The sequence below is a fragment of the Leguminivora glycinivorella genome, chromosome 8 (assembly GCF_023078275.1).
Source record: "Leguminivora glycinivorella isolate SPB_JAAS2020 chromosome 8, LegGlyc_1.1, whole genome shotgun sequence".
In the NCBI taxonomy this organism is placed as follows: domain Eukaryota; kingdom Metazoa; phylum Arthropoda; class Insecta; order Lepidoptera; family Tortricidae; genus Leguminivora; species Leguminivora glycinivorella.
The window spans coordinates 15852736-15996914 of NC_062978.1; the positions used below are offsets into that span (position 1 = coordinate 15852736).

Below are 144179 nucleotides of genomic sequence, written 5' to 3' on the forward strand. Positions count from 1 at the left end.
GATATGATTGAGACAGATCCCTTTATTCGATGCGTCAACCAATTCCGTCAAGTATTATTTCACCAAGGTACACCAAACTCAAAGTCGAGAGTATTCAGTCGGAATTATAGGAGAAGCCCTATCTTTACTTTCGAAATCTTACTTATCGCTCCATCAGGACTGATTGTTTTAAACTTAGAGTTGTTTACGAATAGATAATTTTGCAGCGTCGCTTCCATTAAGATTTCTACTTAGCATTGCCAACAAATTAATTTAAGTTTTGACAGCTAATTTATTTATCACCGCCACTTCATTAGACTTATATTGACCGGGATATAGACCGTGATTACCTTTTTGATTTTTGTCGAGCTCCCGATATTTCGACGCAGTTGCATGCATCATGATCACGGAAAACTGACGAAGGCGGGTGGATGTTAAAGTTGCATAGACAGCGCGCGATCTACCCTCCTTCGCGCGCGTCGGCTGCGTTCACTTTCAGCGTTACCACTGGTCGCATTCACACTCGATGGTCTGTCCAAACACACTACACTCACAGTGTCACTACGTTTGTTCAATTCTGACTTCACCGGTTTTTTACACAAACAAATCACTGGATTCCATATATTAGATAGCTTGAAGCCATCCTCACGATTGAAATTTTTATATCCACCACCCGCCTTCGTCAGTTTTCCGTGATCATGATGCATGCAACTGCGTCGAAATATCGGGAGCTCGACAAAAATCAAAAAGGTAATCACGGTCTATATCCCGGTCAATATAAGTCTAATGAAAATAACCGTGAATCATTCAAAACTTTCACCGCCACTTCTTCATGCACTTTACTAATACGTATAAAGCAATACTACTACGTGTTACAATAGTATAACTGATTGTAACTCTAATATATAATAAAATCGATTAAAGTGCCTCTTCTATGTCACCTATTAAAACTCCGGCTTTAAATCCAGTCGAATGTGCTTTAAAGAACGAGAGTCGAACGATTATTATTTAGTTTATACATGGTTGCCATTGTTATTACTGTCGAATGTAACGTAAGCCGAAATCCGCCAAAGGGCATATTGATAAACGGGCTCTTAGCCGACACGACACGCATACAAATATATCGCTGGAATATTTCATGTTTAACGTCTGGAGGGGCCATCGATCTTTAAAAGCCCAACATGGGTTTCTTACTGATATGTTATTGCTGGCATCTCGCTCGCAACAACGTATATGTATATTACTGCGAGTCAATTGCAGCAAGAGAATATCAATCTGATTCCAATGTTCATAATGTTCTTTATTTTGTAAGTTGTCACGTCATTAGATACTACTAAAATTCACGGGTATTGTACCCAAATATTCCTTTTCCATCTCTTTGTGGTTCACTTGGTCTGCTTTCAATAGGCTACTGGACTCTTATCGAATTTGGCACAAGAAATGATTGATTTGACATTTGACATAAGAAACCAATTTTTATAGGTTTTGGGTATTATTTAAAAGTCTATGGTGGCTACGTATTTTCGATTAAAAATGTGTGTAATATTTATTTTAACTTTGGCCACCGAAAATGCTGTCAGACGTGTAGTGACGTCATAGAACTTATAACTTAAATGTCAGAAAATTTTGTGCTCAATTCGATTTACGTCATGCGCAGACAATCTATAGATTAACAGGGCTAATGATGTTTTTGCCTAATTAAGGTAAAGTAAACTTTATATTTTTTTTTGTGGTCTTCAAGTCGTAATAAAATAAGGTAGCATTTTTTTTCGGTTATTTGGACAGTAATAAATAATATAAAATAGAATTTAAAAAAAGGGTCAAATAGCCTATTCAATTCACTCTGAACTCGGCGGTGTGATCACTTGAAAATAATTTAAGTGTGTATTCGAATTTTTAAATGAGGAGATTGGATGTATGTCCTCTGACTTTTCAGTAACCCCTCCATTGCATTGGTTCGGTAAGGTACCTACGGTTAGGTCGGAGCGGAGTAGGTACGACATCGGCTACCAATCCAGATAAATTATTAATAAATATTTAAATAATCGATGGAATCAGGCGTTACTTTTCGGAAATCCATGTTAATCATAAACTAGAACGTTCCTTTGCTAATCCGCGAATTGATAATGTGCAAGTCAATCAGTGCTAACCTGGTGTACTTACTTGCGTATTTTTTACAAAAAGAGTCAAAGAGTCAGTTGCGGAACTTCGGACCGTCAACATCAGCTCCTGAGGATGCCTCGTAGAGAGGTGAAACACGTGTCGAGTTTTGTATTTTTGGTGCTGGGTTGTTGTATTCATTTGCGTATTTATTTTTATTTTTGCGGTGGGAGGGTGGGAAAATTATTTGCATGTAAAAAATACGCAAGTAAGTACATTTGATGATTGACTTGCAAGTTATCAATTCGCGGATTAGCAAAGGAACGTTCTAGTTTATGATTAAATATTTAAATGTGAATTGACCGCGAGAGCTGGTTGCAGTTGCGGCACCTGTCGTGATAAAACGTCAGTAAGTGTCCTTACTACCCGAACCTCAGAGGCGCAGGCCATTGATGCGGTAATCTTGAAAAATTGGATGAAAACAGCCTCAATGTACGAGTATCACTCGGGCGTTAAATTATAAAAGAATATTCGATTTTTAAAAGCTGTAAAATATTTTATGGCCACAAAGAATGGTACGATCCGATCCTCGGTGAAGAGTCTCGCCGAGTATGCGGAAGGGAAAAAATACTGTTGAAAATATTACCTAAAGCATAAAATTATCTTGTGCCTCAAAATTTCTTCTGAATGCCTTCTGGTATCAAGTTCGACTTTTGTACATGTTTTACTGTGCAACAAAGTTTAAATAAATAAATAAAATTTTAAGCTAATTACAGGCCCACATCATACTAACAGTATTTTATTGACTTCTGCGTAAGATTAAATTGTTAACACCTTAATGATAATGTTTCTGAACGTTAGCTTTAGCTAGCTTGGCTTGATCCGATAAGGATACCCTTTTGTGCCACACTTTTTTCGGGCTGTGTAAACAATAACTTTCCTTCAATCATTTTTAAACAAAAAAAGATAATTTACTAAACTATCGATTTGATATCAGGTGCATATCCGATTTTGATTTGACCTGAATAACTTCTTGGCGCCAACGAGGTTTAAACTTGTGAGGAACTAAAGTGCATAATAAATAATGGTACTGGCGTACAGAACCGAAGTTCGACAGCAGTAAAGTTGAGGTCAATTCGTGCCATCCTTTTCTAATGCACGATTCACTATATATCTCTTTCCCATATTTAGGGTTGTCAATAATCAAGTAATTATCTAATTTGCTCATGCAAAGGGACGTCAAGTTGACAAACCATAAGCACATCTCGGACACTGGCGATCAAATCTATGAAAGAGGCGTGGTCCTAGCACACATTCTAAGTAAGCTCGCGTAGGTGAACACGTACCATGATTGTATGAGTGAGATATGACAAGTCGACTGTTCGCGTTTTTAATAGGCGGTAACTGTGAGGTAACCGAGAGGGGGCACTTTCAGCGGGGGGCGGAAGTGGCCATACTGTACGATAGTACTCTTTATTATACTGTGCCATAAGAATTTCCAAGACAGTTTCCAAGTTTTTCAACCCACCAACCAACCACTAACTAAAGGTTACATCGTTCTTTATATCATATGCTTCGCGCAAGTTATCATTCTTGTCGCATATTCCCTAAACCCGTAGGGCCAAATCTGTCAGCCCGTGTTGTTGATAATACCGCGGGTACCCTTAACCCTCACCTGGTTGCGGAATGCAAATCGACCCCACGGGACCCTCGCTCTAACTGAATAGATAATAGGGGCTTTTGTTCTACTCTATTAAGGGTCGACTATTTGTGATTGGCAGGAGAGTCGTGAAGAATTTGATGACATCAAAATTATTGCTTTGAAGCTTGATAATATGCTTGATGTGCCATCTTTACTAATACATCTTTTGTTGACATGTAAACAGAAAAGAACGATAAATCAATGACCAAAACATGAATAAAACGGGGTAATTATTAGTACAGTTATTTGGCCTGTAAATTTTAGAACATGCGAACCAATCAGATGTTACACATTGAACACCATGTTTTACAGTCTTGTAACTTTCGTTTGCCATAACACACCGTTTTGCAATGTATATTTCTACTAGCTTTTGCCCGCGGTTTCGCTCGCGTTAAAAAGAGACAAAAAGTAGCCTATGTCACTCTCCATCCCTTCAACTATCTCCACTTAAAAAATCACGTCAATTCGTCGCTCCGTTTTGCCGTGAAAGACGGACAAACAAACAGACACACACACTTTCCCATTTATAATATTAGTATGGATTTACATTTGTATACGTATACAGAGTGGGGCCTGTAACAAAGGCGAAGAATTGAACTGTAGGTCCTTATACTGATCAACATTTGTTCAGTGACTTTTAAAAATTATGAAGTCTTTAAATTTTTAATTTTTCATACAAAATAAATATTAGCTTCAATGTACGCCATTATTAGATGATCAAACGAACTTACCTGAAGTGAAGTTCGATCTTAATTGTCATGTCTTCGCTGAAAGATTTATATTATTTAACGAAGGTAGTTGCCCTGCAACTTCACGACGTATTCGCACCTAGTTCATCGGTATCGTAGAAAGAGAGAAAAGATACCGCCTCCTCTTCTACGATGCCGGTCCCGGTAAGCCTCATTCTTTTCAGAGCCTACATATTTCAACATTGTAATCGCGGGGCTTAAATAGGGTGGGAGGGAACCTAAATCTTTCAGCGAAGACATGACAATTAAGATCGAACTTCACTTCAGGTAAGTTCGTTTGATCATCTAATTGTCATGTCTTCGCCTCAAGATTTATATTATTTAACGAAGGTAGATGTTCAGAGCTGAACAATGTTGAAATATAAATAAAAAAACCAATATTCAAATCAAGAATTGTATATTTGAGAAATCATAATATATCTACTGTAGAAACAGTAGCTAATATCTCATTATTTAGAAATTAATATTTAGAAAATATTTGATCAATCAAATAATGCTAAAGCAAAACAAGCACTAGAATTTGCAATAGGAAGTTTATTAAAAATCACAAAGACCAAAGATTGACGTCCCGCTGTCTTCCTAATGGTATCGACATTAACACCAGCTCTCTCGGTAGCTGAAGTAGATGCGTGCCTGGTGCACGTTGGTGTCGATACCACTAGCCGACAGCGTTTGCTTAATCCAGCGTGCTACAGTTTGAGAATGACTCCATGTGGGCCTTTGGTGTTAAAATCAATTTAGTATCTTTGTAAGTCTTTTAGTATATTAATTAGTCTTATTGAATACGTTAGCTTTAAATAAGTAAGTAGTCTATTATTTATTACCTTTTCTAGACATATACTTGGTCGTTGATTGAATAAAGGTAATTCTAATACAGATTGTTTTCTTATGACTAACATCTAACTAGGCCTAAGATCTCATTAGGGTAATAATAACTAAGGTGATTTAATACTTTAAAGGGATCCCAAGTACTTAAGCTCCCTTAAAACCCTTTTTAAGTGATCGTCTTGAGTCAAATTATTTTGATAAATAAGTGACAAAGCCGAAGGATGATTATTGAGAATACCATAAGAAGCTCCTTTCCCTAAACGCACTGTTAGAAAATCTAAAACGTTGTAATTTTTTATATCCAGTGCGTCAATGCCTTTTATAATACAATAATGCCACCAACGAAAGCCTAGAAGAATATTGCTAGTTAGTATTCTGAGATAAGGATGAAAGTATTTAACCTTTAACATTAATTCCGGTACCTGCAGCAGTCTTACATACGCTTCTCGATGTCTAGCGTCGGCGCGACGCTCGGCTAGAATCGTGTAGTGGGGATAACGCGCTGTGCGCGTGCGCGTCGGCGCCTGCGCCGAGGATCGGCGACGCGGCGGGGCCGGTTACCGGCGGCGCGCCGATGTCTGCGGGGGAGGGGGGGCTAGCGGACCACCGTTGCGGTTCAGCGGCGCTCTTGTATTGCGCTGAAAATAACGGGGCGGTGGGCCCCTCCAATTTAAAGTGGAAGTCGAAGGGGCCTGAATTAACTGGCCAGCTTTTTTAATTCCCGACGAGTTTTTGATAAATTCGCCGAGTTCATCGCCAAACAGATATGAATCTCGCTTGCGGTCCTTAATGGGGTCAATAAAACTTTTTTCCAGCATTGGAGTTATTAAAGACCGCCTGGTCTCAGTTTCAGAAAAGTGAGAATCTGCTACTAACTTCGACGCGTTACTAAGTAACTTGATTGCATCCTGTGTACCCAGAGATTTTTTTAACATACCCGTAGTGATTTTTCCGAGTATCGATAAAACACAGCCTAACTGGTTTTGTTTTTTAGATATCCGGGAATCTCTGTTCCTAGCATTTTCCAATAGAACTGCGGCTATTTCGGCGTTCAGAATAGGTGACTTAGTAAATGGGCAATTTACTGGTAGTAAATTATTTTTCAAAATTTCCTCCTTAATCTCTTTTTTGAGCCCATCTCTTAAAATAGGCGTCAATATTTTTGACAAATTGTCGTTAATTTCCTCGCCCCATTCCGTCGCCTCAGGAACAAAATCACCTAAGATTTGAAGTAGCTCCGGGTCAATTAGTTCGACTTCGAGCTGTTCTGGTGCAATGGCGGGCTCGGCGAATACGGCAGGCTCCGTCGCCGATGAGGGTCCTGGCGCTGGTTGCACCGGAAACGACGCAGACGAGGGTCCAGGTACTGGTTCCACCGGAAGCGACGCTGACGAGGGCCCAGGTACTTGTTCTGGCCCGGGAGGTTCCTCCGAGAACCCGGCTGATACACCCAATCGTTCGTCTAGCCCCTCGGTTTCCAGATTTTGTGGAGGTGGCGACGGTTCATCTTGAACAAAAACAAGGAAACAGGTTAAAACCCGTGTTTTATTTTTAAAATTTAACGGTTAACATCTCGTGTTAACTCTGCAAAATTGCTACTGGTTATTATCTCGTAATAATTCGGAGCTGTACTTTCCACTGCCTAACATCTCGTGTTAGATCGGGGAATATTAGGATCACTTATAAAAGTCACAATAAACTGCATCTACTCACCTCGTAAAATATCCTCATCACTTGAGTAAATAATTCGTGACGAATTCCGTCTTAATTTCGCTTCATATTTTCTAATCTTTTTCTTCCAACGTTCTTCATCCGATTTAATTTTTCTCTTAGGCATGCTTGCCCTTGGCAAATTCACGAAACGAAAATGAATTTATTTAATTAAAGTTAAGTTTAACCAGGTGCGTTCGCCGCGCGCGCACGGACAAGAATGAGGCTTACCGGGACCGGCATCGTAGAAGAGGAGGCGGTATCTTTTCTCTCTTTCTACGATACCGATGAACTAGGTGCGAATACGTCGTGAAGTTGCAGGGCAACTACCTTCGTTAAATAATATAAATCTTGAGGCGAAGACATGACAATTGTTGTCATTGACGTTGTCTGTCACACTTTAGACTTAACAGAATTCGCAATACATTACCTCTTAGAAAAAACTTTCAAGGGTGATAAAAATCAAAATACAAGTTATTTTTAAAAGTCGCCGAACAAATGTTGATCAGTATAAGGAGAATAGCCTTTGTTACAGGCCCCACTCTGTATATATGTTACATGTATACATATATAGAGGTAATAAATCATATTTGTGGATAATGGCGTCCTCGTTATTTTATTTTAAGTTAGAAGCGTTATTACATACTTATTATAGAAATCGAAGACAAAGATTTATTGATAATATTTATAAACCGTCAAAATCATTAGAAGAATCGCCTACAAGTTATCGATTACTGAATTAGTACAAAAACACAAAAGCAGCTCTAATCAATGAAGTTGAACAACCATTGCTTAACTATTCAACCAATTACGAACATGCCTTCTATCCAGCTGTGTATCGTTCGCCACAACTCTACGTCTGAGCACGACATTCTCCGAGCACTGTTCTTACCCAAAAACATTAACAACAAGGTAAGAAAAACAAAAGAAACGAGTCGTACTTGCGTAAATGCTTTGGCGAAATAAATTGGCCGCATAACGTTTGTCAACGTCCCACAATGCTTCCAACGACAAAAACATCGAGTTGTACATCTTCACCATTGACGTAGACGGTTTTAAGCAGGATTTAATTAACCTTTTATACCATCCTGTACACGCTCACGGAGCAATATCTTATACTGAAAGAGATAGATACACTCGATCTTCAATCAGAACTGTAGCACCGCTTTTTTTCTTCCACCGTAAGAAAATTACATGAATTTTAGTTTAGCGACTGGCTATCAGTCATAGGTACCTATATTGGATAATGGAAAAGTGGTGCCATTATGAAATCACATGCACGTCATCTAGGGGTGCTTCAATCTATAGTTTTTATTATACAAATATACACCTACCCTCTCTCACTTGATTTGTGTTGCAGCTAATAGACTGAGATAGCCCTAGCGGATTCGTTTTCCCCCTGCATGTCGAACGTCTGTTGTTTTTTCCACGAATGTCACAGGACGAGTAACTTAATGGAATTGGCTCGGACGTACGAAACAGATAAGATCTCGAGTCACATCAAATGATTAGCTTAATGACCGGACGTGGAGTAATGAATGGGGGATTTTGTCAAGCAAATATTTTGCTTAGAGTAGTTTGTTGTTAGGGGAGACTAAAATGGATTCGTTTATTTATGTAACTGCGTATGCCGAACTTCAAAGTAGTATTATTGGATTAGATTGGATATATTTATTTCCCAAAGGTAATAAACACACAAACAAAATATATGTCAATGTACAGTGAAACCTCTATGACTGGGACCCAAGGTGTGACTAATTGACCTACCTATATTAGTCAGATGAAACTAACTTTTCGACTTCGCACATTTACCTCTATTAGTGCGATAGAGAGTGTATTTTACCTCTTAGTAAGACTATATTTGAAAGATTACACTTGAAGCTTCTGTGATTGTTTTAAGTTGTGCCTGTGTTGTGTAACTTGTGTTCCAATGTCAGTAAAGAGTTTACATGTAAATAACTAACTCCACAATGGTGAAATGTTTTGACAATTCGAAAACAAAGCTACAATAGATGCTTGTCAAGCAACTTTCAAAATAGACATGATGTGACAATTCCTTTTTGAAAACAAGGAGTAAATTCAGAGCTCATTGTCAAAGCAATCCCATTAGGTACGTATAAGCTGCATTTGCTGTTTGATCCTTTAGAAGGGTTCAAAAAACCCGAGCTTCGGAGTCAGATAAAGCTGTAACGAAATTGGTTTTCTCTCCAAGCCTGACCTGCATATTAGAGGAGATAGTATCTGCAGCACAGCGTCACATAACTTAGACTGTATTGGGGTTGGAGCCGTCGACAATTTTCGCGTTGATACCCTTTTGGTTATAAAGGTAAGTCTTTTGTTCCGAATAATGATATTGGGTCTGTGTATGCTGTTTTGTATACTGTGAAAGGTCAGTTGAACCCTAAAATTGCGAGTGGTATGCGATTCCTATAGGTACCTAATTTAATTAGGTATTTATTCCAACTAGGAAACAAATCATATTATTTTATTGAATAATTTTTGATTTGTTCTTTTTTCAAGTAGTCACATACTATACTTAAAATTATAAATTGAAATCGGCTATCGGTTATGGTGGCTCGACCACCAGTGGACCTTGTCGTTTTTTCTTTCGTGTATGATATCTATTTCAATTTATAATTATTTATTGTTAGAATAATGGTGATACACGTGTATTTTAAATAATTTTGTGTATCACGAAACCTTTGTTATTAACATGATGTCACACACGGGTCGAACGCGATAAAATAACATTATTTTACCCTTTTTCCGACGTTTCGGCCAGATTGCACTGGCCGTGGTCACGGAAGACTCATGTCCCTGCACAATGTTAACGGAGATGTCCAACACCAAACTACCCGATATTCGCTTTTATAAATGTTCGGGTCGGGACAAATGTCGATGATTCTTTTCTATACCTTAGTTAATACTACAAGGTTAATACTACTATAATATACTAAAAGGTTTTTCCTATTATAAAGCTATTCAAATCCTTTATACCCTGACTTCAATGTGCCACGTTCCTATTCGAAAGTTTGGTTAAATAACAGCGTCTATTAATTATCAATACCTACCAGATGTATTGTGTTTGAAAAGCGGGGTGAAATTGATTTATCGCCGCTTTGAATACCACCTACCAACACGCCAATTCTAAACTAATATCATCATTACGACACTTAAAGGATATCATTCAAATGTCGTGCATTTCGCTCGCGTTTGCCCGTTACTGTGTTGGCGCGAGCGAGATACACGATAATGTAATTGGCATATTTTAGATATCGTTCTGATGTAAGTATACGTTTGAATAGGCCTACCACTCTCATTCGCGACAGGGTACTAAATTCTCACTTCGTTTGATTCAAAGGGCTTGTGATATACGTGTTACACGCGGAACCGTAGCTACGTAGCCTTAGTACCGGCGGTGCTAAGATCCCGTACTACACGGTCACGTCAAAGATACGTATCCGTTTCTGGATTCGGCTACGTTCCCGCGAATCTCGGCTTCGGCTCCGCTCCGCTCGGTTGTTGAAAGAGAGCTTGTAAGTGTCGAACGGACCCTTCGCATTATGTGTTTTACTCGTGGTCTTTGCATTGATTTGATTCCAGATGTTTTTTTAAGTAATTACATATTGGTATTATTCTGTTCTCTGATAACCAGACATTATGAGTTTGTACAAAAAAAACCAGAGGTGGTATTGGTGGGATTTTTGAATCTCACCGGTGCCTTGTTTTGTATGCAGCCGATGACTATTTAGTACGAAATAAGCCACCCGATGAGAATCAAAAATCGCACCTCAGGTAGGTACTAGGTACCTACTTGGGGATGTCGATGAATATGAAAGTCCATCCAAATAAATATATTAATATCTCTAATTAATATTTACTCCCTAGTAAGAAATGCTACAGGTAGACCAATGCAACAATTTAAAAGTATTTTAAGTGAAATAATAATATACACTGTTCATAAATATTATTACTGGCTGGACAACCGTCTTTCGTCGGTGAAAATACTAAGAAATAGTTGCACGTGCAGATAAAGATAACAAACAATAGTTTGCGGGCCATTGATAATAATTACCTTCAAGGCTTTGGGATTTACCTGTTATTAAGTACCATGTGTTCCTATTGTTTGTGAAGTTAAGTGAAAGCAAAAATAACAAACTATTTGACTACTTCGGATACTACCAACTATAAGACGCTGACTGTACATGTTAGATTATTTAAAAAAAAGTTGATTAATTATAGTCTGTGTCATGTGAATGAAAATTAGAATTTTACCTATTTTTTTATATGTTGATTATACGCGAATTCTTTTGATACACATCTTTTACAATTTGTACTGGTCTATTATTTTTGCCTCCAAAATAATATTTGCACGTAGAACCGATGGCCGTTGGGGCGGAAAGGTTCTCGAGTGGCGACCGCGTACCGGAAGGCGAAGCGTGGGTAGGCCCCCAACAAGGTGGACTGATGACCTGGTGAAGGTCGCAGGAGTCCGCTGGATGCGGGTGGCGCAGGACAGGTCATTGTGGCAATCTTTGGGGGAGGCCTATGTCCAGCAGTGGACGTCTTTCGGCTGATATGATGATGATGATGATGATAATATTTGCATCTTATTATTTTTGATCACTCTTAAAACTTTATTTAAAATGCAAAAATATGGAAACTGAAATTAAAAACTCGCCCCTTGCATTACATTCGGGGGTCTTAGTGACACGCATAAAATCTACACTTAACTAAACGTCACGGTCACGACTGGATCCGATCTACGTATAAATAAGATACGTATCTCCGTGTACACGTAGCTACGTATTGTAATGGTATTGGGGGACCTAAAATACCATGCTGAAGGCTTTAGAGAATTAAATAAATTAGATTGATTAAGGTGTAGATGAATCTATGGAGTCTGAGCTACTATATGGGGTAGTTGTAAGGAAAGGCACATGGCGATTTATAAAATTGAAATATATTATCGCAAATTTATTAAGGTATAGGGCGTTCCTATCAAAGAAATCTATAAGGCATTCGTTATATAAAATGAAATCAAAAATCTATGAATGCGAACTTGAATACACTACAGAAATACGTACTTGAGGAAAACAGTTTAGGCCTTTATCACTTGAAATATTTATATAAATTATAAGACAAAAGTGTATACAATACAAGTCAAGCCCATACCTTTGCGGGGACAATATATTAAATCAATGGCTCATGAAGTAAGGGAAAACCCGCTAAAACCCTTACTTCGCCTTATTAATGTAACGTCTACATACAATGTCTACATAACGTCTATAATTATGCTCTATTTAATACAACAATACAATAATTCATTAGGAATTGTAATAACAGAATTTCCAAGACAGTTTACTCTAAACACAGTTTGAGTTATAATAAATGCACATGTTGTTTAATCTGTAGGATATAACAATATAATATCGGTCGTCTCGTTTCAATCCTTTACGAAATGTATTTAGGTAAATTAGATATCTCAGGAACTCGAATCCTGGTTTCAACAAATATATATGGAATATATTTAACATAGTGGCGAGGCTCGAACTCGCACTAATATTCATCAATAAAATGTCATACAAGATATGTAACACAAAGCTGAAGAAACATTATACAGTTACTTTAAAATACTAATTAACCATTACGAGGTTATAGAATTTGTCCCAACAATAAATCCAGATTATAACGCAAGAATTGAACTTGCCTTGCACTTGAACAAAGATAATTAAAATATGTTGTGTTACTTAAAATACAACTTGAGACGCTGTTTTGATAAAAGAGGTACTTAGCTCGTTTATCGCCGGATCCGGAACCACTGGCTTTATCTATTTTCTACTATAAAGAAGTACTAAATTAATCTTTAACAATTATTACAATTATACATGATCAGGGAACAAATTGAAACAAAGCTGGAAAGACTTGGGTCTTTCTTGGAGTCTAAAATCAGAGTGTCCTCAACTCCCGGCCTTCATCCTAACTGGAGTCCCTGCAACCCCAACTTATTTCTAGTTACGCTAATATCAACTTTATTAACAATGATATAAGGATTTCGTCGCTACAATTATCCAATTGCGCCCACGCTTTCTCTATGGGATCTTATCCCTTCCAAGGCTCTGATTTGTGCGCTGTATCGCTCTCTCTTACTGCAGCGGTGCACGTTGTCTCGTTCGGCGTGGTCGGGTCTTCATAGGAACCCCCCGCTGTCACTTTTGCAACGAAGGGTACGGTCATGGTCAAATGCCTCGACACATGGGCTCCAGATGTCCTGGAAACAGTTTACCAAGGAGAGTAGACTTTGTATGGAATAATATACCATATTAGAGTATAATTACGTTATAGGTTTAGCGTACTGTGCATTGTGCGATAGCGGTTTTTCTGTTGTTCCAGTAAACTCATAAATAAATCTTATAATGGGTTTTGTTTTTAAAATTCTATAGAATATCTTTTAACTAAAATATTGGGTAATCCGAGAATCGGAAACTGCCTGCTTTCTATTTTTATTGTCGCCGGTTTTTGTTCGGCTAGCCATTTTAAATTTATTACTTATACCGATGGCAATTTTAATCAACTATTTATACCTAGCACGTATACACGTATGTGGAATACGGGTTGCCATCTCACACCCCTCTCTGGTTAGTCGAACAAAATTACCCCGTCTTCCACGTAACCTATATAACATGAATACGAGAACTTGGAAAAAATGTAAACTCCTTTTATTTATATCTTAATAATTATCGATGGAATCTGGCGTTACTTTGTGCACGTCCACGATGCTCAAATCTAGAAAACTACTTTATTAATCCGCGAAAAGGTAGCGCGCTTGTCAATCAATGCTATCCTGCTACTCATGTCTTTGTCCCAATGGTTACAAAACGGAAGGTAGCTTTAAACAAGTTAATTATGCTTCTTTCTTCTCTAACAAAACCACACTATGAGACTTGTAATGGGCAATAAACCAATAACAATAATATCTTAGCGCCGGCGCCTATACTTCTGAAGGAACTACCTGACGTTTGGGCACGGATAATAAAATAATAATGAATTTAATATTTTAAAATATAACAATTTTTATAGTATCTTATTGTTTGCACTTAGACCGTTACAATTACTGCCTCTAACGATTAACCATATGTCTCTTTGCACAAACGACATCCTATCTTAGAGCGTTATTTGGTAGTGCTAATGAAATTTAATTAATTTTGTATCTTGTATTTCAAGCTTTATGCGTTTTCATATAATTATCTATAGTTCACGTTAACCAAGTACACTACAGTTTGTGTTAACAAGATCTCTTGACTCATACATCACCATACTATTTTCGAAATTCACACATCGTCACCTTCCCAAGATACTAAGTTGCAATCACACATCTCCTTTCACAACCACGCATTACCCTGGCCAGGGATTTTCCACACAAAGTTCACACATAAGACCTCTAGTTTACTGATTACAATTTACAATCAACTTTCAATAATACTTGATAGCTTGTAGTAGATTATTACATATGTAAATAACACCTATGTTGTCGTCAAGAGATCTCGCATCTCAAATTACACTGATCAAAATAATTTTGTGTCATATAATTTATATTGTGGCATAATAAATGTCTATTTTCTATTTAGGGACATTTATTTAAATCATTAAATTTGTTGAGTATAGCTGTCATAAAATAAAACCCTTTGTCATCTCTATTCTTTAGGGTATTTAGATAGTATTATGATAGTGATGCCAGCTAAATGAAAATACACTTTAACTTTTGTTAATAAGTGATGCAATTGAACTTTTGTTATGAAATAATGATTTGAACAGACAATGGCCTGACCATACGTCGTGTAATGGTATTATGGCCCTATTTAGTAAAGTTTGGACAGACAAATACCTCAGCCACACACCTCAGAGTCACTTCCTCATGGACAGAGCCTGATCTACTATAAAACGCGTTCGTCTGAGACGAGAGAATTAATTCTCGGGTCACACTGCGTCCAGCGTGAGCGGAGGCGTAGAAACAGTCCTTCCTAAGCGTAAGTGAGATGTACTACTCAGGGCAGCCCTGAGGTGCCAAAGCTTCTAAAACTGATCCCGTCTGCTACCCACGTAGAGTCTGAGTTACTCGAAACGTGAGGCTACGTATCAAAGTATCGTAGGGGGGGTTAGCGAATGCGCAAGCGCATGGTAGGACATTCATTTGTAATGATTTGGTGTCAGATGTTAAACGGTATACCTTTGACACTACTTGTGAGTGATCACTGCGGCTAACCCCGGCGCCTCAGTTCAAGTGAAGTCAGGTTATTCTACGCAAGTCATATAACAGAGGTGTGACCTGGCAATCAATCTCGTCCCTAGGCCCTCGATTGCAGTATCTAGTTGACTCATGAGCCCCGTCACAAATGCCTTGACCGATAAAATTTCATAGATAGGCTTGATGAAAGAAATTAATAATATTAGAACTTGTGGTACATTTATTTAAAATGTTTTTATACCTGATTAAGTTTTGGGGTAATTGATTTCATACAATCTTTGATTATACACGTTAAACTTTCGTGAGACATATTCAAATAATTAATGAATCCACGGTTGTCATAAATTGCTATTAGTTTTCAATATTTAGGTGCATTCCAGGTTTGATTTTTCTCTGTGAATACTCCGAGTACCATTAACAAGATAGTATTATAATAAACATTGCATATAGCAATATTGTACATTTAATTCACACAAATTGTACACCTTTAATTTAAATATGAAGACCCAACATTTGTGTTATGTATCATTGAGACGTATAAACCAAACAAAAAAAATAAAGGAATTTAAACCATGCGGAACAGGTTGTGTGTTTATTTCTTTTCGCCTTTCCGAATGTTATAATTATAGAATCATTACAAACTACGACAGCAAAGAACTTTAATTTACATCGAGATTTATTTAGTAATAAAACAGCTTCTATCCCATATTTATGAATAGTAAGAGATGTCTATCTATAACTACTTTTATCAGTAAAACCTTTCGTGACAGAAACCATGGACCGACCAGGTAGCATCGATTCAGTCCCAAATTACCCAAACAACAACAAACCAAAAATAAATTGGATAAAATTAATCAGACATCGGTAAGTTAAGGTCAACCCAAAAGACGTTGTCGAGACCGTCCACAGTCGGCTATACAGCGGCGTCGTGTCTTGCCTCTAGACGCGTCAAAACTGCCACAATTCACACCAGTCTTTTCCTAGGATCGGTCTTAGTCGCCTATTAAAGCCAGGTATGTTAGGTATACTGAAACTATCCTGCAACAAAATACCTTTTGTCTGTCCAACCAATAACTGCAAGATTTATGTACTTTTTCTTTTCAAGTCTAATAATTGCAAATTCAAAATTTAAATGCAAAACATGGTATACCTTTTATTTTGTTTTTACAGTAACCATTGAAACCTGCACGATTAGTAATAATTGTCCTCATCATTATTAATACGCATTCTGCCTGAAATACAACACTTTAGACAAAATATTTATGTACTTATTTATTTTTGTTCCTAAAATGTGTTTTATAAGGTTTTACTCTTTTATTTCGAAACGAGTATTTATCGCATCTTTCATTTCAGGTCGAGAGGTACAACAACGTTATACTGAGTGCATAAATAGGTATAGGTATACAACTGAAACATCGCGTGTTTCTACACTTATTTATTCTAAATGTGTTATTTATTTATATGTATATTAAGAGAACCAAACTTTTAGGACTTTAATTATTAAATTGGTAATTCTTTCGTGATAACATAAACAATCGAAAATCGAGCTGCAACATTAACTTTCAAACCAGGTAATGTGGAACCAAGTAAACCGTCCGAACACTTGTTCTTTTTTTTTCTTGTTTTATCTATTGTGATAAACAATGCATGGTTATAACTAATAATATTCTACCTGCTTTTTAAAATGCTTCGTTCCATTAACTAGTATCGATAAATATCGGTAACTGACTGATTGAAACAATATCGTGTATCTCAAACAAAATCTTTACGACAAACATACATACTACATATTTTATATTTGAAATAACTTCATATCTATATCTCTACGCAAAATACATTCATACATAGTATATTTTACATTGTTGGAATAATTTATAGGTAAGCTGCAAATGAAATTATAATCCACCTCAATGTCATCAAATCTAGATTCGTAAACGGAAAATGTTTATATAGTACCTACTGCCATTTGATTGGTCATCATCTCTTAGTTTCTCCAAACTTTAATAAAAGCATTAACATTTGAACGTTACTATTTACGACATCTATATATGTAGGTACTAGAAATATACCTTGGTAATTACCTATGTATCATCACAAATCACCGATTTGACATTCTCTTTATTGTCACAAGCCTCCATAATATCATCAAATTTTCCTTTAACTGAACTACGAGTAGATAGGTCTATCTGCTAATGTAGCTTGTTCGAATTCACTAACTGCAAGCTATATTTATTATAATATTAATCGCCAATATTAAATCATAATCTGTATCACCAAGAGTGAAAATAATATACCACGCCAGTCTTGACAAAATTAGTATTATTTTATTATATGTATGTATGTACGGTCAATTTTTTTTTCCGACACGCTTTGTTATATAATAACCTGCTATATAATCTCGAACTGCCCAGGTAACACTATCCCGATTATTGACCGTCATTTACATTTTAGTTACAACTAAACATATTTCTAAAACTGATACTACAACACTGATTTTAAGTTACACAAATCGCGGGAACAATACGTTTATGTTACAACTGACTATTGCTATTTAAATATCAGCACAAAACACGCCATTGCACACAAAACACACGCAATAAAATTCAATAGAATAAAAGTAGGTACACTGTCTTGGAATTTCTGTTAATAGTTAAAACATTACAGCAAACTATATACACAAATATTGTTAAAACTGTAAATCATTATAGCACTTTATAGAGCAACCTAACACCCCTCTCAGACTCTTCATAGGTATGTATAAGTAATCGAAGTGATCGTCATATTAAGTTTATAAAATTTAAGGTTTCCTACGTTGTGTTTAATTTTTAAAAGTTAGAAGTTCTTTTTCTAGTTGTGTCTTTTTGTAAATGATTTTAGACACAAGCACTAGATCCTGCGTCACTAGCGCCACGTGTAATGGTATTGGGGGACCTAAAATACCATGCTGAAGGCTTTAGAGAATTAAATAAATTAGATTGATTAAGGTGTAGATGAATCTATGGAGTCTGAGCTACTATATGGGGTAGTTGTAAGGAAAGGCACATGGCGATTTATAAAATTGAAATATATTATCGCAAATTTATTAAGGTATAGGGCGTTCCTATCAAAGAAATCTATAAGGCATTCGTTATATAAAATGAAATCAAAAATCTATGAATGCGAACTTGAATACACTACAGAAATACGTACTTGAGGAAAACAGTTTAGGCCTTTATCACTTGAAATATTTATATAAATTATAAGACAAAAGTGTATACAATACAAGTCAAGCCCATACCTTTGCGGGGACAATATATTAAATCAATGGCTCATGAAGTAAGGGAAAACCCGCTAAAACCCTTACTTCGCCTTATTAATGTAACGTCTACATACAATGTCTACATAACGTCTATAATTATGCTCTATTTAATACAACAATACAATAATTCATTAGGAATTGTAATAACAGAATTTCCAAGACAGTTTACTCTAAACACAGTTTGAGTTATAATAAATGCACATGTTGTTTAATCTGTAGGATATAACAATATAATATCGGTCGTCTCGTTTCAATCCTTTACGAAATGTATTTAGGTAAATTAGATATCTCAGGAACTCGAATCCTGGTTTCAACAAATATATATGGAATATATTTAACATAGTGGCGAGGCTCGAACTCGCACTAATATTCATCAATAAAATGTCATACAAGATATGTAACACAAAGCTGAAGAAACATTATACAGTTACTTTAAAATACTAATTAACCATTACGAGGTTATAGAATTTGTCCCAACAATAAATCCAGATTATAACGCAAGAATTGAACTTGCCTTGCACTTGAACAAAGATAATTAAAATATGTTGTGTTACTTAAAATACAACTTGAGACGCTGTTTTGATAAAAGAGGTACTTAGCTCGTTTATCGCCGGATCCGGAACCACTGGCTTTATCTATTTTCTACTATAAAGAAGTACTAAATTAATCTTTAACAATTATTACAATTATACATGATCAGGGAACAAATTGAAACAAAGCTGGAAAGACTTGGGTCTTTCTTGGAGTCTAAAATCAGAGTGTCCTCAACTCCCGGCCTTCATCCTAACTGGAGTCCCTGCAACCCCAACTTATTTCTAGTTACGCTAATATCAACTTTATTAACAATGATATAAGGATTTCGTCGCTACAATTATCCAATTGCGCCCACGCTTTCTCTATGGGATCTTATCCCTTCCAAGGCTCTGATTTGTGCGCTGTATCGCTCTCTCTTACTGCAGCGGTGCACGTTGTCTCGTTCGGCGTGGTCGGGTCTTCATAGGAACCCCCCGCTGTCACTTTTGCAACGAAGGGTACGGTCATGGTCAAATGCCTCGACACATGGGCTCCAGATGTCCTGGAAACAGTTTACCAAGGAGAGTAGACTTTGTATGGAATAATATACCATATTAGAGTATAATTACGTTATAGGTTTAGCGTACTGTGCATTGTGCGATAGCGGTTTTTCTGTTGTTCCAGTAAACTCATAAATAAATCTTATAATGGGTTTTGTTTTTAAAATTCTATAGAATATCTTTTAACTAAAATATTGGGTAATCCGAGAATCGGAAACTGCCTGCTTTCTATTTTTATTGTCGCCGGTTTTTGTTCGGCTAGCCATTTTAAATTTATTACTTATACCGATGGCAATTTTAATCAACTATTTATACCTAGCACGTATACACGTATGTGGAATACGGGTTGCCATCTCAGTATCTTAATTACACGTAGCCGAATCACACGGAGCAAACGGAGCGGATCTCCGTTGCCGAGTAACACGGCAACGGAGATTCGGCTACGGGTACACGAAACACGGTCACGACCAGGAGCTCTAAATTTCAAACCGATGAATTTCACAAGAAATATTATATGTATTGTTGGCGACGGTCTTTATTCGTTTTTTATTTGAAATAACTTGTCTGTGAAAATGGCTATGTAAAAAATAGTTATAGTTACTGTAGTTAGCAAAAAATGGGTCATCATGTCAGTTTAAGACCTACACGTTAGAAAAAATACTATTTTACTACTACAAAGGGTGGGAAGATTGGAAAATATTAATATGTACTCGCTTATATAATTATGTACTCGCTTGGCACCATCGTTATAATTATACAGGTTGTCCGGTAGCAGATTTCTGTTTTCAAAGTCAATTGTAAAATTAAAAAAAAAAAAAACTTTGGTTTTAACATTTGGCGGGAATGCATTGCGGAATATTGCGGATTTTGTTTTCAACATGTCTCAGTGGTCAGAACACCACCGTTCTTATGCAATTGAAGCGTTTTTTTTAAAGTTAACGACTTGTTAGTTATTGCACGCCGACAATTTTGTTTACATTTCAATATTTGTCGTGTAAGTGTCGACGCCCATTTTCACGTGAGTGGTCATGTGAACAAGCAAAATTGAGCCCAGCGAACATCTAATAACAACCCACGATCTATAGATGATTTTAAAAAAACATCACTAATGAAATCAGCAACATTTCGCAGGATATGCTGCGGTGAGTGATACAAAACACGAGGCTCCGTTTCGAGGAGTGTGTACGTGTAGATGGACGATATTTAGACGATATTATTTTTAAATATCTATGTTTTCAGATATTAATAAAGTTTCTAGCTTAAGCCGTTATTTTTGATTTCAAGTTCAAAATAGAAATCTGCCACCGGACACCCTGTATAATGCATAGGTATAATTTAATTCCTATTGAACTTAGTAAGTAACACACAGAATGAACTTTCTGTATTTCGATTAAACGCTTATAATTTATTAAGTTGACCTTCAAAGTTATTGAAGTCTTAGAATGATTGTCAATATTTTAGCGAGGTGAACGTCCTGTTATTAGGAATATCATTGAAAGTTTAATTATCGGGAAAACTTAAAAACATGAATAAAGCTTTAATCGAGTATGATTTCATTTAAGGTCAACTCAGGTAAATGCGTTCCTCATTTAGACGGTATTAGAACTCGCACTGTGTAAATTGGTGTTTAGTGTAAATTGGTCTTTTGAATCATATAATCATCCAGATTTATGATGCAGATTTGGAGAGGAAAGCTCAGCGTCGGTGGAGCCTGAGTGGAGATTAATATATAACTGATTCAGTTTTTCCCGTTTTCAAAAAGATACTTAAAAATCCATTTATATAGGTAGGTATAAACAAGTTAAAGAAACATAAATCCTCATTTTATTCCCGAATCCCGGTAAGGGCATTTATTTGTGTGATGAGCACAGATATTTGTTCCTGAGTCATGGATGTTTTCTATGTATATAAGTATTTATATATTATATATATCGTTGTCTGAGTACCCACAACACAAGCCTTCTTGAGCTTACCGTGGGCCTCAGTCAATCTGTGTTAGAATGTCCTATAATATATATATATATTATTACTACTTACCTGGAGACAAAAACACAAACTACTCGTGCTTAGTCCCTATTGTGTCAAAACATTGTATTGCTGTCATTTTTCCAATAGATTTCTGCTAACAAGACAAATAAATACGGAACCGTACCGACCGACCGATCATATTTCGTTTCAAACCTTGCCGAAGAGACAATCCTTGGTGCCACGTAGCGATCGACTGAAAGGCAGTCTTACTTTGTCGTGCTACGAACAGATAGAACGGGAGAGATAGTACGAAACGTGTACGAAGCGTAAGCGATTGTAAAGTTGACTAGGTACTCTGTACAGATAAACAGGAAATTGTGCAAGAATCAAGCTTTACTTGTCCAGTATTTTACTTACTCGCCAATAATATTTTTCATGTTATTTGTTTTTGAGCTTGTTTGTCCAACCACCTATATAATTCTGCCTTTCTGCCACCTAATACCGTGCAGAACCTAAACCACTGTCCTAAACAGAATGAACTGGATGTTTCTTATTTTGGTTATTGTATCTAGAATGAGTACACCGTTTGCATATAATTATGTAGATTCGTTTTCAATTCGGACTATCAAAACACGTGAAAAATTAAAATCAAAATTAAAAATTCAGCGAACGACTAGTTTTTCCTATGAAATTATGTATACTGCTTTACTGCTTAATGCTCTTCAATAAAGGGCCTAGTGCCGAATATGCATTTTTTTGCCTCCCTGAATATAATTCTCTTTTTTTTTCATTTCTCCTGAAATCGTTCGTTTGGATTAAAGAAAATTTAAAGACTTCAGACTAATCCCTAAAATTCCTAAATTTATTTTTTGTAATTTTATAGTAGATATGTATTCTACTTCAAAGTTTAAAGCAATCTTATGTTGTCCGAAGCAATTTATCACACTATGACGAGAGACAATTATCTTAATTTTTGACATTTTGCTCATATCTATATAATTTTCATCCTTTCTATCCTTATAAAGTTACGTAAATATTCGCGACTATAAAGGTATTCGCCAGACGGACATATTATTTATCCCTATATAATATCACTATCCGATCGAGCAACGAAGCGACAGTAGTACAGATTTGCAATTGCTTTTGACATTTCAATTATGATATGTCTAGACGACTTATCGCGTTGGCTTCAGATATCTGAGCCAACTTTTGCGATAACGATGGGGTGAGTCGGGGATAAACTGACAAGTTTATTTTTAAAATTTTAGCGAGCGGTATTTGATAGAAATATTTATTTAATACCTAATTTTAACGTTGTCGGACTGATTGTGTTAGTTGTATAATGTTATCGTATATAAGCCTATATATAAACCTAACAAAGCATTTCGTAGTACAGTACACGCGTATGCTCGCATATGTATATAATTGCACTAGTGCGATAATTAGCACATTACGCAACTATTACGAAATTTTTAATAGCCAATAATGGACTGTACAGCGATATACGTTACATATATTATATGCTCCGTACTTTTGTGTTTTAATGTATCGCCACTCATTTCGAATTTCCTGTTTATTTTGTCGCACGTTTATCTTACTATTTACGAGTATACAATATGTCCATAGCCATAGCCCAATGGCAACTAGTTATAACACTTAATCCCCAAACTGCATTAGTGAACCCTTAAGCGCGGGTTCGACGGCGGCGACACGCGGCCTAAAAGCTTTTCTACCCACGTGTCTTAAGTTCGTTAAATAATGTGAAGCTTTTGTTTATGCATGAACTTGGAGCTTTTCACGCCAATCCACATTAGAAGTACTCAAAGTTGCGACGACAGATCCTCAATTAAGTATGCCGAGGTATTAAATTGTTGCTTAAGAGACACAAATTCAGTTCTTTTGTATAATTTCTACGTCGATAAACTCGTGTTGTATAATTCAAGATACTCAACTTATTAAGACTAAGACTAAGCATACAACTCAATAAGTAGCTGCAACCTAATATAGGCCCTCGATATATTATACAAAGGATGATGCCGGTATTTCCTCGATGTGGAACTGAATCGATATATTTCTTAGTTTTACACAAGTCCTGACTAATAAATAAGTATCTAATTTGATGCTGGCCGCATTTTTGTTAATGTCGCCGAGGTAGGTACTTTATTTATTATACATAACGTCCAGTTAACATAATATTTATTTGCGTTTAATGTCGGGCCTGAACCTTACCCATTCTGTTGTAGGGAAAACAATGTTATTTATTTTAGAGTTTCGTTTTAATCCATCCTTTTGTTTTGGCCTTGTCAAGGGACAGATTTGGGCAAATTAATTACTAAGCCGTCGAGAAAAGTTTTCTGTCGACGAAAATACACAGGGGTAGAGGAAAGCGGGGTAAAATGTGCTATCTACAGTTTGATGTCCAATAAAAACTCGTAAAATACTGTAGACGAGTAAACTTTGCTAAGATTGTTGTCTAGCATAAGAAATGACTTTGCAGAATCGCAGGCACGAGGATACTCCGATAATTTAAACATGCAAAAATCTGAAATAGTTTTATTTACATAGGTTGTAGGTTGTAGGTATCGATGTGCTAAATTATCCATGTAAATTTTTGGCCTCTGTTTTTGTTTTGTTCATACTTTTTCTTTTTTCTTGTTAAAATGAGAATTTGATCTTAAAAATGTTTACAAACAAATGTTTTGTTTGTTCTACAAACAAAAATAGCTTCAAAAGCGAGGGCACCTACGTTTGTAAGTTATGCCCTCAATGTCAACAACTGTCTATCCTTTGGAGCTTTGACAGTGGTACTTTACATTGAAACAGAGTACGTACCTCCTTGGTTGGGCTGCTCCAGATTCAAGCGGAATGGCTTACCGCCGTACTTACTACGTCTCGGTTGAGTTGACACCATTGCCATTGCTGATCATTAAAAAGTATACAAATGTAGGTATGTAAGTGCGTATAATTTATTTCAGCGACTGAATAAAGTATAGTCGGAGCCGGCAATGTATTTTTACATTTCGTTCGAGGCGATAAGAGTGAGCGATTTATAACTGTTGCTGATAAGAATCTACCGCACTCGGGGGACCAGGTTTGCCGTGAGGCAATCTGTAACGTGGTTTTAACAGCTTTACAAAAGCTTTAGTGTAAGTAGTTTGCTTTTCTGAAGTGTCAGTCTTATAAATTATAAAATCAATGTAAATTGGGTACGTACATATTGATTAAGGATGGCAGAAACCCTGAGTCGGTGGATAAGAGACACACACTGAATTGTAACTATTGTCCGACGTTGTGGAGATCCCTGGGGGAGGCCTATATCTATTGCAGTTGATGTGATGATTTATTTTATGTTTACGTCAACTTTCTACATTTTGAAACTTATTTTTTTATAGTTAACTACTTACTTAGGTATAAATTACAGATTCAAAATCATAAGGAAATGGATAAAACCGGCCAAGAGCGTGTCGGGCCACGCTCAGTGTAGGGTTCCGTAGTTTTCCATATTTTTCTCAAAAACTACTGAACCTATCAAGTTCAAAACAATTTTCCTAGAAAGTTTTTTTAAAGTTCTACTTTTGTGATTTTTTTCATATTTTTTAAACATATGGTTCAAAAGTTAGAGGGGGGGGGGGGCGCACTTTTTTTTCCTTTAAGAGCGATTATTTCCGAAAATATTAATATTACAAAAAACGATCTTAGTAAACCCTTATTTATTTTTAAATACCTATCCAACAATATATCACACGTTGGGGTTGGAATGAAAAAAATATCAGCCCCCACTTTACATGTAGAGGGGTACCCTAATAAAACATTTTTTTCCATTTTTTATTTTTGCACTTTGTTGGCGTGATTAATATACATATTGGTACCGTACCAAAATTCAGCTTTCTAGTGCTTACGGTTACTGAGATTATCCGCGGACGGACGGACGGACGGACGGACAGACAGACATGGCGAAACTATAAGGGTTCCTAGTTGACTACTGAACCCTAAAAAAGTGTATTTATTGGCTAACCGAGATATGTGTAGTTTGTGCCTGGCTAAAAATAATATATACTTGTCAGGTTTATAAAATATGTACCTCTAGTTACCAAATAATAATTTGAACGATTTAAGTTAATCCTCCAACCAAAACGGTTAGTACCACAGAACTAAATCAAGATAGAAGGAAAATGCTCGGCGATTAACAGCGAAACCGAGCGTGTAACGTTTTGTGTCGAGCCTATGACGTCACGAGTGTACTTTAGTGATGGGAACGTTGTCGCCGCGTAACCCATTCGATCGATTGTGGAGGTTGCTTGCGGGATGCCCGCCGAAGTTAAAAATATCGGATGTTCATCTTCGTTGTGAAATGAAGTACCTGTATTCGTGTGATGACAAACAATTCACTAGTAGGTATATAATTTGCCTAAGGCCAGGAACAAAGATTTTAGTAGGTAGCAGTGGCGGGGCGTGAAAATTTTCGTTGGTAAAGCCGGAGGGGTTTTTGGCATCTGTTTTGTATGGACTTCTACAGATACTAGAGAATTTTAGGGAACCCGTTGGGAATCGAGTTGTATCGACGCTCCGCCACTGGTAGGTAGGTATTAATACTAGTTAATATTTCGTAATATTTTTAAGAAAATCGACCATGTACTCACTTCATTATCCTCATGTTATTTGTTACAACTTTTAGTAATATATAAATATAATTAACCATTAACACATTTTTAGAGTTATTTTTATTCATAATAAATATAGAGCGTATTATGTTTGTATTTGTTTTTCTGCCGACCACAAATTCAACGTTAATACCGTAACTGTAACCTATTTTAAAGTTAAATTTACTTTTCACTCGTACTTTATATGTATAGTTTCATAACAATATAAAAACATAATTATAATTTCCACTGCTTCGCAAAATCGATTTAAATCGAATAAGGAAATCGCAGCATACATGACGATATATAGTTCCGTGGTGCACCACTATTCTTAAGTTCGACGTGAGTTCGACGGACAAAATAACAAATCTACCTTCACTTTGTCTCGACAGTTTGAATAGCCTATTTTTATATCGCTTGTTTTAAACGCACGCCAAGTCGGACTCGTCAAATTAAAGCCGCAATGGAAAACTAGTTTGACGGTCGTACGTCAGCTAATGTTTTGATGATAAAAATAGGAAAATCGTGTTTTTTATTTAATAAAAAATATTTTAGGACAAATGGTACTTACCGATGATAGGAAACACTTTGTTTAACACTCTTGCTTTTATTGGTGGTGTTTGAACAGTTAATTATCGAATACCGACCCATTTTGTATTTTTCACTGTATGTCACTCGCGGGCAGCGGTCGGGAGCAGACTGACTTGCGCGGCGAACAATGTTGCTCGCTATTTAACTTTTCCGCACGCGAAGTAGATACACTTTTTCCTTCTATCTTGATTTAGTTCTGTGGTTAGTACAGTAACTAGTAGTTTAAACAAAAGTAATAAAATATGACGGTAGATTGTCGGTTGTCAATGAAATCGATTTCATATTGCCGCTATCATGGAAATACCGCCTTATTGATATCCGATTTTGATTGAAAATGGGATATTATATCTCTATAGGATAATATTTCAAATGGTATCTCAATTATTTTGGCTTCCCGGAATGAGTCAAACAATTCAGGATATCCAGCACTTTGTCTCTGTCACGGCTATTTCAGTTTCGAATGTTTTAACGAAACACCTGGTTAATGCAAACGGGAAATTAAATATCTTTTGTTTAAATTAAGAAATTCAATCTAAACTCTGGCGCCACCGTCGCCAATACTTAAGTGAGACTTTGTGGCATCTGCGTAAAGAAAGTCAATTTGTTTTAATAGCAAAGGGGACGACCGTTACTCTATACAAACGTACGTCGGTCCTCTTTTTCCCTTCGGGTATTGGCATGGATTTTTTAATATTATAAATTTATGGATTATTGTAAAAAGTTGCCGTGAAAAACTTATTTACAGCTTTTCATTTTAATTTTGTTCTAATAAAGCTGTAAATAAGTTTAATATCAACAAATTATGACCCTAAATACATATGTATACAGAAAAAAGTTACCGGGGCATATTTTGTCCAGCGCATCGGCGTTACCATTCACTGCGGCAAAACCGCCAGTTTTCTGGTGCCAAACTTATAGGATTGACCTTATTTTTTATTTACAGGATTTTACGTTTTAGGTCGCATTTAAATAATACTGTAAATTTGTTGACTATACAGACGCAGGACATATCATTGTGGCAATCTTTGGGGGAGGCCTATGTCCAGCAGAGGACGTCTTTCGGCTGATATGATGATGATGTTGATACATATAACTTTTTACAAATCGCAACATAATAATTTTCAATTATATTCATATCCAAAGAGGAAAACGAGGACAACTTTTGTATGTAATGGCGATTTCAGTGGGTACTCAACTTCCGTCTTAAGTTGGAATCAAAAATTTACTACTGGTTTATGTCTTTTATGGATGCAACTTTGTCGGAAGAAAAAAGCTTCGCAGTTTTTTTGCCGATAAAAGCTACTATCGCTGTTTACGGCGGCAACTTGTAGTTAAAACTTTCTGCCCAGCGGCTTCTTTTTGCTCTGTATTGTATGATTTTTGCATCAGATTACGTTACATACTCGTACATACATAGTGGAAATATTCTTTCAGAAATACTACACGCAACCGCTGATGCATGCGTGGAATTGTTTTTAAATGTACCAAACCTAAATAAATGACAAAATATTATCAGTCAAGTTTTCCAGTCTTCGTTTGAAAACAACGTCATTGTAGACAGTATATCGCAGTAAAATTTTACTTATTGAGTAAGATGAGTTTCAGAATCATTGTTCGAATATGGCAGTACTAAACCATTAGCCGACAGGGCATTCGTTAACGTTCCATAGTGATACTCAACTGGCTCTGTCTCACCGATATGAAAGAGCGATAGATAACTACGATAGCTTGCGAAGTGTCCACGATTGTGCTCTTGGCTAGTGGGCCTGTAGTTCAACGTGGCTTAATAAGCTAGTTTCCTATAAGTACTTAAAATAAAATATTTTATGCAGTGCACGAAATAAAGCACCACATAATTAAAAAAAAAGATGGACAGTAGTTATGTTTAAACATAATTTCTATTTAATAAGTCAAAGAGAAAGATATAAAGTAAATTATTTTACCGTGACGTCACTCCTCAGTATTTGATAGTAATTCCATATTAGCAAATCGTTTTGACAGTTCTTAAAAATAAGCTGATTTGACTAGTAGGAAACTGGCCTATGGTAACATCTCTGCGATATTTTTTGTAGTATAACCGAGAGAAAATACTATATCTCACCATATTCCTACTTTCACACGCCTTCCAAAATAAACGAGCTAGACTAAAGCAATTTGCCCAAAATAAAAGAAAAATCTAGTATTGTGTTCAATTATTTGTTTGAACATTTGTAACACCAGTCACTCAACAAAAAGCGAGCTTGTTAACCGGAAACCCGCTCGATAGTTAAATTAACTATGGTGACGAATAAACTTCCTACAATGAAAATACAATTGGTTGCCTGTGACAACCATCTTTACGGATTCAATTAAAGTAAATGGATTTGCTGAAATCCGATTAAAGTTTGCAATCCGGATAGCGCGCGGTCGGGCCCAAATTTAAACTTAACTCATAAATCATTCGTTTTGTTCAATAGTATGGGATTAGTTAATAGGTCGTTTATGTGAACTTTGTCACTAACTTGCAGTTGCCATAATTTTCATTTTGAATATCTACAATTTGTTTTTACCTATTATGGATCAGGCAGGTCATAAAACTTAAAAACGTGGTGGAGGAAATTTGATACAGAAAGTGGAGATGGGCTGAGCACATTGTCAGGATGAACCATAGTCGCTGTGTGAGACAAACTTTGGTGTGGATGCACGCTAACACCGGTCGTGGCAAGCCGCCCCTTAGATGGAGAAATGACATCTGCCAACAAGCTAGCGAGAAATGGATGCAGATGGCGATGGACAGACAGGCGTGGAGGAATGGAGAGAAGGCCTATGGCCGAAGACGGGCGCTTTAAAGGCTGCTAGATAGATCTATAGGTTTAAGAAATTGAATATCGTCATGCATTCTCAAAACTATATTTAACTAGTTTTTCCCGCGGCTTCGCTCGCGTTAGAAAGAGACAAAAAGTAGCCTATGTCACTCTCTATCCCTTCAACTATCTCCACTTAAAAAATCACGTCATTTTGTCTCTCCGCTTTGCCGTGAAGGGCGGACAAACAAACAGACACACACACTTTCCAATTTATAATATTAGTATGGATTGGAAAACTTTCTAAACGATATTTATTTGGCGAGGTAGTTTTATGTATGTATGTATAAATCCTCATGTATGTAGAAGCTACCTCAGGCATTTAAAAATATTTATATTTATTTAACTACTATTTTTTTTATTTTAATTACTAAACTATACAAACTTAATTAAAACATACATGAATGGAGCAAAAAGCTAGGGAAGCTAGGCAAAAGACAACTCCAAATTATAACGGGGGTGTTCACAGGCCATTACGGGGTCAAAGGAATTTTGGCCAAGATGGGACACGCTGACAACACTGATTGTCGCACGTGTGGCGAAGAGGAAGAGACCGTCAGACACCTAATGTGTGAACGTCACGCCCTCGCCCGACAAAGTATGAAGAACTTTGGAGCAGGCTACCCGTACCAAATGACTTCAGAGAGCTACCCATGAGCCTCATCATCCGATACGTGGAGATGGTCGAGAAGCTCCTGAATAGCTGAAGGATCTTAGGATCTTAGGGGGTAATTGCACAAAAGATCCCGATGGGTCGAAGTGTATCCGAATTTTAATTTAAAATAATTGACCGGTAATATATTTACGATGGTCGAGGTATAACCATTTCCTTGGTCTAAGAAAGACGTGTTAAATTACATTTTTTTTTTATCCATTTCGTAATGACAGAAAACCGTCTACGAGACATTCATCACCAGATAACTTTAGTCTGCCATAAAATTTGTACGGCTGCGACCTTTTATTAGAATTTATTCCAATCGATTCTGTAACTGATGAACCCAAGACTCATCCTATCTCATTAAGGTTTATTGCTGTAATAAACTCCGTGAATAGTCATTTTCTTTTCCTCTTCAAACCGTGTAGAGTGTAGGCTTACTGAAGAAGACAGTCTAAGCTTTGCGACCTTTTCTAACATCAGATTCCTAATTTTACAATGTGTTTTGAATAGACGAAATTCAATTAATATACAACTTGTTTTTATTGATTTCCAATAAACTTAAGGCAAGGTTTTTAAGTCAGGTACAATTTTTCTGTAAGAAACTAATGTATCTTACTGTAATCGAGAATATCGAGTTATTAAAAAAAAAGTGTACTATATTTATTACTTCCCGAGTATTATTGAATCCCATGTTATTTATTTTAACATGTGCCGTCAGATACTTGATCATAACTTTCATGTTACACTTATCAATTTATTTATTAAATAATTATAAATACCTACATAAATATGTAGTATTCATTTTTTCAAATTTATTAAAAAGCGATATACCTACCAGGTGGTTCCTGATAAATTGATAATAAACCTAACGACGTAATTTATTACAAAATACATTTTATCCTACAAAAGACAGTTTTAATGCAAAAAGGGATTCTCTTCCACTCAACATTGAGTTTGTGAGCGGTGTTTCTATGAACAACTTGGTACATCCAACAGGAAAAATACAATACTTCACACAAATATAGTTAAGTACAGTTACTGTACTATACAAACTACGAGGTACGTTAGAAACACGCTTTCAAATACAATCATAAAATGCTTCGCAACTTTCCAGCATCTATTGAACAGAAAGGTCCAGAGCCATTACAAATAGGAGTTGTATTCGCAGTCATTTCATTAATGGATACAAATAACTTTCGATGTAACATTCATGACGCGCACATTTTTATAGTAACCTTTCAAGAAAATAACAGACGTTTGAAAACAAAGCGGCTTTCCTATTTTTCCTCCCCGATACAGTGAATGTATTTGGACCCACTGAATGGGGGGCGTAAAAAACCTTTCCAATCTCAGCCTTTAAAGAGAATGAGTAGAATAAACAATAGTACCTCAGAGGAGCCGAAACTTTTCTTATTATTTAAGTCCTAACATGTTTAATGCATGAGAGACGATTTATTCGCTGGAGTGAATAATGCGTAGTGCATTAACATACACAAGTTGGTGTGAATCAAAGATTTTTGTGGGTAGTATTTTGATTAGTAGTGATTTGATGAGTCAAACTACTTAGCTACTATAGCCAACGCCAAGCTATAGTTCTTATTAAAGATGTTTCGAGGGAGATGCACCTAATTAAATAACATAATATACCGAGGGTGTTAGCACCCTGGCGGATGCTGCATCTGCGTGATGGGACATCATGACACGGGCAAGGGCATCACTCGGTGTATCCCTTAAGATTTCATTAAAGTGTCAAAATGGCTTCGGCTCCGCGCACACCTTTTAATGGTGCGAATCACTATTGTATTGTGATGCGAAAGACACGACTTCTTTTTTTCTTAAACTGATTAACTGATAATTTAAAATATATTGTGATATGGGACTAAATCATGTTTAGTGTGAAATATTTTGCCTTGATGATGACGATTTATACGCGATGCTACAAAAAAGTACGGATTAGGCCCTGCACGTGTGTAAGTTTAATGTGTTCCCTCCTCTCTCGATCGATTAGAGTTGTATTACGGCCGTAGAAAGGTCGAGCAAAAAGCAATGTTTCTTTGTGCAGGCGCGATAAATTAGGCTCGTTATGGCTGTATAACAAAAGCACGGGTCGAGAAGTCGCCAACTAATAATATATCACGGGCAGTGCGCGATAAGAGTGCCTACCGCGATTTATGTTGCCGATTTACAACCGATATCGTACAAACAATTCCATTCAGTATATTGCCAAATAATGAGGGTTCACATAATGAATACATACAAGGTTTCTATCATCAAATAATAATAAAAAAAATATCTTACAAGAGGGCACTGCTATTATAAAACGTGACACCTACCCATTGTGATAACGTAAAATAGAATATATTATATATTCTATTTACCCCACTTATAATGTATTATTTATTCTCTTGTTTGCACGTATCACTTAACCCATCAACTGCCTTGTTCCAGATCTGTCCCAGACAATTTAAACTGTAATTAACAGATTGAAGGTTACAGGAAGGAACAGTAGCAAATTTTTCATTCGGCGTTCCAAGGGTTAATAATATCTAATATTTATGTTTCTTTTTTAAACTTTTACTATTTGTTATTTCTTGGTTTACTTTATTTAAACAAAAAAGTCACTCCCTCAGGCCTTGGCAGAATAACAGCATTGCAATTGCGTGCGTTTTGCAACAACAACCATTGCTGGACACACAAGCGTAATTTTCTGTTTGTGTGTATATAATTTTCTTAGGATGTTTTTGTGTATTTTTTTGTATTATCTCTTTCTTATTTTTTTGTATTTCACCATTTTGACCTGTGTATGTGAGCTGTACTGAATAAATGTATTTTTCTTTTGTTTCTTTCTTTGTATTCTTTAACTACTCGTACTAAAACTGATACCCGAGAAAATTATTCCAAAATTAATGCAACACCAAAAATGTGAAACCCGTAACGTTTCACCATGTTAACTTAGCATAGACAAAAGCAAATATGTACCTGTACACAACAAACCGATCGTGTGCATGTGAATATTTTGGGACGGCAGATAATTTTTTGGAATATTAAAATGAAATTGAAATCATTACCTGTCATTCGGGCGTTGATTTCGCACCTACAGACTTGTCCACTTAAGTGTCACTGCAAGTGGGTGAAAGAACGCAATTTAAAGAGTTTGTTTATGCAAAAAATTAAATGGGTAGGTTTAAAGTTACTGTAATTATGCTATTTTTTTCAAAGTTGCAAATTGATTGAAAAATCAAAACGAGGCTGTCTATCTTAACTAACCACTGCGAACTGTGAAGCATTCTAACTATTTATTATGCTTATTATTCATAATAATTCTTAATACCTTAAGAATGGAATGGAAAACTTTGTGATATCGATATGATTTTTATTGCAAATTGATTGGAAAATCCAAAGAGGCAAATCTATCGCAACTATCTATTATTTCCACTCACCACAAATCGTTTTATTATTATTAACTGACTATATTGACTATCTGCGAAAGGTACAATTTTATTATCCCCGCAATACAGTGTTTCACGCAAGTTGACCGATATCGTAGTTATAAAAGTTAACTACTTCATAAAGTTTATAACTTGCCATCAATAACTTAACGTGGTAGGATAAACGTTTTATAGTCATTTTATTGGTTATGTACACAGCTTGCTGTACAGCACTTACATGGTGTGATAGGTAATAAAGCGCCGGGTTTATGTTATTTAATATATTTTCACCATACCAACTGTTAAAGACCAATTTTGCTATTCGAAAACGGATAGCAAAATTGCATTTTATCCACAAGAGTGCAAAGTAATTTCATAAAAATTTTAACTTGATGTCTTAAGCTGGCTGGTAGAATTTACTTACAAATACCGATTTTCAATCATAAATATTGAATACATTAATGGAATTGATTCAATTTGATGTTTTACAGTTAGTATTTTGTTCGAGTTGAACTACACTTTTTGAACCACTCGCTACGCTCGCGCTTCAATATTGGAATCTTTAGCTTGCTCGGGTATCAATATTGGCACGTGCGCATAAACAACGACTTTACCCTCATGTAAAACAAATACCTAACTATTAGTTTAGTTTAGTTTCGAATTCTCGAATCTATAAAGTTTTATACTACGTCGTAGTTTCTACCTAATTTGTTCCTGTATCTGCATAAAGACTTGGTTATCAACTTATCAACCTATAACTTTACCTACCTATACTTATCAGAAAATTCTTATAATAAAATGTCAAAACAGGCCTCACGCCGTAGCCTCCGATGTGCTTATAAGATTATTTAGAGAATCATCAATCACACGGTTTCCTCATTTAACGCGGCTCAATACGCCATTTTTGCGGTGACGTGCACTATGCCTGATAATAGGTATTAGAGATGGGCCGAATACGGACTTTGCCGAATACGAATATTCGGCCGAACATTCAGAGTTAAAAACTTTTCAATGATTGGTAAGTAATAGGTACTAAGGCTCTTAATGTTCCTATAATTAAGTGCATAAGAAAAATTTGGTTTTGTATCTTAAGCTATGTTATTTTATTTTTAAAATTATTGTAGGTACTTATATTTTAACGCATTTTTAACTCCCTTTGGTGGTTTCTTAGAATGCTGAAATAGGATGTCATTATCCGATGAATTACGAATAAACTTACGCTATTTATTTACTTTGTTTATTCGGTAAATATTCGCAAATATAACCGAACTATTCGGGCGAATACGAACATTGAAAAACTTGCCGAATATGCCGAATACCGAATATTTACCGAATATTCGGCCCATCTCTAATAGGTATCATGTTTATTTCATGCTGGCATGTAATATTCTTTAGATTTAGTCATACCTACATAAACGCCTGTCTTCTCAAAAGGGATAGGCAGAGCACCTGGAACGGCTAACGTTTCATATCGAAGTAAAGGGTTCTGTAATTGAATCCTGATTTTGCTACCTACCGTGTGGCACGTACTCGTACTGTTTTTCAACTGATCTATAATAATATGGATATGACTATGATAGTATGATAGGATGTACTTGTGCAATTCCCGATAAGTAAGTTTGTACATTTGGATCACGTCTCCGATTTGGATAAAAATTGGTATGCTGATAGAGTCCATGATGCTGAGTAAGATCCACTAGGTTTGCCAAAATGTCCTAGGTTGATTGTATGAAACTTTCCTTGTTTGTTACCGAAAATGTATAGAAATCTGGTAACAAAAAAAGGAAGGTTTCATACAAACTACATAGGACATTTTGTGAAACCTAGTGGATCTTGTACAGCATCATGGACTCTATCAGCCTACCAATTTTCATCAAAATCGGAGACGTGATCCAATTTAATGACCAAACTTTTCGGGAATTGCTCACTTATGGTAATATTTTACACTGCAGCATAATGTTCTTGAAAAGAGAAGTGTCAATCTGATCCGTCATAAGTTATATCAGAGAAGTCACCTTTCAGAATACCGTTCACCTTTTAAATAACCATTAATCAGAAAATAAAAAAAGCGTTGGTTACCTACTAGGGCAGGTCGTAAACTACAACTTTTTCCGTTAATAAACACGTAATATTTTCTCAATCTCACACTATTCGCATAGTTGCCAAGCTACATCGTCCCCTGCCTGCTAAACGGCCACATCTCAAAAAAACATTTCTTTGTTTCTCAAAATATACTGCTTCAATCTATAAGTAGTGTTCAATCTAATGACATTTCATTAATATGGGGAATGTTTCTATAGGTAATATAATATGGGTCACATTTCCCTATATAATATGAGGACATAACTCACAAAATTCTCAAAAGTTTGTGCAATGCGGCCACAATAAAAAAAACATATAACAGGATATTTGGATTTGTGGCTGTATTGCAGAAAGAAGTTGATATTTTTTGTGAAAATGTGACTATATGGATCTTCCAAAAGGCTATAAAGATTTTTTTTTTATTTTGCAGAATTCAGGTCGTAACACTACTTACTACTACGACTATATACACCATGTTTTTTTTTCGTTAAATTCCACACGTTATTAAGTTCATTATCAGGAACCATCCTGTATATCACTTTTAGTTAAATTCGCAAAAAAAAGTTTTTCATCGTTTTCATACATAATAAACGAATTAATCAGTGTGAGAGACCATTAAGGATACCATTCAAGTTAGTGTCAAGTGATTGACGGCACATGTCAAAACAAATATCATTAGGGAGTGGTAAAGGCTGTCACACACGTGTTCAGTAATTTTTTTTTTAATAACTCGGTAACCGTAAGAGTTAAGACACTAGTTTTTAGAGAAATTAATTGTATTTGATCTAAAGAACCTTCCCTTAAAATTAACGAAATCCAATAAAAACAGGGTGTATTCTGTGGTCGTGGTGTGGTACTTGTACTGTTATATATTCTGTGGTTGTAATTTGAATGCGCTAAATGTAAGGTTCCGAATCTGCAAAACACTAAAAAATCAAAAATTTTGAGCTATGGCCTTTTAGCAGGCAGGAGACGAGTCATGCGCCTTGTGGATAAATCATGGAGTATCAGCAAATACCTTTTCCGCCTTAATCGTAAATCTTATATATGGATAACGCTGCTCTGTATTCCCTTTATTTCACTTTTTATGAGAAACTTTGTGGGATATAAGAAATGGTTTATTTATTCGCGTATTCATGGACTCCTGTTTCCATTGGAAGACTAGGCCTCTATATATTATATAGTGCGACGTTTTGAATACGGTACACATAATATATGACGACCGGTCTGGCTCAGTCGGTAGTGACCCTGCCTGCTAAGCCGCGGTCCTGGGTACGAATCCCGGTAAGCGCATTTATTTGTGTGATGAGCACAGATATTTGTTCCTGAGTCATGGATGTTTTCTATGTATATAAGTATGTATTTATCTATTTAAGTATGTAATTATGTATATCGTCGCTTAACACCCATAGTACAAGCTTTGCTTAGTTTGGGGATAAGTTGATCTGTGCAAGGTGTCCTCAATTTTTTTTTTTATATACATATATCCTGATTTACACTTATTTGACTAAAGACAAAAGCTTAAAGACAACGGAGTATTGAAATGTTTGATTAATTTTATGTCTAAGCAATTTAGAGCGCCTTTTATAAAGTTAGTTGATGAAAAAGTTGATGAAAGGTAGCAGATGGTGTGGATTTTTTACGCACTAGTACAAGAAGTGGTTCATTATATGCCAGGTCGAAACTCCGGAGGGTCATCTGTACTGAAAAACGTCGTACGATACACGTGCGAAAAGGAAATTCGTAACTCGCGTCGATTTAAAACACTCCCTTCGGTCGTGTTTTAATATATCGCCACTCGTTTCATACTTCCTTTTTTACGTACTTGTATCGTAATGTACTATTCTGTAATACAGCCACTAATCTAAATATCCTGTTATAATATTTTTTTATATGTTGTTGTTGTTGTTGTTGTAGTCCTAAGGCACCCCAGAGGTGCAAAGGGCCTTCACAAGCTCGCGCCACGCCTTTCTATCTTCAGCGACCCTCGTGGCCTCGCTCCAGCTCAGACCAGCCGCTCGTAGCTCATTTTCGACGGACCGCTTCCATGAGTGAACAGGGCGCCCGGGGCCACGGCTTGCATTCTGCGGTTTCCAGTCGAAAGCAATGCGGTTTATATGTATTGGGTTAAATTGTGGCGTAGACGAGAGGCTGGCAACCTGTCACTGCAATGTCACAATTTTCGTTTTCTTTCAACCCCTTTTTGCCAAGAGTGGCACTGAAACTTGAGTAATTCATGTGCTCTGCCTACCCCTTTATGGGATACAGGCGTGATTGTATGTGTTGTATGTGTATGTGTGTATTGCACAAACTTTTGAGATTTTTTTAGTTGTGTCCTCATAAATAATATATAGGAAAATGTGACCCATATTACAATGGTGGTCTTACAGAAACATTCCTCGGTCGTGTTTTAAATGTTTTAATATATCGCCACTCGTTTCGTACTTTTTTGCACTTGTATCTTAATGTGCTATTACAGTACATATAAATGACGCTTTAATACCGCACTAGTAATGTAATGTACTCAGTACGCGGTGTGGGTTTAAAACACTCCCTTCGGTCGTATTTGAATTTATCGCCACTCGTTTTAAATATTTCTTTTTTTCGCATTTAGAAGAATAAGAATAAGTAAGAATAGTTTATTATTAATAAGAAATTATTACAATTATATATTATTTGTCTTGTGGCCCCACACTAGGCTAAGCCTGTCACGCGGCAGCCAAAAGTAAATGAACATAAATTTTGATATTCTAGAAACATTTTAATTATGCGTTTACAATAAAATAGTTGTGTGTGTGTGTGTGTGTGTACATTTGGGAGCAATCAGGTGATGACTTTCAGCAGCATTTCAATTTGCCTATAGTTAAGATCTTTTAACCAGTTCTTAATTACATGTTTAGCTTCTAAAGGGGAATTTTTAGATATGTTACAGGCTTTAACTATGAGTTATAAATATTTGGATGCAGAAAGTTAGGGAAACGTCTAGCGAACACTGTTTTCGTGGTGGGAGTAGGAATTTTAAAGGTTCTATTACGGATTAAAGTGGTTTATTCTTCAGAATTTATAGTTTTCCGATGTGTGTGAATTGAAACGCGAAGTATCAGTAATTTTCTCACATTGAGGACGTCAGCATTCTTATAAAGGGTCACTGTTGGAAACCATCGGGGCTTTCCAAGCATGACTTTAAGCACAAACCTTTGGGCCCTTTCAAGGGGTAGTAGCGCAGAGCTAGAGGATCAGATTTGTATCGTAATTTAGCCTTAATTATGCATCTGGTCTCATGCAAACGCAACGTACCTCTATCTAGGATACGAATCAGTAATTGATTGCATTAAGCACTTAGTAATCGGATAACGAGCACTAACTTCATGAAAAAGCTGCAGAGATAAGTGACGCCCCCTGCTGGACGAAGGACTACAGGAGGTCTGTTATCTCTACTGCTAAATATAGGCAAAGACATATGTAACTCCGTATAGACAGATAAAGTCTAAGAAAAAAACGTACCTCAAAACCATACAGAAAAAGGTACGGTGACCTAGATGGAGATACACCTTTGGGGAATGCTCGGCTAGATGGCGCTAATATTAACACTTTCGAAACCGGGCTCTACGCGGCGCTACGACATTTTCGCTACGTACGGGGAAACCCATGTAATCGGCTACGCTTCTACGAGCGGTGTGCCCGACAGTCGGGTTCTTGGTAGCGAAAGTGTTAATATTTGACATTTTAACACATATCAAGCTAAGAAAATGGGCCAAATTGTCAAAACTGAGGTTCAAAAGTTTTAAGCTTGTGTCGAGAGATGGTAGTCTATGGCACTGTGATTATATATTTTACTTTGATAGTAACTCTCTATAATACTCAATCCTCTTTGATATAGGTATATGAATTAGACTAAAAATAAATTACTCTACCGTTACTTCAACTCACTAATATAGTATCCTGTATGTAAATAATAAGTTCAATGTTCAAAGTTACTAGTAGTAATTGAGGCTCTAGTGTAAAAGGGTACATTATTATTATTATATTATTTATCATATACGACTTATGCCGTTCTTCACCTGCGCTCCGCGAGACTTGTACCCTTTTTCACTAGAGCCACAGGTATAATTTTTATTAACCTTGAGTCAGCAAAACCGCTTAAGTACGAGTAACTTTAATGTCTACATGTACTTTTTAACCCCCGATGCAAAAACGACGGGGTGTTATAAGTTTGACGTGTCTGTCTGTTTGTCTGTCTGTTTGCCTGTCTGTTTGTCTGTCTGTCTGTGTGTGTGTCGTGTGTCTGTCTGTGGCAGCGTAGCTCCCGAACGGATGAACCGATTTGGATTTAGTTTTTTTTTATCTGAAAGCTGAGTTAGTCGAGAGTGTTCTTAGCCATGTTTCATGAAAATCGGTTTACTATGTCGCGGTCTATTTCAAAATTTTAATTTTGTGGTTAGGTTAGTTACGCTTTAGCTGCTATTACATTTACTCGGCTGAGGAGATAAATATAGCTTTTTTTATCAATGATTATCATCATCATTCCTGCGGGGCTATCATGCTTGCAATTTTATCACTTATCAACGTGGATAAGACATCTGTCACTCTGACAGTGACATACTTGCCAAGACGTGACGGATGCTTTATCCACGTAGATAACTGATAAAATTGCAAGCATCATAGGCCTGCTGAATGTCATGAATGTATGTAGTTAATAACTTAACCACAAAATTAAAATTTGAAAAACCCCTGACCGCGACATAGTAGACCGATTTTCATGAAACATGGCTAAGAACATTCCCGACTAACTCAGCTTGCAGACAAAAAAAGAACTAAATCAAAATCGGTTCATCCGTTCGGGAGCTACGATGCCACAGACAGACAGGCAGACACGTCAAACTTATAACACCCCGTCGTTTTTGCGTCGGGGGTTAAAAAGGTGGGTCATAGGTAGACATATACATTTCATTGTGTTGCTAAAAACGAACGTAATAAAACATTATAGAGCGCGTTGTGATGAATAGTCCTTTTCGTGCCGTGATTAAAGACCCCGAGTCATGTAAGCCGAAGCCGCACCTAGAACGCCCGCGCAAAATTAATAAGCAGAATTACTCTTCTTTACCGTCTCATAAATTACATTGATGGTGACTGGCAGCGTACCACCAGCCGTAAAGCCATGCCTTTATTAGAATCGTACAAGAGGTGTGAATTATGTGTAGTTACGGGATTTTATAGGTTTTAATAGGCGGAGGGAAAAAATTGTTTTCATATCACAGGAAAAGGGAACTTTTGTTGATTACGGTTCGTTACAACCAAATTTTAATGTTCTTAAATTGTACAAGGTGGACTGATGACCTGGTGAAGGTTGCAGGAGTCATTGGCGCAGGACAGGTCATTGTGGCAATCTTTGGGGTAGGCCTATGTCCAGCAGTGGACGTCTTTCGGCTGATATGATCGACTACTATTTGCACCTGACTGTAATTAAACATATTATCTATACGTATCATCATTCTCCTTGCGTTATCCCGGCATGTGCCACGGCTCATGGGAGCCTGGGGTTCGCTTTGACAACTAATCCCAAGATTTGGCGTAGGCACTAGTTTTACAAAAGCGACTGCCTTCTGACCTTCCAACCCGAAAGGTAACTAGACCTTATTGGAATTAGTTCGGTTTCGTCACGATGTTTTCCTTCACCGAAATGCGACTGGCAAATATCAAATGACATTTCGCACATAAGTTCCGAAAAACTCATTGGTGCGAGCCGGGGTTCGAACCCGCGACCTCCGGAACGAAAGTCGCACGCACTTACTGCTAGGCTACCAGCGCTTATATTATCTACGTATATGTATGTGTAAACATTGGCATTAGCAACTACGTTATTAATAACGTTGTTTTAATTAAAACCTATACAGCAATCTCTATAACGAGAAACATAATATAACCATTAAAACCCATAACCCAAATATATTAGTTATAAAGATCATCGAGATAACAATAATGTTTAGCGCCAAATATCACGGCAAACAAAACTAAATTATATTCCGTGAGTAACGCAATTAAGATAATAATTTCTTAATATTACGAGGGTAGTGGCACATGCCCGTTAAAACTGGCGCGCGACATCGTTTGCTAGGGATGGGGTAAACCCATTCTCTCACGATACTTTGCAGCTTGATAAGTTATTTAGTAGCAACTTTGCCCTTTTGCCCATCGCGTCGCGTAGAGTCATACCATACAGGTAAGTCTGAACATAACACATGTCCGTTAAAACTGCTGGACGACGTTGATTACTAGGGATGAGGTAAACCCATTTTCTCACGATACTTTGCAGCTTGATAAGTTATTTAGTAGCAACTTTGCCCTTTTGCCCATCGCGTCGCGTAGAGTCATACCATACAGGTAAGTCTGAACATAACACATGTCCGTTAAAACTGCTGGACGACGTTGATTGCTAGGGATGGGGTAAAACCATTCTCTCACGATACTTTGCAGCTTGATAAGTTATTTAGTAGCAACTTTGCCCTATTGCCCATCGCGTCGCGTAGAGTCATACCATACAGGTAAGTCTTAACACATGTCCGTTAAAACTGCTGGACGACGTTGATTGCTAGGGATGGGGTAAATCCATTCTCTCACGATACTTTGCAGCTTGATAAGTCATTTGTAGCAACTTTGCCCTTTTGCCCATCGCGTCGCGTAGTCATACCATACAGGTAAGTCTGAACAACACATGTCCGTTAAAACTGCTGGACGAAGTTGATTGCTAGGGATGGGGTAAAACCATTCTCTCGATACTATGTTGTTTAAATCATTTAGAACCGTTACAACTTTGCCCTTTAGCATGACTTTGCCCATCGTGTAGAGTCATACTACAGGTAGGTCAGGCAGGCAATTATGGTCGCGCGATAAGTGATAAAATATCAGGCCGTCCCTATCGCACTATTTGTAAGTGCGATAGGGACGGCCTGATATTTTATCGTCTATCGCACGACCATGCTTCCCGTGCTGAACATAACACATGTCCGTTAAAACTGGCGCGCGACATTTTTTAGGGATGGAACCCATTCACTCGATCCTCTGCTGTTCGCTAAATCATTTAAATAGAAATAGAAAACATTTATTCGTGACAATAGCTCGACTCAGCGTGGTCATGGCTAACACTGATCTTCCGTCGGGGCCATAGCGAGTGAAAACAGGGAAAATAGACACCCATTACAAAGATGAAATAGTATAAATAAAATGATGCAAAAAGTACACAATTTAGAATAAAAAAAATATATTGACAGATTTAGTTAAACTTTGCCCTTTTGCATGACTTTGCCATGCAAGAGGGCAAAGTTGCCATGCCTAGCCAAGTACCTATTTTGACCGCCCCGCTGATGCAAATGTTATTGTAAATGTCAAACTTCTATGAAATTATGAGGTTTACTTAACCTTCGCGCAGGCAAGGTTATCAAAGCCGTTGCCATATTTGATTAGTCTGACTGTAACATTTCACAATTTGTAGTGGTTTTTATTTAAATCTGTAATTATATTTGAGTGTTCTGTAAAATAAAGTTGTAAACTTTTACGGCGAGCGGCTTGTAAATAAACAAATATTTGTTTAGGATTTAAATGACATGACTGTGTTTTGTGTATAAATTATTTATATGTATTTACCGAGTAGCACACATGAACTAACATTGAATTCAAATAGATATTATAACCAAAAAAAAATTTGAGTTTATTATTTATAAATCATTGTCATTTTAAGTCATACTGCCTGCAAAACGTAGGTACTAAATATGTGGCAATTCTGTCGTATTTTGTATTTTTCCTAATTTCTGGCCTTACATTCAGTATTAAAATACAATATTCAACAGTAGATATTAAGATATACTAAGATACCTACTATAAATATTTGCTTAGTACTTATTCCAAGCGCTCATGGTAGCCTAGCGGTAAGTATGTGCGACTTTCGTTCCGGAGGTCGCGGGTTCAAACCCCGGCTCGCACCCATGAGTTTTTCGGAATTTATGTGCGAAATGTCATTTGATATTTGCCAGTCGCTTTTCGGTGAAGGAAACATCGTGAGGAAACCGGACTAATTCCAATAAGGTCTAGTTTACCCGTCGGGTTGGAAGGTCAGATGGCAGTCGCTTTCGTAAAAACTAGTGCCTACACCAAATCTTGGGATCAGTTGTCAAAGCGGACCCCAGGCTCCCATGAGCCGTGGCAAATGCCAGGATAAAGCAAGGAGGATGATGATGATTCAACAGTAGATATTTTGTTAACAACGACTAGGTAGCTGCATAAGTGCATGGAGAAATTATGAATGAATGAATTGATAAATTCGCCATGCACTTTTGCAGCTGATAGTACTTAATGGCTAGGATTTACTATAAATATTTTAGTATTCCCTTACACTAAAACTAAAATAGTCTCATCACTATTTCCACTAATTAGGTACTGTGCCAGCCTATTTTGACACTGAATTATGAAACCGCCCCATCGCGTGCCTCTCGTATCTAACTCGATCCGTGGTTAATCCATACTCGTAAACTTCCTAACTATTGTCTTTTATAACTTACAAGGGATCTTGCAAAATAGTCTTGTGTATACCATTTTTAACCGACTTCAAAAAAGGAGGAGGTTCTCAATTCGACTGAATGTTTTTTTTTTTTGTATGTATGTTACTCGATATCTCCGAGAATCGTGGACCGATTTTCAAAATTTTTTTTTTGATCGAACGGGTATAACCCCGAGATGGTCCCATTGGCACCAAGTCGGGGTCTGATGATGGGATCTTGGAGAAATCGAGGGAACTCTTCAAATGTTATAGGCACATGTAATGTTTTTAGTGTATTTTTCAAAGGTACACCAGTATTTACGCCTGATGATAAAAATTTTATGTGACTGAGCTGATGATGGAAGGTCAACTCCTCAATGGTTAGGAGTTAAAGGATAATTCTTTCACTACTGTACATATATTCGGACTGATACATATAATATCACTAGGAACCACTAAAAATCAACAAATAAATTAACTTTTTAACAAAAAATAAAACCGCCTTCAAAAAAAGCGTGTTACAAAACACGGAGAAACTAAAAAGCCAAAAATAATAAACCTTCGAATTCAGATTTCTTATCGGATTGCGTATGGTTGGGTGGGGCAAACAGGAAATAGCAAGGCGACGAACAGGTCTGGTACCGACTACAAAAATAATTGATTTGTTTATAATTTGGATGTTTAGATTATTGCAATCCGATAAGAAATCTGAATTCGAAGGTTTATTATTTGTGGCTTTTTAGTTTCTCCGTGTTTTGTAACACGCTTTTTTTGAAGGCGGTTTTATTTTATGTTAAAAAGTTAATTTATATTCTGAAGATTTCAATATACTATAATTTGACATGTAAATTGGCTTTATGAATAAATAAGTATGAAGTATGAAGCTGCGGGTTTTAGCGCATTCAGTTACATCTACACAATTAATCGAATAAAAATATTATTAAGTAATCCGGTATAAGAAATACATTAGAGATAAGAAGTAAATCATAGATAATAATTATTCGCACTGGTACTTTAGGTTGTTTGATTTTACACGAACTCGCAGTGCGTGAGTCCTTGCACTTGTCATGTTACTATGACGTATGCTATAGGATATTGTCACTTAAAGCCTGGGTTTTAGCCGAATGGCACCAACGCTCACGAAACGCTCACGAAACGAAACGCTCGTAGATATCTATCTCTATCGCTCTTGCGTGTTGGCGCGACAGAGCCAGACTACCTTTCGCGGCGTTTCGTTTTCGTTTCGCGTCGCAGAAAAGCTATTCGGCTACGGCACCGGCCCCTGTTTCAAAAAGGCTACAATTGTCAGTGACATATGTCGAGCGACAATTGTCGATGACAGGTGACAAATTACAATTTTATAAAATATTTTCTATAGAATTGCTTACAAACATGACAGGCATTTTGCTACAATTGTATGTATTACAATTATGTTGTGAAACAATAATTATTATTTCTAGGCGACATATTTGTAGAATTGTCGGTGAATCTCGACAGGAGGATTAAGATGTGTCGAATTGTGTGACAATTGTAGTAATTTGTGGTTGACATACGCGTTGTTCAAAATGGCTGCCATGCGAGTAGTATAGTGACACTATTAGTGATAGTGACAGTAATTCCTACCTACTTAGGTTTTCGTACTTAGTTAGGAGTTCCTGTTACTTCGCCGTCGATATAAGTTTCAATAATGCTACGTAAATATGAAATTAAATTTGTAGCAAACTACGGATATCTCAATTTATTTTTATCATTGTACCATCGGCAGCAATGTTAGTACCTTATTACAAGGGCATAAAGCCTACCGATGATTAGTTAAGAGTGTTGCTGTTAGTAAACGCTATTGGCCCCTTCGTAACATTATTAGTACTTAGGTATATTTTTGAGATTTCTCTGCGTTATATGTATTATTATACTAAATTGTGTTTTTAAACTTATGTATCATAAAAAATACTACTTACCTATGTACCTAAATAGCTATCATTAATATTATTTTGTACAAATACCCTCAAATTAATTTGAGCGTTTTTAAATGAACGAGTTATCTTCGTATTTAGGTACACCGAATTCCAAATTCAAATATTTTTAGTTTAGTTAAGCATTTTAACTATTAGTTTAGAATAGTTTTAATTTGTTTTACTTGTTATTTGTATATTTTTATTGTAGTAATGGTCAATGTTTTTACTTTTTCTTCTTTTATTCACGTTTATAAGAAATAAATTTTATATATCTTAATAATTAATAATTCAAACTTATTAAATACTTAGTATAGTGCCAAGTTAGGTATATGTCTTAGATATTTCTATTTCTTTGCCATACACCCGTTTCAATCAAACGCTGAGCTATTCCTTTATATTTAAGTATTAACATACTGCAATATTGTTTTTGAAACAAAATACTAACACATAACCAATGCCTATTTGATACACATAAATAATGTTACCGAAGAAAATTATATAATGGTGGGAGAGGATTTAGGTAATGAATAGTTTTAATAAGTTTTATCGAAGTTAACAAAGGCATTTATACATATAGTCAGCCAATAAACATAAAAATATCCATTAAATAAATTTACTTATTGCCATTTGAGTCAACTACTATTAAAAATTTGATACATTTATCCCTATGGTTAGTCGTGACAATTGTATTCTACAATTGTCGCACCTGTCAGCGTGGTGAAACCAATAATTCTACATATGTAATATTTTGTGACAATTGTCGCACCTGTCACCTATATGAAATTGGGGCCTGGCCAGAAGTATACAAGTATATGACTACGCGCCATGTAGAACATGTTCAATAGAACTATTTTATCATACAATACTGAACTGTCACCGCATACATCAAATAACAGCGCCCTTCTGGCAATAGTCATATATTTCTGTTCAGGCTTTACTTACTTGCCTGCGTGCGTAGCCGAATGGCATTTCTCCGACGCCAAACGAAAACGAAACGCCGCGCCAATTAGTCTGGCTCTGTCGCGCCAATACGCACGAGCGATAGAGATAGATATCTACTAGCGTTTCGTTTCGTGAGCGTTTCGTGAGTGTTTGTGCCATTCGGCTACGCACCGGCGCGATAACCCAAAAATTCGCAAGGTCTTGAGCGGTATCGCGCCAGCTTTCGACCGCCAGCAAGCACTGACGCCGAGCTCACAATATTCATAGCTCATAGGATATTGTTAGTGAAGCAAAAATAATTTAACCCAATTATTTTTGCTTTGCTTAATCAGAGCTAAATTATGAATACGTATTGAGAAAAATAATAAAAACATAGCGCATGTAATATGAGAATATAAACGGAGAAATATCTCTGATACAACTATTAATTGAAAATATTGCAATTAATAGTGAAGCGGCAGTAGTAGGTACCTTCATTCCAGTATCAGAAATTAATTGCTATGCCTCGGGACCGAAAGGCTAATTCGCATCTACAAAATCTATAATACGATTTCTAAAAGATATTATTGAAATATCGTGCGTTTCGCTCGTCCTTACACGTAGCTGTTTGACGCGAGGAGGACGCACGATGTCGGAATGAAGTCATTCAAATATCGTAGTAATGTCAGTGAATGTTTGAATTGGCCGGTGAGTCTGCGAGCTATTGAAGCCTTACGGGAGACGTCGTTTTCAATGAAAAATGTGCATAAATAGAAATGGAAACCCCTACTATGAGGCGGTTTATCAGTTTACGGAAGTAACAGTACGCATTATGCGTATATTTATTTTAAATAAGCCATGAAGACAACAATACGACAAAACACGACACACGACAGCGCTTTATTTGTTGGTTAGGTAATTTATGGTACCTATACCAAAAGAAAAACTGCATTTGAACTGCTTTTAACATTGTAATCTAATTTCACATCCTTTATAGGTATATTTAGTTTGTAATTACATTTTGCAATTAAGCTTATATTCGTCGGCCCCAAACTAGGCGCAGCCTGTATCTCGGGTTAAATGCGTATGTGTGTGCGTTTGTGTGTTCGTGTGTGTGTGCACATGCACGCGCCTGCGTTTAGTTATATTTTTGAGAGAACGAATTTGTTGTATTTATTAAATGGGAACCCTTTTTACGTCTGTTTTAAGGATGGCTTACACTGTGGCAGGCTAAAGGGGGTCAACGTCAATTTTCTATAGAAAAAGACAGGTCAGGGTACGTAGCCAAATGGCACAAACGCTCACGATACGCTCACGAAACGAAACGTTCTTAGATATCTATCTCTATCGCTCTTGCGTATTGGCGCGACAGAGCCCGACTACCTTTCGCGGCGTTTTGCGACTACGGCACCAGGTTATAGCCAGCCCATTTTCTTTTGAAATTGTAAGTTCCATACCATTCTAAATAGCGTGGCGCATTAGCGCGTAGTTTTAAAAACGTAGGAATTCGTAAAAAAATGTATTTATTAATTGTTGCAGGTTTTAATACATAGATGGAATGGAAGCATCGAATATCATGAACAACTGCCTCTATAATATCACGTCTGATCAGAGGCAGCAAGAAGTATAGGACTTGCACTGATAGGCTAGTTGAGAAACAAAATGACTGTACTGAAGGCATACCTACACATTCCAAATTATTTTAAATTTCAAATAAATACTAATATTAATCAGTCGTATGATATAGTGCTCTAATCTCTAGCCAAAGCGCACTAAATATTTATTAGTATGTTCTACACATCATACTAGCTAGATATAATTGCCTTTTCAATGCAGTTTTTAAACTATTTCAGTTTGTAGCGCGTGCATGTACGCGAGCTTAACAATGAAAAAGTTTTACTCCCATCCCATAGCTTGTTATTTTTCAACGGTGAAACGAGTGGTTTTATGTCGGTTGACGTATTTTTCTAAATAGTGAATTAATTAGACAAGGAATTAATTAATATGGGTAATTTTTTTCAAAGTTGTTCACCCCACTTTTTTGTTACATGGGTATTTTTTACGCTATTCATACTCGGAGTCGCGAGATCTTTCGATCCTGAAAGAAGAAAAAAAATGTCCCAAGATTTCCATACATTTTTCAAACCTTCCATTCCGTTACCGCCATATAAAATGTATGAAAAACCTTGGGACACTTTTTTTCTCCTATTAGGATTAAAATAGCTCGCGATTCTGAGTGGAAACCACATAAAAATTTCCAAATAAAAAAAAAGTGGGTAGACAACTTTGAAAAAAAAAAAGGCCCATATATTTAAAGCTAGAATTGAACCCGGGACCCATTTTGTGAAAAATAATCTAAGACGGTACAGTAAGCATAAGCAACCCTATTAACTGTCTTCTTTAAACATATACCTAAACTATAATATTCAGTATTTTTTTATATGCCTAGAACGCTTACTAGATAATAATTATTATCTAACTAGCTTTTGCCCGCGGCTTCGCTCGCGTTAGAAAGAGACAAAAAGTAGCCTATGTCACTCTCCATCCCTTCAATTATCTCCACTTAAAAATCACGACAATTCGTCGCTCCGTTTTGCCGTGAAAGACGGACAAACAAACAGTTATACACACTTTCCCATTTATAATATTTCTTTTCTTTTTTTATATATATATTAGTATGGATATGTCAAAGTCCTTAGAAAATATAATTTTTAAGAAAAAAAACCGCCGCTTTTGGGGTTCTGGTGAAAGGTATACTTGCGAATGTTGGATTACTTATGTAGAAATGTGTAGGTGAGTTTAAAAACTGCTTCTAATATAAATATTTGATTATTTGATCGAAACACAAATTTAATGAATATACGTATACCGTTAAGGTTTGAGGAGTTTCCTCAATTCCTCATGAATCCAATATCCGATTACATGTAACGCCGTATCTTGCGTGGGCCGTCGTGTCTCATACAATATCGATAAGGTTTGATTTCGTATGCGTCGCATCGCCGTCGCGCGACCATCGCTTGACCGTCGCCCACGCAAGCCACGGCGTAAGACATCGAGCTTGACAGAATTTGACTTGAATACTCAATATGTTAATTTAACAAAGAGAACAAATCTCCTAACAAATAAATGTCACTATTCTGAACTTAAATGCATGCTGTTATTATAAAAATATGAAAGTCACTATAAGTGTGCCGTTCAGTTTTGAGGAGTTCCGTTCTGATCATCATCAGAAGTTCCACTGCACCAAATGTCACTGTTCTGAAAGTAAACGCAAGCTATTTAAAAAATATTATATAGCTATTTAAAATATTTTTAAATATGTATGAGTCTCACGGGAGTTTTATATTTAAAAACCGCCTTCAAAAATAAGCGCGTTACAAAACACGGAGAAACTAAAAAGCAAAAAATAATAAACCTTTGAATTCAGATTTCTTATCGTATTGCAATAATCTAAACATCCAAATTATAAACAAATCAATTATTTTTGGAGTCGGTGCCAGCCTGCGTATGGTTGGGTGGGGCAAACAGGCAATAGCAAGGCGACGAACAGGTCTGGTACCGACTGCAAAAATAATTGATTTGTTTATAATTTGGATGTTTAGATTATTGCAATACGATAAGAAATCTGAATTCAAAGGTTTATTATTTTTTGCTTTTTAGTTTCTCCGTGTTTTGTAACGCGCTTATTTTTGAAGGCGGTTTTATTTTTTGTTATTGATAGGTAGCGTGATTAAGGATTTTTATTTTTACGTAACAACTTAGCGCCATCTATTTTTTTTATACCGCGTCGGTGGCAAACAGGTAGGTATACGGTTCGCCTGATGGAAAGCAGTCACCGTAACCTTTGGACGCCTGCAACTCAAGGGGTGTCACATGCGCGTTGCCGACCCATTGTACACTCCTTTTTTAAAGAACCCCATACTGTATATCGGAAATACCTCGGCAGGGAGCTCATTTCACAGCCGGAGCGTCCGCGGGAGGAAATCTAACAATATATTTACATAACAAAAAATAAAACCGCCTTCAAAAATAAGCGCGTTACAAAACACGGAGAAACTAAAAAGCAAAAAATAATAAACCTTTGAATTCAGATTTCTTATCGTATTGCAATAATCTAAACATCCAAATTATAAACAAATCAATTATTTTTGCAGTCGGTACCAGACCTGTTCGTCGCCTTGCTATTGCCTGTTTGCCCCACCCAACCATACGCAGGCTGGCACCGACTCCAAAAATAATTGATTTGTTTATAATTTGGATGTTTAGATTATTGCAATACGATAAGAAATCTGAATTCAAAGGTTTATTATTTTTTGCTTTTTAGTTTCTCCGTGTTTTGTAACGCGCTTATTTTTGAAGGCGGTTTTATTTTTTGTTAAAAAAGTTTATTTATTTGTTGATTTTTAGTGGTTCCTATTGATATTATATGTATCAGTCCGAATACATGTACACTAGTGAAAGAATTATCCTTTAACTCCTAACCATTGAGGAGTTGACCTTCCATCATCAGCTCAGCCACATAAAATTATTACGATCAGGCGTAAATACTGGTTTACCTTTGAAAAATACACTGAAAACATTACATGTGCCTATAACATTTGAAGAGTTCCCTCGATTTCTCCAGGATCCCATCATCAGACCCTGACTTGGTGCCAATGGGACCATCTCGGGGTTATACCCGTTCGATCAAAAAAAAAATTTTGAAAATCGGTCCACAATTCTCGGAGATATCGAGGAACATACATACAAAAAAATAATAAAAAAAAAAAAAAAAACATTCAGTCGAATTGAGAACCTCCTCCTTTTTTGAAGTCGGTTAAAAATTAAACGCAAGCTGTTTTTATAAAAATACCAAAGACATTATAAGCGTGCCATTCAGATTTGAATAGTTCCGTTCTGATCTTCATCAGCGGTTCCACTGCACCAAATGTCACTGTTCTGGACGTAAGTGCATGCTGTTCTTATAAAAATACCAAAGTCACTATAAGTGTGCCGTTCAGATTTGAGGAGTTCCGTTCTCACCATCATCAGCAGTTCTACTGAATCAGATCAGAGAATCAGAATCAGAAGTGGGTTCTGATAAAAATGGGACCAATCTGTACCTATGCATATACATTCGATCAAATTTTTTTTTTTCAAAATCGGTTCAGTAACGACGGAGATATCGTGGAACAAACATAAAAAAAATACAGACGAATTGAGAACCACCTTCCTTGAGATTCGGGTGCGGCGGTTAAAAAACAAATAACAATGCACGTATCGACTCGATCAGAAGATTGCTAATATGTACTTTTTTTAAGAATGAAAAGACATGGCAGTTTCACAACTCTGGCTTCCATTAAAATGAGAATCCTGTATCTAACTATAACTCCCAGTGTGCCCGTTTAACTCTATAAGCTCATGGGCGACCGCACAAAGAGCAGTGTAAAGAGGTGATCCCTGGTGTATTTAATTTTCGAGTTATTAAAGTTGTGAGTGCCCTAAAAATGGAAATGAAAAGTCGGCCGCTCCTCCACATAGCATGCGACGCGGGGAAGTTGACAAATGAGACTGGCTTTCACTGTATTTTACTTTTTTTAAAGCGAATTCTCTTTCATAATGAGGGCGCGTTGAATGCCTTATCTTCTACGATTCATATCCCGCGATAATGCGGCCTCACGCTATTTTTCACGAGACTGTTGAGTGTTGTTTTCAACGCTTTCCCCCTTTTTGGGATTTCTTTTTATACACGGAACTGTTAATAGTTTTTATGTTTTTTCGACCTGTCTTTTCGCAGCTTGGTGATACGTGATAGTTTAAGGCTTACCGGCCGAAATTACTTAGTCTTAATGTACTTGTGTAAATAAGAAGGGTAAGTACCTACCTCCGTATAAGAGTAATGAAAATGGTGTATTTTTTTCTTATAAATTAAATAATATTTTCATGGCTTATATTCTGTTTTTTATTCGCAAAAATGATATCCTAAATGTTTTAATTGCATTTTAATCTGATATCCTATGACTGTTTCTAGTAGGTACCTAAATTACTGTAGTACAAGCTTTTATTCTACTTGCCTTGTTAATTAAGCCCGATGCACGCGGTCCTAAGCCGGGCGCCGTGTATGTTAGTTTGGGTCAAAACGTAAGCTAAATTTGACCCTACGTTTACGATTGAGATGAAATTTTGCACACATATGTAAATCACGTGACAATGCAATATTATGGTATCGTGGAGCTGATCTGATGATGGAGCAGAAAGGTGGTTATAGGAACTCTGTTATGAAACGTTGTAACCCCATCGAGTTTTTAAAAACGTCTCGGAGAGCAGTAGATGATTGTTGAAAGATAGGTCCAGTCGGCGATAAAAGCTTGTGCCAAAAACGATTCTTTTGTAAGAAAAACTTATATTATTATTCTTTTCCTTTTCTTGTAGCACACCGCGTCGGTGTATTCCTTGTGCGGAGCAGTAACGACGCGTGAAGCGTGAAATACGCGAACATTTCGGTGCCCGGGAAATGGACTGCACCTGCCTCCTTAGGTTTTATGTGAAGTTTCCTCACCTTCGGAGCTGGGTAAGGGCCTCAATATTGGCGCCCTCACTTTGTGACCCCTCATAATACGAGTAATACTTCTTGAGAGGGTATTGAACGTGGGGCCTTCGTCACGCCGTCCGATTATTTTACGAGCTGGCTCGTTTAGTACCTACTTTTTTTTTGTGGGAGTTATTAGTTGTTGGTTCAAGTTTGTGTATTTGATCATTTTTGCATGCCAGTTTACGTTCCTATTCGCTTTTCATACACTTGTCAAGGTATCTACATAGGTATTTAAATGATCTCTGCGATAAGCTCGCTGAAAATGAATATGCTTCGAAAAAATATTAGATAGGTAACTTGACCGGTCTTAAAACAGAATTCTTGTTAAAAACTTAATAAAGTGAACGTTTATCAACTTTTTAATTCCGAGCAAAACATGTCAGTGAGAACGCTCAAGCCTTCCGGCGGTACACCCTCATTTTCCATATAAAAACTTCTCTTTAGCAAGGGCCGTCTGCTTACATCGGGGATAATAAGCAAAAAATCTTGTTTGTTTTGAGAACACAAATCTTGTCTAACCAAACCTAACACACAAAAACAGTGAAGTTACTTATTCCTGACGCGCGGCGATGTGTGTAGTAAACTGTTTTATTACCATTGCGTGCTTCGTGCGGTGTTTAACTGTGGTGTACTAAACAACTAGTAGCTGAGACGCAATGGTAAGAAAAATAAGCGCTTTTTGATAAGTTAACCTTTAGTTATGAGGTCTGGAAAGCAATTTCACGTACAAGCAACAAAAACACAACACTGATGTAAAGCCCAATACATTGCCTTATTTTTTACTTATTTTGCCTTTGGTGAATCTCAAACGCGAACAATATTTTTCTACGCGAACTAAAATGCATATTTGGCTCTTCCAATTGTTTCATAATTCATAGACAAGTTTGTAAAGTGTGTTCTTATTTACGAGTACTAAGATGTATTTTATGAGCCCTAGGCAAATTGAAAACACGGGACACTTATTTGTTTTTCTTATGAATTAAGAACTGTCTAATACTGTTCAAACAAACAAGATAGATGAATACGCAAAAAGAAACAAAAAAGCATTCCCAATTTCTTTACTAAACAGTGAAAAGTAGGTTAAGTATTTGTATGACTATCTTAGATGCATGGAATAAACTGATTATTTAAAATGTCTTCAGGTAGGCCTAATTAATTTGTCCCAATATGCATATGCATAGTGTGTTTTTAAGCAATTTTAAAATCATTTTCACACTTCAGTCAACAGAATGAAAAGGCTAAGGCTAATAACACTCGTTACGAAAACCTCACACGTATGTAACCGCGATAGGTTGTTTGTTTACGTCCGTGAAGGCATTTATTTTATCGAGTAAGAGCCATGATGAGCATCGATAAACATCGTAACTACACTGTAAACTTAGGCTAAATTCACATGAACACGTGGCGACGCGCGGGGGACGCGTAACGTTATCGCGCGTACCGCCGTCACAGTATAATAAAGAGTACTATCGTACAGTATGGCCACTCCCGCTCCCCGCTGAAAGAGCCGCCTACCCCCTCTCGGTTACCTCACAGTTACCGCCTGTCAAAACCGCGAACTGTCGACCTGTCATATCTCACTCATACAAGCATGGTACGCGTTCACCTACACGAGCTTAGAATGTGTGCTAGGAACGCGCCTCTTTCATATATTTGATCGCCAGTGTCCGAGGTGTGCCGCCGTACACCGCGCGACCACGCGTAAGATCTTGAACCACGCGTCAGCGTCAAACCGCTGTCATCTGTACAGATCAAAGATAATCGAATACATATGTAAAGAATTGTCAATGTAAAATGTAGTTGTTATGGACCAAGTGATTAATAAGGGCATTATGTATAATGCCCGGGCATTATGAGTAATGCCTAGCTGTTTTGGGCAGAGTGATAAATCGTTGTCTAGAGGCCTTTTTTTGTTACATTGCCCGGTCATTATGATACTGCTACGTAATCGTTGGGCAATTTGATAATATTTTAACAAGTTTGTCTGAACGCCATTTTTTATCACATTGCCCGGGCATTATGATACTGTTACGTGATTGTTGGGCAATTTGATAATAAGTTTAACAATTTTGCATAAACGCCATTTTTTAACACATTGCCCGGGCATTATGATACTGCTACGTGATTGTTGGGCAATTTGATAATAAGTTTAACAAGTTTGCATAAACACCATTTTTTATCACATTGCCCGGGCAATTTGATAATAAGTTTAATAAGTGTACTGGGTATTTGCTAACAAATAATGAAATGTAAATTGGACTTCTTGAATAAGAATACCTTTGTTGAGTAACCTTGAACTATTATGAAGGTCTTTCGATTTTTTTATACAAATTACCTATTTGCTTGACGCTCTCATCGTTGTAATTGAAGTAGACTAAATTTAAAGTACAAGACGGTCTTTCCGACACTGACCTTAATAAAAATCAATACTTACAAATTATTTTAAGAAATCGTTGATCAAATAGTGGTGAGTAAAACAATTGATTGAAAGATAATCATATTTAAATCAGTTTCACAAAACGTACTTGGCCCAACGACTGCATTCTCCCAGGGTGTGCTCTACCATATCGTCTGCCGCGCCACATTTGACGCTATCTTCCAAGGTATCTGTAGCAGGTAGGGCATAGCGAATGATATTCCGCTTTGTGTGGTAGGGCACAGCACAGCGGATATCGTCTCGCTCGAATCTAGAGCAGAGCCCAACTGGGGTAGTACCTCCGCCTTACAGAAGACCGCAGCCAAATAGCACTAGACCCTACTCATAGTGTTGTGTTCCTGTCGGTGAGTAAGGCTGCCAGAGCTCAACGAGGGTGCGGTGTGCTGATGACGGGAGGACTTACGGAACTAACTTGTTCCGTTTATTGTCCTTTGAGTCGTCGGCAACCCGAACCCTCCTTGGAACTTGTACACTCCTTTTTGCTGTGTACTTAACACAGCAAAAGGGAATGTACAAGTTTCTAATGGGGTGGCAACGCGCATGTGACACTGTTTGAGTTGCAGGCGTCCATAGGTTACGGTGACCGCTTTACATCAGGCGGGCCGTATACTTGTTTGCCACCGACGTAGTATAAAAAAAAAAAAAAAAAATCTCTCAAGACTCTGCGGCTGTAATAAGTCAGCACCTCTTTTTATGCTTCAAGAGTACCAGAACCCGACTAAGCCGACTGACCACCGTTTGCAAATGGTACTATTTTATAGCCCGGCCCCGCCTACCTCGGCAGTGTTTGTGGGGGCATGCAGAGCTAGTTCATCATATAAGTTTATTAACCATTGCTTTTTGACACCTAAAGTGTTATTTTATCCCTCTCCTAGCGAGAAAGGGACACTTGGTTGGCTGTGTCCTTTGTAGTTCGATATGAAACTGCATACAGTCTCTTGAACAGATCGGCACGAAAGTCTGCTGAAGCTGCGCCAATTCATCTATTAGCTTTGCTACACGTTTTATTATTACTCTGCCCAGCAGAGGACGGGCATTATGTATGATTCTCGGGCAAAATTCAGCTATTTGGTGCGTCTTTTGCATATCCCGGACCTTTGAGGGGCATGCGTGGGGCCGAAGCCAACAGCACAGAGGCCCTTTAAGACATTTTAATCAGATATGATCTGCGCACAATATATGAATATGATACAACCGGAGATAGTCCCCGCCAGGTGCAAAGACTGTTGCAGTGCAGCACAGCACTTTTGTGTTACGATGGGAGCTAAAGTCATGGGTTATTGTTTTGTAAGTTGGATGAACAGGAGGAGACTATAGGACAACCTGCCGTGACAATAAGTCTCACAATTGTACAAGACAATAATATGACTTGTGTGTTTTTGTGTAATAATATGAATGTATTATTAATGTATTATATTGATTGTATGTAAATAATATTGCTATACTTGTCAATAGTTGTCATGCTTTCTAAATTTATTTTTCTCACTGCACCCACATTTGCCAATTTCTGTTTGGCCCTATGGTTGACTGGTAGAGAATGCCTCAAGGCATTAAGTCCGCCATTTGTACTTTTTTTTCCAATTGTGCAATAAAGTTTAAATAAATAAATAAATAAATAAGACAGGCGGTGACTTGCCAACTCATTGAGTGAGCCCTGCAAAACGGTAGCACACACGGTGCGACAACAGAGCAACTCTTGAAGTGTGGCTGAAAGATTGTCAAGAGGTGAGACCGCGGTAGCCAGATTCCGGTGATCTGTTCAGCAGGCCGCCGGCGTTATGACACTTTCCCATTAGTATGGATAATATTAGTTCTCATACTGTGTAATTTTCTTTTCTCAAACATGCAATGAAATATTGTCTTTACGTTCCTTAAAATGGACTGGGAAGTATCGCTTTTTGGGCGCAACAACTCGAGAGGACTGTAAAGGGATTTCATATTATTTTTCAGGCCTAGGCCTGCAAAGTAACTTTTTTTTATAAAATATTGTCCTTTAGAGCATTTTTTTTTATTTCATTGTATGTTTGAGAAAAGCACTATACATGCCTCGGCGTGAAAACGGATTCCCGGCCTCGTATCCCTATCCGGCCTCGCTCGTACGCTCGCTCGGCCGTATATACCCACTTGGCCGGAAATCCTCATTTTCCCGGCCTCTGATGTAATGTACTATTGTGTAAATAAAAAAAATGTCTATTCTTGGGCATAATCCAGTTATTTGGTGTGTTATTATTACTTTGCCCAACAGAGTATAGGCACTATGTATAATTCCCGGGCAAAATTCAGCTACTCGGTATGTTATTATCACTTTGCCCAACAGAGGATGGGCATTATGTATAGTGCCCGGGCAAAATTCAGCTATTCGGTGTGGTATTATTACTTTGCCCAACGGAGGATGGGCATTATGTATAATACCCGGGCAAAATTCAGCTATTCGCTAGTCATTATCACTTTGCCCAACAGAGGGTGGGCATTACGTATAATGCCCGGGCAAAATTCAGCTATTCGATATGTTATTATCACTTTGCCCAACAGAGGATGGGCATTATATTATGTTTAATGCCCGGGCAAAATTCAGCTATTCGACATGTCATTATCACTTTGTCCAACAGAGGGTGGGCATTATGTATAATGCCCGGGCAAAATTCAGCTATTCGATATGTTATTATCACTTTGCCCAACAGAGGATGGGCATTATGTATAATGCCCGGGCAAAATTCAGCTATTCGATGTTATTATCACTTTGCCCAACAGAGGATGGGCATTATGTATAATGCCCGGGCAATTTAATTATTTGAATAGTTATTATCAAACTGCCCACTCACAATGGGCATTATTCATAATGCCCGAGCATTATGTATAGTGCCCGATTCATCACTTGGTCCATAACATAGTCACCGATCATAGACTGCTATCTCTTGACAGAGAATTGCAAGTTGTGATCTCAGTTTTGTTATTATAATTTGGTCAATACTCTTAACATCCACCACGTTGTAGGCTTCTTCGCCTTTAGCTAGCCTGTGGCCAAGAGTAAGCCCATTTATAAAAAAAAAACATAATTTATGTGTTAAAATTGTCAAATTAAATTAGCGCCGTCTAGCTGAGAATCAACCAAAAGTTAAGCGCCATCTAGACATCATACATTATTTATGGTTCTGAGGTATGTTATTTTCTTAGACTATCTATACGGAGTTATACATAACTATGTCTTTGGTTAAGATAGAAACACGCGACATCGCGCGTCGTCGCGCGTTCATCTAAACTCAGCCTTAAGCAGACAAACCGCAGGCAGTACATCATTAGCGCCATAATTGCTGCCACGTCCGACGGAAATACTTTCCTAAAATTCGGCAAAAGGGCCCCGTAAATTGTGATTATCTTTAAGTATAGCGTTCGTACCAACAGAGCCACTCGTACTATTTTATGAGAAAAGCCATCTGGGTCCTCGCTTGCTACAATAAATCCAACGCACATGTTATGTCTTTTTCATGGACACCTTAGCATAACGACATTTTATTCTGGAAATATATTTTTGCTAATACCCGGGTATTTTAATGGCTCACAAATGTTATTTGGTTACTTACTAAACACCGGTCTTTTACAACTGTCTCTTGACTACCCTTATATTTATCATTTCTTAATTTTGTATAAATAAATGGAGAAACTGTTTAAATGATGTCTATTTTTATTTCACAAATAAGCGAAATAGCAAATTGTCGTTTTGACTTGTAAAATACAGCAAAGTCACAATGTAATTATTTCTACTTAACTCGACACGAGTCTGGCCGGGCAGACGTGTCATACCCGCCCCATTTATTTTCTACGCCTTGTTTTTTAAACCTTCTGCTCTATTCGTGGTACCATTTGGAGCAAGTAGAACTGTAAACGGAAGGGAAAAGTGGTATTTTTGCAATGCTTTTTATGTCTGTAACTTTTGTAGACGCCTGTACGAAACTTTTACCTGTAACTAATTAAGGTATAGTAAGTGTTTATATTTATTCCGTCACACTTGCAGAGTAAGTGCGCAATTGAAATTTTAACGGGAGTAACCTTATAGGAAATAATAATTTTTATATTTTTAAATTATTTTTTAAAATACAAGTTTGATGAAAAACAGTGCGGAAGTAAGCCGTCACTATTTAACTAGACTCTTGCTTGCAATATTTAACTTACGCCTATCTTGCATAATGTAGGTAATATTATTAATAACTATATTTTCGTTTCCACACTTATTTTTTACTTTTTTATTCATAACAAAGATAGACAGAGACTATCAAACACCCATAACAAATCACCGCACAAAAAACACGTCACATATCACCCCGTATCAACCACTGGAGCATTATTCACACGTTTGCCAAATGTGTCTCCGTACGCCAAATACAAAAGGAATTACTTTTATTTTTCTTCACAAAACCACAGCATGTTGCCATATGATAAATCACTTTCGCACTACCGGGGTTGGGCAAAAACATTCGGTCTAGCTCACAGAGAAACGTTAATCCGGTTCGCTTTATTAAGGAAAAAACTTTTGAATCAAAACATTGTAAGACAATTTTTGTAAGTTTTGGCACGTATTGAAAACCTGATTCTTACAAATCTTGGTGTTAAAATGCTCATTTCACTCAGAATACGGGCAATTTTCTATTCCTTTTTGGTAAGGTTTCGCAGTATTTTCTTTTCAGGTAGGAATAGTAACTTTGTGGAAACTATAATTACCATACACGTTTTTGGGATATTCTCTTCCTATCAGGATTTAATTTGTCAGTGGTTCTAAGAGTAAGGTCTTTGAGTTTTATCAAAAAAATGTCAGTATGTATACAGAGTGGGGCCTGTAACTAACAAAGGCGAAGAATTGAACCCTAGGCTATTCTCCTTATACTGATCAACATTTGTTCGGCGCCTTTTAAAAATAACTTGTATTTTGATTTTTATCACCCTTGAAAGTTTTTTCTAAGAGGTAATGTATTGCGAATTCTGTTAAGTCCAAAGTGTGACAGACAACGTCAATGACAACAATAATGGCGTACATTGAAGCTAATATTTATTTTGTATGAAAAATTAAAAATTTAAAGACTTCATAATTTTTAAAAGTCACTGAACAAATGTTGATCAGTATAAGGAGAATAGCCTACAGTTCAATTCTTCGCCTTTGTTACAGGCCCCACTCTGTATATTTAAATTATAATTCAAAACGTTACACATTTTCGCAACATAATTTTAAACATGGTTTTAAATGTGGTTGCGGAGTATCATCACAATGTATTATTTAAAATCAGCCATTTATAAAGTAAATACTAACCATTTAATTAATTAGAAATCATATGCTATTCAAATAATGAAACAAGTCACTTAAAAAACACAATTTGTAGTGGATTAGGTACCGTTTGTTATTGTTAGCAATGTTCGCGTTACATAAATTCGGTAAACCGAGCTACCAATTTCAATTAACTACAGAACATAATAGACTGCGCAGTGTGCGTAGTTTCAAGTGTAAACTAGATAGTTGAGTTATTGTACCTATATTAAATGAAAATGGATGTACAGACTTATTATTATGAACCTTATTGACACTATAGGATTTAAAGCGTTTAAACTTTTACGAGACGCTTGATAACCTAACCTAACCACAAAATTAAAATTTTGAGAAAACCCCCGACCACGACATAGCAGACCGATTTTCATGAAACATAAGAACACTCCCGACAAACTCAGAAAAAAAAAAACGAAATCTAAATCGGTTCATCCGTTCGGGAGCTACGATGCCACAGAGACACACACACACACACACACACACACAGACAGACAGACAAACAGACATACGTCGTTTTTGCGTCGGGGGTTAAAAATATCTCTAACTTACTTTATATTCTCAAGCTACGGCCGGAGAAAATGGTCTAGCAATGCTGATTCATAACAGTGTTTTCATAGCAGCATTTTCTAACACATATGTACAAATCAGTCTTGAGAAATGGCTGTCGGACCTAACTAGCAAATATTCAGACCTTAAACGCCGATACTAACTACAGATTACCCCATAGTTCCATGATTCCATCCCTGATAAAATTTGGAACGTCTGGCAGCTCAGCAGGGCTAAGATGGACGGCTGTCTATCATTTGTCACCATGTATGTTACGTTCTAATAAGTATGGAAGTGCGAAAGTGATGCATGATATGACAAGTGACATTACCCGATCATGATACGGCCACTGGGCTCTTGGTCTAATAGTTAAGGGCACTTAAAACCACAAAATATAAATACATATAATAGTACAAGTACAGAAGGCTCACTCCTTTGATGTTCACAAAATGCCGCCAAACTAAATTATTGTCTACAGTAACAAACGGACCGCACGCAAGCAGCCGACATTGAATTTCACCACTGCATGAATGGGCCGCGGACTCGCGGCCGCTGACATGTACTTATATGTAGCGCGGCGATTAAATCGCGTAGTGAGCCGCCCCTCCTTAAAATAAGAAAAACAGTAAATAAAATAATAAAATAAATAAATATTATAGGACATTCACACACAGATTGACTGAGTCCCACGGTAAGCTCAAGAAGGCTTGTGTTGTGGGTACTCAGACAACGATATACATAATATACAAATACTTATATACATAGAAAACATTCACGACCCAGGAACAAATATCTGTGTTCATCACACAAATAAATGCCCTTACCGGGATTCGAACCCGGGACCGCGGCGTAGCAGGCAGGGTTACTACGCGCTCGGCCAGACCGGTCGTCACACAGTGAAATAATGATATAAATAGGCATCTAATACCGCTCCATCCACCATCGGTTATATATGTGCGTTATTAAAGGAGCCCATTTAACCAATCCCACGCCTAATGTCTCAATTAGAAAACAGATGCCGCACGAATTTATGACTTTTTATTTGGGGCCCGATACCCGGCCGTTTCGCATTCGCAAGTAATTTAGAACAAATTAAATCAGAGGCAATTTATTTGAAATGTAATATTTTGCATGATTTGGAATGAAAGTTAATTGGAAAATGGCCCATTTGCAATATTATATTCACGACTGCCTCTACGAAGATTGTCATTCTGCCTCTACGAACCATTATATGCTACATACAAGGTAATCCGATCCGAGGATAAGAAATCCGTTATTGGCTACGACGTAGACGTAGAGCTACGACAGTAGTAGCTTAGCTGAGCAGTGGACAAGTAGATTTTTATTTTTACATTTAATTTTTTGTACAATGATCTGTTAGTGACTTGGGTTCTAGCAGAATTATCAGTAGCTTTGCCCGAAAGAGTGGAGCATATTACCGAGCTAGGACCCTTTTGTTTTTGCTGCAAGGCACACAGCAAACCCACCCACATTTTAATGTATGCTATTGTTGTTTTTTCTGTAGTGTTCGTACTTATTATTGTTTATTTTTGTTTTAATTGTGTAATTTTGGTGTATATTACAATACACACCAAAATTACACAATTAAATGATTATCTTATCTTATCTTAGATTAATATATTATATACATTTTGTAGGTGCAAATTAGAGTTGTAAATTAAAAACACTTTTTTTTCTTAATTATGAAAAAAAAAACATGAAAAAAAATCTTTTTTCTAAATATATTTTTTCTTCAGATGAACAAATAATTCGACATAACGGTTTTTCGTGATTTGTAACGTTTCAATAACAATAACGTAGGTACATTTTAATCGATAAACATTCAGTAAGTATACAAACATTTATTGGGGAATCCCCGATGCGGCGTGGAGCGTAGAGTGGCGGTGTTGCCAGTAAATAGCGATAACTACCAACTACAGATTTCGTAAATGCTAGTTTTATACAGAGTGGGGCCTGTAACAAAAGCAAAAAATTAAACTGTAGGCTATTCTCCTTATACTGATCAACATTTGTTCAGCGACTTTTAAAAATAACTTGTGTTTTGATTTTTATCACCCTTGAAAGTTTTTTCTAAGAGGTAATGTATTGCGAATTCTGTTAAGTCTAAAGTGTGACAGACAACGTCAATGACAACAATAATGGCGTACATTGAAGCTAATATTTATTTTGTATGAGAAATTAAAAATTTAAAGACTTCATAATTTTTAAAAGTCACTGAACAAATGTTGGTCAGTTTAAGGAGTATAGCCTACAGTTTAATTTTTTGCTTTTGTTACAGGCCCCACCCTGTAGAACCAAAAATTAAAATTATTGTATTAAATTCATAGTTAACATAAAGTCTAAAAAACCGTATAAAAGTATTATCTGCTTTGCAAAATTTCAAATTTCGTAGGTACTTTAGAAAAAACACATATTCCAGAAAAAATACTGTTTTTTTTTACGGTTTTTTGAGCCAAAAAAAAGCAGTTTTTTTTTGCAATCCTAGTGCAAAACATGAATATGTTAGGTGCATGAACGAATAAAATACAGGCTTGTTCGATACGATCGCATATCAATAGGAAAATTTATAGGCTACGTTTACGGCCTAGCCACGACATTGGTCTAAGCGCGACAGCGGTGAGCGACAGCCATACGTGCGAATGAAAAGTCCTATCGCTGTGTCTCGCTCCAATATATGGCCGCCGCTCACCGCTGCCGCGCTTAGACCAATGTCGTGGCTGAGCCGTTAGGCTAGCTCAAATACACATACATTAAAGGTTTAATTAAATAAATATGACTTATACTCTTGCTTTTTAAATAATAATAGAATGTATTTTTTAAGTAACTACACTGTTAAAAATGACTGTAAACAATTTACAAGTATAATCACCACTTATCAAATACATTGGCGATCAAAATATTCCAAAACATTATGAGTCCTCTATATAGTGTGTGTTATGTGTCTGTAACGATCTAGCAAGAGTAAGCTCTACTAAGTATCTTGGAGTAATGCTAGATCAGAGACTTTCATGGCATCCACATATTGAATTTATAGCTGGTCGAATTCGAAAGTTGATCTGGATATTTAAAATTTTAAAACATGTGGCATCTAAAGCTTTACTTAAACAACTCTATTTAACACTAGCACAATCTGTTATGACTTATTGTATCCCGGTATGGGGCGGTGCAAATAAGACAAAATTTATTGACGCTGAAAGGAGTCAAAGATGCCTTCTTAAAGTCATACACTCAAAACCCTATAGATACCCTACTACTCAACTATATAAGGATTGTGAGGTACTTACGCTGAGGAAACTTTATGTCTTGTTGACTGTACTAAGGACACATAAAACAACCCAATTTAATCCTCTCACATTAACACGGAGGCGGACACCTAATGTAATTGCTAAGCCACCTACTAAATCGTTATATGCCAGAAAACAATTTACAAACCAATCTGTTCATCTATATAATAGCATAAATAAAATTATTTCTATATACCCTTTGCATTTATACAATTGTAAAAAAGTTATACTTGAATGGATAAAAAAATTGATTACGAGGAAACAGAAGCACTTCTACAAAAACAATAAATACAATTTAATTTAATTTAATTTGGTTAATATGTAGCAACCATACACACGCAAGACACGCATACACTCTTTCTCACTCACACACACACACACACACACACACACACACACACACACACACACACACACACACACACACACACACACATATATACAAACTAACCTAGGTTAAGTATAGTTTGTAATATTTTCAAATTCTGTAAGTAGATTTTCGGTTACTATGTAAGTAACTATGGTAGGAAGAGCGGGATCTCCTTCTACAAGTATAATTTTACTTACTTGGAGATTCCAACCATGTCTTGTATAACACGTTTATATTGTAACCAATAAATTTATTTTCATTTTCATTTTCATTTTCATTTTCATTTAAATAATAATATATGTAAAGGAAAATGTATGTAACGTTTGGACAACCAAACGTTACATTTTCCGTTACATATTACTCCGTTCCGTCGAGACATTTATTTGTGTGATGAGCACAGATATTGTTCCTGAGTCATGGAAGTATTTGTATATTACCTATATATATATCGTCGAGTACCGGCAACAAACCATCTTGAGCTTATCGTGGAATTCAGCCAATCTGTGTAAGAATGTCCTATAATATTTATTTATTATTTACTTACTACAAAGTAAGTAACCATTTACACTATTTTACTTTTTCGAGATATTAGTGTCGTATTAATTTCTCATGGTAGACGTTCTTTTGTTTTTCGAACTGTTCGATAAGTAGGTAATATATAAAAACACGGTTGCGCTTTTTGTATTAAAAATATGCACGGGACATTACTTTGATGGAGAACACGTGTATAATTCTTCTTTATATAATCAGACTTATAAGTACTTTCCTGTGTGTTGACGGGTTAAGAATTTCACCACCCCCTTTCTTCCCGTGGGTGTCGTAGAAGGCGACTATGGGATATGGGTTAAATTGTGGTGTAGGCGAGAGGCTGGCAACCTTTCACTGCAATGCCACAGTTTCGTTTTCTTTTAACCCCTTATTTGCCAAGAGTGGCCCTGAAGCTTTAGTGGTTTCATGTGCTCTGCCTACCCCTTTATGGGATACAGGCGTGATTGTATGTATGTATGTATAAGTACATTCATAAATCATTAAAATACTGCTTATTAGCAAACTAGCCGATTCGAGAATTATTCGCATTTATCAATTTTAGGACCTCAGTTGACGTTCTAACCCCGGGTGGCTATTACAAACGCCCACTGTAGTTAAAAGTTTCCATGGTAGTAATTTGTGAGCGCGATAATATCTGTGTACCTAGCCAACATCACAGCTTACACTTCGTAAGCGTTTCATAGTCTGAGCCTGGGCTCTCCTTATCGTTCTTCTGTAGTGGCGCGACAGAGACAGGCTGAGTTTTGATCACCACATAGCGTCAAAGATTGTCACTTCAGCTGGCCGGCTAGATATAAATTCAAAGGATAACAATAAGACCTTTTATTGCCCCGTTGTTTTCGCAAAAACGATTCCGCCGCCGATGTAGACTTTTTTACGAACATAAAAACGGGTAATGTCACGTGCTTTGATATACAGATCTTTACGTCCCAAGTTTATTGCCATTTTAAATTTATTTCCCGTTTATTGTTCAGCTTTATAATCTTTATATACTTAGTCTAACACAGAAATCAATAAAAACGTTTAGTTTTTGAATAAATGTTATGATTATTTATAGTTGAAGCATATTTGAAATGCATCATTCGTTTCACTACTTTAACTTTCTTCGTGTAATAATTTTATTTAAACACGAGAAATTAATTAACAAACTTTATTGTTTACGCAAACGTAATTTAACTTAGGTAGCTAAGCACCTAAGTAAATATACTAAATAGGTAACTATTTATCAAACTAGAAAACTAATTAAGACCAAGGCCCTTGAGATTTATTCCTAGATGCGTTTATGAAAATCTACGTCATATAAAAAAAAACTTTGAAAGATTAATTCAAATTGCTTTCAGCATAAATAATGAGTTTTTATAAAGTTTTTTTAGTTGCAGATTAATCGAGTTTTTGTTGCTTTAGAAATTAAATTATATTGTGGCATGGCCTAGTGCTATGTCCAATAGAATAGAATAGAATAGAATATAAATCATTTATTCGTGACAAGTGACAACAGAAATTATTTACACATAACACAAAAAGATCAGAGAAGAGTGGCGGAAAATTGTAAAACGTGTCCCTCAGGACACAGCATTATGACCACGACCACTCTGTCAAGAGTGATACGCAGAAGAAGAAGAAACTCGCACTGCTTTAATAATTATCTACATAATTGAAATACAAAATTATGCAACAAACATTTAAGTTTCCCTGTGATTTCCAAATACATATTGTCAATATCGAAAGTGAAAAATAAGGACAATGTAGGTATGAAAAGAACGGTTCCGGGGCGTTCGTCCTCTTTCCTAAGAGCGAATTGGTAACAGCAAAGTCTTCTTCACACGAAAGTCCTTTAAGGTCGACATAAATGGATTTATGAGGCGTGAACCCACAGCGTGACCGCCCGGCCCGTCCCTGCATAAGACATGAGCTGCCCTCACACTCGCACGTCCCTGAAATTAGGTCGAACTACAAATAAGTTGAATAATTCTCGATCCGTATGTGAAATGGGTGTCTAGCTGAAGTCACGAACGCGTACAGTTTGTAAAATTGGTCATAATATATATGTACCCTACGCAAAAATCGACCACTTAGTTTATACCTGGGTAATTACCGAAAAGTTTGTACATTTGGATCACGTCTCCCATTTTTGATAAAAATTGGTAGGCTGATAGAGTCCGTGGTGCCGAGCAAGATCCACTAGGTTTCCAAAATGTCCTATGTAGTTTGTATGAAACCTTCCTTTTTTGTTACCAGATTTCTATTCATTTTCGGTAACAAAAAAGGAAAGTTTCATACAATCAACCTAGGACATTTTGGGAAACCTAGTGGATCATGCCAATTTTTATCCAAATCGGAGACGTGATCCAAATGTATAAACTTATCGGGAATTGCTGACCTACTCATTTACCATGTGCATAATATAATAGGAGCAAACGACGTCATGCCGGCGTATTAATGCTTACAATTTTATCACTTATGTATGTGGATAAAGTATCCGTCACGCTTTGACAAGTATGTCAGTGTGAGAGTGACAGATGTCTTATCCACGTGGATAAGTGATAAAATTGGAAGCATAATACGCCGGCTGGTGGCCTAGAGGAGATGGTGGGACGAAGTGGACGCATTCTCACCAACTGGACCGTTGCCTAGTGCGGTACTTTATCGGCTCGTTAATAATAATAATATGATTCTGTATCGTTACTTCTCTTTGTCGTGCGTCGTATCGTCGTGGTTTAAAGGGCGGCAACAGATAAATCGGAGCGACCTAAATTCTCAAAAATATTCATATACGCACTTACTGCCTCGAAAATAAAGGCATGTTCAGATATTTCTGAGCGCTTTGGTCTCACCAATATATCTGATGGCGACTCTGATGGATGACTATCCACTTGAAGACCCCATACTCATATAAACAAACTAATACTCAGATACACTAATTCTAAGGACAGCTGCTTACGAATCAATTTACTGACACTTTTAGCACCCTCTAGGGGCAGATTGTAACACTGCTGGCATTGGGGCACGTTAACGATCAATTATGGGACCATCGAAAAGAAAAGAGGAAAATGGCTGTAAAATAAATAAGAAGACGAATCAAATAAGTAGCACTTTTGTACCCGGTGTAGGTCACGTGGTGTTTTTCTTTACCATTATTATTATAGACTTGTAATTATGTATCTTGGTTTGAACAAAATTGGTTTTGTCAAAGGCAAATGCGTCATTCGAATTTCAGTAATGTTACGATATAAGTATTTTTCTTAAATTTTAGATGTAAGTGGGCTGAATGGTAATTTTTTACCTGTTGGTTTAAGACGATACGATACAGGTCAATTCTCCATACAAACGCTCTCGACTATTTCCTCCCTGGTTTTTGAAGATAGAGCAATGATTTTTTCAACACAGATTATTATTATTTTTGTCTGTGTTGGACCGTTTTGATTTTTTTGCTATTATTATTTTAAAAGACACTAAAGCCAATCGAAAATTTCTAAAACCGGCCTTTTTCAATATGGCTCAAAAAAGGTGTGATACTCAAGATCGGTAACAATTAGCTAAAAAATCTAAACGGTCCGACACAGATTATTTCATTGTTATTCAGATTCTTAAATTTCGTTCCGTTTAAATAAGTTTTGAAGCAGGAAACAGTCGAGACCGGAACCTCGATTTTAAAGATTTTTTCGCAATATCTTTTAACTGAGTTGTTCTTAATGGACATTATTTTTTTCGATAAATCTAGTTAATAACACTAGTATATTTAACTGAAATTCCCAAATTGAAAGGGGGACTCCTTTCCATTTTAGCATTTTCGCTCCCGTAGCGTCTGAAATCTAAATAATATTATTTGAAATACAATCTTACAGAAATAAACGCCTTTCATTCGGTATATTGAAGCTTTCGTTTAAATAGGTATTTTTTTCGTAGCTAATCCACAAGTATCGCCAGGATTGGAACCGCAAAGACCGAGTTTTCCGTAAAGTTCAGAGTGGGACGGTATGATTCTTGTACTCGAAACCGCAAACTTTGTTATCCCTAATTCCAACGTTTGAGGTAAGGGCCCAGCCCAACACTTAACGTCACAAATCGAATCTTAAAAGGGATTACGAGTACCTATAACTAAAATTTGGGTTAAAGTGCTTGGAATTTCGTCTGTAGGTATATAATACTATTTATAGATGAAGCGAAGTGATTTTGACTTCCGGAAATTTAATATGTACCTACAGGTTTTAGATACTTGTTTTATTTTGTCTTATAATTATTGTACTTAAGAACTGAATATTATCCTCCTGCCTATTCGTTTTTCTATCTGTAAAAAATAATAATCTGGCTCTGGTGTTAATGATCCTTAAGTTTAGTATCCGGACACGTCACAATTTCCATTCGTGCCTAAGTAAATTATATCCGTGTGATCTGTATAAGAGCGCGGGAAATAATAAATTCGCTTACGTAGCGTTACGATCCTCGGATCATTGAATAAAGATGAGGGATCAAAGGAAATTACGTGTCCTCGATAAAATTTGTGCTGTGCAAAGAAATTCCACTTCTTAAAGACATGCTCGTTTGTATGCCTCATACCAGCATTTCAGCAGGCTCGGGCTTACATTAAGCGCATTAAACAGCAGCGGCTTACTTCCACAATATTATTAGCGACTCAAATCTACAAGCAGATTTTTTGAAGAAGCCTACTACAATCGAAATTGAAAAGGATTACGCAAATGGAAGATCTCGGTAGACAAGGACTCAGATTAACAAGTAACACCGCTCGATGCGAAGCCGCAGAAAATTCAAATGTATAAATTAACATATAAATCGAAAAGATTTACCCTAAACAAGATCAAAGGAATTTGTCCGAAGCTCGGGGAAGGCTGGATGCTGATGACTGTTTATGGCGGGGGTATCGAGAAGAATGCGCTATGGGCTCGCCGTACAGCCTCTGTTTACATTTTCTACGCTACTTGGTCGAAAAGTTCATCGCTTCATATTACGATACGTCGATCGGGGCGCTGAATGCGCCCGGAATATGACATGAGCGTCTTATGGCGTATATTTTACCCCTATTTGTATAATAAGAGTTACGTAAGGGAAATTCGACCAGTAATTTGATTCTATTGGAACTGTATTGGCTTTTGGAACCAAGCTTAAGAAAAGTTTCTTGTACTGAATATGAAATATTGTTTTCAGTAAAGCGAAACCATTTATAGGCAAAACCTAAACACAAGAACAATCAATGAGGATCCATTAAATTAACGAGATTCCACTTGGAGTTGGCTTTCCTTGGCCAAATGGTGGCCATAATAATAACGGTTAAGTATCATTGCTTTTGTAAGTACCGATAATACTAGTGAAAAAGATACCTGCTGTCCTAAATGGGGGTGGGGTAATTGGGTGTTTAGTTCGGTTTAGATATTAAAATGAAATCAGTTTTTTACGATCAAAAATGTCTGATTACGTTAGGCACTAAAAATGTTTTACAGTGTGTAAAGCTAAGTAATATGGGAAAATTTCTAAATGGTAGTGCATATAAGACATAAGAAATGTAATTAGACAACTTGTAATTAAAATTTAAATAAAAATTGTATCCATACAAAATAATCCAGCCCGTAATTAATAATGCAAACAGACTCGCGTTAAATGCTCGTTGGCAATTATTAACGTGACGTTGTAAATTGATGCTGGAAAAAAAACGAAAATATATGGGGTGAAAACATCTTACTTCTATTAATGAATACACGTATGAATTATATGTTTGGTTTATTTTATAAGGCCACTTTATAGGTAAAGGAAAACCGGAAACCCTGGAATCCATGCAGAGCTCTTAACCAATTGAGTTTTTTTTTTTTTTTTATGGGATAGGAGGCAAACGAGCAGACAGGTCGCCTGATGGTAAGCGATCACCGCCGCCCATGGACACCCGAAACACCAGAGGTGTTGGAGGTGCGTTGCCGGCCTTTAAGATGGGTGTACGCTCTTTTCTTGAAGATTAGATTAGAGTTAGAGAAAGGAATGGGAAAAATTGCGGGGGTCTGACGGAGCTTCCGTAGCAATATTGGTTTAGAGACCAGGCAGGCAATTATGGTCGCGCGATAAGTGATAAAATAGCAGGCCGTCCCTATCGCACTATTAGTAAGTGCGATAGGGACGGCCTGATATTTTATCATCTATCGCGCGACCATGCTTCCCGTGCAGGGTACGTAGAAGAATGGCACAAACGCTCACGAAACGAAACGCTCGTAGATACCTATCTTTATCGCTCTTGCATATTGGTATTCGGCTACGGCATCAGGGCACGTAGCCAAACGGAGGAGCGCTCACGATAATATCTTACCTAGTCGTAGCTAGCTTTCTCCATCGCTCTTCCGTATTGGCGCAACCACATCTCGGACACTGGCGATCAAATATATGAAAGAGGCGCGTTCCTAGCACACATTCTAAGCTCGTGTGGGTGAACGCGTGCCATGCTTGTATGAGTAACATATGACAGGTTGACTGTTCGTGTTTTTGACAGGCGGTAACTGTGAGGTAACCGAGAAAGGGTGGGCGGTGCTTTCAGCGGGGAGCGGAAGTGGCCATACTGTACGATAGTACTCTTTATTATACTGTGGCGCAACAGAGCTGGACTGCGTTTCGATCGGTATTTAGTGTCAACGATTGTCATTTGTCTACGCCGGCTGGACGGATTTTGGCTGGTCCCCGATGGAAGCATGTATTGTTTTATATTTTTCCCTTGAATGTACAAAATGAAGTATGAAACTCCTTAACAAGGATCAAGATGTTTGATAAGGCCATCTAGTTCGTGTATGTAGGGAATTCATTAGGGTAAATTTATAAATCACGCTATGCTTTACATAGCTGCATGCAATCTTTTGAGGTACTTAATTGAATTATTACAGTGCAACCAGCATTGTACAGTAACTATTTTAGTTACTACACTGACATTAATAAAAGTTTATTATTTTAATATTTTCTAAAGAAAAACAACATAACTGCAAGTTGTGGAATGAGCTACCTTCTGAGGTGTTTCCCTTGCGCTATGACATGGGGTTCTTCAAGAAGCAGGTATTTAGGGTTCTCAAAGGTCGGCAACGCATAAGTGGCTCCCCTGATGTTGCTTATGTCCATGGGCGGCGATGACTGCTTACCATCAGGCGGCTCGTTTGCTGCCTATTTCATAAAAAAAATAACTACATCATAATAAAATAAATAAGTGTATGTCATGTTTCGATACGTAACAAGTAAAACTTTAAAATGTTACTTACCTAAGCATAGTATAACTTTTTTCGAGGGCAGGAAACGCTCATGTAACGCCGAAATTGCAGGCGTCCACAAGTTACTGTGACTGTTCACTATTAGGCGGGCCGTGTGCTTGTTTACCATTGTCGCAATATAAAAACGACTTTTCCAATTATATATTATATATGTGTTTCAATATTAACGGAACCTCACAAATACCTGTATAACTGTAGGTGAATAAAAATATAACCTTAAACATTCTTGATAAGGCCAGACGAAGTTAAATAAATCCGATAAGGCTTTCTATAATTGGTAAAAATAAAACAAAGGCTTTTATCGACTAGCCTTTTCCCTTTTTCACTTTCCAGGTGGGACGCGAAGTTTCGGCATTTCTTTTGAATGGCGTAACGAGTCGGTTTTCGTTCGCTTAGTTTCTTTATTAACATAGACCTACAAAGGTTATGGACATCTAATTTTATTGTATGTAGTCACTTATAAATTGAAATAGATATCATACACGAAAGAAAAAACGGCAAGGCCCACTGGTGGCTCGGCCAATAGTGTGTGTGACTACTTGAAAAAAGAACAAATCAAAAAATATTCAACAAAATAATTTGATTTGTTCCCTAGTAATGTAGTCACTTTTCTAAGATAGGTGAGAGGAGTAAGTAAGCGTTTTTGTTTCTTAAATTTTTCGTACTGTATGTAGGGTTTTTCTAGGATATATTATTGTTTATATTTTTGTACTTTCTAATAGTTATTGATGATTTTGGGTAAGTAATTATGTATGCAGAAAAGAGTGACAGACATCCGCATGCCCCTGCCATGAGTGAAGGACGCGGGGTGAACTGAATATAGGGAGCGTGAGAGCCAAGGGACATGTGCCCATCATAATACGAAATAAAACATACCTACAATAAATAACGCTTTAACAACATTATTATTCAAATTACATGTTAACAAATGTTTTATGGCGCTGTAGGCACGACAATAAAAATTGTAAACGATTTTTTTTGTCCCTAACACAATCGTTACGAATATATGAATTTGTAGTTCAATATAAAAATAGGATAGGCACCTTAACAAACGGCATCACAAAAATATTTATTTTGATTTATTTGAACAGATATATGTAAAATCTGTGATGATTTCCACGTTTGTTTGAATGAATGAAGAGTTTGAATTTCATGTGTGATATTTGTGTTTTGTGTTTATCAGTAATCAGTGTAAATCCTCTTTAACATACACATATTTTTTCTCTAGTGGTGGACAGGATGACGCTATTTTGTTTAAAGCAATCAAAAGGGTCATGGGGTCCATGCCGCAGGCCGACCTATTGGAAGGGGTTTTCTCTCTATAACTGTGGTATTTTTGTAGGTATGTTTGTTATTTAGTTTTTATAGGTTTAATTTTAGTTTTCATGTTATTGTTTTAGTTCTTAGGTACTAGTTTATATGATTTTGTGTTAAATAAAATTAATTTGAATCAAAAGAAATGAAATATTGCTTATGGGCATGGTGAATTCCTGGGGGTCCAGCTGCACAACGTTCGTAAGAATTACCCACCATCAACATACACGTGACCCCTGGGTGGTGCTAAAAGTGTAACAATAACAACCTTGCAACCGTACTGTCTTCTGACCTCGCGATTGCAGGGGGTTCGCTTTCCTGTAACTGTAAATCAATCTCTATCTATATACTAAAGGGTGCAAGGAAAATTAGTTTTTGTTTGATGAAACGCCACTGTCATATCCGATCCAAATCGAATCAAGAGCAAAATTTTGACGCGTATTAAAATTTGAATCACGCTGTTCATATTTTAGATGTCGTTGGTCAACATTGTATTAGATGTTATCGCGTCTCTCCGACAAACGTATTGTGCACGCGACTGCCCTATACTTATACCGTCAGCCGCGATAAGCGATGGTAATTATAAACACTAATTCATGCAATCTCCTGGGCAAAGGGCGTGTAAACATTGAAAATAACCGACCTAGCAAAGGTGACAGTCATTTTCTCTGTGTTTTTTCTATAACTTTTCGTAGTACAATAGCAATAGTTGCGTGTTTTCCTGTGTAACCGGGGCGTTGACGATTAACACGTTAGCTACGCGACCCGAGTGGACTCTGGTATATCTTTAAACTACGCCCAAAAACCGCGCTCACTCATCTGTTATCTGTCCCAAAAATAAATATTTACTTACTTGGAAGATAGTCTTACTTGTTAAGAACGAAAAGTCGTAGTAAAAAATAAATAAATAAATATTGGGGACACCTTACACAGATCAACTTAGCCCCAAACTCAGCAAAGCTTGTACTATGGAAAAAATAAATAATGTTCTTCTTTTCTTCCATCCCTGTTCCCGTTTTTTTTTTTATATAGCCTATAATGTGTCCCACTGCTGGGCAAAGGCCTCCCCTGTTTTCCGCCACTCGTCACTGTTCCCGTTATTTGGGAAAAATAAATAATGTTAAAAAATATTTTTATACATTCTTGATAATATTATAGTTGAAAATAGTGTATTTTTTGTTTTCCGTTAAATTCGACACATCATTAGGTTCGTTATGGGGAACCTGCATCACTCTGTATATCACTTTTAGTTAAATTCGCAAAAAAAACATCGTTTTCATCCATAATAAATTAATTAATTAGTGTGAGACACCCTTAATAATAATATTCAAGTTAGTGTCAAGTGATTGACGGCACATGTCAATACAAATAACATTGGGAAGTGGTAAAGGCAGTCACACACGTGTTCAGTAATTATTTTTACTTTTTTAATAACTCGATAGCCGTAAGAGTTAAGACGCTAGTTTCTTAGAGAAATTAATTGTATTTGATCTAAAGAACCTTCCCGTAAAGTTAATGGAATTCAATAAAAACAGGCTGTATGTATAAAATATCAAGAGCATTAATATGTTTGAACAAAACTACACGTACGTAATTTCACCGAAATAAAATGATGCTTCGAAAGCCAATGTAAATGAACTACGAGAAAACTTCCACTTTGAAAACAACGAAATTGCTCATAGTCCATAAAATGAATAGGTAAAATAAAACTTGCCTGCAACACAATAAACTAACATTTTACTTTGATGGGCACCTTGCCGAGAAGCCAGGGCTTAGACTTTTAGGTATTTTTATTTTTTAGATAGGTTTAGTTTTAGTTTTCTAAGTCTAGTATAATTTTAACAGTATAATTTGTAGTATGTATTTCTTTCTAATAATAAAGAAAGTTCGGTTGTAACATTTTACTGCATGCAAGTTAACCAAAGCCGGTATTTAAATTTAACAGAAACAGAACAATAGAAATCTTTAATTGGCTGGAAAACAAACGGGACCGTTTATCATTAGTTTTGTTCGTGTTGCGCTGTCCCTGTCAGTTGTTCCGTTTTAGTGAACCTTAATTTAATTTGTTAAAAAAGTTCAGACTCTCTTAAATAAACTAGTGATCAGGATTTTGAAGTTAGCAATTAGGTGAGCTTTTTGCTGATTAAGACTAACACGATCTTCACTCATATGATAAAATTAATATTGGTTTAATCGCGTAGGTAAGTCTCCATATCCTAGAGCAATAGGCTACTAGACTGTTATCGAATTTGGCACACAAAATGATTGTTTCCTGTAGTATTTGACATAAACAACCATGATTTTGGGTATTAAAAGTGTATGGTGGCTACGTATTTTCGATTAAAAATGTGTGTAATATTTTTTTAACTTTGTAGTGACGTCATAGAACCCTAACTTAACTTAATGTAGAGTCATTGCACTGACATGATGAACTTTATGCCTCATAACTTACATAAATGTCAGAAAATTTTGAGTTCAATTCGATTTACGTCATGCACAGACAATCTATAGATTAACATGGCTAATGATGTTTTTGCCTAATTAAGTTAAAGTAAACTTTAATAAATATTTTTTTGTGGTTTTCAAGTCGTAATAAAATATGGTAGTGTTTTTTTTCGGTTAACTGGTCAGTAATAAATAATATAAAATAGACTTTAAAAAAGGGTCAAGTAGCCTATTGTGATACTAGCTTTGATCCTAAATTTTTCTTTTGTTGAACATTCTTTTACTATTCAATTTATTTACTAATTGAGAATATTACGAAGACAAAACTTGAATCAATCTTTTTATTGTGTTGTTTTATTACAACGTTCGAAATACCTTTCTTTTATATTGAAGGCAAACGGGTAGACAGATTGCCGGATGGTAAGCGACTACAGCCGTTCATGGTCACTTGCAAAACACCAGAGTATTTGGAAGTATGTTCCTGGCGTGGTTTAAGATTCTTTGCCCTTTTCTTGCTATGCTTGAGTATGTTTTTTTCTTTCATCAGTCGTGACTAATGTAACCTCCAAACTAGGGATGTACCGACTAGTGATTTGGCCGACTAGGCCGACTACCGACTAGTCGGCGTTTGGGTGGCCGATTAGTCGGCCGACTAGTCGGCTAGTCGGCCAGAACATAATTTTCGACTAAATTCACCAGAATTGTTGAATGACATTGTTGGTTCTTTCGCGTTTTCATTTTTTTTTCAGGTTCAAAGGTTTATGAGAATAATTATACACATTTTCCATTTTTTAGCTTAAAATAAATAGGTCTTGCCTATGAGACCCATAGTCTTAGGTACAGTACCCGTCGATAATGTGTGCACATCGGTTTTTCGTCTTCGTAGAGCGTTGTCTCTTTCTTATGTGACGTGTATCTTGCTGATTGTCTCTTGCCTCTTTCCAAAGACCGATGTGCATTCTTTATCGCTGTTCACTGTAGGAAATTTAGAATATGTACATAATACGACCATAAATCACCCCTTATTTTATTTTTGTTTACCTACTGTTTTCCTATCACTTATCAAGTGCCGACTAATCGGCCTTTTTTGCCGACTAGTCGCCGACTAATCGCCGACTACAAATATGGCCGAATAGTCGGCTTTCCCGACTAGTCGGCGACTAGTCGGTACATCCCTACTCCAAACCTTTATCCAATTCATGAAATACCGCAGGCGACAGGTTGTTCTTACACGGGCGAGGCAGGAAGTATCGCTTTTCTGTTAATGTGAATATCTAATTTATCAAATATCAGCGACAAAAACTTTGACGCTCAACACCAGATTTGCCCAACGTTTCAGCGCGTTTCACGAAACGCCCACGAATCGTGAGCGTTTGGGCATTCGGCTACGCACACTGACCCTAGAAAAATTCAATACATAACAATAACACCTAATTATTAAATAGGGATATATATCTTGTGCAACAAATATACCGAACAATAGTAAAACTGAGTTTTGAATGATTCACGGTTATTTTCATTAGACTTATATTGACCGGGATATAGACCGTGATTACCTTTTTGATTTTTGTCGAGCTCCCGATATTTCGACGCAGTTGCCATGCATCATGATCACGGAAAACTGACGAAGGCGGGTGGATGTTAAAGTTGCACAGACAGCGCGCGATCTACCCTCCTTCGCGCGCGTCGGCTGCGTTCACTTTCAGCGTTACCACTGGTCGCATTCACACTCGATGGTCTGTCCAAACACACTACACTCACAGTGTCACTACGTTTGTTCAATTCTGACTTCACCGGTTTTTTACACAAACAAATCACTGGATTCCATACATTAGATAGTTTGAAGCCATCCTCACGATTGAAATTTTTATATTTGTGAATCTCAATGGCTTCTCTTACCAATCTCGGTATGTAGTGGCGTTCCGTCGAAATTACCTTAGGACTATGCAACTCGATCCAATGATTTGCACCCGACTCAATGAGATGTTGAGCAATAGCAGACTTGCGAGTATCGTTCTTTTTGAAATTTCAATCGTGAGGATGGCTTCAAACTATCTTATGTATGGAATCCAGTGATTTGTTTGTGTAAAAAACCGGTGAAGTCAGAATTGAACAAACGTAGTGACACTGTGAGTGTATTGTGTTTGGACAGACCATCGAGTGTGAATGCGACCAGTGGTAACGCTGAAAGTGAACGCAGCCGACGCGCGCGAAGGAGGGTAGATCGCGCGCTGTCTATGCAACTTTAACATCCACCCGCCTTCGTCAGTTTTCCGTGATCATGATGCATGCAACTACGTCGAAATATCGGGACCTCGACAAAAATCAAAAAGGTAATCACGGTCTATATCCCGGTCAATATAAGTCTAATAGTAAAACTGTATCTTGAATCCTACCTATCATGTCATACTCCCAATGTACAAGTGGTGTAGGTATGTATAAAACACAGTCTGCACACATTTCTTTGAGATGGACTCGCTCGTAAACTTTTAATTAGGCTTTCGGTCCACTTTTATTGAACGCGATAACATTCCTTACACGCATGTCTACTCGTAGCCCTTTGATTTAGCAATTTATTTTAATGGTAGCTCAGTAGAAATTGATTTCGTACATTTTGTTTCTATCAGGAATGCTTGAAGAATTTTTATTTGTTTCGATGTATGTAGTTACTATTAAAAGGTGGAATAAGTCAATATTTTCAATTATTATACAGTACATACGTTTATCTACCTATGTACATTATTAAACATGTATGCATCTAGATTTATTTAATTTTTGTAAGTTTTTTTTTTTTATAATAGTATCGACTTGTGTCTAGTCATACGACTGATATAATAATGATTTTTGCCCAAGCTTTTGTCTCGCTGTGTTCTCTAATATAATAATATTTAATTTCCACACAATTTACAATGCCGTGACGTGGGCCGTCGACTTAGGTTAAAGGGAGAAGACCCGCGCTCCGAATCGTTTCTGGTGCAAAGGCTGGCCATAGCGATCCAACGGGGTAATGCCGCAAGCATTATGGGCACTTTTGCACCGGAGGCGGTGCGGAGCGGTATTGATTGCCTAATTACTGTTTGTAATTATTTTTAGTTAAGGCTTTTTTTTTGACATGGTTATCTTATTACCTAATTTAAATATATTTACAATTTATTGAAAATTGAAAATTTTAGAAATTTTGCCATCTACCGGTCTGACCTAGCATGCAATGACCCTGCCTTCTAAGGGTCCTGGGTTCCAATCCCGCAAAGGGCATTTATTTGTGTGACGAGCAACAAACAGATATTTGTTACTGTATATAAGCATTTGTATATTAAATATATCGTAGTCTGAGTATACAGCATATTAACACAAGCCTTCTTGAGATTACCGTAGGTCTCAGTACTCTCAGTCAATCTGTGTAAGAAAGTCCTATAATATTTATGTATTTAATTTTGATAATTCAAAACGTGTCACCAGGATTATCCTTAAGCGCTTATCGCGTGAAAACAAAGCGGCTGAGCAGTGCTCGTTTACTTAATAATGTGTCTCGACACGCAATCCTCAAGCCTCGGCCGTGAAGGTATGGAAGGTATCCATTTTAGAAACACGAATAGGTATGTAAGTATAGTTAACATTTACGTCTTAAAAATGTTTTTTTTTTTCAGTTATATGAGAAGTCATTAAAAATATGACAGTATCAAGTTAACAGTTAGGAATATTTGTGTAACAATAATAAATCTTTATCTTATACTTTTAAACGAGCAATTCTTGTATATTTATTTATTTCTTTATTTATTTATATATATATTTATTTACACTGACGATCTCGGAAACCGCTCTAACGATTTCGCAGAAACTTGTTATGTGGGGGTTTTTGGGGATGAAAAATCGGTCTAACTTATCTTTAGGTCCCGGAAAACGCGAATTTTCGAGTTTTCATGCGTTTTTCTTCGCGCGCCATCTCGTGTGCAGTAGTTGTACTGTTAAGACAGAATTCTTTCGGTCGATGTAAGTACTATTTATTGCAAACACTAGATGGCGACACAGGTCAAGGCTAAAACGAATAGAAAATACACTATTTGAGTTTTTGTGGCGAAATGCGCGCCATCTCGTGTGGAGTAGTTGTGTTGTTAAGGCTGAGAATTCTTTCGCTCGATGTAGGTACTATTAATTTTTGAACTAGATGGCGACACATGTCAAGGATACGAAACAGAACCGAGCGAAGCTCGGTTGCCCAGATATTAACCTTTAATAGTCGACCATACGAGTTACTATATCGTATACAGCGTCTATTTTTAACTGAAGTGATAAGTGATAATTTTTGTTAAAATATGTTCAAGTAAATAAAGGTTTTTACCATGTGTTTCTTCAAGTATTATTTTACTCTAAGAGAAACCGACTTACTGGTAACAGACAGTAGTGCTTGATAAGAGCAGTTTACTTTATAGAACGTACAGCCTATATTACTACTACGCAGAAGCAGAAGATATTCTCATATGGATTTATGCAAGCAATGTTATCGTGTATTTTTATACACTAAAAGTAATTTTTTTTTTCCTAGAAATACATAATGTGTGCAAAATTATGTAGTCCCAGACACGCCCTGCTATTGTGAGCCATTTTACGGTGATAATTATAATTATATATAGGCAAATTCGAGGCAGCAAACTGCTATTCAAAGAACTAACTTTAGTTTTAACTCGGTTACCTGCAGCGTGAGGTGCAAAAGCGAGGCGTTTGACCAAACTCTGCAGGCCGGATATGCCATTTTAGGTTCTTGATAACTTACTCTATATCGTCGTTTAGAAACGGTGTTCACGCTTTGATAAATTCAACTTCGTTTGATGTAGTTTACGATCACAGTAATATCGCTCGAACATATTCCGGCGGTTTACAGAAATTTCTAACCCCGATTCTCGCGAATTCATGTTACGGAACCAACGTCACAAAATTACACTTCGTACGTGTTTCGTAGCTAGCTCTCCCTGTCTCTCTTTGTTAGTGGTACGACAGAGCCACAACTCGTTTCGATCACCACATAGCGTCAACAATGGCACTTCGGCTAGGCCGGCCGGGGTGTTCTGGGTTTGAGTCGTTCTAATTTTAGAACAAAACGGGACTTAATCCGTAAACACTTACATTTATATTTGGCCCGACGTTTCGAACATCACATTATGTTCGTGGTCACGGGTAGACTGGCGAGGAATTGCATCAACATCTTCTAGCCGCGCGAGTTTCTCGAACAACCCGCACTTGTTCTTGATTATTCACTTTTGCGCTAGGGTTGTCACTTTGCCTACACACAACACTCACGACATCAGCCGGTGTGTCCCTCGGTGTTTTTTCACGCTTACATTTGCTAATCACTGGATTCCACGAAGAAGAAATTCCTTGTCCCTCATTTTGGTTGAAATTTCGATGCTTCCTAATTTCAATCGCTTCACGTACTTTTCTGCTGTAGAACAGACGTTCCGTTGATAGAATTTTGGGACTATGGAGCTCGATCCAGTGGTTTGGTCCCGACTGTAGCAGATGTTCAGCTACCGCAGACTGCGGGTAGTTCGAGAAACTCGCGCGGCTAGAAGATGTTGATGCAATTCCTCGCCAGTCTACCCGTGACCACGAACATAATGTGATGTTCGAAACGTCGGGCTAAATATAAATGTAAGTGTTTACGCGATTAAGTCCCGTTTTGTTCTAAAATTATGAGTGCAAATCGTGTTAGTCTAAATCAATATATTGAGTCGTTCTACTCAGAATCGACAGCACTCACCATCCCACCATAAATCTAAACCCACAAAATTCCCGGAATTTGTATAATCTTTTCATTTGTATTAACATGACGTACCCCAAACGACAATTCTTAACAAAAAAAATCCTTTTTTTGTTATCAGGATTGATTCTGACACAAAAACACCTAGATTTGTGAGAATCTGGAAACGATTCTTTTCAAACTTAGTGGGACTGTAAGTGTGTACAGTGCAGTAGTGTGTTTGGACTAACCAACCGGCGTAAATTGGTTACGTTGGAAACGAGCGAATGAGGGTAGGCCGCGTGTGTCTACACAACTTTGACATCTACCTGTGTCTTCAATTACCAAACCATGAAAAGTCGGGAGCTTGACAAAAAAAAGAAAAGCTTATCATGGTATTTTCCAGTGAATATATGTCTAATGAAACTAACCGTGAATCATTCAAACGATATCCGATTTAACAACTATCGATATTCGTTTCCACTTTAGCCATTGACTGGATTATATGTATCGCTCGTTTCGATTGAAAATGTTTTTGATTTGAATGGCCTAACTTATATTTCTACTACAGAAGCTTCAATGATTTCAGTGTAAAAAATTCAGGTATTGGAAATACATTTTCATTAGTTAGGTACTATGAAAACGATCTTGTGCATATGTCGCAGGGAAATGGCCAAAACAGAGATTTGATCAAATGTTTTTCAAATGTGTAAACCAGACAATTCAATAAAACAATCCGATGATTCTGCAGGGCGTTTATTCACGAACACTCCGATAATGCACAAGAATTTACATCAAAACGTAATGATCTCATTTACATGATGTGCACTTATTTCCGGTCTATCTCGTTCTACCTCACAACTGTCAGTCCGTTGGCGCCATCTTGCCCTCCCCACGAGTCACGAACCAAGATGGCGGAACCAGTCGGGAGCCAGCACGAGATGTCAAATCCTAACTTCCGTTACTTATTAATTTAGTATATTTTGATAAACCACAGACATTGTTTATCAAAATATACCGCAATTTAAATTACATATTTGGATCTTTAAATATGACTAAAATCTAAATAATAAATTATGAATGCTAACAGTCGGCCTTTCCTGACTTTTTTTATCGTCTCGATAAAATGCCAGTACTATGATTAATTGTTTACACTTACGCTTTAATACTATATTACAATCATTTGTTTTACTTATTTCTTGTTATAAGTATATAATATATGTATTTATTTTACAAGAAATATAAGATAAGTTGGCTCATGATACCTCATTTTCACACATAATAACTATATTTTAACTATGTTTATAATACTAGTAACATTATTAAACGATATTTGTGCAATCATTTTAACCAATGATTTACAAAATTCTTCTTACGAAACCATTACATTATAAAGATCCCTTTACGTCTCTAATACTGTCTCATGTTATCTAATCAGTCTAATCACAATCTGGAGCCCTCTTCATGTCTCCAACACTCATACAATTGACTTTCAGTGTGGAGCCCCTTCATGTCTCCAACACTGCCTATCAACATAACTCACAGCCTGGAGCCCCTTCATGTCTCCAACACTGCTTATTAACATCTAATCACAGCCTGGAGCCCCTTCATGTCTCCAACACTGCTTAATATCATCTACTCACAGCCTGGAGCCCCTTCATGTCTCCAACACTGCCTATTAATATCTAATTACAGCCTGGAGCCCCTTCATGTCTCCAACACTGCCTATAACTACTTACAGCCTGGAGCCCCTTCATGTCTCCAACACTGCCTCAATTAAACTTAATTTGATATTGGAGCACCTTTATGTCTCCGACATTTTATAGATCATTCATTTTACACAATATTTGATAAGGTATTTTAACATAATATTCTTGAATATAATCCATTGTAGCTCATCATAATCATATTCTTATTTATTCATAATATGATGCTTGTACATGAATTTACATCAGCTTTGATGCGAGAATATTTGCATTACTCCTACTTACTTGCCAATCAAAAGTTACGACTCATCACTTTCGCTACTAGAATCAGTGTCATTACTTCTATTAAATACCATCCACCGATGCATTTTATCAACGGAGAAAATTCCACTAAATGGTTTATTACCCTTTCGCGAAAGTGGAGTGTCTTCAACAACGTACCTATCATTATCAAGTACTTTAACAACACGATATGGTCCCCGGAGTTTAGGCACCAGCTTTCTACTTTGCCCACTCGACGGTATATCTCTTTCCAACCTTACTAAGTCCCCAACCTGAAAAGTGAGTAGTTTTCTGCGCTTATCAAAAGCGACTTTTTGTTTTTCTTGGTTTAACCGGATGTGTTCAGAAATGTCATTACGAATATCATCTACTGACTGATCCTCAACTACCGTACTCTTACTATCGTCAACCAGATCAACCAGAGCCTCAGTCTCGTCATTTTCAATGTGCGATTGTAAAACCGAGTCAGACATTCCAGTCAGCTTAAAACCAAAAAGTGCTTGTGAGGGTGTTTTTCCCGTGCCCTTGTTTAGAGTGTTGTTTAAGCCCCATTGGACTTCATCAACATATTCATCCCATGACGCTTCCGACTTGCCATGGGTAGCAGCAGTAAGAGAGGATAACACCGTTCGGTTATACCTCTCCACCTGCCCATTTGCACGTGGTGTTGCGGTTGCGTTGAGAATATGTTTCACCCCTCGAGAATGTAAATAGTTTCTAAAACTTTTAGCCGTAAACGAAGTTCCGCGATCCGATATCAGCCGTTTCGGTACGTCAAACGTGTGAAAATAGTGCTTAATAGCTCTAATCGAATGGACAGCTTTCGTGCTCTTCACTGGTATTAACATGATATATTTTGTGAACGCATCTATTATTAGGAGTAAATAAGCGTTTTTCTTTTTGCTGCGTACGAAAGGTCCCAAGTGGTCAATATGGATAGTATGAAATGGCCGGTCAACCTTTTCAATTGTATGTAATTCACCAGCCTTTTTTCCAGCTGGGACCTTTGCGTGCGCACACTCTAAGCACGAATCAACGTATTTTTTAATGAATCTTCTCATTTTAGCAAACCAATAATTGCTCTTGATTTTGTCGTACGTCTTGTCGAAACCGAAATGGCCAATATCGTCATGACTAGCCTTCAATACCTGCCATCTAACGCCTTTTGGTACAACCCAGCGATCCCCATCTTCAGTCTTCCTAAATAACAACCCCCTCTTAACCAAGTAATTATTTTTAATTTCTACAATATTATTGCTTTCTGGATCATTCAGTATGTTTACTATTCTCTGAAGTTCTGGGTCGCTGTTTTGTACCGTAGTTATCCAATTAGAACTGATACTTTGAATGTTTAAAATAGGGGTAGATTTTAGCTCTGGAGGGTTACGGCTTAACGCGTCGACGTGGGACATAGTTAGTCCGGGTTTATACACAATACTAAAATCATACTCTTGGAGTATGCTCCACCAACGCGCTACTCTCGGTAACATGTCTTTCTTATCAAAAGTGGCTCGAAGTGAGTTACAATCTGTGACGATGGTGAAGGAAATCCCTAACAAATACACGCGAAAACGCTGTACTGAGCATACCACGGCCAGTGTTTCTAAATCATAAGAAGTGAATTTAGCTTCTTCCGGCGAAGTTTGCCTACTAAAGTACGCGACTGCAGTGAATGGGGAGTTTTTATCTCGTCTTTGAAGAAGTATGCCCGCAATGCCATGTTTAGAGGCGTCTGTGTGAACCTGCGTTTCATATGTTGGATCATAAAACGACAATATTGGTCGTTTAACTAACTCATTTTTCAACGTGATAAATGCGTTTTCTTCAGCCTCTCCCCATAGCCAACGGGCATCTTTCTTCAACAATTGAGTTAAAGGTTTTGAAATTGATGAAAACCCTTTGACAAACCGGCGAAAGAAACTAGCCAGTCCTACGAATTGTCGTACTTTGTGCTGATCAGTTGGTCTAGGGAATTTTTCCACCGCCTCAATCTTACTCTCACCAGGCCGTATACCTTTCTCACTTATTTCGAACCCGAGATAATTGATCGACTGCATCAGAAAGTGACACTTTTTAAGATTCAATGTTAACCCTGAATTTCGAAACAGTTCTAATATCTCTCTCAATTTAGTAAGGCCTTCCTCAACAGTCTTCGCCGGAATATTCACATCATCCATGTATGCTAAAGCATCTTTGAATCTAGCATTACCTAAGATGTTATTAATTGCCCTTTGAAAAGTGGACGGTGCATTAACTAGCCCGAAGGGCATTCTTGTGAATTCATAATGCCCGTCTGGCGTTATGAAAGCAGTTAGATGTCTTGAAGATTCCGCCATGGGGATCTGATAATACCCTGATACTAAGTCCAAGGTTGTATAATATTTATGTCCAGAAAGATTATCTAGCTGATCATCTATCCTCGGAAGAGGATAATGTTCTTTGATTGTGCGTTTATTTAGAGTTCTGAAATCCACACAAAGGCGGTAATCGCCAGTTTTCTTTTTAACTAATAAAATCGGTGATGCGTATTCTGAAGAAGACTGCTGAACGATACCTGATTCTTCAAGTTCTTGAACTATACCTCTCACTACTTCTCGCTCTGAAAGTGGTAACCGATATGGTCTATATACCACAGGTGTAGGATCATTTAATTTAATATTCATTTCCGTATTGGTGACGCAGCCTAGTTCTTTAATTGAAAACGCGAAGCAATCTCTATATTCATTAAGCAGATTTACCAATTTAAGCCGATCATCTTTATTTATATTCTCATCTACATTTACCATCGTTTCATCAATCAAACAATCTCTGTCCTGTCTACTAGTATTACATTCGATTCTATTGACACTATATGTTTCCGTGGTTTTAGGAGCTTCCTTCAAAGGTATCGCACGGACTAGCAATACGTCTTTTTCTAAATTAAAACCCTCCGCGACTAAACCTTTGATTACGACCTGACCACAGCCATCTACCATTTTAATGACACTTTGTATACTCTCGTATTCTTTTCTTGGCTGTAAACACATACTTGGCTCGATAAACAAATCCCCACTATACACCGGTTTCGTAAACACTTCTACAATCGTGTAGCCCCTAACATTGACTGACTTATGAACATATAATGGCACGTTTTCTTTAATCTGTAATGTGTTGGTTGATATTTTAAGAGTCTTGCTAGTTTTATAAACAACGATGTGTTCCTGCTCGGTAAATGTCTGCCCTACTAACAAAGGTACTTTTAGGAGATGATCTGGAACAACCAGCGTTTCTAAACCCGCTTGAGCAGAGTCAATTTTCAAATTGATATCAAACTTTCCTATACAGTTAACTAGCCCATCGCCGAAACCTGTAAGCACTGGTAAATCTGTCAGAGTCCACTCATCTGTCAATTTACGAGCGTCTGATTCCCTCATTACAGTACATTCACTGCCAAAGTCTATGTAACAATCAAAATCCTTACCATTAACCAATGCGGGTTTGAAGTATTTGGTATCATTTCCCTGTTTAAGTGATATGCGCAAAACAGTCTTTTTCTCAGTGGTATCTTTTTTCACAGAACATTCACTGGCAATATGCCCGACTTTACTACATGAGTTGCATCTTTTGATTGGAAGTTTACATTTAAAATATGGGTGACCCTCTTCGCCACAATTGTAACATTTAGTATTGCTTTTAGATTCATTATTATTGGGCACAGATCTATTAAACCTAGGACGCCTATTGTCCGAAGTGCCGGCCTGGAAAGTTGCGTTAGTCTTTTCGTTGGGTTTCGTAATTTTCACATTTCGTAAGTATACTAATAATTTATCAGGCTCTGTGAATTGAGCAGCCTCAGCGCTTGTTCTTACAGACCTGTCCTCAATGCCAAATAACAGACAGTCTATTGCATTTTTACCCGATATATTGCATCGATTTAACAAAATCATTTTCCTATAATAGTATTCTTCTAGCGATTCACCAAATCGTGCTTTACAGGCCAACATTTCAGTCAATAGTCGCCCATAATTTTCATCACTGGGAAAAGCTGACTTCAGCTTCTCCTGCCACTCAGACCATGAAAACAGGAGACTCGGTAATCCTTGATACCATTGTTGCGCAAGACCAACTAATTTAGGTAAAGCGTAATGGATAGTTTGTCGTTCTGTCCAGCTATAAATTTGCGCACATTCATTAACTTTCAACAACCATGTACTAATAGTCTGCGTCCGTTTAGCAGGGTCATATTCAGGTATCACATTCATAGTCGGAAATCTTTCATTATTACCTCCTGCTTTCATAGTCTGAATGAGTTCTTTAAATTGTGTGGCGAAATCTGTCATTTCCTTATTACTAACAGATGAATTGGATGTTTCTGAAGAAATCGTATCAGCAACTGCCGGTGCCATCTGCTGGGGTGTTCTAGCTGGGGTGACAGATTTACGTTCACGTGATTGCAACCTATTGCGCTGGTGGCGACGATGTGAAGAACTGCGTGACCTTCGCCGATGAGACCTAGACCGCCTCACCTTCTTGCTCTTCCTATGTCGACTGCGGCTGCTGCGGTGCCCGGAGTGCCGACGTCTCTGGCGCTCTGGGCTACGGTTGTCATCAATGTCATCATCTTCATAGGACTCATCTCTTTTCCGCCTACGAGAGGGTCCTGGGCTCGTCTCTTTTCCACTTGCCATGATTGTAACTGCAAAATGTCACCAAAAGTGAATGTTCTTCAATTATACTTTAGATGCACATGATTGAAAGTTTACTGAGTGTTTAAGAACTTATAAATCGCTTGTAAACATCGAAATAATCACTTGCAATAAGGTGCCTCTATACTATAATAAACAATAGCAACTTTATGGTCTTATAATAAACGGTTAAGCATTTTCATAGTAACTGTCGAAATTACTGCTATGACAAAATATTACACGTTGTCAATAAGACAAGGTTTCAGATAGACTTGGAATTGAAATTGGTTAAAAATCGGGCGACACTTTATCTACCATTGTTTTTGTAATTTACAACACTGAAGGATAGCAACCTTCGATAGGTACAATCGTTGTAAACTGTTATGAATCCTTTCATACGTTAATGAAATTTAATTTGCATTCTATCGAGACATTTTCCTCATTTTGTTACGTAATTTAAATATTTTGTAAGTTCGCTATAACATAATTTAACACTTTCAAATAATTTTCAACAATGTGAAGTTATTTCTTTTTTAGCAGCTGTAAATTAATGTAAATATTTCATTTAAGTTTAAATACTTACTATAAATACTATATTTTATTGATTTTTGAAACTACTAAACATATTTAATTTCATAAGGCTTTGTAAACTTACTGTAAATAAACTGTGACCTACTGTTAATCTTTAAAAACTTATTATTAAAAAAAATGTAAAACTGCGTTCAATATATTTTATCCTTTCGGGCGAGCGACGTCTATAGAAATGTCGACACATAAGCGTTAACTACGCTTTAATTGACATACCACTTGAAAAGTTAACTATAATTTCAACTCTTATATAGACAATTTAAGTTCGTAATTTTTGTAGAAAACATTGTAAACATAAATATTTCAAACGTACTCACTGAGAATAACTAAATGTAATTACTAGACAAAAAAAAACTTAGTTAATTTTGTCAAAACTGTTTTCATAATGATCATGGAATAATAAGCAATTTCTATGGCTATCGCTTTAATCAATGTTATTAAAATATGGTAAGTGATCACTATTTTTACATACCTTCAAGGGCGTAAGTTTTTTTCACCAAGGTTTATACGATAACCTCGATTAATCCCACCGTCTGATTTGTAAACCAGACAATTCAATAAAACAATCCGATGATTCTGCAGGGCGTTTATTCACGAACACTCCGATAATGCACAAGAATTTACATCAAAACGTAATGATCTCATTTACATGATGTGCACTTATTTCCGGTCTATCTCGTTCTACCTCACAACTGTCAGTCCGTTGGCGCCATCTTGCCCTCCCCACGAGTCACGAACCAAGATGGCGGAACCAGTCGGGAGCCAGCACGAGATGTCAAATCCTAACTTCCGTTACTTATTAATTTAGTATATTTTGATAAACCACAGACATTGTTTATCAAAATATACCGCAATTTAAATTACATATTTGGATCTTTAAATATGACTAAAATCTAAATAATAAATTATGAATGCTAACAAATGTCTGTGATTTCATTAAACAGAGTAAGGGATTTAGTCAAATGACTGAAATTTTCTAGAGAAATGATAAAATGGATTCGCCATTTTGACATCCTGCGATTCCTGCGTGATTTGATCATATCCCTTAGTGATTTGATAAAATCTCTGTTTTGGCCATATCCCTGCGACACATATACTTACTGCTTTTAACCGATATATTTTTGGTAGAGAATATAACTATGTGCCTATCACTTCCCAGAATCGGTCAAAACATGAGCGCCGGTTAAAACGTGGTCAAAGCAAATAACATGCAATATGTACGCCATTGAATCCGATATTGCCACTGGCAACATAAATTGCTGTAAAAATAACAGAATATGAATTTTTGTGATTTTCATTTAGTTTCCTCCTTCAACGAACTCAAAAAAAAAATACAATCCATTGCCACTGGCAACATAAATTCATGTAAAAAATAACAAAAAAAAAGTAGGTCGTAAAAGAGCCGGATTATTCATGCGCTGGTTTAGCACAATCATGAAGGTCACACGCGTTGGGCTCCAGGGATCCTTTAGGAAGGCAAAAGATCGGCTTGAATGGAGAGCACTGCAACGTACAACGACTCATGGTGGTCACGACCCTCAGTCATGAGGTTTCGACGAAGAAGAAGAAAAAATAACAAAATATAAATGTTTGTGATTTTTATCTAGTATTCTCCTTAAACGAACTTAAAAAGAATACAGATTTTAACTAATATTTTTCAGATACCTAATTTCTTCTTAACATTAGCTAAATCTACTTGCAAGCAAAATATGTAAAGCAACATAAAATGATGTAAAAAAGAGACTATATCGCGACACACAGTAATAAAAGGAACTACGAAACTCCCCGACGTTTATAGACGCGATTGTGTATTTATGTTCTTTTAATGGTCCCGCACATTACCACCCGGCGACGTTGGGAAAGAAAACATGACAATTGGACTTATTTACTGGTTCAGGTTAGGTCGTTTTGCGAGAACTTTCTTGAATTATTAGGTGTGTTAATGAGGTAAGTTTAACATGAGTTACGTCGAGTTAGCGAGGATCCACTATACCCGGTAGGTACTTATTGAAAACAACCGTGACAATTATTTTTAGTCCGATACAGTTGAAAAATTTGCCCGTCGATTGTTATTATATTACCGAAGACTGATAATTTCTACGGCGCCTGATAAAAAGGCGAATTTGGTATTTTAATATAAACTTCAAAACACATCAAACAGTATTTTCCCCTCACTAGCTCGGAAACACGTGTTTTGTCCTTTAATACCAGCAGGTAAAAACGCATTTTATCCACTAGTGGGTAAAGTAATTTGACCTCGAATAAAGTCAAATTAACTGCTTCAAAATTGATAAAAATAGGTGAATCTAGTAATTAAGATGATTTAATTACCACTGTGGAACTACTGGAAGCAGTGATAAACGCACTTTTTGCGTTGTAGTTTCCTCGCTATAGTGAGGGGAAAAGTTTTGTGTTACACTCGGGTGCAAATGTATTTTACTTCTCGTGTGTTAAAAAACTCGCAAGTTCAGGATTCTATTCTCGAACCACTCGCTTCGCTCGTGGTTCAACCATAGAATCCTTCCACTTGCTCGTTTTTCCATTCCACACTCGGCGTTAAAATACAACTTTGCCCCCTTGTATAACAAATAACTATTAAAAAAATGCAATAAAAAATAAGTTTTTGTCATTTGTTTTCAAATACTGCGTTTAACGATATACCTAAATGTTTGGCAGTATATTTTTTATTATTTTTTGTTTTAATAACACAACCATAATTATTATATTAATGGAAATAGAACCCGAGGTATTTTGAACAAATACTTCATAACGAAAATATCTTCGATAGCAAAGTCGGGAGCGGAGAGATATAACTTTCTTCAACATGTTCATGAAAAATATGATGTAAACAGCTATTACTATTGGAATGAAACCTATTAAATCACCACGGGTCATTAGCCTATTCGGCGAAATAGTCTTGGACTCTATTGTGATGGTAATAACAACGCCATTAATCGCATTATGGCCAAGAAATATGGGAAATATGTAGCTTATTAATGGTTCCGTAGGTAATGCAGAATAAATTGCATATTATAGGTAGGTAGAAAACAGGCCAAGAAACTAGACAAGTTCATCTATTTGTATAGGAGCCGAGCGTGTCAGATTTTGTACTGAAGTTGTTACTTGCCTGTGATTTTAAGTACCGTAAACCGGGGTTACTTTGATTTGTGGGTCGACTTTGATAACAACTTCCTTCCGATACTAAAGTCCTCGTTTAACCGAATTGAAAAACGTCTAAGGAGTTCTTTTTTGTTTAATGTCGACTCTGATAGTTGCTCCACCACATACTGACCGGGTGCACATTTATACTTGTTATTTCACCAAGAAAAAAAATATTTATGGTAAGTACGCTTTTCTTCTTAATTTGATTGCGTGAAAAACTTTGACTGTAATTGTATCTTATAAATAGACGTGATTTTCACGGTGCCTCAAGTTAATCAGTGTTTATTCGTGAAGTTAAAAAAAACCTCAGTTCAACAACCGACACACGTGCACGCTATCGGGGAATCCATGGATTGGGGTGTCTTTGATAACTTCTACGTGGTTAGATTGATCGAATTATCAAAGGCATGGCAAACCAAAAAAAGGTTTAAGAGAGTAATAGGAGACATATAGGAGATAGATGAGACTGACATAATTGCATTTTTACCTCGACCAAAATCAATTAAGGCTGATGAAGATTTCGAAACCTTTGTTGAAGTTCATTTTGATGATATTTCATCGACATTTTAGAAATGTAGTTTGTTAGAGTTTATAATACCTTCCAAGGTTATGTTTTCGATTTTTAATGTTGTTCCTACCTAATTTATAGAATAGGTAGGTACCATAATTATAGGATAACACGCAAAGAAGTTACATTGCCTTTGTTATTTGTTATTTGATTTTTAGAAAAAGCTGATTATATTTGTGACCAAAATGTGTGTAAGCTATTGTAAAAGAAACCTAATCTTAATCTAATATTTAGGATATCTAAGAATCATTATATATTTTTTAATCGGACGTATCCAGTACATACAAAAGAAGCGACAATATTTTTGGTTCAGTACCTATTTTTTCTATAACATGTTGATTTATAAAAAGGCTGATTATGACATATCTGTTGTCAGATATCAGATATTAAAGATAATATATCTGTACCTATAAGTAATGTTTTTATGTTATTCCTGGCAAATAATATAATAAATGGCTCAAAATTTATAATTTGTATCATTTGGTATGTTATCAAAGTCACCCCATACACTTAAAATATGTATAACTCAAAAAGTACTTGACCGATTTTTATTTTTTAATTTTTTATTAGCTTTTTAGTGGGTTTACTTTAGATTCCCAGTAAAAAAGTAGGGGTTTCAAAGTAACCCCATTCTCAATATAACTTTGATCGCGTTATTTTTATTTTTTTTCGTAAAAACTGTAGGTCCTATTTTTTTTATATTTGGCAGGCTTATAGAAGAGAAAAATCCGATTATTATATTTTAATTTCATATTTTTAAGTATATTAGGGTCGTCAAAAAATAGTGTCAAAGTCTGAAATTGATCAAAGTAACCCCGGTTTACGGTATGTCTCAGGCCCTTGACTGTGATTTTAAGTAAGTATGTCTCAGGCCCTTGAGTGTTCATAATTTTTGTGTTGTTGCAATTAAATATCACGTAACAAGGCATTGTTAATGTTTTTGTTGACTTCAACGTACAAAAATTGACGCCCGAAAGCTGCAAGCTGTGATTAAAGACGGACAACTCAATGGATTTTACTGAGTTAATTTGACACGCTAAGTAGATACGTTTGCTTGATATATGGTATATATGACATCTGTGCAAGAAACGTTAGCAACGATTTTGATAGTCACAGCTGCAAGGTTTAAGTAAACGTCATAGTTTTATCGAAGTTTGACGTTTAAAATAACCTCTGCCGGCGTATTATTTATTTATTTGTTTATTTATTTATGCTTCTAATTTTATCACTTATCCACATGGATAAAGCATCCGTCACGCTTTGACAAGTATGTCAGTGTGAGAGTGACACATGTCTTATCCACGTGGATAAGTGATAAAATTGGAAGCATGATACGCCGGCAGCACTAGCAAGGCTGTCAAGATCTTATCGTCTTATATCTATAACTTATCTCAGACTCTGAAGAAGGTAAAACGGTCAATAGCCAGAGTCTATTTATTTTGCGAATACAATTCGCAATGTTTTAATTTTTAGTTAGTTTATTGTATGCGCAGGTTATGAGTTGTCGCCATAATATTGTGCCTTCATATTTTATGCAGGTAATAATAACATACATAGAGACATCGATATTAAATATTTATATGTTAGAGTTAATTATTAACCGAGCTAGTAAGAATATCTGTTTCGGCTATTATTTGTTTGATTTTTTACGTTGTTACTTACATATTTTTAGTGGAAATTGATACAAATGTAAGTTTCAATAGAGACTATGACTGTAATGGTATTAAAAAAAATTACATTGTGAGTTCGCAGTATTTTTATACGTTTTAAGCTTAGCCAGAACTAGATCAGACCACTTACCTAAAAAACTACGTTAAAATACAAGATATATATAATTTCGATTTTATAATTCACCCCAGCTATGTATGCATACTTTTTGAGTCTACTCGTCTCTCTAAGAAAAAAAAAAAACACAATTTTTTTATAGAATGGACCCTTAAAAAACGAGCTCAATGTGCGATTCTTAAACAAGAGTTCAATGTTGCTGGAGTAATGAATATTTACGATGCCCTTGGATCCCTTGGAGTTGCGCACCCTTATCATGACTTACGGCCGGCGATAAATAGGACATAAGTACGGGCAAAAGTAAAAAGGCAGTACTGTAATGGCTTTAATATCGTGTGTATACGTTGACATAGCTGAGTCGATACATAGGTTGGTACAGTCAGCATTAAAAAAAAATAAAAAAAAAATAAAATTAAAATTAAAATTATTTATTTGGTAGCAATACAATATTTACATAATTGGGCTAGTATCTCTTTTTAAGTATTTGAAATACTTGTATTAAGAGAATTACCGCTCTTCCACTCTGCCGTCCTAAGGTAAAAGGCAGCTATTCGACAAAAGCTAGTTTTGAGATAATCGCAAAAAACCTTCTTTTTTGAATTTCTACAAAACGGATTAACTTTTTTCATTATTTCTTTTTGTATATAGTAGGTATAAGTGTTTACTTATTTTAGACATTATTTGTGTGTTTGTACAGCGACTGGTTTTTTTTTAATTCGATAAAAGCCTTTTTGCATAGTATTAAGCTTCAAAAATGGTAGATATTACAAGTCAAAAAAGCGGTAAAACATGCTTTATACGGTGTTCTAATCTAGGATTTTCTCTTAAACTAGGCTATAATGCCGTATATAATCACATATTATCTTATTGCTTAGCAACAATGCCCATCTAGCACTCGAGATTCTAAGTTAAAGGCAGTATCGTAGTTATTCGGCCTTTTTAATTAGTATCCTAGTGAGTTTTCCAGATTTTCGACTGTACTGCTAGTCTAAAAGAACGCATACTATCAAAAAAATCGTATATACGGCTTTATAGATTAGTATATTTGGAAGAAATTGGAACAAAATGCAAATACGTCGTTTAAAAACGTATGTATTAAAGAAACAAGAAAACGCCATTCTGTCCCTATTTACTTAAAAAAAAACTAGATCTATCGATTCTTTTTGGATAGTGATAAATATAATATAATAAACTTTTACAGTACACAATAATACCTGCTCTTTTAAGTTAGTCAGTAAGTAGTCAATTATTAGTATCTAATCGTCATTTTTCCTCAAAGCCTAGATGATAAGAGTGCCGTCTGTATACTAAACATACGTGTACTAATTCGGAGTTTTGTGGAAACTTTCCTACGTTGCTAATGGAAACAAGTTAGTAAGTAATGATAAAAAAGGTCAATTTGTTATTTTGCTTTGAAAAAAAGGTCAATTTTTATATCATATGTCATATGTCAATCTATCGCGTCACTTCTGAGAATTGGAGGCAAAATAAATTATAATTATGTAATTTTAATGCCAAGATGAGAGGTAAAACAACAACGGGTTTTAATTGTGACCAATCTGTCTGCAAAGGATTTGGATGACTATGAAATTGGCCGCACAAGATGTGAGTTAGAAAGCAGTTTACACTACCTACTACCAAATGGTTTCGCATGAATTATACATACAGTTTAGAAGAATTTCATGGTCGCTCTAAAAAAACCCGGCTCTTTTCTATAAAAAAATTTAGAGAAAAAGATAATATAATTATTATGTGACGAACAGTTTGCAAACAAAAAACAATTTTACCAATTTCTAGTAGAGATTGTGCGAATATGTAGCAATAGTTCAGTAAGCGACCTACCACGTTGTATCTGTTCTGAATTATGTTTCTTTTTCTTCTGTAGTGTGCAATAAAGTATTTTATTATTATTATTATTATTAAGCTAAAGAGCGTCATTCACTGCGGCTGGTTATATACATGAAACAAATACATCCAAAACGCATCCAAACTCAGGAATCTCCCGTCAAAACTCGAGCTCGGAAGTTAAACGACCAAGAGGTACCTCATCCTCTGATAGGTTTCAAATACCTACGATAAAATGATTTTTTGCGAAAAATTTGGGCAAAAAGTGGTTTGGCAAGCAATTTGTCCATTCGTTTTTTGTTTAAGGAAACTTACATTCCTAGATTTACAAGAAGGAATGCCTTCATAAGCAGGTTCTGCTTAAGTATATGAAAGTACAGGGATCAAATATTCTTCTGGTACGATTAAGCTGCTTTTCACTACGCTCGCCAAGTACCGGTCTGGTATCAAAAGAATGATGTCGAGTTTGTTGCGAAAACATTAAATCCGTCGAACTACCCTGAAATGAATTAAGCTAAGAAACAGATAACATCGAGCAATTCAGAAATGACTGGATTAGTAACCATAAAAATCTTCAACAATGTTACAATACAAAAATTGCGATCCAAAAGTTTATAGTGAGTATCAAAATCAAAGTCAATCAAAATAATTAGTTATAAATTGAATTCGACTACAACAAAATAGTCATTTAATGGATTTTCTGGAAACAGTGGCAGATGACCCCGTAAGTTTATTATATAGGCCTAACTTTCACACACACTTTTTGATACTGGTTATCAAAAATATGGTTATTTTCATATTCAATTTCCTATTATATTCATATTAATATTCCATGTTTGTAAAATAAAACATAGTTGAAAATGTAGACTACTGCCAATACTTCTCCTTCTTATTCCTCATACCCTTATCTCATTTTATGTGGGGTAGGTAGAACAGGTCTTCCTCTTTCATTCTCCTCTTTCGTCATCTCAACACTCATATCTTTCTCTCTAATATCCTATTTCACATAATCCATTCATCGTTGTTTGGATTTACCCCTCCCTCTCTATATCAACATTCATCTCTAACGTTCTCATTGCAAATTATTTACTTGTTTTACTGTAAATTAAACCAAAAAGGATAACGTTAAATACTTAAACCGTGGAATATTAATATACCTCATATAGTGTTTGCGGCAAAAAAAACTACATACGAACAACTTTCCCACCGCAAACTACGCTAAAAAGACGTATTTGCTTTCAAGCAATAATATCTGAAAATCGAGTTAAATGTTTGTATCTCGAATAAAAATGACAATAGAAATGATGTAGGAAATGTAAACAATAGTTATTATTGTTAAAACGTATCAAAAATGCAATCATTCAGTATTTTTCCTAACTTCGTTTGGTTTCGATCCATATTTCGGGCGAAAAAAGCCAGCTGCGCTCTCGTACTGTCAGTCACAAGCTGCGCCGGTGCTCGCAGCTCGTCACTGATGGCTTTTCCATAGCATAAAGTATCTTTCGGCTGGCGGGTGGATTGACAAAGGTTGGAGCATATACTGTTTTATAGGCTAGTTTGCAGCACTTTCACCCATTTTAAAAGTTTTTTTACGTTTAATATGACACCCATACAAAATAAGAAGAACGTATAACACTTATTCGTTTTTATAGACTAATATTGTGTTGTAAAACAATCGAGCGATACTAGGCTTAAATGGCGTATTTGACATTTCTTACAGAAAAAATGTATATACGCTTTTTTAGACTAGTATCAGTTTAAAAAATTTATCAAAATCCTACGCCAAAACTACGTATAACGTCTTGTACGTATTTTTAGCCTAGTTTTTCACTTTTACGTACTTTTAGGCTAGTAATACTGGATAACATGTCAACCTAACCAGAGCGTAAAAAAACGTATATCTGCATATACGTTGATTTAGCTTAGTTGTTAAATAGCTGCTTTTTTGGCTAGGAAATCTTGGAAAATTAGTGCAAATACTGCCTTTTTAGAGAAATTTTCTCGGAAACTAGGCAACATATCGAAAAACGGAAAAAAGTGGTCGATGCAGCTTAACCTGTACATTACGAATATTACAATAAGTCAATTTCGGCAAAATGTCGAATAGCTGCCTTTTACCTTAGGACGGCAGCACTATTGGTAAGTACTACAGTTTATAATTGTTTATAAAGTAATTAACAGTTTTTAATTAACTAAACTTACAATTATACATTACAAGAAAATTATAATTATATACTTTTTATTTAAAAGTACTAGTAAATACAAAATTTAGATGCCTCATTTATTTGTGAACCTAACCATCTTTGGCAATATACTTATATAGATCTGTATTCATTATCATGACAACTAAATTATATGTACCTTTAGACTCACCCAGATCCCACAGTCAAACTGTGTAAACAGTTTTGGGGGACATTGTATTTACATTAAAGTTTTTACGTAAGATGTTTTATTAAAAAAAATATTCAGAACAATAAAACTTTATGCACAGGGCTGTAATATAACATACTTGCTACTTCCATAAGTTGATGACGTCTTAAGAGTTTCGCCAGCACGATTGGACTCTGAGATTGGGGATCAATTTTAATGTAGGCGATGGGTTAATTTTCACTACGATATTACACTATCGTTTTTAACCGTCGCCTCATATCTCAAGAAGGACGGTTATCAAGTCGTCTGTATGTTTTTTTTTTTTTTTTTAATGTTTGTTCCTCGATATCTCCGTCGTTACTGGACCGATTTTGAAATTTTTTTTTTTAATTGAATGTATATGCATACAGATTGGTCCCATTTTTCTCAGAACCTAGTTCTGATGATGGGATCCTGGAGAAATCGAGGGAACTCCTCGAATCTGAAAGGCATACATATAGTGATTTTTGTGTTTTTAAAGGAACAGCATGCATTTAGGTACGGAACAGTGACATTTGGTGCAGTGGAACTGCTGATGATGGCCAGAATAGAACTCTTCAAATCTGAACGGCACGCTTATAGTGACTTTGGTATTTTTATAAGAACAGCATGCACTTTCATCCAGAACAGTGACATTTGGTGCAGCGGAATTGCTGATGAAGGTCAGAACCGAACTCCTCAAATCTGAACGGCACGCTTATAGTGACTTTGCCATTTTTATAAGAACAGCATGCGCTTACGTCTAGAACAGTGACATTTGGTACAGTGGAACTGCTGATGGTCAGAACCGAACTCCTCAAATCTGAACGGCACGCTTATAGTGACTTTGGTATTTTTATAAGAACAGCATGCACTTGCGTCCAGAACAGTGACATTTGGTGCAGTGGAACTGCTGATGATAGTCAGAACCATACTCCTCAAATCTGAACGGCACACTCATAAGTGACTTTGGTATTTTTGCAAGAAAAGCATGCATTTAAGTTCAGAACAGTGACATTTATTTATTTAGTTATGTTTGTTAAGCATATTGAGTTTTCAAGTCAAAGTTTGTCAAGCTTCGATTTCTTATAATATAATATCGGATTCATGAGGAATTGAGGAAACTCCTCAAACCTTAACGTTATACGTATATTCATTTATGTTGCCATCTAATAATTAAAGCATTAAAAGCAGTTTTAAAAAATACCTACACATTTCTACATAATCCAACATTCGCAAGTAACTTTCACCAGAACCCGAAAGGCGACGGTTTTTTTTTCTTAAAAATTATCTTTGAATCATATTCTCTGAAACTAGAGCACTTAGTATTTACTTACCCCGTTTTGGAATTCAGGCGTGAATTTGTATACTCATATGTGTATGTACAGAAAAATAAATGCATGCCTGGGAAGTATGTGGAGCTAATTCGGTCAATGTACAGCCAATGTTGTACACGCGTCCGGTCAGTTGCCGGCACCACCGACAGGTTCAGTGTCGCGGTGGGCTTGCACCAGGGATCGGCTCTAAGCCCGTATCTCTTCCTGCTTATAATGGACGCCTTGTCGTCGGACATACAGGAGGAGGTACCCTGGTGTATGCTTTTCGCCGATGACATTGTTCTTTTCGGTGAAGACGGACACGAGGTACAGAGCAGACTCGAGACATGGCGGCAAAAACTGGAGAATGTTGGCTTGAAGATCAGCAGATCTAAAACACAACATAATTATGTTCTGTGATTTCGGCGGTCTCTCTAGTTTTGCTGCCATAGAACTCGATGGCACTTTATTGCCGGTCTGCTCCGACTTCAAGTACCTTGGTTCGCTCGTACAGTGCGATGGTGATATCGACTGGGACGTGAAAAACTGGATTAGCACAGGGTGGATGAAATGGCGAAAGGTTACGAGGACCATTTGCGACGCCCGGATGCCTCTTCGATTGAAGGGTAAAATTTATAACTCCATCATTAGACCTGTCGTCATGTATGGATCAGAGTGCTGGGCCCTAAAGGTGATTGATGAAAAGAGATTGAATGTAACAGAGATGAGAATGTTAAGATGGATGTGTGGCGTAACAATAATGGATAAGATAATAAAAAAATGAGTATTAAAGAGGAAGCCTGAAAGTTACACCGATAGTAGAAAAAGTAAGAGCGTCTGGCATGGTATGGGCATGTGATGCGAAGGGATGAAAGTCATGTGACGAGAAAGGCATTGCGAATGAGTGTGGAAGGAAGTAACGGGAGAGGAAAACCGAGGAAAAGGTGGATGGATTGTGTGAGAGATGATATGAAGCGAAAGCAAGTGAATGATGAGATGACGGATGATAGGGAGGTATGGAAGCGGAAGACATGCTGCGCCGACCCCAAATGAATGGGAATGGGAATGGGGCAGGCGAATGATGAATGATGATGTGTATATACAAATAGATATACAAGGTGCTCGCGAGGAACCCGCATAACTTGAACCACGCGTTTCTGAGGCCAAAAGAAAGAAAAAATGTTATATGAATTTTAAAATTTTTCGCAAAAAAAAATGTTTTTTTGTTTTTTTTTTTTCAACTTTTTTGGACATATTTTCAAATAAAAAGCAATTCTTATGCATAAAGTTGGCAATTAAAATGACTTCCTTAATAAATTTTTCTAAAAACCAAATTTTTTGGAAGTTTTTCTTGTCACATTTTGACATCTATCAATGACTACTGTGAGACTATGCTCCACAATTGCGCATCAGCGCCGTTAAGAAGACCTTTTCTACTGAGTAACAATACCGAAATGTTTTTTTTTAATTGGCAATAACTCTGAAACTAGACGAAATCTAGAAAAGTTTATATGACATTTTAGTCTTAAAATGTGACCAAGAATATGCCGTTAAAGTTATATGGGTTCCTCGCGAGCACCTTGTATAATAATTTATTTGTTTGCCACAAAAATTACACAATTAAAACAAAAATAAACAATAATAAGTACTAACACTACAGAAAAAATAACAAGAAGCATACATCAAAATGTGGGTGGGTTCGTTGTGTGCGTTGCAGCAAAACAAAAGGGTCCTGGCTCCGTAATATGCTCCACTCTTTCGGGCGAAGCAACTGATAATTCTGCTAGAACTCAAGTCATCATCCTCCTTGCGTTATCCCGGCGTTTGCCACGGCTCATGGGAGCCTGGGGTCCGCTTTGACAACTTATCCCAAGATTTGGCGTAGGCACTAGTTTTTACAAAAGCGACTGCCATCTGACCTTCCAACCCGAAGGGTATACTAGACCTTATTGGAATTAGTCCGGTTTCCTTACGATGTTTTCCTTCACCGAAAAGCGACTGGCAAATATCAAATGACATTTCGCACATAAATTCCGAAAAACTCATTGGTGCGAGCCGGGGTTCGAACCCGCGACCTTCGGAACGAAAGTCCAGCACTTGTAGAACCTGCTAGAACTCAAATAGTTAAGGTAAATCCAACTGCAAACCAAAGTAAAATTTGTAATTCGACCACTTCGTCGCTGTGCAATCAGGTACAAAATACCCACGGCCATGGCCTTAAATTAACGAGGGTACAACCCCAGATATCTTGTCTCGTCGACCTTTACAATCTAGTGCGAACATAAATTGTGATAGAGCTTGGGGGCTTGTTTAATTTCACGACTGAATAAATCGGAATGTTATGGAAACTGTGATGGGTCGGTCATGGGCTGAGGACAAAGTTTATTAGTCAACATTTAAATATTTATGCAACTTCCCTTTTGAAGTGTTGCTGTAGTGGTTGGAGTTCAGTAACATGTAGAAATGAAATGATTAAATAACTAAATACAATGAAATACAATACGCGCGCTTTAAGTAAAGAATAATATTTGATTGAAAAATTTGTCCAGATTTGGAATGATTCTTAACAATAACAGGGCTTAGCCAATGTAGCAACGTTGACCCTACGATGGACGCTTTATAAAAGCTTCAGCTGACCTAGCCTAGCATGCTTAGGGCCACTTGCACCAACGAAAATGGAGGGTTAACCCGAGGGTTAACCCACCAATTTATATGGAATTTGACAGATGACAGCCCACTAGCCCTGAGTGAAGTGGCTGGTGCAAGGGGGCCTTAGTGTGATATAGCCTGTCGTATAAGTACCAAAAGGACGCAACGACACGATACGCTATCACACTTGCACGCTAGCCCCTAGTTAAGAGTACACTCATTGACGCTTCATTCGACCTACGAACGATACGCAAATGGCTCTGTCGCACCAGTAGGGAAGAGCGAAAAAGAGAGATAACTATGATAAGACTCGTTGTAAATTCGCAACAAGAATGTTGTGGTCTTTACCTAATACAAGGGAAATCAGTCTCGAGTCTCGAATATGAACAGAACAGACCAAATTATAAAATCGAGAAGTAGGTATACTTGCAGTGCAACTTAAACTACTTCCTATTAACTTTGTAGCTTTCGAAGTACAACTTCTTTTTACAACCGTAGTTATTTCCTTCATTTATAGCCGCGAATAATGAACTCGCATTCTTTTACCAACAACTCTGCTAAAATTAACCACTTCAAACTCATGAAAAGTCGACCTACTTCTCCCAGTTCCTTAGCAACAAGCAGTTTCTAACAATGGCGCTAATTATGAAAAGCTATGGACTCGCGTGCAGTGGCAACGCAATTATGCTAATCTTATTAGTTAATCCACTTCGTGCCATGCAGTTTTATGTTGCACCACGAAATACAGGGATTGCTTTACCAGTGCAGATAAACCATTATCGAATTATGAAATAGTACATTACGATTCAAGCGCGGGAAGAGGCAGTTTGAAACTCGTGGTGATAAAATTAAAACACGACCGGTATGAGAGAGAGACATAAAGTAATAGCATATATTATTATGTTTATTTACTGTACTTAAATGGCTAACAGATTATCAGTTTGCTGGACGATATCAGCTATTGTCGGTTAAAAGCAAAACGTAAACATTGCCAAAAAACCGACTAACCTGATACCGTCCGGCGTCCGGTTGATTTATTTAATTTATGATATCTAAATGTCATATTTTTGTAAAAGTTTTTAGTTTACGATTTAGCCATAAAGCTTTTTGTTCCCTTGGGAGTCGTAGAAGTCGATTGAAGGATAATCTTAAATCTTAACTTCAATTACGACTGGGGCGATTGCTCGCAACCTCCTGCATGGTTACGATCTCGTTTTCGGTTAAAATATTTATTGCTAAAAGTAGCGTTGAAATTGAGCGATTTCATGTGCTGTGCCTATTCTGTTTCAGAACGCAGGCCAGAGTTCATGTATGTATAGAATAGAATAGAATAGAATAATAATAATAGAATATGTATTGTATGAATGGAAAAAGATGTTTTAGGCATGAAACAGGCGAGTCTGTCTTCGTAGAAGTAATCTGTGAAAAACTGCATCGCGCGTTGGTTGCGCTCAACCTTCCGTGGCGTGTTAACTTAACCTGTAATTATCTATAGTATTTTAGCAGGCTTTATTTTCTTAGTCTAAAGACGTTTTTTAGTATCTTGAAGAGTTTCTGAAATTAGTACTTTGCATCCGCACAAAACTATAGGTCTAAATAATTTTATATTCTTTTAAACTAACACGATCTTAACATTTTTATATTAAAGGAAAAAATGGAAAAATTTACGCTTCCGGCGGGACTTGAACCCGCATCATTTGCAATCCGTGCAAGGCTCTTAACCAATTGAGCTACGGAAGCCACGCCGGACATCGCAAATCTAATAGTCTGTATGTAATAGTGTGTATGTGTAGTCTGTATGTATGTAATAGTCTGTCGGTAGATGGCGCTAGACGTCACCCCAAGACGTGTGTACTTAAGGAAAGGCATGGAAAGATTTGCGATGTCCGGCGTGGCTTCCGTAGCTCAATTGGTTAAGAGACTTGCACGGATTGCAAATGATGCGGGTTCAAGTCCCGCCGGAAGCGTAAATTTTTCCATTTTTTCCTTTAATATAAAAATGTTTAGAATCGTTAGCAGACGTTTCTGCTTGTTAAAAATAAATTTAACATGATCTTCACTCATATTATTAAATTAAAACGGGACTTAATCGCGTAAAACTTACGTTCAACTCGACGTTTCGGATATGACATTACGTCCGTGGTCACGGGTAGACTGACTGAGAGCTGTACGAGTTTTTCGAACTACCCGCACTTGATTGTCATCAGTCAGTTTTATTTAGTGGCAACCTTAGCGTAAAAGTGACTAATGACAATCAAGTGCGGGTAGTTCGAAAAACTCGTACAGCTCTCAGTCAGTCTACCCGTGACCACGGACGTAATGTCATATCCGAAACGTCGAGTTGAACGTAAGTTTTACGCGATTAAGTCCCGTTTTAATTTAATAATATGAGTGAAGATCATGTTAAATTTATTTTTAACAAGCAGAAACGTCTGCTAACGATTCTAAACATTTTTATATTAAAGGAAAAAATGGAAAAATTTACGCTTCCGGCGGGACTTGAACCCGCATCATTTGCAATCCGTGCAAGTCTCTTAACCAATTGAGCTACGGAAGCCACGCCGGACATCGCAAATCTTTCCATGCCTTTCCTTAAGTACACACGTCTTGGGGTGACGTCTAGCGCCATCTACCGACAGACTATTACATACATACAGACTACACATACACACTATTACATACAGACTATTAGATTTGCGATGTCCGGCGTGGCTTCCGTAGCTCAATTGGTTAAGAGCCTTGCACGGATTGCAAATGATGCGGGTTCAAGTCCCGCCGGAAGCGTAAATTTTTCCATTTTTTCCTTTAATATAAAAATGTTAAGATCGTGTTAGTTTAAAAGAATATAAAATTATTTAGACCTATAGTTTTGTGCGGATGCAAAGTACTAATTTCAGAAACTCTTCAAGATACTAAAAAACGTCTTTAGTCTCTAAACCATTATCGAATTATGAAATAGTACATTACGATTCAAGCGCGGGAAGAGGCAGTTTGAAACTCGTGGTGATAAAATTAAAACACGACCGGTATGAGAGAGAGACATAAAGTAATAGCATATATTATTATGTTTATTTACTGTACTTAAATGGCTAACAGATTATCAGTTTGCTGGACGATATCAGCTATTGTCGGTTAAAAGCAAAACGTAAACATTGCCAAAAAACCGACTAACCTGATACCGTCCGGCGTCCGGTTGATTTATTTAATTTATGATATCTAAATGTCATATTTTTGTAAAAGTTTTTAGTTTACGATTTAGCCATAAAGCTTTTTGTTCCCTTGGGAGTCGTAGAAGTCGATTGAAGGATAATCTTAAATCTTAACTTCAATTACGACTGGGGCGATTGCTCGCAACCTCCTGCATGGTTACGATCTCGTTTTCGGTTAAAATATTTATTGCTAAAAGTAGCGTTGAAATTGAGCGATTTCATGTGCTGTGCCTATTCTGTTTCAGAACGCAGGCCAGAGTTCATGTATGTATAGAATAGAATAGAATAGAATAATAATAATAGAATATGTATTGTATGAATGGAAAAAGATGTTTTAGGCATGAAACAGGCGAGTCTGTCTTCGTAGAAGTAATCTGTGAAAAACTGCATCGCGCGTTGGTTGCGCTCAACCTTCCGTGGCGTGTTAACTTAACCTGTAATTATCTATAGTATTTTAGCAGGCTTTATTTTCTTAGTCTAAAGACGTTTTTTAGTATCTTGAAGAGTTTCTGAAATTAGTACTTTGCATCCGCACAAAACTATAGGTCTAAATAATTTTATATTCTTTTAAACTAACACGATCTTAACATTTTTATATTAAAGGAAAAAATGGAAAAATTTACGCTTCCGGCGGGACTTGAACCCGCATCATTTGCAATCCGTGCAAGGCTCTTAACCAATTGAGCTACGGAAGCCACGCCGGACATCGCAAATCTAATAGTCTGTATGTAATAGTGTGTATGTGTAGTCTGTATGTATGTAATAGTCTGTCGGTAGATGGCGCTAGACGTCACCCCAAGACGTGTGTACTTAAGGAAAGGCATGGAAAGATTTGCGATGTCCGGCGTGGCTTCCGTAGCTCAATTGGTTAAGAGACTTGCACGGATTGCAAATGATGCGGGTTCAAGTCCCGCCGGAAGCGTAAATTTTTCCATTTTTTCCTTTAATATAAAAATGTTTAGAATCGTTAGCAGACGTTTCTGCTTGTTAAAAATAAATTTAACATGATCTTCACTCATATTATTAAATTAAAACGGGACTTAATCGCGTAAAACTTACGTTCAACTCGACGTTTCGGATATGACATTACGTCCGTGGTCACGGGTAGACTGACTGAGAGCTGTACGAGTTTTTCGAACTACCCGCACTTGATTGTCATCAGTCAGTTTTATTTAGTGGCAACCTTAGCGTAAAAGTGACTAATGACAATCAAGTGCGGGTAGTTCGAAATACTCGTACAGCTAGAAGATGTTGATACAACTCCCTACCAGTCTACCCGTGACCACGGACGTAATGTCATGTCCGAAACATAGGGTTAAATATAAACGCAAGTTTCACGCGATTAAGTCCCGTTATAATTTAATAATATAAATTATTTTAAATTGAAATATAGAGGTATATCTAAGTGTAGGTTGTTACAATATACGTAGCGGTCTTGGTGTAATTGACACAGCAGGGTTAGATTCAGATCACTCGCACATTGGGATGCAAATACTATTATATTACAGTCACGGTATCTGATTGTATAATATTGATATCAGTTCTGTACCTAACTTCACAGAAATCCGTAGGTCCCATTAAATCAAACATTGGATCAATATCACAATGAGAAACAAAGAAACATTTTTTCAATCGGCCAACTTTTACGATACCAGAAGTAAGTACGGATCTCTGCAAAAGCCTCGCCTTTCTAACTTAGGAAATTTCACTTAAGAAACAAAAGTACTTCAATAAAAGAAGAACAATCATAAAAAGAGAGATGTAAGCGCGGTTCTTTAAAAGTGGGAGTGGGCTGGCATCTAAATATTGGGGTTAGCTTAAAAACCTTAAGACTCAATCGTAAAGAAGTACAGTAATTATAAGTACCTAGCTAAATTATTGACTATTTTTGAAGTTACATACGTGTTAGTTAAAATTGCAAAAACTAACTACTTAAGTCTAGACTAAGTCGGAGTAGTCTGCTTCGAGACACCGGTGACAACGCTGTTCTTGAAACGTAGGTTGTTTTACAAACTTATTTATTCGCGATTAACTCCGTTTGCAAATTAATATACCTATGCGTAAAAATCTTGAAAGTTTAAATCAATGTTTCACATACATCTTTCCTTAACAAAATAACTTCCTTAGTTTAAGGATACAATAGCTAGGGGTCGTCGGATAACGAAATGAGAAACGCTCACTAAACTAGGACATTGTCGGCTGTTCCTATCAAAACTGGTTTTCTTATCAAGTTTCCTAGCAAAACAGATTTGATGGACATTTAGCTGCCGTGTTGCTATCGAGTAACAAATTCTTACAAGTGGATTTGTTTTTCATAAACTACGTTCCATAGTTATTATTATTTCATCATTTTAAGTCAGTTTTATGTCCTCTTCATGGAGTTTTGCCGGAGGATACACTTTAAAAGAAACGTGGTTTACTTTTTCGTATACCTAATAATTAAAATGTACAATATTTATTATTATATAATTTAAAAAAATAAGCCAATTACTCAAAACCAAAACATTCACAGTTTACCATCTGATAAAAAAAATCAATTTGCTGTACCGTGTCGGGCGTTCAAGCGGGCCCGCGCATTTATTTTTCACGACCTGCTAAAAGCTGTGGCTCAGCTGTCCAAAACGCGACTTTAAATTATAATGAAATAAAACTCTGGTCGAGATATGTAATGAAAGACGATGCGAGGTTACAAAAGTTACTCTTTTTAATTCTCCCTCGACTTAATCCTGCTATCACTACTCGCCTGCCTCTGATTACAGAATACCATTCTATTTCAAAAATTAGACGGTGGAAAATTATTCTTCATTTGAGAGATTTATTTATGAGAGGAAGAAAGAATCGTCCGGTGTCAAATGACACGCTGCACGCAAAAGATTGTGGGCTGATGTGTACCTACTATATACCTAAATACTTTACCCATTTCACATTTACTTATCTCAAAGGAATTGTATATATATTAGCGACTGAGTTATATTTATCCCAAAGGAATATTAGCGACTGATTGTCAAATTATTTAAAAAATCGAGCTCATTTGTTTCAAATCAAATCAATATCCAAGGCCATCAAATGGCTGATTGGATTTATAACCTATGAATGTTTTGATAGGAGGAGGCAAACGAGCAGACAGGTCGCCTGATGGTAAGTGATGAATGTTTCTGTTCTTCGCCATATACGACTAAATAAAATAGAATAATCACATCAAATCACCAAAACAAAAAAAAACACGATAATATCATGTTTATTAAAATACTGCTGAAGTTAAGTACACGGGTGAATCCACGTAAAAGTAACGTGAGTCACGACTTCATTGAGTGTTTATTTGAACTACAGCTACAGATTAAAGGATCTATGCATATAGATAGATAGATAGAATACTCTTTATTGGCACACCTCAGCAAAAGATACAGTGGAGACAAAACAAATGATTATAAATAGAGGCAGACAACAGGCGGTCTTATCGCTAAAGAGCGATCTCTACCAGACAACCTTACATATATCGGGTAAGTAACACTGATTTAGAGATAGATTATCACTGGAACCTGCATCGTGAATAAACGGAACATGCCATAAAATCGTGACTTATGTTACTCTTGCCGCGGATTGACCCACACGCTTATAGGCAGTAACGTACAAGTATCTTAAGTATCGATGAGAGGACTCCACATTAAACGGGATCCGTTTAAGGTCATAAGTATTTACCCCTACCCTCGCAGCGTGTCGTCTAGTGGTCAATCATAACCCACGATACAATCGTAACCCAAGCATTTTTGGGCTTACCTACCAAGAGTAGGTACACAGCGAACGTTAATAAGATATTTTTATTCATTCTTATTTATACAATTTCCCAGTAAAGTACCTTATTATTTTGTGTTATATTGAAACAATGTCTTGAGGCAACGTACTTAATTTGTTCGTAATAAAATATTTTCCTCATTTATAAGTACCTATGTTTAAATTATTTCTCAACAAGATTTGTCATGGCTTACTGTCACTGAATTTATTTCGAAGAAATAATAATATACAGCATATTATATTTCTATTTTTGTTTACAATGAAAACCAAAAATATTTTATTTTACGCCTAAGGTCACAGGACTCGACTAGCTCCATCACTAGGCCTTGCTTGCCCGTCTGGAGAAAATGAATGAAGCTGTGAAAAGAGCATATGTAGGGCTTTTTTGTCTTAGCCAAAGTGATAATTTGATAAATGTTGGCGCTCTTCAGCGACATGTTTACGAAGCGTAAGCGATTGTGACGTTGGCTAGGTACTCTGGGTGAAATACTTTCCCGGGGCGTCTCAGATACCGCTGGAATGACGAAGCCCTAAAATACATAAAAGAATATGGACAAGAAAATTCCTTTGAAGAGGTGCCCTATTTTTCACTTTAGTGCGAAATGTAAAAATATTTCACTAACAAATTAGTAAAAGCAAAGCAGTAGCGCTTAGTGAACAAAATTGTCATAGAGTTTTAGAATGATAACCTGAACTTAACCCTGCCTGCTAAGCCGCGGTCCTGGGTTCGAATCCCGGTAAGGGCATTTATTTGTGTGATGAGCACAGATATTTGTTCCTGAGTCATGGATATTTTCTATATATATATATATATATAAGTATGTATTTATCTATTTAAGTATGTATATCTTCGCTTAGCACCCATAGTACAAGCTTTGCTTAGTTTGGGGCTAAGTTGATCTGTGTAAGGTGCACGCAATATTTATTTATAATGTTGTTAGTAGAGCAAAGAGCATAGAACATAAATTAGACTGCAACATCTTCCTTCTAAAACACCAGCAAATCTGACATAAGCACTATACAAAGGAACAAAGCACGGCTCATTTTAATAATTTCCGTGTGACGTCACGGCAATCCTCTTATTTCATTTGTTGCGGGCACGAGGACGATGTCCTCCGACACGGCTGACAACGCACAATCTGTCACACGTGGGGGCGATTCCGCGTGATTCACTGTTCACTTGTTTGTCTCCATTACACAGGTATTGTTCAACTCGAACAAGGTCTTAGCTGTTTTCTGTAACTGTTCACAGCAAAACTAAACTATTTAATCAGAGGTCAGTTTAATATGTAGTCATACGCGATTAAGTCCCGATTTTTAAAAATAATTATGTGTAATAATCGTGAAAGTTTAAATCAGTGTTATTTAATAGTAAATTAACAGTGATTAAAAACAGTGATTCGATGTTTAAATGACGCAAAACAGTTCCGCAGTTTCTGCAGGGCTAGCACATATCTAAATTACCTAATGAGAAGAAGAAGAGAAAAAGAAGAATCTTTTTTTGTCACACTTATCAATCAATATTTAACTTAAATTCTCGGTGTACTAAAAAAACTGTGATGGGCGCGAGATAGACTGTCTGTCCTTTAAGAATACAATTAGAAATAGAATCTCACATAATTACAAACATGAAAGCTGAAAACAATACACTCTTTTTTTCTTTGGGCAGTCGTGTAAAAAGACGTGTAATCTTTGACGCGGCGAGATACTGTCATGCCAATTTATGCGCTACTCGTAAATAGTCCTGCCGCAAATGGGTACGCGATGAAATGAGTTACATAGTACATACATACAAACAAACATTGTAGTATGTAATCGCCCGCTGCTGAGCATAGTTTTTTTGCTTTGATGTAAGTATTTATTTGATTTAACATCTACCTTATCCCTAAATTATCATAGCTCCGTCCCAGCACCGTTAAACTCTGCTAAGCTTTGTAAAGGAATTGGTAGTATTTTCCTTAACTTTACATAGGGACAGCCCCAGAGGCTTAAGATCGTGTACTGCCATCCGTCGCTTACGCTGCCGTTTTTCTGGCTTTATGGATCAACATACGGATCCTCAAGTCTGTACCTTTCGTAACCGGCTTATCCTTATCGAAACGTGCCGAAGCCCCTTCTAAGTAAGTATAATACTGTTTTTTTTTTTACTTTATGACTTACCTAATACATATTATAAATGGGAAGGTGTAGGTCAGCAATTCCCGTTAAGTTTGTACATTTGGATCACGTCTCCGATTTGGATAAAAATTGGTAGGCTGACAGAATCCATGATGCTGAGCAAGATCCACTAGGTTTCCTAAAATGTCCTATGTAGTTTGTATGAAACCTTCTTTTTTTGTTACCGAAAATATATAGAAATCTGGTAACAAAAAAGGAAGGTTTCATACAAACTACATAGGACATTTTGGAAAACCTAGTGGATCTTGCTCAGCATCATGGACTCTATCAGCCTACCAATTTTTATCAAAATCGGAGACGTGATCCAAATGTACAAACTAAACGGGAATTGCTGAGGTCTGTTTCTGTTTGTTTGTCTGTCTTTCACGGCAAAACGGAGCGACTAATTGAGTGGAGACAGTTGAAAGGATGGATAAGGTATAGTTGTATGGAGCATTCTGCGATTTTTGAATTTAACGCGAGCGAAGCCGCGAGCAAAATCTAGTACAAGGAAGTACGTACACGGTACACTGAAAATTGCACTTGTAAATAATAGTACATTACATCAGAGGCCGGGAAAATGAGGATTTCCGGCCAAGTGGGTATATACGGCCGAGCGAGCGTGCGAGCGAGGCCGGATAGGGATACGAGGCCGGGAATCCGTTTTCACGCCGAGGCATGTATAGTGCTTTTCTCAAACATACTATGAAATAAAAAAAAAAATGCTCTAAAAGACAATATTTTATAAAAAAAAGTTACTTTGCAGGCCTAGGCCTGAAAAATAATATGAAATCCCTTTACAGTCCTCTCGAGTTGTTGCGCCCAAAAAGCGATACTTCCCAGCCCATTTTAAGGAACGTGTTAGCGACGCGTCGAAATATATGTAAAATAGCATAAGAATTCGATTAAGACTGTATTCGCAATAAAGATTATTTCGTAGGTAGGAAACGGGTAGAACTGCGTTAGTTAAGTTAATTTTGTCAATTCCGATTATTAAGTGTGATAATAAGACTCATATGTGATGTATTCGATAGCAGGCAATTCCCATATTCCTTCCTTCCCAAGTCGCGGAAACCGAGTCCAAAGTTCAATCTAAACTCAGACTGTCCATTGGACTACGATTAATAGCCAATAAGCACTAACGTGAGAGGCTTAGAGCGAGAAAACCGAACTCTCCTCTGATTGGCTAAAAATATTTCCTTAAAGTTCCGAAATCATTTTCCTTTCACCCGAAAATTGCCTTAGGATTACTCGAATCCAAGCCAATAACTCGATAACTATAAGACATATGAAGATGTAAATAGTTTTAAAACGTAGCTGGGAACTTACGTAACACGATAACCTACATTTCCATAGTAATATTCCGTTATCGATAACAATGGAGCTCAAGGCAAGCTGAGAAACCAGTCTATTGTATGGCCCGGACGGCTAATCACCTCTTCTATTGTGTAAAAACGTAAACAAACGCAGGTGCATTCCACTCGAGGTGAATGACCCTAGTGTCAGGTGCATTGTTACGTAATTTCGAAGCGATAGCCTAATTAGTTTATAAGTAATTAGGATTTGAACGAAAAATGATAGCGTTAAATTCACGTAATCGAGCGCCGTAACGCGTTCGACCAATCACGACGCGCCATCCGTCGCCTATCGGGCGCAATTATTTACCTCTCTATCGCACGGAGCCTCGCGCTCAGCCGAGTCGTGATTGGGCGAATAAATTGAAATGTTTCTTTCCGTGAAGCGTAGGCGCATTCTGAAAAGGGGTATAAAAGGAACGATCGCTCGGTATGGGACATTCGAATTCGACCGGAACAAGAAGAACCAGCAGCCTCCAAGGAAAACCAGCAGCCAGCAGCCTACAGCCAGCAGCTAGCAGCCTACAGCCAGCAGCCAGCCACCCTCCACGACGGGTAGCGGCAGCAGCAGAAAACGACAGCATCGCGACGTATCGTCCGTACCGAGCGTTTCGTTAGGATCAAGTTAGGATATTAGCTTAGGAGTATTTTTATAACCGCGTTAAAATTAGAGTCGTTGATTTTGTAAATATAAACCATTTGATTTGATTCGTTTTTTAGTTAGTGTATTCCAAAATCATAATCGGTACGGTTGATTGCTGAGGACGACATCGAAGCTCAAGGTACAGGCCCGGGACGAAAGAGTGAGTCGCACGAGCTCCAGCACATTCTCTCCACCGAGCCGTCGATAGGAAGCTTTGCGGACGCGGTCTGCAACAGTTTCTGGTCCTTCGAGCCGGATCTTCGTGCGGACTACGGGTCTACAGCGACGTACCTGTCATGAGCGACGACAGGATGGTAAGGACGAGGTCCAGGTCCAACCGAGCTGCGTCAGTGACGAGCGAAGAGGAGAGGCAGCAACTACTCGACGAAGGCGCGTCGGCGGCCCGCGAACGAGAGGCCGCACGCGCAAGCGCTGAGAGGGCGATGGGCGCCGACGCGGCGCGCCCTCCTCACCTCCCTCCGGACCCGCTGGCGTAACGGAAGGGCTTAGCGTCGCCGGCGCGCAACCGATGGGCGCGGCGACAGCTAACAGCACGCTCAGGTATGGATTAACCGTAGAGACACCGAGGTCACCGTCCTACGACACGACATTGCTATGGCGAAGGGATTTAGCCAAGCGGTTACGGCGTCGTTCCAGACCCACGCCGATCCCAGCTAGACATCCCAAGGCTGCCGTCATAGACAGAACTACCGAGAAACGAAAGTCGCTGCAGGAAACTACCAAGGAGGTAAATAAACCAATTATTAAAGCTCAGTCCGTCAGATCACATGCGAGCAGTCGCACTGTGATAGAAGCGCAGCTGTCTCAGGCGGAGCTCGAGGCCAGCGAACGGCTAGCGGAGATATCCCGGAGGGAGTTGCAGCTAGAAGCGGACATGGTACGTAAACGGCTAGACGCCAGAAAACTGCAGATCCGCGCTAATGCGGATAGCGCAGACGAGCACGAATCTGCTGGTAGCGTGCGGAATTCGAATCAAGATCGATTAGACGAATGGCTAGAGAACTCGCGAGACGCGACGTCAAAACCCATTTGTAAGAGGTTAACCGACGAACCTCTACCCAAGTACGAGACTCCGAGACGACCTGCGCAGGCGGAGCGGCATATTCGAGGCCTCTCACCGGACCGCCAGGTATATCGGCGATCGATATCGCCACCGTCGGAGTCGCGTAGGCGATCGATATCGCCACCGGAGCGACGCAGGCGATCGACGACGCCGCCGGCGCGTCGCGAGCGATCGACGTCGCCACAGCTGGACGCGCGTACTCCGCACACGGCGCACACGCGCGCCACCGAAGGTACTGTAGCAGAGTCCATGCTGCACCTGTTCGAGAGGATGCAGATGGCGGCCCGTCCAGCCCCGAAGGATATATTCGAGCTGCCGCATTTCTACGGAGACGTCAGCGAGTGGAGAAGTTTCTACAATACCTACGCAGAGACATCGAAGCGGTATAAGTTTACTGACTACGAGAACGTGGCGCGGCTCAGGATGGCTTTACGCGGGGACGCAAAGACGTGTGTGTCTCACGTGTTATCGACAGCCACCAGACCCGATATGATCGTGAGAATACTGAAAAAGCAGTTTGGACGCAGCGAGGTATTGTTAGACAAGGCGATTGACGACCTGCGAAAGTTGCCGCAGTTGGGGCCTACCGCGAACGACCTCAACACTTTCGCGATAAAAATAATGAACGTGGTATCTACAGTTATGGATATCGATCGAAGGCACTATGCCGATAACCCCATGCTCATCAGAGAGGTTACGGACAGGTTGTCGCCGCATCTTCGAAGCAGATGGTGCGACTACGCGAAGAAACATCGAGACAGCAAGGACCCGGAGATTCTGCAGTTGGCGGATTTCCTCATGGAAGAGAGCGAACAGGAGATGTCCTTCTGTCACGCCCGCGCCGCCCCGAGGCGAGCGCAGGCGCCGTTATCAGTGCCGCACGCGCGCGCAGCCGGCGCTCGCGTGAAAATATCCGCAACGCACAACCCGCCGAGAGCTCCCACAGGACGTCAACACGAGGTGCAGAAAGTGACGTACGCGACACGTCAAGCCACAACATCCCGTTCGACGACGTGCCTGTTCTGCGGTGGCGGTCACCTGACGCCGGACTGCCGCAAGTTAGCCGCCCAATCCGTGGGCGCTAGATGGGAGTGGGCGAAATTAAATCGTATATGCTATCGCTGTATCGACGCGAAGCATATGAAAACACAATGCAAGGCCAAAGCGTGCGGCGTTGCAGGCTGTCCTCACGTACACCATCGACTGCTTCATGCGGACTCGCCGCAGGAAGTGCGTGAGGATACGGCTATGGTGCTAACACAAGAAATCAGGTCAGTACCTACATCGTCAGCAGTGACGTCATCGGCCGAGCCAGCGGACACGACGGAGCCGCGAGCTGCGGACGACGAGAACGACGCCCGCGTGTACGTGTCGTCAACACCGGACTACAGCGTGCTGCTAAAGGTACTACCCGTAACCGTATCAGGTCCAAAGGGAACGGCGCATATCTTCGCTTTCCTTGACGATGGATCCACCTTGTCAATGATCGACCAGGACGTCGCGGACGAGATCGGCGCGGTCGGTCAAGACGAGCCGCTATGCATAAGAGGTATTCAGCGGTTGAAACTTAGCTCAGTGACACAGACGGTCAAGGCTAAAGTAAGCCCCGCTCGTGGCGGCTTGACATACGATATATCCCTAAAAACGGTAGACGGACTAGGGATACGCTCGCAGTCATTAAATAAGAAGCGTCTATTGGAATACGAACATCTGGCGGACTTGGGCGACGAGTGCTACACGGGCATGGGCGTGCCGCAGATGTTAATAGGCGGAGACTTCAGTCATCTTATAAACCCGACGGAGGTGAGGCAGGGCGGCGAGGACGAGCCGTGCGCAGTTAAAACCTCGTTAGGATGGGTTTTCTTCGGGCGAATGCCGAGGTATGTACCAAATAACGAGCAGGTCGTGATGCACTGCCACAGTGACGACAGTGATCTCGTGGAGCAGGTCAAGAAACACTGGGCAGTCGAGGCGCTTGGCATAACGGCAAAGGACAACATTCGACCCGACGACCAGCGAGCGATCGATACATTCGAACGAACAGTAAAAAAGGTAGGACAGAGATACGAAGTCGGCCAACTATGGGCTGCCGACGACATAAAGCTGCCACCGAGTTTCAACATGGCGAAGGCGAGATTACGCAATCTAGAAGCCCGCATGTCGAGAGATCCTGACTTCGCCAACGAGTATCAAGCACAGATACACAAGCTTCTGGAAAAGGGGTACGCAGAGCGCATCATGGAACCACCGCAGTCAGATCGGATGTGGTTTCTGCCCCATTTCAGCGTCTACAATTTAAATAAAGGAAAGTATCGCGCTGTATTCGATTGCGCCGCGAAAAGTCAGGGATGTGCATTGAACGATTTCATCCTCGCGGGACCGGATTTACTACAGAGCCTGCTGGGGATACTACTTCGATTCCGTGAGTGGGAATTCGCCGTCACCGCGGACATACAGGAAATGTTCCTTCAAATACAGCTGCGAAGAGAGGATCGGCATAGTCAGCTCTTCATCTGGAGGGGATCGCGGCGTGACGTGACACCGTGGACGTACCAGCTAAACCGGGTATGTTTCGGTAACATCTCTTCTCCTTTTCTCGCACACTCGGTGCGGAATAGGAATGCGACGGACAACAAGGATCGCTATCCGGACGCGGTCTACGATATCCATAATAATCACTACATGGACGATTATGTGGCATCATATGAGACAGAACGGGAACTCATATCAACAGCGACACAGGTGAGACTAGCACACGCGGAGGCTAGCTTTCGGCTGCGCAGCTACGCTAGCAACAGCGAGTTGTTAATGCGAAACATCGATCCGGAGGAGCGAGCGACGGGACCTTCTCATCTCGGAGAAAAGCAACAGACCGTCCTCGGAATGACGTGGGACCCAGAGACGGATACGCTGGGGTACAACACGAAAATGCTACGAGTGCCAGACGACGTGAAAAGGTACGAGCGATCGCCCACTAAAAGGGAACTTTTGAGTGCCGTAATGTCAGTTTACGACCCATTAGGCCTCATAGCGCAGTATATGATAAGCGCTAAGATCATATTCCAACGTGTGTGGACAAAGGGCACGGACTGGGACGAGCGGCTGCCGGCGGAGGAAGCGGAGGACTTTTTCCGGTGGCTGAGGGCACTGAGCGACGTGTCCGCGCTGCGAATACCCCGACGATACGCCACGCCCACCGGTGCAGTTAGAAGAGAACTGCATATTTTCAGTGATGCATCGACCGAGGCCTACAGCGCGGCGGCCTATTGGCGAGTATCGAACGACGAGGAGGAAACGCAAGTGAGCTTAGCTATAGCGAAAAGCCGAGTTTGCCCGCTAAAGGTAATGACAGTTCCCAGGCTCGAATTAACCGCAGCAGTCGTCGGCGTGCGGCTGGCGGAGACAATTTTACGCGAGCAGCGTTATCCTGTGACAAAGGTGACGTATTGGACAGATTCCATGGTTGTTCTCGGATGGGTTCGCGATGACGCGCGAAACTATCGTCCGTACGTGTCACACCGACTTGCGGAGATCGCCGAGAAAACAGATAGAGACGCGTGGAGGTATGTACCAACCGCTCAGAACCCCGCAGATCGAGCGACGAGATGTCAACCAGCGCAGAGCGTGCGCATCGAGGACGAGTGGTACGAAGGACCGCGCTTTCTCTATGGACCCGAGACATCATGGCCTAGTCACACATCGAATCGAACAGACGACCTGCCTGAGAGGAAGGCGAGGCCGTCAACCGAGACATCACTGGCGATCATCTCAGCGAAGCCAGACCCTTCGAGCGTACTGCCAGACGTGAGACGATTTAGCAGTTACGACAGACTGTTGAACGCGACAGCGAACGTCTTGCTATTCATCGAGAAAACGAGAACGAAGAATAAAGCCTTGCAGCTACAAGTCAGACATTTGAGAAAGGCAGAACACATGTGGTTGCAATACAGTCAACGACGAAGCTTTCCCGAAGAGCTTCGAGCCTTAAGCCAGAATAGGCTCATCGATCGCAAATCGCGATTATACGACCTGGCACCCGAGCTAGGCGATGACGGCGTGTTACGCATGAAGACGAGGCTGGGCAGCGCTCCAGTATTGTACACCGCGCTACAACCGATAATACTGGATGGCCGCGAGCCGTTCACCCGTCTACTCATCCTGCGAGCTCACCGACGATCAGCGCACATTCACAACGAAGCAGTAATCAACGAACTGCGACAAGAATATTGGATACTACATCTGCGGCCGACCGTGAAGTCTGTAGCTCGAAACTGCGCGCTATGCACACTACGACGAGCAACACCGAGAGCGCAGCCCTTAGGCGATCTCCCGCCCGAGCGACTACAGGCGTATCAACGTCCCTTCACTCACACCGCACAAGACTACATGGGACCGATGTTCGTCACGATCGGACGGCGCAGAGAAAAACGCTGGGTGTGTCTATACACGTGCCTAGTGACGCGCGCTATTCACCTTGAAAGCGTGCACAGTCTTTCAACAGACAGCGCGCTACTATCACTACGAAGATTCGCCGCGAGAAGAGGATGGCCCAGGACGATGTACAGCGATAACGCGACGTGCTTCAGGGCGGCGGCGACGGAACTACGTGAGGCGTACCGGCAATGGCTGCCTGTACTGCAAACTTACGCCACTCAGAACCGAATGGAGTGGAAATTCATCCCACCTGGCAATCCTTCGGCCGGGGGCGCGTGGGAGCGAATGATAAGGACAGTTAAGATAGCGATGTCCTACACTTTCAACGAACGAGCACCGAAACCTGAAGTTTTCGAAACTCTACTCGCCGAGATAGAGAATATCGTCAACCGACGACCACTTACACATGTCAACGTCGATCCAGACTCCGAAGAAAGTTTGACTCCAGCACACTTTCTACTTCTTCATAACGCTAACCTACCGATGATTGGCGTTTACGACGAGAACGAGAAGAAGCAATGGAAGATGGCCCAAGCGCTTGCCGACCACTTTTGGCGGCGCTGGACCAAAGAGTACTTTCCTCTACTGGCACCGAGGAAGTCGTCCCACGACGGAGGGCGGCAACTTCAACCAGGCGATGTGGTCATCGTCGCTGAACCCAATGGTCCACGCAGCGTGTGGCCCCGAGGCGTCGTCGAGACTACCTACCCGGGACCCGATGGACGGGTCCGCTCCGCTGACATCAGAACGAGACACGGGACGCTACGCAGGCCCAGCTGCAGGCTGGCGGTCATCGCGTCGCAACCCATGCACCAGGAGTCTTCGACTGCGGGGACAAAATGTTAGCGACGCGTCGAAATATATGTAAAATAGCATAAGAATTCGATTAAGACTGTATTCGCAATAAAGATTATTTCGTAGGTAGGAAACGGGTAGAACTGCGTTAGTTAAGTTAATTTTGTCAATTCCGATTATTAAGTGTGATAATAAGACTCATATGTGATGTATTCGATAGCAGGCAATTCCCATATTCCTTCCTTCCCAAGTCGCGGAAACCGAGTCCAAAGTTCAATCTAAACTCAGACTGTCCATTGGACTACGATTAATAGCCAATAAGCACTAACGTGAGAGGCTTAGAGCGAGAAAACCGAACTCTCCTCTGATTGGCTAAAAATATTTCCTTAAAGTTCCGAAATCATTTTCCTTTCACCCGAAAATTGCCTTAGGATTACTCGAATCCAAGCCAATAACTCGATAACTATAAGACATATGAAGATGTAAATAGTTTTAAAACGTAGCTGGGAACTTACGTAACACGATAACCTACATTTCCATAGTAATATTCCGTTATCGATAACAATGGAGCTCAAGGCAAGCTGAGAAACCAGTCTATTGTATGGCCCGGACGGCTAATCACCTCTTCTATTGTGTAAAAACGTAAACAAACGCAGGTGCATTCCACTCGAGGTGAATGACCCTAGTGTCAGGTGCATTGTTACGTAATTTCGAAGCGATAGCCTAATTAGTTTATAAGTAATTAGGATTTGAACGAAAAATGATAGCGTTAAATTCACGTAATCGAGCGCCGTAACGCGTTCGACCAATCACGACGCGCCATCCGTCGCCTATCGGGCGCAATTATTTACCTCTCTATCGCACGGAGCCTCGCGCTCAGCCGAGTCGTGATTGGGCGAATAAATTGAAATGTTTCTTTCCGTGAAGCGTAGGCGCATTCTGAAAAGGGGTATAAAAGGAACGATCGCTCGGTATGGGACATTCGAATTCGACCGGAACAAGAAGAACCAGCAGCCTCCAAGGAAAACCAGCAGCCAGCAGCCTACAGCCAGCAGCTAGCAGCCTACAGCCAGCAGCCAGCCACCCTCCACGACGGGTAGCGGCAGCAGCAGAAAACGACAGCATCGCGACGTATCGTCCGTACCGAGCGTTTCGTTAGGATCAAGTTAGGATATTAGCTTAGGAGTATTTTTATAACCGCGTTAAAATTAGAGTCGTTGATTTTGTAAATATAAACCATTTGATTTGATTCGTTTTTTAGTTAGTGTATTCCAAAATCATAATCGGTACGGTTGATTGCTGAGGACGACATCGAAGCTCAAGGTACAGGCCCGGGACGAAAGAGTGAGTCGCACGAGCTCCAGCACATTCTCTCCACCGAGCCGTCGATAGGAAGCTTTGCGGACGCGGTCTGCAACAGAACGTAAAGACAATATTTCATTGCATGTTTGAGAAAACGTATTTTTCTCAAAAATGGACGGCGAAGTTGACTCTGCTGGTTAAGAACTAGAACGCAAAGTGCGTAGTCTATGTTCAGTCAAAAGACTCAAAAGTTAAAAACATTGCAATCTCGATTTCGGGGCTGAAATGCTTCCGTTATTTGTCGAGTTGCAAAGTTTTTGAATAGTTGGAATGGCCAAATCAAGTGAGGGTGTAGGACTTTTAAATATTAGCACTTAGTATTTTTAACCCCCGACGATGAGAGTGACGTGTCTGTCTGTTTGTGCGTGTGTTTGTCAGTGGCATCGTAGCTCCCGAACGGATGGTTTTTTTGTTTGAAAGCTGAATTAGTCGGGAGTGTTCTTAGCTATGTTTGATGGAAATCTCTCCACTATGTCGGAGGTTTTTTAAAATTTTAATTATGTGGTTATAATGTTGGTACTGTGACTGAAAATACTAAGGCGGGAAAGTAACACTTATTGAATCTTATTATTTTTTGTGTAATTTTTTTTCCGACAGAAGGTTGGATTTGTAAAATATCTCTACCAAGTAAGTATATTCATATTTCTTGCGCCATTTTTGTGAAATTTACTAATATAAGAGTAAAACTTTTGGATTGGTAGGCTACTCACTAGCTTTGGATTAAAATAAACGGACTCCGGACGACCTTCGCCCGTTTAAACAAATCTTCAGCCTGTAAGTAGTTACTAGGTACTTCCCATCCTCAACAATATTGTTCTATTACTAAATCAAACTAAACTTATTTTAAATACTCCTTTGAATGTATTCAATACACTTCTGATTAATTAATAGAAATTTCCTTTTCGTGGAATCATCGCCAGTGAATAAATTATACCTACTCCTTAAACAGGTACCTAACTAAATCTTCTCAAGTATTTCATTAGAAGCAAATCGCTTCCAAAGTTGGACCCCGCAGTAGATTCTAAAAGCAATTAATGAATCAGTCCCAAAGTAAAGGAATACAAGAGAAATAGGACCATAATTACAAAGTTTCTTTTGTATTCCGTAACGAGTATTTTAAGTTGCTGCTGATTTTAACCATTGATGAACTCCATTTTAATACCTCTGCGAGAACGTTTCGTGAATTCAAATCTGTCGGTGTTAATTTAATCAGTTTCTGTTGGTGCGTTCTATATTAAAATGTTTAGTAATAAACCTCTGTATAATAATTTATGGGTGTTTTTAGCTGTCGTTTGGCTCCAAACATACCTATCTTTCATAACAAGTTAACTGGTTAAATTACCAGAGTTAATATAACGTTATAAAAAGCAGAAGACCTAATCCGGTAAATTTAATTAACCGAAGAATTAAAGCTTGAAAACACTGGTAGGTACCTAAGTACAAGGACGAGTTTTCGCAACGTGTAAAGTCAATTTCCAACAACAAATATGATAGTTAATAATGATGGAGCCTCAAATTACCGTAGCGTAAGCATTACATTTTTGCTGAATGCGACAGGACTGCCCCCTGTGCTATTACATTTTACGTATAGCATTCTCGAATTACTCAAATACTAATCAGACTAACAATTGAAACTAAAACTACCCCATAAACAAACTACCCAGAGAGGTAGAGATAGTTCTAGGCTTAGTACGGGCGTCTATTACTTCGGAGCGCAGGCGCGGGGAGGTCCAATTAACGCGCGTATTAACGCCGGCTCATGGGCGCTTGCGAAGTGAAACATGTCTACAGTAGGCCACCTGTTGTGAAAGGGTTAACTATGTTTAAACTTTTTGGAAAAAGAAAAATAAGATAATGATGAAAAGATAGACTTCCTAAACTGAAAATTAATAAATTTCTATTAAACACTGAGAATCATGACACTAAGAAGCGATACAGACGGACTGCAACTTGGATGGCAAAGTGCACATAAATCGTACGCACATAAATCCCATACAGTTTCACTGAGTCCCACATTCTCAAGAAGGCTTGTGTATTTTGTAAACTTACTTGCATGTCCATGCATTGGACATGGAAGAGAACAATCTCACACCTCAGGATGCCGAAGACTGGGCAAAGTGGAGAAGACTGAGCAGGAAAGCGGACCCTGGCGCTGGGCCGGGAAAACGCTAGCTTGAAGTTGCAAGAAAATACACACATACACATAGTACAAAGTTGCTCAAATGCTCAATGGATCCCTATTTCGATAAACCAAGAAATTTAGGCTAACTAAGCATAAAACTGTCCTGATTTATTTATGTTCCTTGAGCTTTTGACGAGTTTGACGATAGCCTGCTGCTGTCAAGCCCAGTGCCTCCGGGTGAGTATAATTTGAACGCGGATCATGTCGCGCCAGCGAGCAATCCGAGGGCGTCTTCTGACGGGATTTGTTTAAATATTTAGCAGCTATGTTGATCCGTTGGATTCCAAATGATATTCTACTATTATTATTGTCTTATCTCGGCTTATTTGGTTACGGAATTGGAATATTGAATAATTGGCGTGGTGAAGTCACAATCGCGTAGATACATGGAAAACGAAGTGCAGCATTTGGAAGGCGATATCTAAAATTGACATACGATTCTATATGTATACATACGAGGCTATCTTCTATATAGGTATGGTATTAAATATAAAAGGGGTAATTAGGATTAGCATGTTAATGCTTTCAACGCGGAGCTTAGGTAGCGCTGTTCGGTTTATGAGTATCTGTATTCGCTACGTACATTTTAATTTTCAACTTTCTGAGAAATTATTATAATACATCCTGTTTTTATTGATTTCCGTTAACTTTAAACTAAGGTACTTTAAATAAATTACAATTAATTTCTCTAAGAAACTAGTGTTGTAACACTTGTAACTCTTGCTGTTATCGAGTTATTCAAACATTAATACAATGGTGAATTCAACAGATATAGTAGTATTTGCATTCTTCTCAAGTCATAAGTCCGAAACTGTCATTTTCTCAAATGTGTCTTTTTGTCTAAACCCTCCAATTCACATCCAAAGGCAAAATTACTGCGAAGGTATTCGAGATGTCACTGAAATTCGGCGTCAGGCCCGAGCCCGACATATTAGTGGCAATAATTTAAGAATAATGCCCGAGTAATTTCACCCCGGCGACCCTCGAAATCTATGGCCCTTAATAAACGGTAACGACTACTATGGAAACAATTATTTAACGAAATTACCGTTTTACATGGTTACCTTTTAATGAAAACGCTGGATTTGAATTGATGGGATGTTGAAGGTTTTAATTATAGGACACGAGTATTTAAACGAGGTTTACAACAGTGTTTGTTTGAGTGAAATGTCAATACATCATTGCTGTTTTTAGCGTTGCTTTAATTAAGTTTGTTAATTGTACTATTCACTCATTAATTAATCATTTATATCATAGATTACTTGAATTATTATAATCGACAAATATTATTTGCTCAGCCATTACCTTGCTTAACCATTTAAGCAAGGCAGTTTAGTGTAAGTAATTTTATTTAATCATTATTTGCTAGGTGCACGAATAATGCCTGCCCTCATTTTGTAGGCTCTTAAATATTATGGAGTCAAATTACCTTGTTGTTAGTAGTTACGTATATATATTTTTAAATCATTCATTTTGGCGAAATATAACATTCTAACTAATCAAGTACCAAATATAATATTAGGTGGGCCATTGAGAATTCATTTTATATTGTACGTTAGATTGTTAATAGTGTCAATATTTTCAGATATACACCATGTTTTTTGTTCACCGTTAAATTATCGTTAGACTCCTTAACAGAAACCATCTGGTATGTTTTATATTTGTAAAATTTTAAAAAGAAATCATTTTCATACATAATTAATGAATTAATAAGTGTGAGAGTACCTTAACAACAACATTGAAGTTAGTATTAAGTATCTGACGGCACATTAAATAATACTAGGAAGTGCTAGTAATATAACGGGCGTACCTATTCATGAATGTAGGATAAACGTCATGGAAGATGAAATTATTGTACAGTTAACCAATTAGACCACTCTAGAACCCTGTCATATTGACACCGTGTTTTATTTGCTATAGAAGTCAGTTGGATATTTACTGTGAAAGAGTTCTACAGTGGCCTAGGATTCAGATTGGCTGACTGTACGGAGAAAGTGAACCCCCAAACGCTTACTAGAACCAGAAAGTACATACGATTTTCATTCACACTATCAAGCAACGTATTCTAAAATTTTAAACTGAAATAAATATAAACAGGGGCGGCTCACTCCGTGATTCTATCGCCGCGCTACAAGTACATCCTGGCGGCCGCGAGTTCGCGCCCTACTCAGGGGTGGCGCGCGTTCTCACGGAATGCACGTTCGCACTTTCTATTGTTACTTTACGTCGTCAGGTTTTTTAAGCGATGTCCGCGTGTGGAATGGCTAATAATACTTACTTAAATAGACATATATTAAATAAGATAGACCATACCAAACCATAAGACATTCTTACACAGATCTACTTCCCACGTAAAAGTTCAATAAGGCTTGTGATGTTGGAACTTGAACAAAAATATATAAATACAGTATAATTATATAACTAGAAAATACCCAAGACTTGAATATAATAGTATAACATTTTATGTGAGTATTAATTCGTTTGGATCCATTGGTAACCCTATCACCGGACGCCGGGCACGTGCGGCTCGTTTCTTTGTAAGAATTTTGTAGGTATTTAAAAAGGCAGCATTTCGTGAACATCAAAGCAGTGGGCCTTCTGTACTTGTACTATTATATATTCTGTGATATAAATAAGCACAAGCACAAGTAAGTAAAAGTTGAAATTTTTTCACTAGGGAATAACTTAACTTGTGTCAATTAGTGTTCTAAAACGTTCAAAACTCATGGTATAGGTACCTACAGTTACGATGAATCGAAACAGTTAAGTCCCTCACAAAGTGTGGTCCGCGTTTGCCGCGACACACATCGGCACTCACAACTTTGCCAAGCTTCCGCGACAAATGAGACCCGGCAACTCACACCCGTTTCCGCGACATGTCGCTAATGCGTTTTATAACAAATAATTGACTATGAATGAATGATTGCTTTATTCATAAATGGTACATTTACAAGTCAGTTTTTTACTTCTTCTTCGTCCACTGCTGAACATATGCCTCTTTCATGGATTTCCATTCTGTTCTATAAGCGGCGGTTCTGTGCGAGGTCGGCCCTGCCGTCTTTTTGATGTCGTCCGACCATCTCTGGCTCGTGGTTTCCCATCACCTCGGCTTCCCAGTCTAGGTCTCCACAGCAATACTTGCCGGCCCCATCGATCGTCATCTCTGCGACAAATATGACCGGCCCATTCCCACTTGACTTATGTTTTATTAATATCTCATAATTGAGTCATAATAAATAATTTAGCTGTACATACCTATGTTTTGTTTATACATTACAGTATTTAATTACAAGTTTTCCTCAGTGTGATTGGGCCAATCACTTGTAGTCAGAGAAAAAGTCATCAATCTTGTAACAAGCTAATTGTATTAAAATTTGTTTGAGTTTGTTGACAAACATACTCGTATTATCAGTAGGCAATTGTTTTACATCATCACTCAATGCGTTGTATAACTTCATCCCGAGCACTGGTGAGGACTTCCTTGACTTATTTTACTTTTTTTAACTTCTCGTGTGTCGGAAAGAGTTTCCACATACGAGGAAACGATATTTAAAAAAATATCGCGGCATAAATTATCAGCTTGATTATGCTCCTTGAAAGTCTTGAAACTTCGGACCTATAATTAATATTAAATTACAAAAAGCTGATGGCCCATTCCTATAGTAAAATATTTTTCCCCTCACTAGCTCGGAAACACGTGTTTTGTCCTTTAATACCAGCGGGTAAAAACGCATTTTATCCACTAGTGGGTAAAGTAATTTGACCTTGAATAAAGTAAAATTAACTGCTTTAAAATTGATAAAAGTAGGTGAATCTAGTAATAAAGATGATTTACCACCTGTAGAACTACTGCAAGCAGTGATAAACGCATTTTTTGCGTTGTAGTTTCCTCGCTATAGTGAGGGGAAAAGTTTTGTGTTACACTCGGGTGCAAATGTATTTTCCTTCTCATGTGTTAAATAACTCGCAAGTTCAGGGTTCTATTCTCGAACCACTCGCTTAGCTCGTTCAACTATATAATCCTTTCACTTGCTCGTTTTTTAATTCCACACTCGGCGTTAAAATACAACTTTACCCCCTTGTATAACAAATAACTATTACATTCCATCCCTTCAAGTATCTCCATTTAAAAATCACGTTAATTCGTCACTCCGTTTTTCCGTAAAAGACGGACAAACAAACAGACACACACACTTTCCCATTTATAATATTAATATGGACAGGGATATTATATATTTATACTATATACTAATGCTACTACTATTTTATTTTTATATATTGAGAGTGTCCCAATTCTAGGCCTAGTTTTCACCAGTCCTTATAAAGAATAAAGTAAAAATTAACACAAGTAAATTTTCAGAACTTTAAGCCACCAATAAACATCAATCACTGAAAGAAACAACAAAACAACCAAAATTATCGTCTCCTTTAGTAGAAGTCCAGGCTCTGGCATAGCAATCTGTACTGTGATATTTTATACAGGTAAAAATTTAAACCTAATACAAATATCAGGTTTTAATGTGCTTTGTTATGGAAATATTCACAAATGCGCATTGTTTTTTGAGCTTTTTCGGCTTCGCGCCACGGCAACTAATCCCAAAAATTGGCGTTGAGTAAGCATTAAAGCGACTGCCCTCTGCGCTTCTTTTATTATATTTTATGAGAGTATTTTCGTAACACACTGATTTTAACTTTCACGATTATTACACATAATTATTTTTAAAATCGAGACTTAATCGCGTATGTCTACATATTAAACTGACCTCCAACGTTTCAGGGACGGCGTTGTCCCCGTGGTCTCGTGGTCGTACGCGGTGCTGTCAGAAGGTGTTGATGTCATTTCAAGCCAGTCTTCTCCGAGACCACGGGACAACGCCGTCCCTGAAACGTTGGAGGTCAGTTTAAAAATTATGTAGTCTTACGCGATTTAAGTCCCGATTTTAAAAATAAGTATTTTCGTAGTACCTACATACCAAAATATTATTGTTGTTCCAAATAATAATGAGAAATATATTCAAAACAACATAATTATAAACAAAATTACCATTAGATCTAGACAAACTTTGACTTTCTAACACAACTAACACAAAAGTCTGGAGCAAAATAAAATTAATTAGCTTTCAATAGAATTCGCCGCCCTATCAGCATAAAAAAGCAAAAGCAATTTCAACAAAACTAACAATGGTATAGAATAACTTATCTCGTAATTTATGCGGCAAGTTTCGCAAGACGCCTAATTCGGCAACCAAATCGGGGACGAATTTTGTAGATTTACGATTTTAGTTTAGGGATAGGAAAGCGATTAAAACCCGATTAACAAAGGAAGCGGGTACGAATACGGGACGAGAGTCGAGCCCACCTGCCTTCCATTACCAGGAGTTAATGAGTTCCAGATCCTGAAACTGCTAAGGAATGTTTACAAGTATGTGAATTTACACTATTTGTGTTCATCTTATGTGGTCAGCGAATAATAAATTGTACCTTACTACACTTTACATTAAGCCGAACCTTTGTATAACTTCGTAAGTATCGATTATTTTTTTGTGTATCAAATGACCTAGGTTTCATGACGATCCAGTGATAATATCGTTTCATGCAAACACAATGTTTTCATATCACCATTTCGGGAAGGGATCTCTACTTTCCTGCTCGGAGGGAGCAAACTAGCACTTTTACTCCCTACAACGATGGAACTAAGTGAACTTTTCTGTTCTAGGGTAGGTAATATTTCATCTTTCAAAAAGCACCTCTTATGTACATTATGAAAATCAGTAAATGTACATGGTAACAAAATTAATTACACTAAACACCGTCGCCGTAAATAGGTATGTAGGTAATTTTGCTCCCTTGTGACACAATATTTTTATTTGCACAGAATACATGCATGTCAGTATTGCTTTTAACTGGCTCTGTTTTTTTTTTAAGATGAAAAGCCAGATTATAATATTGGTCGAGTTTACCCTGAAGTGCCTTCTTACATTTCCGGCCAAATTTCCGAAATTTCTGCTCCCGTCGCGTAGCTTGTCTCAATTAAAGAGACGTAAGATGCGTAATAAAGGGCCATTTAGTTGATTTATTGAAACATTTATTATAAGCGTTCACAGAGGTTAATTGTAGGCTTACTGTTACTGAAATCAGGCCTCAACTCGTTTACTGGGACGTTAAACGTCCCGTAGTACGCAATAACGCCGTGATAGAAGATCAAAAAGCAGTGACAAGTTACTATAGAACTAAATAAAATGGGTTTTATGGCAAATGGGAAGTTCGGTCGATTACTGGAGTTAAGTTTTAAAATTCTGAATATAGGAAAATAAATCGCTACACACAAGGTTTCATGATTTTAGGTCCACTGATTTCCCGGAGACCATGAGGACAACGCCTTCGTCGAAACGTCTGAACTGATGTCTTGGAGTTGGAGGTAAAACGTAGTTAAACGAGACTAAGACCCGTTTTGCAATTTTTATTATACGTGTCTTTCCCATCACAGAACAATGGTGTTCCGGACCTTTGGGAGGCGTGCGCGGAGCCGAAGTCAACGCGTAGAGGCCCTTTTGACACTTTAATGAATTGTAAGGGGCGGAGGCTGCCCTTGCCCGTATCATGGGACACACACAGAGGTAGCATCCGCCAGGGTGTAAGCACTATTTGACATTTAACGGAATCTAAAATTAACTGGACTATTGTACTGGTTAAGTACTGGGCTATGGGATAAAAAACCGGACGCTTGCTTAATGAAACGGTATCCAATTTTATTTCCGACAGACGGTGACTCGTCCCCACAAGATGGGCGCCCACAAAAAGCGACATCCAAGATGGCTCAAGGGCAACACCGGTGTGAGGACTCAATGGTGTCGAGAGGTGTACCTTTCTGCCCAGTGGCTGTTAAGCCACTATACTAACTCGCGTCTTTAGAAAATTTTCACTTCCACCCCTGGAACATGTAGCCCTAACAACTCCAGCCAAAGCAAGTCAGAGGTAAAGAGTTCTACAGTTATTATGTACCGGCTAGGTACAAAAGGCTTGACGGGAACACAAAACTATCGCAGCGCTTGATGTTGTAATATGTATTATATTGTATTATCAATAAACTGGCTTTCGAGGAGGTATTCGACGTAAAGAAAGAAGTATAGTGATTCGTTTTTAAGGAAAACCTTAAATATTTATTTATTTAGAGCCTAATGTGTCCCACTGCTGGGCAAAGGCCTCCCCCCTCTTTTTCCACTCATCCCTGTTTGGAGCAACATCTGGCCAATCTTTCAAAAAGGAGTCCAAGTTATCCCGCCATCGCCGACGTGGTCTGCCGGTTCCCCGGTTTGACTCGTGGGGCTCCCATTCCGTGGTTATCTTGGCCCACAAGTCGTCCGGCATTCGGCAGACGTGGCCAGCCCAGTCCCATTTTAGCTTAGCCGCTTTTTGAGCTACGTCTATTATTTGAGTCTTAGAGCGCAGCGTGGTGTTTCGGACCCGGTCCCTTAACTTTACACCTAATATGCTGCGCTCCATAGCTCTTTGGCAAACCCCGAGTTTGGACTGCTGAGCTTTTGTCAAAGACCATAAAAAAATATGCATGAGAGCAAAATTGTAGGTCCGCATGGTCTCGGAGACCGGAATGACAGAGGGTCACGTCTCATGCAATTTGCTTTTGGACAGAACATGCAAATCGCAAACAGTTATTTCTTTAAGAAACCCCATCGCCGTTGGACCTGGATAGCCCCTAACTCCCGAACTAAAAACGAAATAGATTACATACTAACATCCAATAAGCATATTATTACAAATGTAGAAACAATAAACAGTATCAAATTTAGCTCCGATCATAGACCCCTTCGTGCCAAATTAATGTTCAATAGTAAAATCTACAGACAACAACTAATTTCAAAAAACAGAATACGTAAGCACGACAAGGATACTCTCATAGTTCATAAACAGGAATTTAATTTAGAAATTAGTAACTATTTTAATGCTTTAGATAATTACACTGAAGAACACATAGAAAACCAATACAACCATTTAGTAACCAGCATAAAAGAAGCCAGTAACAAAATAAAAACAAAGAAAAACAAACTCAAAAAGTTAACAGAAAACACTTTGAAACTCATAGCACAGAGACACGCATTAAGACTTGCCAAACATAGTGACGAATATAGAGCAATAGACAACAGGTTAAACGAAGCATCCGCACCGACATCAGAAACCATAAAACAAACCTTGTTAAAGTAGCGCTAATAAACCACAAATCACTAAAGGCTGCCAAAGATGGAGTATCATCAGGACAACATTGGATTACTAGCTTAAAAGATGACTCTGGGACCAAACACAGAGATCGAAATAAAGTTTTACAAATAGCCACCACATATTATGAAACCCTGTATTCCGACCCTTTTCGAATTCTTGAGCAAGCAACTGACTACGAGAGCCTTGACGCTATCCCAACCATAACGGAACACGAAGTGCATATAGCGCTTAAGAAAATGAAGTACAGTAAAAGCGCAGGTGAGGATGGCGTCACTACAGAAGCTTTGAGAGTTGGAGAGCAATCATTGATTCCGTACATTCAATTATTTTTTAACAACATTATAAAAACCTACACTATTCCAGAAAAAATGTGTCATTCAAATATAATATTATTGCATAAAAAGGGAGACAAGGCTGATATAGGTAATTACCGCCCTATCAGCCTTGTATCTCATCTCTACAAAATGTTCATAAAAATCATAGAGGACCGCATCTCAGGACAGCTTGATACCCACCAACCGCCCGAACAAGCGGGGTTCCGGCCCGGCTTGTCTACCACTGACCACTTGCATGCACTGAATCAAGTAATGGAAAAATGCATAGAGCACAGTCTCCCCATATACCTTGCCTTCGTAGATTATACGAAGGCATTCGATAGTATATCCCATCATTCCATTTTCGAAGCTCTACAACAACAAAACGTTCCGCCTAATTATATCAAACTTCTAAAAACCATATATTCCAATAGTACAGCCGCCATAAAACTTCAATCATCTGGCCCGTTCTTCGTCGTACAAAAAGGAGTTAAACAAGGAGATCCGCTATCGCCGAAGCTATTCACCAGCACTTTAGAACATGTGTTCCAAAACTTGCGCCTCGTTGGGGAGAGAGGGGCTTAATCGTCGGTGATAAGAGGTTAACCAACCTTCGTTTCGCCGACGATATCGTCTTGTTCTCCTCAACTGCATCTGAGCTACGTCTTATGCTAGAAGACCTCAGCAACGCAAGCCTCGATGTTGGACTAAAGATGAATATGTCAAAGACCAAGATCATGACCAATCAAAGCACACAACGTAGGATTGAGATAAACGGAGAACACATCGCATATGTCCAGGAGTACCTTTATCTGGGCCAAATAGTCTCTTTCCAGGCGCGACAGGACAAAGAGATCCAGAGACGCACTGAAAACGCCTGGAAGAGCTATTGGTCGATGAAGCACTTGATGAAGGGAGACCTACCTCTGTCACTCAAACGTAGGCTCATGGACATGTGCATACTTCCAGTTCTCACCTACGGTGCTCAGACTTGGTCTTTGACAAAAACCTTAAATAATATTAATAAAATCAGAATAGTTTTCGTACGTCGCCAATAACATGAATCTCGTGTCCGGTAGGTCCTTCCCTATTATGTCTCCCACATTTAGCAAGTCCACAAGCACACGCTAAAACGCACCGGTGAACTTGGCGAACCTTCCAGCCGGCCTATCCAAAGTGACAATCGTTAACGCTATCGACGCGATCGAAACGCTGTTTGGCCCTCTCGCGCTACTAAAGAAGAGCGATAGGGCTAACTTGCGAAGCGTCAGGGATTATGACCTTGACTAGGTACCCAGGTAAGCCGTGATTTATTTTATTAAAAAACCCATTTTATCCCAGCAGGTAGATGAACGCTGACGCGACTAGTCGTAAACTTGTCCGGATTTAATAAAATTTATTCAGCTCCGTATTTGGAGGCCGACATATCATAAATTCCATGAAATACTTATTTAGTTCGCACGACAGTTTTAGAGCTAGTAAAATAAAAACTTCAGAGTTCTAGATAATATTATGTGTCAGCGCTTTATGTGTTCCTTTGTTCTGTTTATAGTGAACAATAACGTATATTACCTTTCTTCGAGAGAATAAAGAGACAATCGCTTCTCACTAACACGTTATTGCTCTAAAAAGGAAATAAGTGGAAAGTTTAAAATATAGTACATTACGTCAGACGCCGGGAAATAAGGGCTTACAGGGTAAGTAGGTAGGGATATTGATATGAAACCTGTAAACCCCTTTCATGGCGAGGAATGCATAGTATTTTTCTTAAACTTGCAATATGACCTACTAAAAATATGACCTTGAAAAGTTACTTTGGATTTCGGGGACAGTATTACTCATGTCTACTTCTGCTTCCGCTCGCAATTCCGGAGGTGTACCTACATATCTACACTTTAAATCCACATCCACTGTATCACTTTTGTCCGAACTCATTTTGAAATATGAAAAAGCTCTTGATAAAATATTTGATAAATCCGAGCTAACATATATTTTTCTTTATAAGCGCTTAACTTTTTTTTTAATCTGTTTGAGGTAACCTTTTAAACGGTGACATTCAAATTCCACGCCAAGCTTTTTTTTTAAATCTGTTTTAGGTAACGTTTTAACCGGTAACATTTACCGCATTATAGTCTGACAAAAAAGGATTGAAGTTAATAGGGGGCGCCACCGTCTATGTAAACTGTTTTGCGTGTTTTTTTCTCTGATGATGGGGTTATCATAAGTATTATTTATTCTGTGGCGTTGTGTAAGACTTTGACGTTTATAAACAAAAGACTCGAGCATTGCAGTCTTAGGTGGGGAAATTACTATTAAATTCCATTACATACTCGTATCATCCTCACTCAACGCATCAGATACTTCCCGACCTAATTTGAAGTACGTAATGACCAAATTTCATTGCATGTTTGAGAAAAAACTTATTACAGATGTAGTGCGAAAATAATTCGAACGAACGTGTCATGCTATTTCAGTCAGTCTCAGTACAAGATGTACTGACATTGACTGAACTAGCATGACAAATACGAACATTTCCGGAAAAATACGAAGGAAACCCTTTTCGCACTACATCTGTATAGTGTGAATTTTCTGAGATGAACTTTTCGCTTTAGCCGTAATCTGTTAAACAAAGGCCTTTGTTTCTATTGTTCACAGCGGCTAGCTCCCGTTTAAACGGCACGTGCTATAGTGTCAGTGTAGTTAAAAAGCAACTATCATGATAGTAATAAGGTTCAAATCCATAAAAAGACCTTTCGGAGATAACACGTTTTGTCATCTTCAAAAAAAGTTACCTGCATGCTGCAAACTGTTTAATAAATTTGAACCCTATTGCTATCATGATAGTTGCTTTTTAACTACACTGAGACTTTAGCACGTGCTGTGGAAACGGGAGCTAGCCACCGGGAATAATAGAAACAAAGGCCTTTGTTTAACAGATTACGGCTAAAGCGAAAAGTTCATCTCAGAAAATTCATACTATACCTAATAAATGTTTTACCCTATTTCCCACATAGTTTTCTATAGGTTAGTTGTAATATGGAAACTCGCTATTCAAAGGCGCTCAAGTTTTATTAACAGTAACCAAAACTGTGGCACTACTAAAATGAATCATTTTTAGTGTTCCGGAAAAGGTATAAAAGGAACCCTTATGGCGCCGCTCTGTACGTCTGTCTGTCTGTCTGTCACATCTCTAAATATTTCGAGAACTTCTTATGCTATCGACTTGAAATTTGGAATAGTTATGAACATTGTTAATCTCTACAAATTGAAAGTATTATTAGTAGTAAGTAGCAATGCACGGTCGAGAAGTTTCCAAAGTTGCAGAACTTTCCTCATGAGAATTTTCGGTAACTACTGAGAATGTTCTCGAGAACGAAAATTTATCAGAATACTTAGTAACTTCGTAGTTTATACCATGATTTCGTCGGACTCAGGAAGTCAAGACGTAGTCCCGTGGTAGTGCGCTGGCTTCGTATGCCGATGTTCTCAGGTTCGAACCTGACAGCGATCTTTTTAGGGTTCCGTACCTCAAAGAGGAAAAACGGAACCCTTATAGGATCACTCGCGTGTCTGTCTGTCCCTCTGTCACAGCCGATTTCTCCGAAACTACTGGACCGATTTACTTGAAATTTGGCACACGTATGTAAACCTGTGGCCCAAAGACGGACATGTAATTTAATTAAATGAAATTTAATCACAGGGGTCACTTTTGGGGGTAAAATTGAAAATTAAAAATCAAAGTTATTAAAACTACATTGTGTTACATATCAAATGAAAGAGCATTTTATCAGCATCTGAAATATATTTTTTTTATATTTTTTGTTTTGGTAATTTAGAAGTAATTTAAGAAAATAAGCAAAAAATGACCATTCCCCCCCTTATCTCCGAAACTACTTAGCGTAAAATTTTCAAAAAAATACACGAGATAGCCCTCTCCCTGTAGATTACAGGAAAACCTATTAGAAATCTACAGTCAAGCGTAAGTCGGACTTAAGAGAAAAAAACTCAGATTACGAATTTCACTCACTGCCGCTGCAAGTAGTTACTAAACGTCTTAAAATTGTGTAAGCGCGTTGGACAGGTATAAAGAAATTCATTTCTGTCTTTTTCTTTTTAGAACTTGTTCAATTTTTTTTTCATTTGTACAAAATGACTTAAGTTCCAACTAAAAAGGAGGCGCTTAAGACAGTTTATAAATTGGCTCAGCAAAATTTTATTCAAATCGGTCCAAAAAAAGGTGTCTGTTGACGAAAACATAGAATTTGTGCCACCGAAAGCCCAAATCTGAAGTTCATTTTGCTCTATCTCTTATCGTTTCCGAGATATATACGTAAAGTCTTGAAAGTGCGAAACGTTAACTTTGCCATCATAGTCGTTCAGGCGCTCATGAGTTCTTTGTATGGAAAAGTCGAAAACCGACTCGCACTTGACCAATGTTCATAGAACGTTGTGGTTTTTTTTTATTAGCAAAAATGACTTAAGCGCCTTCAGAAGTGCAGGTGCTTAAGACCGTTTGTAAGTTAAAGTTAGCTGTGATGGCTGAACGAAGAAAGAAGATTTCAATATCCTACTTATACATATTTCATTAATTTAACTATACAGTTTTTATTATTCAAGCCAAGCGTTACGTTAGCTATTGCTATTGAAAGGAAAACTTGTGTATAAAGCTTGAAACAAATTATGGGACGCGTCTGACGGACGCGGCTGACGACCGCGACTGATAAGCCGATGGCTTGCGTGGGCGACGGTTTCGACGGTTCGCTGCCTGCACACGTTCGCTGCTCTCGTACGATTTGATATTATACAGGGTGCCCGGTAATTAATGGACAACCTTTTAACCACCAAGAGGGCACCTTATACTGGTCCAGAAAATCTATGGGATATGGGTTAAATTGTGGTGTAGGCGAGAGGCTGGCAACCTGTCACTGCAATGCCATAGTTTCGTTTTCTTTTAACCCCTTATTTGCTAAGAGTGGCACCTTATACTGGTCCAGAAAATCGACTTTAAGGTTTAGTAAAAGTCGCCTGGTTTTCGAGATTTTCACAATTTTTTAAATTTTAATACCTACTACCTAAAATTTTAAAAAGTGAGAAAATCTCGAAAACCAGGCGACTTTTACTAAACCTTAATGTCGATTTTCTGTAAGGTGCCCTCTTGGTGGTTAAAAGGTTGTCGATTAATTACCGGGCAGGGGCACCCGGTATATTTGTCAAGCAATTTCTGTCGTAAGAAAGCGCGACTCATTCGCGCAGTCGGTTCACGTCTCTCGTTGTCGTACAATTTGACATTATTCAGCTACCTTTTATCGCTCGGCTTTAGTTCGCATATACAAGAGTACCTATAGGTACTACAAGGTCCAAGGCAAAATACAACAATAGATAATGTATTTACTAAATAATATTTATTTAGTAATTTCCCGCTAGAAACTTGCGTTATACTACTTGTACTATTATATATTCTGTGGTTATACATGTATACTTTTTCAGCTACCATAACCAAATTTGGATTAGATTAAAAAACCTTTAAGTAAAACTTAGAACCTTTCAGATTGTTTTACTCACCCTTTCTGATGTTTACCATACTTACTTACCCCGTTATTCATAAACGTACACTAAAGTTATCAAGCCGATAAATTTCGTTTGTCCCTTTCCGACGTATTGGTGTGATAGAAAGGGACAAACGAACTTTATCGGCTGGATACTTTAGTGTACGTTTATGAATAAGGGTGTTAAAATTTATAGCTACGAAATTTTACATAAAACACCTACTTTAAAATAAAATAAAAAATGTTGAATTTGGTTAACATTATAAAAGACCTCACGCAAGCTGTGCTAATTAGTTCGCGAATTCGTCGAGAGGTGGCGCTAAACACAATTATGCTCATTAGAGAATCTATACTTCTAGCCTAGCCCAGTCTTTAGAATTATGTGAGTAACGTAAAAGTTTTGTAGGTACGGAACCCTCGGTGGGCGAGTCCGACTCGCACTTGGCCGGTTTTTTTTTTTTATACTTTGACATGACCAAAGACCAAAGTTCGGTACCTAATTTAAAAAAGTCAGGACTAAAACTGTGAAGTCTGAAAGTCGAAATGTTCCCCTAAGTATAGTGAGAATTTAAGCAACTTATTGGTAACTTATCACTTATCAACAAAATAGATAACTGTAATAGACAATATTATATGTATAATAACATATAGTTTTATATTATGCCCATTTAAACTTTATTTAAAGTATATTCTCCCGTTTAAACAATAAGTTTCATGTTGCAGGAATGTTCTGCGAACATTCTCAAGAATGTTTCCGCTTTTTGGGAATGTTCTGCAATTTCTACATTATTCGCTAGTAGTAAGTAGTTAGTTAACACATTCACCTATACCTACTTCTAGTCAAGTCTTTAAAGTTATATTATGAAACATGATATTACTTTAACTTCGAGAAAGAGGTTAATCGTCGAATCCGACTCGGTTGGGCAGCGTTCGGGAAGCTACGATACGTCTTTTCGTCCAATATTCCGCAGTGTCTGAAGACGAAAGTGTTTGATCAGTGTGTGTTGCCAGTGATGACATACGGTACTGAAACGTGGTCGCTTACAATGGGCCTCATAAGAAAGCTCAAGGTCACCCAAAGGGCAATGGAGAGGGCTATGCTAGGAGTCTCTTTGCGAGATCGTATCAGAAATGAGACCATCCGCAACACAACCAAAGTAACCGATATAGCCCTCCGAATCGCTAAACTTAAGTGGCAGTGGGCGAGGCACATTGCACGTAGAACCGATGGCCGTTGGGGCGGAAAGGTTCTCGAGTGGCGACCGCGTACCGGAAGGCAAAGCGTGGGTAGGCCCCCAACAAGGTGGACTGATGACCTGGTGAAGGTCGCAGGAGTCCGCTGGATGCGGGTGGCGCAGGACAGGTCATTGTGGCAATCTTTGGGGGAGGCCTATGTCCAGCAGTGGACGTCTTTCGGCTGATATGATGATGATGATTTTAACTATTGAAAGTTTGTACGGATACGGAACTTGGCCGGTTTTTTTCAAGCAATGTAATAGAGGTTTCAGAAGACCACATTTTTTACACGCATCAGGGTCGGTCGTTTCGGTGTTACATACGATTCTTACATGCGTTACATTTACTTACATTTTAAGTTTTGCGCTTATTAAGCTAGTTCCAAGCCGCCCTAAATTCACTTATTTTTCTATGATTTAGTAGACTCGTCCGCGCCCAGCCGGCGCCTGATCCATGCTCACCGCAATTTGCTCCCAAATTCACATTCCTACGAATTTTTGCGGCATTATTTTTAAATTACCAGCACCGGCTTGATGGCGATTTTATTTCCTGCCGCTGTTGCAGGAAATGAGGAAAACAAGACACAGCGAATGGAAATTTGGATGTAGCACGCTTTGTGTCGGTTTTTTAGCCGCCGGCCACGGCGGAGTTATGAGTTGACCTGGATGGTTTTCGGTCTTTTTATACACCCAATTTACATTAAATCTTGAGAAATGTTTGAAGTAGCGAACTTTGAAGATTTTGTCAGTTTTTTGTGGATCCGCAGGACGCAACAGTTTAAAGAAATTTTCGACAGTGATTGCGGATTTAGTAAGTTTTTTCTGGCGCTGTGCTTCTAAAATATTTCTCTTGTATCGTAAATCGTAATTACAGGTTCAGTTTTTCTCCTGGCTGAAAAACTAAAGTTTATTTCTTAGGTGAAATAATTAAGGTACATAATTTATTTGTTAAGTAGTTAGCTATCCAATACTTTACTCAATTGTGTGAAACATGACTTAAACATAATATTCTTATATGTATATAATATATGTATATCATAAGTATATGTATATCATTGCAGGCTTTGCTTTCAGTATTACCACCTATTTGGCAGGTGCATCTAAAGCCAGAGAGCTGAGAATGCCTGTAGAGCCGCGAATCATTAATAATTCTGCCTAGTGACTTGAAGCAAACAGAACAGACCAATCACTTTAACATACGTAGTCGGTCCCAGAGCTCTGTCACGAATGTAGATAATGATGAAAACAATACTTCTATCCAGTTTTTAGGGTTCCGTAGTCAACTAGGAACCCTTATAGTTTCGCCATGTCTGTCTGTCCGTATGTCCGTCCGTCCGTCCGTCCGCGGATAATCTCAGTAACCGTTAGCACTAGAAAGCTGAAATTTGGTACCAATATGTACATCAATCACGCCAACAAAGTGCAAAAATAAAAAATGGAAAAAAATGTTCCCCCCCTACATGTAAAGTGGGGGCTGATATTTTTTTTCATTCCAACCCCAACGTGTGATATATTGTTGGTTAGGTATTTAAAAATGAATAAGGGTTTACTAAAATCGTTTTTTGATAATATTAATATTTTCGGAAATAATCGCTCCTAAAGGAAAAAAAAGTGCGTCCCCCCCCTCTAACTTTTGAACCATATGTTTAAAAAATATGGAAAAAATCACAAAAGTAGAACTTTATAAAGACTTTCTAGGAAAATTATTTTGAACTTGATAGGTTTAGGAGTTTTTGAGAAAAATACGGAAAACTACGGAACCCTACACTGAGCGTGGCCCGACACGCTCTTGGCCGGTTTTTTTATAAATGATATATCATTTAATATATAATTATTTAACTTATTAATTTGTTAATAGTTAATGTTTATTTATATCAAAAATATGTATTTAAAAGCCAGATAGAAGTATAAAATATCGATACCTCTGGGTTCAATTGGCGTAAAGGACATTTTGGCGAAAATGAGTTATATATACAGTTTTGTTCAGAATTTCAAGCGCTATCGATCTGTGTAGTTAAAATTTCGATATCTCTTAAAAAGTTGCCTTTACGACCAAGATTTTCTACTATGGACTTGCAAAAATAGCTTAGCTGAAGAGGCGTAAATATCAAGTCATTAATTATAAATAATTATTTGTATCGTAAAGGAAATCGACAAATAAAAATATAGTCGTAAGTCACCTCCATATGTATTGGTGCCCTTTAAGCCCTTACTTTTTAACGATTCATTTCTATAGTAGTGTGGTAAAGTTGGGCGTAAAGGACAAGTTTTTTTGTTCTTCGTCCTTTACGACCAGCACTAAAAATATTTTATCCGCAACTGTAATCGATACATTTGGGTTCAATTGTCGTAAAGAACAGGTTTTTCAGGAGAAACAAAAACCCCTTTTATAGAGAGTTGTTAATATCTTTTTTGTTTTTTGACCTATATTTGTGATTTGTATAAGAGAAATATGTAGATTACTAGTATCTTTAACCTGGTGTCGCAACCGTAGTGATAAACTAAACGATTTATAAGTTAGATGGTTGTAAAGGACATGTCAAAATGCTATTAACGTCCTTTACACCCACGATTTCATAGGGTCATAAAGGACGGTCTTAGATAATTTTTATACAAATTCGGGGCGTAAATGTAACCGGAATAGTACAAATGACAACTGCTTTGTGCTTAGTTTACGTAGTTAATATGACATAGTATATAATTGATAGAACAGTTACATTAGTTTAATATACTGTTTTATTTATCTAAGTATTTAGCAACAACAAATAACCAGACTATTTTATTTATAAGTATCCAGTTTGTAATAAAGAAACAATTATAATACCTATTTGCTTAAAAACGATCTAATAATTTGGCAATAAATTCAAAGTTATTATTTTAGTATTCGCCGCTGTCTCAATAGGTTACGCATTCAGCCTTTAATTCTAGCAGGGAAACGCTTTCGTAGTATATTATACTGCGGCGAGATGTAGGTAAATAAAAAAAACACTAATGGTAATCAGGGTACGTACCCAAATGCACAAACGCTCACGATAATATCTGTTTCGTAGCCAGACTGCATTTCTGTCGGCGTCTGGCTTCGGCGATTGCCATTCAGCTACGCCGGCAGTAAACTTTAATCAGCAACAGTAGACTATACTAACAAGACAGTACCTAATTTTAAGTCTAAAGTAGAAAGAAGTTTTAAAAATACCTAGAAGAGTTAAGTCTCCTGGATGCCTAGCCAACTTGCCAAATGCTCACGCTCAGTAGCGTATCGTGACTATCTCTCTCTATTACTCTTCATTATTAATGCGACAATGACAGGTGCGTTTCGCTAGCGAATGAGCGTTAGCATTTGGTGACTTGGCTATGTACCCAGGTACTTAAAGTACAGACTATATTTCTAGGATTGAACTCATAATTCAGATTATTCTTATTTAATTTAACAGGTTTAAAGACTAAATAACAATCTTCTGTTTTAAAATTATCAAAAATATGAATCAACACAGTAACCTTGACTACCGTTACTATTATTTATTAGTTGGTCAGAGTTTGTATACGCGTCCTAACTTGCGCTTATAAATAGGTACCTACTTAACTCTTAGTTGTTTTTAGAACTTTTTTCTACTTTAACTAAAATTACTGTCGTATACTGTTCACAGTTGCTGATTAAAGTTTACCTGATTACCATCAGTGTTTTTTATATTTACTTAAACTACGAAAGCGTTTCCCAGCTAGAATTAAATGCTGAATGCGTAACTTATTGAGACTG

At 37.8% G+C, this 144179-nt stretch overlaps 1 protein-coding gene across 1 annotated transcript; it reads right to left on the bottom strand.

Moving 5' to 3' along the window:
• Positions 1-5811: 5811 nt before the first annotated feature.
• LOC125229078 (cell division protein ZipA-like) lies at positions 5812-89784 on the bottom strand. The gene is made up of 4 exons (XM_048133855.1): positions 89623-89784; positions 88146-88257; positions 6444-6865; positions 5812-6021 (listed from the first exon to the last, which is right to left on the bottom strand). The coding sequence occupies exons 1-4, from the start codon at positions 89782-89784 to the stop codon at positions 5812-5814; spliced, it is 906 nt and encodes a 301-aa protein (XP_047989812.1).
• Between the last annotated feature and the right edge of the window lie 54395 nt (positions 89785-144179).

Bases quoted from the DNA above. Each gene is read 5' to 3' on its own strand.
- LOC125229078 (XM_048133855.1), bottom strand. From the start codon at position 89,784: ATGGCAAGTGGAAAAGAGACGAGCCCAGGACCCTCTCGTAGGCGGAAA. The intron at 88,258-89,622 runs GTGAGGCGGTCT...AACACATTACAG, and splicing joins GACATAGGAAGAGCAAGAAG to ATTAAAGAAAACGTGCCATT. The intron at 6,866-88,145 runs GTATGTGTTTAC...TTTTTGTTCAAG, and splicing joins GGATTTGTTTATCGAGCCAA to ATGAACCGTCGCCACCTCCA.